This window comes from Marmota flaviventris, chromosome 10 (assembly GCF_047511675.1).
Source record: "Marmota flaviventris isolate mMarFla1 chromosome 10, mMarFla1.hap1, whole genome shotgun sequence".
Taxonomy (NCBI): Eukaryota; Metazoa; Chordata; class Mammalia; order Rodentia; family Sciuridae; genus Marmota; species Marmota flaviventris.
The window spans coordinates 23,413,669-23,557,847 of record NC_092507.1 but is presented as its reverse complement, the minus strand read 5'-3'; the positions used below and the strand labels follow the sequence as shown (position 1 = coordinate 23,557,847).

Genomic DNA, 144,179 nt, shown 5'->3' with positions numbered 1-144,179 from the left:
GGAGAGGCAAATAGAGCAGCAATATGAATAATAATTGGGCACCAAATAGCATGGCAAAAACCAAGCATCCCAGGTGGGTCTGCCTGTGCAACCTAAAAGAAAAACTACAGAAAGAGAGTGATTATTATCTTCTTGGTTTTGGTGATGAAAATGCAAGGTGCCCTCAAATAACCAAAATATCCTTTCAAAACTAATATGGAGAGATGGTAGAGTCACTAGCAAAAATTTCCAACTCTGATGTCTCACCTTATGACAAACTATGGATGGCATAGAAATAGCTTTAAGAAACCACAGCTGACTGATTCCTGGGAATGCCATCTAGCAAAGAACAACTCACCAAATTAGGATAACGTCAAAGGATGTGTTAATGACTATATGACTTAAACAAGTCACAAATATACCCTCTTTTCCATAGCCAGAACACAGAGTTCCACGGTAGAAGTGGGAGTAACCCTTCTCATGTTCATACTTAACAACTCAGAAGATTTCTGCTTTTCTTTGTGGGGGTGGTGGGGATGCCAGGGATTGAACTTGGGAGCACGTGACCACTGAGCCACATTCCTAGCCCTATTTTGTATTTTATTTAGACAGGGTCTCACTGAATTGCTTAGTGCCTCTCTTTTGCTGTGGCTAACTTTGAACTCACAATCCTCCTGTCTCAGCCTCCCAACAAGCTGCTAGGATTACTGCACCCGGTAGATTTCTACTTTTTGTGTCTGCAACTTTAGTAGGTTCAGTAGGATTAGAGGTCCTATTTCCCAAGGGAGGAATGCTTCCTCCAGGAAACAGACATTGAATTGGTTTTGCTGTTGAGTCAATGGCAGAAAAGGAGTTTACAATATTGGCTAGGGTGATTGATCCTGATCATTACGTGGAAGTTAGGTTGTTACTACCAACAGGTGCAACTGTTGTTTCTAATGGATTCACCAGGGAACCTCTTAATAACTGTTGGTGTAAAACTATAGCAAAGCAATAACGCAATAAAGACAGGACCAACTACCCATTAAGGCTTGAATCCTGTGGAAATGAAGGGAAAGAATCCCTTCTAGCCAACATGTTGGCAGAGAGTAAAAGAAACATGGATTGTCTTGACAGTGGGAAAAGGCAGTTATAAATACCAGCTTAGCCTTATGACCACCTATAGCTCTGTGGATATCTGATATTCATTGATGGTTTCTTTTTCTTCTCAATTTCCATACTAGCTGATGTGAAAAACACCTATGGTGGCTAGTTTTACAATTTAGATTCCAGATGGAGGGATAATTGCACTGAGATCTCTTGGCGATGATAGAGTTGGTAACTGATGTTCTTTATGCTTCCCCTGTGCTGCCCACCCACATCCATTCCTGATTTTGTTTACCTGCACCCCAGAAAATTAACCTCCATGGAATGCATCACCTAGGCTCTCACCTGGGTTCAGCCAATGGAAGACAGAAGCTTGGCATGCAGGAGAAGAGAGAATTTGAGGTCCCCCATACCTGTTCTGAGCTCTATTTGAGACTTTTCTCTTTCTTTCTTTTTTTTTTTTAGTACTGGGGAGTGGACCCAGGGTCTCATATGTGCTAGGCTAGTGCTCTATCACTGAGCTACATCCCCAGCCTTTTTTTTTTTTTAAAGAGAGAGAGAGAGATAATTTTTTTTAATATTTATTTTTTAGTTTTCGGTGGACACAACATCTTTATTTTACTTTTCTGTAGTGCTGAGGATCAAACCCAGCGCCCTGCACATGCCAGGCGAGCGCACTACTGCTTGAGCCACATCCCCAGACCCATCCCCAGCCTTTTTTAAGTCAAATTAATTTTTTTTTGTGGGGGGGGATTTACTACTGAGCTACAACCTCAGAACTTTTTTTATTTTTGAGACAGGTTCTCACTAAGTTGCTCAGGCTGACATTGAACTTTCAATCCTTCTGCCTTAAGCACTGAGATTAAAGGCAAGCACCACTATGGCTCACTTGCCCTGCCTGCACCTCTTAAATATTCCCTTTATAAAAGTTTCTGGAATTATCTGAATTTAGTTCAGTTTCCTGCCGAGACCCTATCTGATAGATCAACCATTTAAAGGTATGTTGCAAAATTCTCAGAATAAATCTTGAGTTTATTAAAAATAAGTTAATGAATTAAAAAACATTAAGAAAGATAGGAGATGAAAGTTAAATAAACTCTTTACTCAACATATATACAAACAGGTATTGAGAATATAAAAATTAAAGTCAGTTGCTATCTAGTGTACAAGTTAGCTAGGAGATGTGTATGTACATAAACTGCACAGGGTGCTAAGGACCCTCTGATAGCATTATCTAAAGTAGTATGGTACAGATTTGAAGTTGACTCATTTATTTCATATTATGGATTTAATTTAGCACCCCACCCAAAATGACCATTTGGGGGCATGTAAAATCTAAGAGAAACAATTATTTTAAAAATACTATTTTCATATACTGTCTTAGTGTAAGATATTAATTCTCAATATAACAGAGAAAGATCTGGAGAGAAACTCACCAAAGTGTTCCCAGTTGTTACCTTTGAGAAGTGAAAATAAGAGAAAAAAGTCCATTATCACTTTATATATTTCTACATTATTTTTTTTTCTACTGGGGATTGAACCCAAGGAGGCCTAAACACTGAGCCACATTCCCAGCCCTTTTTATATTTTATTTAGAGACAGGATCTCAATAAGTTGCTTAGGGCCATGCTTAGTTGCTGAGGCTAGCTTTGAACTTGTGATCCTCCTGCCAAAGCCTCCCAGGCTGCTGAGATTACAAGCATGCACCACTGCATCTGGCTTCAATTTTTAATTTAATTTTTTAAAAAAATTGCTATGCAACTAGATATGCAGTATAAAAGAAAGGAAATAATGCTTACACAGAACTCAGGAGGATTAAAGAATGAGTATAGGGGCTGGGGATGTGGCTCAAGCGGTAGCGCGCTCGCCTGGCATGCGTGCGGCCAGGGTTCGATCCTCAGCACCACATACAGACGAAGATGTTGTGTCCGCCAAATACTAAAAAATAAATATTGAAAAAATTCTCTCTCTCTCTCCCTAGGGATGAAGCTCAGTGGTAGAGCACTTGCCTAGCATGCATGAGGCCAGAGTTCAACCCCAGTACCACACACACACAGAAAACAAAACAAAACAACCTAGGAGAGGAGCTACTTCATGAAGTAGAGAAAGGGAAGAGGATACAACATGATCTCAGACTATCTTATCAGATTTTCAGATTGCTGTACCTCGTTCACACTTGCTACTGGAAATTAATTTGTTGATAGGTCCTTTTCAGAAAATAAATATGTATCAAGTCCCTACTCTATGCCAGTGTAACAGATACCAAGGCAGCGTAAGTCAAAGTTCGTGTTCTCAAAGCATTTACAGTCCCAATGGGGAGTTAAGACATTCTGAGAACACAGACAGCCATGGTTAAGTGCCAAGGGGTTTGGCCCATGAAAGAACAGAAAAAGTTGAGTAATTGCCAAGGTTTGAGCCTGGGAGCCTTGGAACAGTGGTGCCATTTATAAAAATGGAAAGTTGGGAAAAGAGAGCCAATTCAGAAGCAGATATACCTATAGTAAAATGCATAGCCCATGCAAATCACTTGGGCTATGCAGATGAGGGCTGCAGACATAATGTTTAGCCAGCAAGCTGCTGTCAGGAACTAATCTCCACTTTTTCTTGATGTGGACCATGTGCCAGGCATGGTGCAACGCTCTTTGCATACGTTATCATTTAATCCTCCCAAGTCTCTGAGAAGAGAGGAGATGGACGTGGATAAGCTATGTGTGGAATAAAGAATCTGGGTGGGGCCTGATGGAAAGTCAAATATGAACAATCAGATATGAAACATCATGAAGCCCTGAATCTGCTACAGGAAGAAAAAGGCAGGGCATGGTGGTGCACACCTGATATCCCAGCAGCTCAGAAGGCTGAGGCAGGAGAAATGCAAGTTCAAAGCCAACCTCAGCAACTTAGTGAAGCCCTAAGCAACTTATTGAGACCCTGTCTCTAAATAAAGTACAGAAAAAACAAAAATGCTGGAATGTGTCTCAGTGGTAAAGTGCCCAGTACTGGGGTTCAATCCCCAGTACCAAATATTTATCTATTTGTGTGTGTGTGTGCGTATGTGTGTGTGTGTGTGTATATATATATATATATATATATATATATATATATATATATATTGAGTGGAGATGAAAGGGTGGAAGCAGGAGAATACCTGGTATACTTAACATGATCTTTTTAGAAAGCCTGCAATATTTAGGATAGATTGGAATCATCCATTTAAACTAAATCAGGCCCGTGCATTAGCATATGTCTATAATCCCAGCAATTTGGAAGGCTGAGGCAGGAGGATCTTAAACTCAAGGCCAGCCTGAGTAACTTAGTGAGATCCCATCTCAAAATTTTAAAAAAGTAGAAAGGGTTGGGGACACAGCTCAGTGGTAGTGCCTCTAAATTCAATCCCAAGTATTGCCAAAATAAGCAAACAAAACAAAAATCAGATCTGAGTTGATATTGGTCTCTAGTGGCAAGAAGGAAAAGGTGGAGGTGGATGTGAAATGGTTTGAAGGAAAAAACCAGAGATACTTGGCAATTGCTTGGATTCGGAAAGAGAGAAAAGAATAAAGACAAGAATCTGGGATTTAATGTCATTGAGATCATGAGGAAGTACAGACCTAGTTTTTTGGTTTTGGTTTTGGTTTTGGTGATCATGAGGCCTTTCTCTGGGGGAGAGCAGGTAGAATGTGGGGGTGGGATGACAGCAGAATAAACCAGGGAGGATGAAGAGCCTTGGAAGAAGGGAGGAGAGATAGGAAGGCAAATATCCAGGGAATAAAGAGTCAAGAAAACCAAAGTGTGAGGGAGGTCGCAAAAATGTCAGAAGTTACCACCAGGGTCAAATATTAGAGATGGCATGAAGAATCAGGACAGGCAAGAGACCAGTGGCTTTGAGAAAATCAATATTCTCTCTAAAGTAAATCACTTTGAGCAGACCTTCATCTCTCAGTAAAAACTACCAAACAAAAAGGTGAAGGATGATGAAAAGAGGGTGATGATTCTGTGCTCATGGCAGCTAATATTTCCTGAGCACCTTTTCCCTGCTTGGACCCAGTGACAACTAGACTATCCTGTTGACAAAGCAGGTGTCATTCATATCTTTTTACAAAGAGTCTGAGGCTCAAAGAAATTAATTACCTCTCCCAAGGCCACATAAATGAGAAGTGAGGGAGCCAGGATTTCAAGCCACGCCTGTGTGGCTCTAAAGGCCCCACCACATTCCACCTCCCTACAGTGTCTATGCTGTAGGAGCAGCCACCATCTAATGTGCACTTCCTGGGCACCATACTGTGTTAAGTAGTTTATGTATGTTAATGTAATTCTTATGACAACCCTTCAAAGTTGTTATTATTTTGGTACCAGGGATTGAAACCCAGGGATACTTAATCACCGAGCCACATCCCCAGTCCTTTTTATTTTTTATTTTTTTATTTATTTTTATTCTTTTTTAAGAGAGAGGGAGAGAGAGAGAATTTTTTTAATATTTATTTTTTAGTTATCGGCGGACACAACATCTTTGTATGTGGTGCTGAGGATCGAACCCGGGCCGCATGCATGCCAGGCAAGCGCGCTACCGCTTGAGCCACATCCCAGCCCCCTTTTTATTTTTTAAAATTTTGAGACAGGTTCTCATTAAGTTGCTTAGGGCATCGCCAAGTTGCTGAGACTGGCTTTGAACTCTTCATCTTCCTACCTCAGTCTCCTGAGCTGCTGGGATTGTAGGCTATTGTTATTAATCCCATTTTACAGATGGAGAAAATTGAAGCTCAGAGAGGTTAACTGACATGGCCAAAATCACATAGTCAGAAAGTGGTTGAAGTGGGTTAAGTATGAAGCTATCCATTTCTATTGAACTCAGAGGTACTGCACCACTGAGCCACACCCCCAGCCCTATTTTGTATTTTATTTAGAGACAGGGTCTCACTGAGTTGCTTAGCGCCTCTCTTTTGCTGAGGCTGGCTTTGAACTCACAGTTCTCCTGTCTCAGCCTCCTGAGCCACTGGGATTTCAGGCGTGCGGCTCACCAGAATTTCTTAAAGGAAATTTCTACTTGGGTTCTAGTAGGTGAACAGTGAGTGCTTGGAAGCATTATAAGTCATTAATTGTATAAAACCAGTGTTATAAGCTTCCTGGTTGGTTTTCGGTGGCTCCAGTGCTGTGCTTCTGGTGTAGCATCAGTATCACTCAAGATTGCTCTATTGAGCTACAGTGCTTCCTCTTTATCACAGTCCTGGCTTCACTCCAGGGGTTGGGGACAGCATGGCTTTTGAACTTGCCTTTCATCAGGGATGGAGAAAGCATGAGAGTTCATCGACTGCCTTAATTGTCAGAAGCGTCCAGGCAGAATCAGGCACATGTGGCTGGCCACTGTCTCTCCCTGGTAGTTCCCATGGCTGGCACCACTTTTCTCCTCTGAACTCTGCAGGGAGAAGCTGGCTGAGTGGATAGAGGCGTCCACCTGACGGTGGGGGGCCTGTGAAACAGAGCTCTAGTTCTTTCCCAGCAGCCTTAGTTGTGGCCTGGGCAAGACCTAGTGAAGGCACGATCTTAGTGACAGCAGCCTGGGTGGGGAGGAGGCAGGCCTGCAGAGTTCCCCGTGGGGTTCTGGGCAGAAATAAGAGAGCAGGCTCAGCTGACACTGTGTGATTGGTAGGGCAGAGTGAGGAGGGGTGTGAGGCCAAGTGCCTCTCTTCCCAAGGGTCGTCGTTAGTCAGAGAGCCTCAGGGAAAATGTCAGCCATCCTGATCTGATATAATTTCAAGTCCCCTGCTGTATAACTGAGTGATTCTTTCTGAACATGGTCAGCAGCAGATATTTCTCAAGGTGAAAGCAATTAAGCCTTCATTTTCCTCCTCCCTCAACTGCTAGAAAGAAAAGAAAGATGGAAGGGAAGCAGTCCTGCTTTTGCCAAGGTCAGTCAGGGTGTCCTGGTCCGTTCCAGTAATTGGCTTGCCACCTGCTCACACCTCTCCCAGGTTGTTAGTGTCCCTCAGGGCTGAGGCTGCAAAGAGGGCAGAGTGACTGCTTTTTGCTTCTCTCCTGAATGAGAAAGAGGGTATCTCACCCTGCCTTGGGCAGAGAATGAGCAGGAACACTATGACCCAGGCCTGGGCAGCACACATAGGTGGGGCTGAGCTGTTCTCTCCTTTTCCTGGAAGATTCTAAGCCAAGAAAGAGAAAATTCCTTGGAAGCTAAAGAATTCGTTTAGACTCAGTCAATACACCAAATTCTTTTCTAGGAGTTCCTGGTACCTGTGGTCTTGGAACTTAGTGGGGAGCAGGTCAGGTGCAGAAGTGGAGGGTCAGAGAAGTTAGTGTGTAGGTCATTACAAAAGTGCTGAATGGCTGGGCAGGTGGCACACACCTGTGGTCCCAGCACCTCAGGAGGCTGAGGCAGTAGGATCACAAGTTCAAGTCCAGCATAGGTAATTTAGCAAGCCCTTATCTCAAAATACAAAAAGGGCTGGGAATGTAGCTCAGTGGTAGAGCACCCTAGGGTTCAGTCCCAGTACCTCAAAACAAAACAAGAAACAAGAACAACAACAACAAACAATCCAAAGGTGCTGAATGTCACAGAGGAGGAGAGCAAGTGAAAAATCAGCCTCTATCTCAGAGCAAAGCCTGTCCAAGGAAGGGACATGCCTTTGTCCTTGGAAAAACCCACAGAGCACTCCTAGGCACATTCCCACCCTGCTAAGTTGTTTACCTACAAATAACAGGAGAGATCTGATGCACCAGGTGTCCCTGACTCAGTCAGGCTAGGTGGGGATCCATAGCAGCCCCCTAGCAGCCACCAATCAGCATGAGACAGGGAAATACCTGGGATGCCAGATGACCCTCCCAGTATTTTATGGTGGTTGATAACAAGTTGGGAAACCATGTAGTTCAGCACGTACACCCCTCTTGGCTTAAACCAATCAGTTCAAATGAATACCCCTTTTGTATTGACCAATCACCCCTACCCAACTTGTTCCCGCCAGTGAATGTGCTAATCATGTTTTAGAGTTGTTATTTGATTTTCCTGCGGTGTGTGATGATTTGCTATGATGTATGCGAAGTCCCTGCCCTCTCCAAAGAATGCATAAAACTGCTGCAAACCCTGGGCTCAGGGCCTCTCAGCGTCACCAGTTGCTGTGTGTGCGCGCGGAGGACCCGAGCTAGCTAGCAATAAACACCTCTTTGCTGCTTACGTCGATCTTGGGTCTCTGGTGGTCTTTGGGGGTCCTGAATTCGAGCATAACACAAGATGCCATCTGGACCTGATCACTATGAAGTCAGGCAAGATTTCCTTAAGAAGAGACTTTTAAAAAAGGATGAAATCTCATGATAAATGTTTAAAAGAGAAAAAGCGTAAAGTGAAAATAGAAACTTGTAATTATCCCCCCATCCTCTCTAGTGCTCCCAACCAATGGTAGTGTTAGGTACTTTCCTAGGAATTTTCCATAATGTATCCAAGTGAACATAATACATATGGCTTTCTCCCCCTCCCTCTCCCTCTCCCTCTCCCTCTCCCTCTCTCTCACAGTGTTTCGTTAAGTCCCTGAGGCAGGCTTCCAACTTGGGATCCTCTTGCCTTATCTTCGTCTGCCACCCCACCTGGCTACAATCCGATTTTCTTAAGAAGTAGGCTGTATGTCATTGTGCATAACGGTAATCCTAGCTACTCAGGAGGCTGAGGCAGGAGGATCCCAAGTTTAAGGCCAGCCTGGGCAATTTAGCAAGACCCTGTTTAAAAAAAAAAGAACTGAGATATAGCTCAGTGGCAAAGCGCCCTTGAGTTCATTCCTTCCTTCCCTATCCCCAATACAAAAACACCGCCCCCCCCAAAAAAAAGCTACTGGCGCCTATTCTTCACAATATATCCAGTGCATTTTCCCATGTCAATAGAGAGCTTTTCCTTATTCTTTTTGAAGGTTGTGTGATGTGAGGTAGTGATTTTTTTAAAGGTGAAACCTGAAGAATAAAAGAGATTAGCAAGACAAAAGGGTGATTCTCTAAAGGAAGGAGCCTGAGAAAACAAAAACAACCGAGATCTCCCTAACCATACAGCGCCTCCTAACCTCTCCTCCTCCTGTTCTCAGCCCTTGCTCTCCCTGCTGCCACATTTTCCCACTGTAATTTGCAAAGCAAGGCAGCTCTCTTTGTCTTGCCTTAACCCTGGGGAGCTTCATTCTTCATGCCAAAGCAACTTAATAAGTATTTTCCTAAACAAAGAACCATCTACCCAGAGAAAAATTATGCCACTCCCCTAACAGACAAAAGTAGCTGCAGGCAGTTGTTGTTTTAAATAGCAATTTAAAAAAATCTGTTATACACATAAAGCACCTGGCAATTTGGAAAGGGTGGTTGTTTGTTACTATTATTATTTTACATGGGCTGATGGATGAAGACTCATTTTTCATCCTGGGGGACGCATCATTTCCCTAAGGACACCCACATTTCTTTGGTGCTAGGGAGAGAACCCAGGACCTTTCACATGCTACGGACTACCACAGAGCTGCACCCCCAGTCTTGGCACCAGCCTCTTGTTTGGCAGCTTTTAAAGTACAGAGATGGTGGCTTATATCTTGTTCTATCCTTGGCTCTCAACACAGGGCCTGGCACAGAGCAGATGCTCAGAAAGTGTGTTGAGTTGAACTTCTTAGGGCTGGGATATGTTTTTTTGTTTTTTGCTTTATTATAGGTATTGGGGATGGAACCCAAAGGTACTTTACCACTGAGCTACATCCCCAGCCCTTTTTGTTTTTTATTTTACGACAAGTTCTCACTAAGTCACTGCAGGGTTTTCCAATTTGCTGAGGTTGGCCTCCAACTTGCGATCCTCTGCTGGGATTACAGGCATGCACCACCAGGCCTGCAGTTTTGAGTAGACACACAGTCATGGATGCTGTGGGCTTGCTGTGATCTTGAAGCTAGGCAGTCAGTATAGATAGGTAAATCCAGTCAGGTCCGGTCAGTCAGGCCAATTTTGAGTGAGTCCCAGGAAGTTGGAGACTGCCACTGAAGGATTGAAATGTTAATTTCTTCAGAGCCCTTCCTCTACTCTTACTAAGAACCTGCCCCTGCACCAACCAGTTGCTAAAGTCCCAGGAATTGCCCCTCCCTACAGGGAGCTGTAAAGTTGTTAATGAGTCCTTGGCTGCTCCATCCTGCCCTTCCCCTTTCAACCCAACTTTTGGCCATCCCACTGAGCATTCCTGGGCCTAGTCAAATGCCTAGTCACCTACACAGGAAGGAGAAAGATACGGGGAGAGAGCAGGAGAACAAAGGAAGCCTAGGACATATAAAAAGGGCAGAACACCTCGCTTCTTGGGATACCAGCTATGGCCCCCTTCTCCCTTCTGGGAGATGTCTATATTACCTCCTTCTCAATAAACCTTGCTTTATATGCTTGCCTCCGCGTGCTTCTCTAATATTCAAACTTCAACATGTGGGGAAGCAGGACTCATCACCGATAACCGGTATCAATCTGAATCCCCAGGCAGATGCCCTGAACAGTAGAGGTAAAAGCCAAGGGAGGTTCTAGTCCTGGGAGCCTTCACTCTCAGTTGGGCATCAGGAAACATCGTGTCTAATCAAAAAATAGGAAATGCCCACAACCCCCTCACACTGTATAAAATAGATACAAGTATAGGTGATTGCTGTTTTGGTTACTTTATGGTGCTGGGGAAGGAACCCACGCCTGGCACATGCTAGTCAAGTGCTCTATCACTGAGTGAAAGATGGGAAAGAGGCCAAGAGGCCTCTTTCAGATATACCGTCTCCCATCATAGAAACCAATCATCATCTAGTTACACCTGTTTTTGAGTTTTTTATAAATGAACTTACACAGAATGAATTATTTTAGGACTGGCTTTTTCCACTTGACATTATTCCTGTAAAATTCATTCATGTATGCCCAGGTGCAGTAGTGCACACCTGTAATCCCAGCAGCTCCAGAGGCTGAGGCAGGAGGATCACAAATTCAAAGCCAACCTCAGCAACTTAGTGAGGCCCTAAGCAAATTGGACAGACCCTGTTTCTCAATGAAATATTAAAAATAGGCTGGGCATGTAGCTCAGTAGTCAAGTGCCCCTGGGTTCAATCTCTGGTACAAAAAAAAAAAAAAAATCATCCATATTTCCACATTAGTTCTTAGTTCTCTATGTGTACGTATGTGTGTTTGTAGCATTCTACTGAATAAACATGAAGTAAAAGGAACTTTCTTCTGCACTCTGAAGTTTCAATAATTGAGTCTGCTGAAATAAACTGACACTAGGCAGATTAACAGAACAGGCATATAAATTTATTATCTCTTATCTCAAAATATAAAAAGGACCGGGAATGTAGTTCAGTGGTAGATCTACTGGAGACATCCCAGAAAAGTGAGTACCCAGGAACCCAATGTGATTTAGAAACTTATATATCCTTTTCCTAGGAGAAAGAGACATGGAAATGTAAGTAATTTTAGAGGAAGAATAAGTGATTCTCAGGGGAGATGAATGAATCTCAAGAATAGATAATAGTTGGGACACAGTTGTCCTGGGCTCTGGGGGGCCCTAGCCATCCTTCCTGCAATATGCATGGGTTCCAGGGATAGTGAGATATCTGGGGAGGATCCCCAGCTATCTGATGTCTTCTGGAGGTTCCAGTCTGCAAGGTAGACAGGGGAGCCCCAAAAAGATCCCTTCACTCATGGACTGCTCCCTAGGCTCTCATTTTGAAGTCCAAGTATCATTTTCTGAGCCCAGTGGTTTGTTTCCAGTGTTTGGCTATTCTGAATAATACCATCATGAACATTTTCTTAGACATTTTTTGGTAGACTTAGTTCTGTATTGCTAAGTCACAGAGGATACATATATTCAGCCTTAGTAGTAAATTGTATTAGTTTTCCAAGAAGATTATACCAATTTAAAGTCCTATCTATGATATATGGGTTCTAATTTTTCTATAGCCTTGCCAATACTTAATACTGTCAATTCTTTTAATTTCAAATGTCAGCCATTCTGGGTGACATGTAGTGCAGTCTCATTGTTTAAATGTGTCTACCCACATAATGATAAGTAATGATGTTTTCATATGTCTATTTCTTTTCTTTCTTTCTTTCTTTTTTTTTTTGGTATCAGGGATTGAACTCAGGGGTACTTGACCATGAGCCACATCCCCGGCCCTATTTTGAATTTTATTTAGAGACAGTGTCTCGCTGAGTTGCTTAAAGCCTTGCTTTTGCTGAGGCTGGCTTTGAACTCAAGATCCTCCTGCCTCAGTCTCCCAAGCCGCTGGGGTTACAGGCAGGTGCCACTACGCCTGGCTCATATGTCTATTTCTTGTGCTTGTTTTTTTCATGTGCTTATTGACCATTTGGATTTCCCTCCCCCCAGTTCTGGGAATTTAACCCAGGCCTCACACATGCTAGGCAAGTGCTCTACTATTGAACTGCATCCCAGCCCTGGATGCCTTTGTGTGTATAGAGGTAAGGATACTGACATTTGAACCACTACCTGAGCCACATCCCCAGACCTATTTATTTTGTTTATTGTGGTAGTGGGGATTTAACCCAGGGGCATTCTACCACTGAACTATTCCCAGATCTTTTTTTATTTTTATTTTAGACAGGGTCTGGCTAAGTTACCCAGGCTGGCCTTCAGTGTGTGGTGTTTCTGCTTCAGCGTCTGAAACAGGTGGGATTGTAAGTAAGCTCTCTCACACTCATCTGTGAACAGACTCTTCAAGAAGGATATCTAGGCTGGGTGTGGTGGCACACACCTGTAATTCCAGTAGCTCAGAAGGCTGAGACAAGAGAATTGCAAGTTCAAAGCCAGCCTCAGCAATTTAGTGAGGCCCTAAGCAACTTAGCAAGACCTTGTCTCAAAGTGAAAAATAAAAAGGGCTTGGAGATATGGTTCAGTGATTAAGCACCTGGGTTCAATCTTTGGTGCCAAAAAAAAAGACATCCAGGAGCTAGACTCAGTGGTGCACACCTATAGTCCCAGCTCCTTGGGGGAGGCTGTGCAAGTTCGAGACTAGCCTCAACCTCAGCATTTATTAAGGCCCTAAGCAACTTAGTGAGACCCTGTTTCAAAATAAAAAATTAAATGGCTGGGGATATAGCTCAGTGGTAAAGCACCTCTGGATTCAATCCCCAGAACCAAAGTGGGAAGAAGAAGGAGGAGGAGGAGAAGGAAAAGGGGAACAGAAAGAGGAAGAGGAAGAAGAAGAAAAGGAGACTGGAGGTGCTGTAGTTCAGCTCAGAGGTTAAGCTTTTGCCTAGTGTGTTGAGGCCCTAGATTCAATTCCCAGTTCCACAACAAAGTCTGTTCACCCTTGGCCCTCTCCTCCAAGTATGTCTCTCCATGACTACTTAGTGACCATTCATTGATGACAACTTCATGGTTGTCCTGTGCTGATCACACCCAGATCTCTATTTAGAGATCCAGAGGTCCTGTTCCTAAACTCCACACTCACATATCCAGCTGGTTCTTTGCTGTCTCTAACAGGGTGATCCCACTGTCCCTCAAGATCAACATCCCAAATTGAAATCTTCGTTTTTTTCTTCCACCCCATTTCCAATTTCCCTTCTGCTCAGGCCCACTTCAAGGTGCCCACTCTGGTCCTTCACCTTCGTTCTCATTGCCCCTGTGAATGTTCAGGCCACATCTCACACATTCCATTGAAGCCAGATTTAAAATTAGGCAGTCAGTGTACTTAGGTAAATCGGGTCTAATATCGAGTGAAATCTAAAATGGAGGCCATGTTGAGAATGAATTTCTGGAAAAGTTGAGCAACTCTCGGAATGTTAATGAAGCCCAGGAAACAGCCCCCAACAGATTTGAAGATAGCCCATCCCAAAGAAATGTTAATGAACAGCAAACTTGAAGATGCTGACTCGGAAGTGCCCAGATTACTTCTTTGTCCACCTGTGTCCCAACCCTTCCGGCCTTCCCACCTACATTCCATCACCAAAAACTATAAAAAGGGGAACACATTCGCCTTTCAACGGATTCCACCTCTTGGGTCCCCTTCTTCCTCCGGGAGAAGTCTTTTCTGCTGTCCTTTAATAAACTTCTAATGTTCCACTCTGACTTTGCGTGCTTCTCTGGTGTTATTCTTCAACATTGGGGAAGCAAGGACTTGTCAACGGTCAATAGCGGTAACACCATGACCTGTTCTCCTTCCCTGCCCTGTACCCTCTTTGCCCTGGGTGCCTCCTCCTGGGGTGCCAGCTCATGTACCACTTCTTCTGGGTTTCCTATGCACTTCTCCAGGGCCAGTTCCTCCCTGCTGTGTGATTTATCACACTAGGTTGTAATCACCAGTATCATTGCCTGAATCCCTGCTTCAGACATCTATCTTTGTGCCTACTCAGCTTTCCTCCTCCTGTTCTTAGTACTCCAATTTTGCTCTGGAACCATCCCTCCATTCTCACTCTGTGTGGTTTTGGTGAGGAAGGGTATACATATCACCCAGGCCTGGTCAGCATATTTCATCCTTTAGCCCCATAACTGGGTCAAGTTAAGCACACAGAACCAAGGCAGTTGATCAGAGTCAATCTTAGGACTTTCGTTGGAACAAATGGGAGAAAAGTTGTCCTCCCCCCCCCCCCCCCCACCAAGGGAGACACTGACAGGCTAAGATGAAGGCCCAGAGCCTGGAGGGGATCTAAAGGGTTGATCCTAGGCCTTACCCATCACACATTGTGTTTTTCTTTCATTCATTCATTCATGCTGGGAATTGAAGCCAGGCCTTGCACTTACTGAATACATGTTCTACCACTGAGCTGCACCCTCAGGCCCTGCATGTTCTAGGTGGGAGGTTTCCCTTCCACACTACTGGAGTACATAGATTCTAAGAAAAATCACTCCTCCACAGCCCTTCTGCATTTCTAGCACTATGATGGATTTTCTAATTATCTTCACTTAGCTTTGTTGTCAAACTTCAGAGTAGCAGTTGTTAAGAACACAAATTCTGGAGGCAGACTCAAGGGTTAGGACTACTACTTACCAGTTATATGATGTTGAACAAATGACTTAACCTCTCTGTGCTTCAGTTTTGTCATCTATAAAGTGGAGATGATAACAGTATTGATTTTGTGAGAATTCAATGAAAAAAAAAAAAAAAAGACTTGTTTACACTGGGGGAAAACATCACATGGGACATTTCACAAAGGAAGTGAGAACAAGGCCAAGTTTCCAAGTAGCTAAGGATAGCTCTGTTGGCAGTGGGGAACACATCAGGATAATAGCCTGTGCATCTTATTAGAAACTTAGTGAGTTTCTTTGTTTTGTCTGTCATGTGTTCTTAATCTCACTGACATCACTAGTGGAATTATTTTTAAGTGTTTGGCATCTCATCAGGGTCTGAGAGCCAGAGCTATGGCCAAGTGAATTTAACTACAAAGGCATGATGATGGTTATCTGCAAAAACTTGAGAGATGTTGATGCTAAACAGAATATTTATTTCATTTATATACTAAATTAGGTTCACTGAGTAATTCAACTCCCACCCACATGTAACCATGTTACAGAGAAGATTCAGGAATTCCTCCAGCCACTACCTAACTCTGGGGCTGCCTGTACTGAGGATGCAATAAAACACTACAGTTCTAGGGGCTGGGGTTGTGGCTCAGTGGTAGAGTGCTCACCTAGCATGCATGAAGAACTGGATTCGATCCTTAGCACCACATAAATGTAAAATAAAGATATTGTGTCCACCTAAGACTTAAGAATAAATATTTAAGAACAACAACAACAAACCTCTGCAGTTCTAAGAACATGGGCTTTGAGGTTCCTCGTACTTGAGTTCAGGTCTCATCTTTGCCATTTGCTTCCTTATGGGAACTTAAGTAAGTAATGTATCCTTTCTGAGTCTCATTTTTCTCATCGGTAGAATGGGTAAAGTAATTGTTCCCAAGGTAACCTCACAGTACAGTGCAGGGGCTGACAGTCACAACATATTCAATGTATTCATGGCACTTACTTTACAAAGCTGCTATGAGGACTGAGACGGTTTCCACAAGGCAACTAGCTCAGTGACAGGCAGCAAGAAAGCACTCAGTAAATGTTAGTTGCCAATATTAGGGATTTTGCATGCAAAAGTACCTCTGATAAGTACCATCATCTGGAGAGAGTGGAAATAGGAGCATTCATGAGGAAGGCTTTTGAGGAGACTCTAAGGTCTAAACTGGATTTGAAAGGTGAGGAGGAACCAGCTTTAGCAGGGATTAGGATGTGTTTGGGGAAGAAAGAAGAAGGAACAGGTGACTGTGACCAAAATGAGACACTTGGATTTGGCTCAGCCTTGTCCTCAGGGTTCTTTTGGGCCCCTGCCATTAGTAAGCAATCCTAGAAGCTTCTCTGGCTTGGCTGCAGAAGGAAACAGACATCTCCTACGGAGAGAAAGGGAAGTCACAGAGCTATTATCTGGTAGTGCCTGCAATTGGAGACACTTTGGCCAGCAGACAGACTTCTATGGGGATCAGGGAGCTGGCAGAATGAAGGCCTAAATAAAGGTAGCCCAGGGCTCTCTGGCTATGGGGGCCACAGGGCTAGTGGCTTCTTCTCCCCTGCAAAGTCAGCAAGACACCTTCCATGTGTCATCCGATGTGGTCTTCTCTAGGCAGGAAGCACAACAGTGGGTCTCTTCACCTTCTGAATATAGCTCATGTTGCTCTAAGGCTTATTATTATTTTTTATGGCTATTTTTTTCTCTTCTCCTCTCTACCCCTCCTTAACAAGATTAGGGAGACAGTATTATCTTTTCTTCCCCTAGTTAACTGCCCTTGAACACGCCCACTACAGGAAGGAGATGCCTGCTGAGGATCTGAAAAGTGAATATCTCCCAATGAACAAGTGAGTCCTAACATGCCATCAGGGTGCCCTGGGGCCCAATCACAGCACACTTGGAATGTAACCCTTGAAGAGTTCCTTTAAACACTTGCCCGCCCTCCCACCCCCATTCCTCCTGTAGTCACAGTCTTTGGGACAGGAGTCCCTGTGTTTCTCCTTTGCTATCAAAGCAATAAACCTTCTTTTTTCCTTTTTCTCAAAACTGTGTCCTCATTATTAAATTGGCATTGATTGGTATTGGGGACAGGGACTGAGCTTTCCATTACAGAAGCAAGAGCCATATGCAGGAAAGACCAAAGGGAACTATGGCAGTTTTAAAGCTCTGGTCTTTACAGGCGGGCGCAATGGTGTATGCCTATAATCCCAGTGGCTCGGGAGGCTGAGGCAGGATGATCCCAAGTTGAAAGCCTCAGCAAATTATTGAAGCCCTAAGCATCTCAGTGAGACCCTGTCTCTAAATAAAATACAAAATAGGGCTGGTCATGTGGCTCAGGGTTGAGTGCCCCTGAGTTCAATCCCAGTGACCTGCCCCCCACCCACCTCCAAAAAAAAAAAAAAGAAAAAGAAAAGAAAGAAAAAACAACCTCTGGTCTGGGGTTGGGAATGTTGACCAGAGGTGGTAGATATTATGCTTAGCATGCGTGAGATCCTCAGTTTGATCCCCACTGCAAAATAAAAATAAAACTTTCTGGTATAAGTTTCCAAAAGGTCATTGTAGGGCAGTGGGAGATAACCAGACCTGTCACTTTCTAGGTGAGTCAGAATCTCTGTCTGCCCCTCTAGATCCACACTTCACTCTTCTTGTACTTAGTCTGACTTACGTGGACACATAACTGCTTCCTTTACCTTCTAACTTCTGGCAGGGTATAGCCAATGGTGAGGCTGGGGAGGGAGGCAGGAGGAGAGAGAGAGGGTGGGCATTTATTCCCTGTCTGGCTCCCCAGGTTAGCCTGAGCTTTGATTGTCACTGCTCTTCTTAAGCAGGCCTATTTTCCAAAACTCCCTTCCTCTGTGTTCAGGTAATTATCTCCTCTGTCCCTTCAGGGCTAAAGGGAGGTGATAGTTCCTCAGTTGTTATTAGCCCCAGGTCATTGTGCTATCCCTTGTGGTTCCTCTATACTCACCTATAGCATCTTAAATAAACCCTCTTCAAATTATTATGAATGTGCAATCTGTTTTCAGTTGGGATCCTGATTGATACATTTGCCAAATAACGATTCTTGTTGTTTTAAGGGAGAGAGGGAAAAAAAAATATTATTGCCTCCCTGTTGTTTTATGTTCCTGAACTTGAGGCACAGATCTCAAGACAAATCTGTTTAAGAGTTTAGGCAAGGGCTGGTGAGGTGATGCAGCTCAGTGCTTGCCTAGTATGTGCAAGGCCTTGGGTTCCATCCCCAGCACTGACCCTCCAAAAAAAGAGTTCAGGCTAGAGCTCAGTGAACAGGCCAGTCTCCCCATCCTTCAGCTCTAGACCCACTGGGTTTGCTTTGCACTCAGTTGCTCTCTCTGTCAAGCAGCTCCCAGCGGCTCCAAGTTTATATCTTCTCAGACTAAAGTCCAAAGAAAGGTTCATCCTTTTTCCAAGGGATGAGATCCTTCATTCTCATCCACTCAGCATGAGTCTCAAGTCCACTCAAGCTCATCACTGTGACCAGAGGAATGGAATAATAATTGGCCAGACCTGGGTCAAATACTTGCCTCTGGGTCTCAGAAGAGGGCTATTACCCCTCCTGAAGCAAATGGCCTGTGGGTATTGGGAGGTGATTATCAAAAGAAAGTGAAGGTACTCTAACCAGAAGAACACAGATGAAGAGTGGACCAAGACCACCAGTGTATTCTGCTTGCTGTTTGATCTAAGATAGGTCCCCTCCTCCAATGCTAAGATGAATGGTTAGAGCCACATCCCCAGCCCTATTTTGTATTTTATTTAGAGACAGAATCTTACTGAGTTGCTTAGTGCCTTGCTTTTGCTGAGGTTGGCTTTGAACTGCCTCAAGTGGCTGGAATTACAGGCGTGTGCCGCAGCGCCTGGCCACATTAAAGGTTTTTTGTTTAGTTTTTAAATTTTATTTATTTATTTATTTTTGTAGTTATAGATGAATAGAATACCTTTATTTTGTTTATTTTTATGTGATGCTAAGGATCAAACCTCACACATGCTAGGCAAGTGCTCTGCCACTGAGTGCCAGCCCCAGCCCATGTTAAGGGTTTTTAATGAATCTTTGGTAGGTAATGTTTGCCCCGCTTTACAGATGAACAAACTAAGACTTGGAAAGTAAAAGCGCTTTCCCAGCATCACAAAAACTTAGCTGTGGCAGAGCTAGAATTTGAGCCCAGATTTTTCTGACACATAAGCACATACCACTGTACCAACCTGCCTCTCATTTGGAGCCGAGCTTGCAGTACTGTAAGGATAAAAAGAGATATAAAAATAATACAGCCAACATTTATTGTACTCTGTGTGCACTTATGATGTACCAAAACCTGAGCCAAATGCTCTCTGTGGATTCATGTTTGATCCTTACAATAATTGCACTCCTGAAAACATCTAGCACAGCTCCTAGGCCCTGTGGGAACTCAGTGGTAGCTTCTCTCCCTAACTTTTTCTTCATGTTTGTTGTTTCAAGCATCTCCCCAGTGTTTGCCATTCTCTCCCTTCCTTCTTCTCCTTCTCTTTCTTCAATGCTGGGGATTGAACCCTCGTCCTCACACATCCTTGGCAAGCACTCTTATCACTGAGCTACATCCCACTCTGTGTTTGATGTTCTTCAGGGTCCGCTGAGCTATTTCTCTGGTTGCCTAGAAGAGGAATCTGACTCAGGGACCTTGTGCCTGGCAAAGTTCTGATGGGGCATAGGGCTCAATCAGAAGAGCATGTGGGCAAACAGGCACGGGATAAGGATGTGGTTAGCATCACAGCCTCTAGTGGTTTTCCCCTGAGCAACTTTAGACACTTTTACAACTTCTCCAGGGTACTAGGGTTTACCCTCCTGGGGAAGTGAGAGGTAGAGGGTTTATGAGTCCAAGGCTGCCCAGCAAGCGGGTATGAAGAGCTGATATGTATTCTGGTTTGCCTTCCAATCCCCCATATGGCTTTCATCCTGAGACCTATTCTCCATTATTTTTGACTCTTCCTTTATTCTTTTTGGCTAATCGGGTGCCAAGAACTGCCAATTCTCCCAGATGATTGTTATTACCTGAGAGGTTGTTCATGGAAAGGTTTGACCAAGTTTTCTTCATTTGGATTAAGGGTAGGGACTATATCATTTTTGTGTTTCCAGCAACTAAATGAATGTTTAAGTTGAACTTAATAATAGTGATAATTTATTCAGAGCCTCTTGTGAACCAGTTACTTTACTGATCAAGTTTAATCCTCCCCAAGCTGCTGCTTTTATCTGTATTTAACAGAATGGGAAAAGTGTGATTTGTGTTAGGTCACAGGACTAGCAAATAGCTAAATGGTAAACTAATAAGTAGTATGGACCTCTCTTGTAAACCCAGACCTGCATGTCTAGCTGCCTATTTGAATTTTTTCTTTCTTTCTTTCTTCCTTTCTCTCTCTCTCTCTTTCTTTTTCTTCAGTACTAGGGATTGAACCCAGGTGCGTTACCATCACTGAACTGTATCCCCAGTCCTGTTTACTATTTATTTTGAGTCAGGGTCTCACTAAGTTGCCCATGCTGGCCTGAACTTGCAATCCTTCTACTTCTGTCTCCTGAATCTCTGGGAGAATAATCCTCTTGATTGTCCAATGGGCATCTCAAAATAAACATGTCCAAGACCAAGTTCCTGGCATCCACTCTCCTCCAACCTGTTCATTAGTTGTAACTACATCTTTCAGCAGCTCAGGGCAAAACCACTGAGCCATCCTTAACACCTCTCTTTCCCACACACCCTAGTTACAATTCATGATCAGGTCTACCCTCAGAGCACCTCCAGAACTGACCACTCCTCATTTTCTCCACTCTTCTGTTCTGGCCCAAGCCTGTCATCACTTCCTGGGATGGTTCTGGTAGGCCTCCTCACTGGTCTCCTGGCTTTTGCCTTTGCCCCCTTTAATCTATTTTCAGTAGAATCAGATGTGTCACCTCTCTGCTGGAACCACTTCAGTGGGTAAACTTGATGAGTAAAAAAAGCTAAAGTCCCTACAAGGTGTGATCTGAGCTGGCTTCCTGAGAAGTCTCTTACCTCATTTTCCAGTCTCCCCACTTCCCATCACCCTGTTATTCTCACGTTTCTTCAAGCCATGCAGTCTTATTTCAAAGCCTTTGCATATACTGTTTACTCTTTCTGGAAATCTCTTCCTTTAAATATTCTAAATACCCAAGGCTTATTTCTGCATCTCTTTCAGTGTTTTTGTTTTATTTTGTTTGTGGTGCTGAGGATTGAACTGTTCACATGATAAGTGCATGCTCTACCAATGAGCTGACCTCCAGCCCTTTGCTGAACAATTTATCTTTTTATTTTGAGATTATAAGAGTTCTTTTATGTGTTATAGGTAAATCCCCCTTTCTGATACACTGTAAATTTGCAAATATTTCTTCCTATTCTGTGAGTTGTCTTTTCTCCATCAGGAGTACTGGGGATCTAATCCAGCCCTTTACCACTGAACTACATCCCCAGTCTGCCCGCCCCCGTTTTTAGTTGTAGATGGACACAATACCTTTATTTTACTTATTTATTTTTATGTGGTGCTGATAATTGAACCCAGAGCTTCACATGTGCTAAGCAAGCACTCTACCGCTGAGCCACAACCCCAGGCCTCCCCAGCCCCCCCCTTTTTTTTTAAATTTTGAGACTGGGTCTCACTAAATTGCTAAGGCTGACCTTGAACTTGTGATCCTCCTGTCTCAGCCTTCCAAGTCACTGGGATTACAAGCATGTACTATCTCACAGCAAGAGATGGTATTCTTTGAAACAGAAGTTTTTAATGTTTACAAAGTCCAATTTATCTATTTTTTCTGTTGTTTGTGCTTTGGGTGTCATATCTGAGAAACTATTGTCTAATCCAATGCAATGAGGGTTTACCCCTATATTTTCTTCTAAGAGTTTTATAGCTCTTACATTTAGGTCTAAAATACATTTTGAATTGTTTATATGGTGTGAATGGGGTCCAATTTCATTCTTTTTCTTGTGGGTATCCAGTTGTCTTTAATTCCTTTTTTTGGGGGGGGCGGGGGCGGTAGTACCAGGGATTGAATTCGGGGCACTTGACCACTGAGCCACATTCCCAGCCCTATTTTGTATTTTATTTAGAGACAGGGTCTCACTTAGTTGCTTAGCGCCTTGCTTTTGCTGAGGCTGGCTTTGAACTCAGGATCCTCCTATCTCAGACTCCTGAGCTGCTGGGATTACAGGCATGCACCACTGCACCCTACTTCGGTTGTCTTTATTTCTTGTTAAAAATTAATTGACTCTAGCAGGGCATGGTGGTGTGTCTGTGATCTCAACAACTCAGGAGACTGAAGCAGCAGGATTGCAAATTTCAGGCCAGCCTGGACATTTAGCAAGATGCTGTCTCAAAATAAAAATTTAAAAGGGGCTGGAGTATAATTCAATGGTAGAGCACTCCTAGGTTCAATCTCTAGTATTGCCAAAATTAATTGATTATTTAATTAATTAAATTGACCATAAATGTAAAGGTTTACTTCTGGACTGCCATTTCTATTCCATTAATTCATATGTTCATTCTTATGTCAGTACCATACTACCTTTATTACTTTATATATAAGTTTTGAGATTGGGCAGTGAATCCTAAAACTTTTCTTTTTAAAATTGTTTCTGATGTTCTGTATCCTCTGCATTTGCATATGAATTTTAGGATTGACTTGTTCATTTCTGCAAAAGCAAAATCCAGCTGAATTTTTCCCCCCAATCCTAGAGATCAAACTGGGGGCCTCATACATGCTAGGCAAGCACTTTACTAGTGAGCTACATATCCAATCCCAGTCAGTTGAAATTTGTATAGATATTGTATGAAAAATGTAGATCAGTTTGAGGAGTAATGCCATCTTACACCCCAAATACCATCTATTCACTTTTATTCATGAACATGGGATGTCTTCTCATTTATTTAGGTCCGTTTAATTTTTTAACAATGTTTTATAGTTTTTAGTGCATAAATCTTGTACTTCTTTTGTTAAATTTACTCATATTTTTCATCTTGATGCTATTTTAATAAAAACATTTTCTCAATTTCATTTACAGATGGTTCATTTTTAGTGTTTAGAAATCCAACTGATTTTTGTGTATTGATTTTGTATACTGAACCTTACTGAACTCATTTATTAGTTCTAATAGGCTTTTTGTGGATTCCTTAGAGTTTTCTATATTCAAAATCATACAAATAGAGATAGTTTTGATTCTTTCTCTCTACCCTGGATACTATAATCATCAGTTCTTATCCTCTTTCATTTCTTCTCACACACAGCCTTTAGACTAATTTTCCTTTTGTTCTCCTTTCAATTTTCTGAGATTTATGTTCAAGCTAATTTTGGTGCTGATCCTTTCTTGTTTCTTCAGGTACAAACTTCTCTGAAAAAAGGATACACTAAAATGAGGTAGCAGGCTGGAGGTATGGCTCAGTGTTTGAGTGCTTGCCTACTATGCACAAAGCCCTGGGTTCAATCCCCAGCCCTGCAAACAAATAAGTAAATAAATAAATTTAACATGACAAGATGCTACACAGTAAGATGTAGTTCTGTGTATGTGTGTTTGTACTGGGAGTTTACCACTGAACTACATCCCTAGTCCTTTTTATTTTTTACTTTGAGAAAGGTTCTTGCTAAGTTGCTGAGGATCTCATTAAGTTGTTGAGGCTAGCCTTGAACTTGCAATCCTTCTGCTTCAGCTTTCTGAGTCCGTGGGATCACAGACCATGTGCCACCATGCCTGGCAGAGACATTGTTATTAGTTTCTGATATTTTCTTCCAATAAATTCTATGCATACTGAAATACATATATCTATATTTATATAAATTCATATGTATAACATCCTTACACATAGGAGCTGTTATATGTCTTGCTTTTGTTTTATCTTAACAATGAGTTTTGGAGGTTGTACCACAGTAGCACCTAATTTTCATTAACAGTTATATACTCTTCCATTTTAATGAAACACTCTCCTATTGAGGGCTATTAAGGTTATTTCACCTTTTGTGTTACCAACAATTCTGCAGCAGACATCCTTGTATGTTTATTTGTACATGTCAAGTTGCCTTGGGCAATATTTTGAAAGGAAAAAAAGAGGTATAGGAGAGCAAGGGTTTTGTGATTAGAAGGATTGCAGTTGTCTTCCTGCAGCCCTGCTCTATGCCATCTCCAGGCCCAGTCCTGACCATCAGTGCTCTCTGGCGGACCGGAGAGCTCTCCATCATTCTGCTTTGGCAGTTGGAAAAGGGCATCTTCTGGGAGCCTCTGGCTTGGAGTAGACAGCATTGGCCAGATTTGCAATCATTAGGCTCAGCCTGGCTAAGCCTGGGTCATGGCCTGTTTGGGAGTGGGATGCTGAACCACTGATGCTGGTGTGCAGCACACTGAATGCGGTGGGTAGGCCAGAAGTCAGCCTGTTGGGGTTGACCTTGGCTTTCAGGATGTCCTGAGCAAGCTGTTTAGCTAGATCCGGTGCTGACCTGTTCTGACCACGAGAGGGTAGTAATGAGCTGCCTAGCGTTCCAGGCTGTTGAAGGGCCTTCTCTGTACAAAGAAGCTCTTGTGTGGAGCAGCTTCCAAGAGGACAGGACAGCCAGGTAAATTATATTCCTGAAGAAGAAGGATGCATTAGAGGAAATCTAGTTGAACATATTAGAGAACACGATAAAAAGTATAAAATCAAGATGGACCACCTCTCATGAAAATAGCTTCATTATATATATATATTTTCCATAAATATAGTACATGACATTACAAAAACTTCTAATAATACATAAAAGTACAAAGTATGACCACTGTTCACTTTTTGGCAATGTTTTTGTAACCTGATTTTTTTTTAACTCAGAAAATGTGTGGTTATCTATCCTTGTCAATATCTTTAATGTTAGAGGCCTCAGGACTTGTACTTACATAAATGCTTCATAAATTTTTCTACCCCAGTAACCCCAAAGGCAGAGAAGATGAATGCTTAGCCAGGCAGGTAGTAGTGAGACTGTGTGTGGAACTGGAATGTAACAGAACAGGAGAAACTTCTCTGAAATAGTGTGCTTTTTACCTTAAAAGTTCAGACAAATTTTGCATTATACCCCATACATTTTTTTTTATACCCCATTTTGCATTCTCCTTCCCCTTTGTGTTTGTTTAAAAATCCGATGTCTTTTTCTCCTCCACATCTTTATAACATCTCATCGTATGTATGTACCACATGTAATGCTAGACATTTAAGTCATTGACAGTTTTTTTCTATACTATAAACACTATCTCACTATCATGTTGGGTGCGGTGGCGCATACCTGAAATCCCAGTGGCTTGGGAGGCTGAGACAGGAGGATCATGAGTTCAAAGCCAGCCTCAGCAAAGGAGAGGTGCTAAGCAACTCAGTGATACCTTGTCTCTAAATAAAATATAAAAAATAGGGCTGGGCATGAGGCTCAGTGGTCAAGTGCCCCTGAGTTCAATCCCCAGGACACAAAAAAACCCAACCAAAACAAAACAAAACACTATTGCAGTGAGCATCCTTCGGCCTATGTAGTTTCTCTTGTCTGATTATATCATTAGATTAGATTTCCAGAATGGGCACTTTGAAAAAACAAAGATACTCCCTTGCTCCCTGTGCTTTTGAAAAATTTGGTACAAGTGAGATGAAAAGGTGCTGAGGGGGAGAAGGGCTGTTCTTTATGCTTCTTGTTCAGGTCCTGGTTGGGACCTAACAGTAGTCTGGCTCTAGGCTTGGATCCTGCTTCTGCATTCACACAAGGTAACATGGCTTCCCTGTGCCCAGCAAAGTGCCAGGCTCTTATTTCCACCTTTTCTCATGTGGTCTTCCTAACAACCCGTTAAGATAGGGATGATTATTCTCATTTTGCAGAGGAGGAAGCCAGTCCTGTGAATCCAGGTGTTTTGGCCAAGGTTTCACAGAGAGGAATTTGATGTTTGGGTGTCTTGATTCAGGGATTCAGCGTCAATGTCAGCTTAGGGAACAGGACAGCTTAGCTGTAGACTTACTCCTAGGATAGTCGCCTGATAACCTTTGAATCTAGCCACTCAGGAGGATGAGACAGGAGGATCCCAAGTTCAAGGCCAGCCTCAGGGACTCAGCCAAACCTTGTCTCAACATAAAATAAAAATAACTAAAATTGTTGGGGGTGTAGGTCAGTGGTAGAGCACTCATCTAGCATGCAAGAGGCCCTGGGTTTGATCCCCAGCACCACAAAAAAACAAAACAGAACAAAAAACCTTTCAGTTACAAGTAAACACAAAACCCAAAACAACACTAGAGCTATTTTAAGTTTTTTTTTTTTTTTTAAAGGAGGAGTAATGGTGGGGGAGGGAATTACACGAACACAGAGAAGTCTCATGGAGCCCAAGAGAAAAAATAATTAGTCTCAGGAGGAATGAGGAAGCAGTGTTCTCTCTGTTTCTCTTTCTCTGGGAAATCATGGCCTCCAGCCTCTGCTTCCGTAAGTGCATCTAGCTCACTCTTCTCCTTTAGCAGATCAGGTTCTTTGCCTTGCCATTAATGTGGCCTTCTTCCAGCTTCCAATTTTACATCCGCTCACTTTAGGTCTGCAGCCTAGACTGAGCTGGGATCTCTTATTCTAAACCCAAATCCCCAGGAGAGAGAATCTGATCTGATTACCTTGCGATATGTGTCCACTTCTGATCCAAACAGTGGTTGCCTTCATGGGCAGCACTAGGTAGTACACACATGGCTATCAGCCGGGGGAAGTTCTTAAAGGACAGGGATCATCGCTGGCTGGCAGATTCCTATAAAGGTGTCTACTTTGTCTCCCTGTCTGTATAAAACCCCCATATTAAACAGCATTCTATTAGAGGAAAAGGGTTGGAAACCCAACTCAAGTTTACTTAAACAAAAAAGGGAACTTTTTATCTCTAACAGAAAAGTCAAGGGCTTGATTTCAGGCACAGCTGGATCCACTTGCTCAAAAACACTGCCAGGAACCATCTATCTCTTTTCATCTCTCAGTTTGACCTTCTTCTGTGTGTACTTCATTCCCAGGGAGGCTTTTTCCCTTGTGGTGATAATGTGGCCACGAGCAGCTCCGTCTCATGACTTAGTTTTCTCAGGGGGAAGCAAATTTCCCCTTTCCGATAGTTTCAGTTCTGATTGTCTTTGATTGAGCCAGAGCTTATTCTGAACCAATCCCTGTGACCAGGGGACAGTTGTCTGATTGGCTAGCCCTGGGTTACATGATCATTCCAGAGCTGAGGTGTTACTGTTTCCCCAAAGAAAAATGGAGTGTTATTAACAGAGATTCCAAGGCTGGGGTGTAGCTCAGTGGTGAAGTACATGCCTAGCATGCATGAGGCCTTGGGTTTGATTTCCAGAATCTCAAAAAAGAAAAAAAAAATTACAGAGATTCTGGAACCTATTTTTAGAAACAGAGGATTAAAATGTTCATCAATCACCTCCTGGGATATGTTAAAAAACGCTGGAGGAAAGTAAATAAAATTCTCTTATTCTTTTACTACATGTTTATTATTATTTGCAGGACTGAGGGTTGAACCCAAGGGTACTTCACCACTGAGCTACATCCCCAGTGCTTTTTGTTTTTTAAATTTTGAGACAGGTCCCACTAAGTTAGTGAAGATAGACTCAAACTTGCCATCCAACTATATCAGCCTCCCAAATCACCAGAATTACAGATGTTCGCCACTGATTCCAGCCATTCTTTTATTTGATATACATTTATTGAAGGTTCTATATGTACTCCTCTCTGTGTTCAGGGGATATAAGAGTGAATCAGAGGATAGTAGAATGAATCGGACATTATTACCCTGTGTGCATAAGTGATTACACAACCAGTGTAACTCTACATCATGTACAACTAGAAGAATGAGTATACTCCATTTAGATATGATGTGTCAAATGCATTCAATGGTCATGTATAACTAATTAGAACAAATTAAAAAATAATTTAAAAAGAGTGAATCAGAGTGGGGTGCTGTAGCTCATGCCTGTAATCCCAGTGACTTCCAGGAGGCTGAGCAGGAGGATTACAAATTTGAAGACAGCCTCAAAAAAAAAAGTGGGGGTGGTGGTGCCAGTAGTGTAGCTCAGGGGATAAGTATCCTGGGTTAAATTCCCAGTACCAAAAAATTAAAAATAAAAAATAAATTTAAAAAGAGAGAGGGGCTGGGGTTGTAGCTCAGTGGTTGAGCACTTGCCTGGCATGCATGAGGCACTGGGTTCGATCCTTAACACACATAAAAATAAAAATAGGGCTGGGGATGTGGCTCAGCGGTAGCGCGCTCGCCTGGCATGCATGCGGCCCGGGTTCGATCCTCAGCACCACATACAAACAAAGATGTTGTGTCCGCCGAAAACTAAAAAATAAATATTAAAATTCTCTTTCTCTCTCTCTCTCCCCCCACTCTTAAAAAAAAATAAATAAAAGATATTAAAAAAAGAGGGATGGGGATATAGCTCAGTTGGTAGAGTGCTTGACTCACATGCAGAAGGCCCTGGGTTCAATCCCCAGCACCAAAAAAAAAAAAGAGAGAGAGAGAGAGAGTTTTCTCTGGTTTTCCATATACATGGCAGGAAGTGACTGTGTTCAGCTTTGGGTCCAGTGCCTAAACCTGACTCCTTGGCACCAATTGCAAAGTGACAGCCCTGTAGGCCAAATATGATGCAAAAAATATGCTTAGCCTGTGGCATTTAGAAAAATGAATTAGTGCCCCAAATTAAAAAATTGGGAAACTTCAAATAAAAATCTGGAAAATCAGAATATCTGACAACTCTGGTCTTATATTCCCATGGCAACCATCTGCTAGAGCAGAGTAGCAGCTGCTGCCTGGAGCCCAGGCACACACTCTCATTGCCTTGGTTGCTGCCTTCCCTATTGTCCTTCATTGGGTGTTTCACTCCTTTTCATTACTGTTGTGATCCTTGGGGGCATTTGAACTTGAGTCACTTTGGCCTGGTTTCAGAGTCCCTAGAGACAAAATTCATCCCAGATTGGGTCAAATGTGGATCTCTGATTCCAAGTACTATGGCCATAGCAGGGCAGACTGCATCAGTGAGGTCCACATGGGACCCAGGGCACCTCTTCAGCAAGGTTTGTGGGAAATAGCAGGTTCTCAGGAAAAGAACTGTAGATGGGCAGACACTCCAAGAAGAGCCTAGTACAAGGGGAAGGAAATGAAGGCTGGTGCCCACTTATTACACCAGACATGTAATAAAGGCCTCTACTGAAGTAGACATAGTGGGTTAGAGAGAAGGGAGATTAATTTATAAGTTGTTAAGAACATGATGCCAACTCTAGTGACTTGGGAGGCTGAGGCAGGAGGATCTCAAGTTCAAAATCAGCCTCAGTAATTTAGCAAGGCCCTAAGCAACTTAGTGAGACCCTGTCTCAAAATAAAAAAATAAAAAGCGTTGAGATTTTAGCTCAGTGGTTAAGCACCCTGAGTTCAATCCCTAGAGTCAAAAAAAAAAAAAAAAAAAAGGACGTAATGGGCTGAGAGGGGGCAAGACCCTCTGACTTAGGTAACAGTAAAAAGTGGTGTCCTTCATCAAAATTGAGAATACTGGCTAGGGATATAGCTCAGTTGGTAGAGTGCTTGCCTCAAATCCACAAGGTCCTGGGTTCAATCCCCAGCACCACAAAAATAAATAAATAATAATAAAAAAAAATCCAGAATACCAAGAGAAGAAGGGTTGGGGGAAGATAAAGAGTTCCTTTGTGTTTTGTGGAGCTTGCTGTGCTGTGCCTGGGGTCATGCTGGTAGAGCTGCTTGGTAACAGGCGGTAGCAGGCATCCTTTGGGGAAAGATGTGGGCTTGATATATGCACTAAGTCACTGGTTAAGAGAGAGAAGTCGAAAACACAGCACAGGCTAACTGTGGGAGCAGGCCTGAGGGGTGGAAGGGAAGGGGGCTAACCAGTAGAACCACAAGGAGTACTGCTAAAGGCACAGAGAGCTGCCAGAAATGCTGGTTGCAGGAGGAGAACCAGGGGTGGTGGCCTCACAGAAGCCCACGGAGGTCTGTCCATTTAAAAAGAAGAGTGATCATCAGCAGCACACATTTAGAGGAAGGAAGAAGGCTTGGATACAACTTTTTGGATTTGGCAATTAAGAATTTATCAGTGAATGGGATAAGCATGTCATAAAGTGGTTGTGCAGAAACCAGAAACCCTGGGCTGAAAAATGAGTGAGTAGGGAGGATGGGAGACTGGGTGGCAACTCTTCGAGCACTGGGGTGTGGAGAGAAGGAGAGAATTAGTCCAAAAGCAGAGTTTGTGTCCAACAAGATGCCAGGGGAAGGCCTGGCTGCTGGCTAGAGACCCAGGTGTAACTAATGCCTTCATCTGGGGATGGGAGGGCCTGAGAAGGCTTCAGCTGCCAGGTGCTGTCTTATTTGTGGAGCCCAAGTGAAAGCAGAGAGGCCTGCAGAGGGAACTGCTCTCCGAGGAGGCCCCAGCTTTGTGGCTGGGGTTTTCCCACTCTGCATCTAGTTTCCTTGATCCACTGATTATCTTGGGCCGGTTTTGCTGAATGACTCAGGAGCTTGTGCAAGCTTTGCCACTTGGTTTCACAGCTCTGGGGGAGGGGAAGCCCGATTCTTTTCTGATAATCCCGGAACAGTCATTACGATATTGAGAAAAGCAGGAAAGTGAGACCCCAGCTTCAGAGCAAAGGCTCTCCAGGACTTTTTTTCTTTTGGGGGGGTAGGGGTACCGGAGATTGAACTCAGGGGCACTCAACCACTGAGCCACACCCCCTGCTCTTTTATTTTTTAATTTAGAGACAGAGTCTTACTGAGTTGCTTAGTGCCTCACTGTTGCTGAGGCTGGCTTTGAACTCACGATCCTCTTGCCTCATCCTCCTGAGCTGCTGGGATTACAAGTGTGTGCCACCACACCTAGCAAGTCTTTATCCTTTTTTAAAAAAATTTTATACATATATATATATATATATATATATATATATATATACACACACACACAACACATATATATATATATATATGTGTGTGTATATATATATATATTTGTTGATGGACCTTTATTTTATTCATTTATTTATATGTGGTGCTGAGAATCAAACCCAGAGCCTCACACATGCTAGACAAGCGCTCTACCACTGAGCCACAACCCCAGCCCTCCTCCCTTTATTCTTTTTCTTTCTTTTTTTTTTTTTTTTGTACTTGGGATTGTACTCAGGGGCACTCAACCACTGAGCCACATCCCCAGCCCTATTTTGTATTTTATTTAGAGAGAGGATCTTGCTGAATTGCTTAGCACCTCACTTTTGCTGAAGCTGCCTTTGAACTCACGATGCTCTTGCCTCATCCTCCCAAACCGCTGGGATTACAGGCATACACCACCACATCTGGCCCCTGCCTTTATTCTCAATAAAATAATATCTAACCATTATTGAGAGCTCTTACCTTTGCTGAGCAATGTTCTATGGTCCTCCAGGCTTATCTGTGAGGTGACTCTGATTATTCTCTGCTAGGAGGAAGCTGAGAGTCAGGTGAAATGACTTGCCTGGGGCATCTAGCCAGTCACTGGAATTGCTGGGAATTGGAGGCCAAAAGTCAGTGCCTTTAACCATAATGGACTCTGCACTTCTGATGATGTCTCCAGGTCACCCAGCAAGGTCTGTGGGATTGAGGAGGGACCTCCCAAATGAGGGTCCTGGGAAAATGGCTGAGAAATAAGGACCTTCTAAGAAGCTTCTCTCCAGCTAGAATTTCTTCTGTGAAGAAAAGGATGAGATCTTCTTAGCTTGTTCTGAGACTCCTGTTACCTGAGACCCCTTTCTGCAGCCCCCACCCTTCTGCTTAGATAAAGGGTCTATTCATCAGCCTCCCCAGAGCTGGATCTGGAAGCTGGGCCTGGCATCAGCCATGTCTCTCTCCTCTTGCCTGCCTTCCTGCCTCTCCCTGTGGACTTGACACCTGGTATCTCTTTCCTGTGTCCCTGAGCCCAGGGCTTGTGAAGTCCAGGCAGGCACAGTATCACTTTCTTCCTAAACTGTCCCTGAAGCAGGAACAATTTTGCATGCTCGTTGTCAGTACACACTTCCAAAGGTTCCTGTGAAATTCAGGCGCCAGTAAACACCCAAAGAGGAGGAAATGGGCCAAATAATGAGCCTGCAATTGCATCAGAATTGACGCACTCCATGCCTTTTCCCCCACCTCAGTCTCCAGAGGAGCCCAGTGGGGCCAGGCCCAAACCCTCTCCCCTTCATTTGGCCTAGGCAAGAGGCTAAGCTGGGGTGAAGGGGCTATGCTGAGGAGGTGACACAGACTCCAGCTGTATCCTCCTTGGTCTCAAAGGTAACTTGCCGACACATCTAAAAGCTAGAGAAAAGGCAAAGATGGGGTAGCCTGAGGAAAGACTCCAAAAGCATTGAGGGTTTTTGGAGTGTCAGCCAGGTGCCAGGCTCCTTACACTTGTAACAATAATAACAGTAATGATATCTGACACACAGGCACTTGATCTATGATCAAAAGTTGCCGCCATTTTCTTTTTCCCTTTTTTTTTTTTTCAACCTGGGGATACTTTGCCACTAAATATCCCCAGCCCTTTTTATTTTGAGACAGAGTCTTACTAAGTTGTTTAGGGTATCACTAGATGTTGCTGAAGCTGATCTCGAACTTGTAATTCTCCTGCCTCAGCCTCCTGAGTCGCTGGATTTACAGGTGTGCTCCATTGTGCCCAACAGCAGCTGCCATTTTATTGTGTGATGGCCCTATATGATTTACATGCATTATCCTACTGAATTCTAGCAACACTCTTACAAGTTAGCAAGATTACAATTACTCTTTTACGAGTTAGGGAACTGAGACTGAGAGGGGTTAAAGTTCAGAATTAACCCAGGTCACTCAGCTGGGCACTGGAGAGTCTGGGTTAGGAACCAGGTCTATTTGGTCTTTGCTTCATCCTGTGTGTTAATCATGTGATCTTTTCAAGAAAAATAGAGAGTTATTATTGCTTTGGCTTACAGATGGGGAAACTGTGACCTCAGGCAAGTCTATTCACTTTTCTGAGCCTGAGTATAAATCTCAACGCTATTATTGATGACCTCATGCTGAACTCTGGGGGGCTCAAGAGTACTCCTAACTCTAGGAGTCTTCCAAGAGTCCCTCGAAATGCAGTTTGGGTTTCACAGGGCTCCCCCTCCCCAGGAGGTGATAGAACCAGCCCCTGCCTAAGTGCTGATCATCTGGCTTTGATCATCTGTTCACTTAGCTTTGCCCCTGGACTGCCAGTTTCTGTGGACCCCTCTGGCTATTCTGTTAGCTCTGTATCTGGTAGGGCCTAGCTCAGAGGACAGGTTGTTTGAATTGGGGGGAAAATGGATCCCTGGAGGAGCTGCGATTTGATCCTAGGTCTGTTGGTTCCAAGAGTCATTTCCACTCCCTCCCTCTGCCGTAGGCCCCCCGCTTGCCTGGTGAAGCCTAGGTACACAAGCTGAAGAGCAAAGAGTCAAGGCAGCAGGTCAGAAGGTTTAGAATCTTTCCCCTGCCCTCCCCTTTCCTTGTCCAGAAGCCAAGGAGAATTATGAAAACTCAACTGCCCTGTACCAGTCTCAGCCCCAAGTTAAGGAATGCAAAAGGTGAGGAGTTGCCATGGTAACGGCAGTGCCAGGTATGTTGGTGGGTACTTAGCTTGTGCAGCATCACAGGAAGGCCTGCCCAGTGCCTGTCTGAGGGTTTACATTTCTGGCAACAAGGCAGTGGCATTTCATTTGTTCTCCTTAATGGGACAATATGGGAGACTTGCTTTTCATTGCCTCCATTTTTTTCTAAGTAGAAAAGGAGGAAAAAATCATGCTTTTTTCCTTCCCACCCACTCAGAGAAGTGCTGGAAAACACCAGCATTCCCTTCCGAGGCTCTGCTGCAGCTGGTCATGAAACCCCATCATCACTTAAATTGCTCCATTTTAAAGGTTTGTGAAAACTGCACTAAATTGATTTTTCCCATATCACTTCTATCTGTTATTCTGTGGTCTCTCGTCAGTGCTGCATTTTCTCAGAGCAGGGAAGCAAGTCTGTAAGGAAAGTCTTTGCTAGTCTGGGAGCCAAAAAATAAAGAGGATTTTAGAAAGTACTAAATTCTTGTCTTTCTTTTACTTACTCATGCACTTATGTATTTATTTTTACCCTGGGTCTGTTGAAAAGGATTTGGCTCACAGATTCTAAACTCAATTTAGCTTCAGGCCTTAATCACTGCGGGAGCAGAGAATCTTATAATCACAGGGATGGAAAGAATCTTAGAAGTCATCTGGTTCAGAGACCCTCCAACTTTTAGATATTATCAATAGTTAAAAGTTTAAAAAATAAGAAGGGAGACAAAGATATAGTTGCCAGCTTTTAGTCCAGCCAAACAAGAACATCAAAAGCTGCAACTATCTTGTTTCACATTTTATTTATTTATTTTGGTACTGGAGATTGAACCTGAGGACCCTTAACCACTAAGCCACATCCTTAGCCCCCCACTTTTTAATTTTTATATAATTTTTTTAGTTGTAGGTGGACACAATATCTTTATTGCTTCAACCCCAGCCCCCCAGCCTTTTTTATTTGAGACAGGATCTCCCTAAGTGGCTTAGGGCCTCACTAAGTTGCTGAGGCTGGCCTCAAACTTGCCATCCTCCTTCTTCAACCTTTCAAGTCCCTGGGATTAGAGGCGTGGGCCACACACCTAGCTTGTTTCACATTTTAATATCAAAAGGTAGGAAGGGTACATACTTTCAAAATACAATACTCTTCCTTAAACCATATAAATTTAGCACACATAAATTCACCTCTTAATCATTTATTTAGCATACTTTTCCACGCACTAGCATCAGTCTGAAGGTGGACATTTGAGAACTAGTAAACTTTGGTTTACTGTTCTTACCAGTATTTCTTGGGGATGATGTCTTGGTCTCTGCTTGGATACTTCTGATAACTGGGGTGCTTGTCACTCTCCCTTTTAGGTTGATTCAAGCTGTTATTTATTCTTTTATTTTTTTTAGCACCAGGGATTGAACCCGGGGACACTTAACCACTGTGCCACATCCCTAGCCCTTTTTAGTATTTTCTTTAGAGACAGGGTCTTGCTGAGTTGCTAAGTACCTCATTAAGTCCACGAGGCTGGCTTTGAACTCAAGATCCTCCTGCCTCAGCCTCCTGAGTGGTTAGGATTACAAGTGCGGGCCACACCCACTTTTATTTATTGTGTGTGTGTATGTGTGTGTGTGTTGCCAGGGATGGAACCCAGGGCCTTGCACATGCTTGGCAAGCACTCTATCTCTGAGCTACATCCCCAGCTGTTACAACTTTGAGCCCTTCCCTTGTCTACCCTTCTTCAAGTGGTGGGATGTCCCTCCTACACATTTCCTCACCTCTCCTGCAGTTACCACTTTTATGTATTAATCTCAGGTGTTGAAATTTCCAGCTGACACATCATCAATATCAACTTCTTGAGGGCAAGGTCTATGGCTGTTTACTGTTGAATCCTGGGACCCATCACATGGCAGAAACTCATCAATAATTGTTGACCAAAGGAATGAATGTTCATGCACTGGGCTAATGATATCGTGACCATGAAAATAATGAGCATTTGTTTCATGTGTACTGTATGCTAAGCATTTTATGTGATTTTGATCAGGAATAGGATTTTATGTCAGGGCATTTGGAATAAGATTAAAATTATAATTGATGAGGCATGTTTTAAAAGGAAGTTTCCCTGGGAATTTATCCTATAGAATTCCCTTCAAAGTGCTCTAAGATGTATGTGCAAAAATGTCTACTGAAGGGCTGGGGTTGTGGGTCGGTGGTGGAGTGCTTGCCTAGCACATGTGGGGCCCAGGGTTTGATCCTCAGCACCACATATAAATAAATAAAATAAAGGTATTGTGTCCACCTACAATTTAAAAAAATATTTAAAAAAATGTCTATTGCAGTATTGCTTCTAATAGGAAAAGACTGGAAATAACTTTTTTTTTTTTTATAAAGAGAGAGGGAGAGAGAGAGAATTTAAATATTTATTTTTTAGTTTTCGGCGGACATAACATCTTCGTTTGTATGTGGTGCTGAGGATCAAACCTGGGCCGCACGCATGCCAGGTGAGCGCACTACTGCTTGAGCCACATCCCCAGCCCCACAAATAATTATCAATAGGGAACCTGTTAAGTAAATTATAGTTTGGCCATACCATGTAGGCAGCATTTAAAAAGAACAAGTTATATCTAAACGTACTGATATGAAAAGCTGTCCAAGAAATATCATTAAGGAAAACAACCCTACTTCTGTTAAACATACATACTCACCCCAACATACAGAAAAAAACACGAACATACAGAAAAAAAAAATCTGGAGAGACAATATAATCCAAATCATTAACAGTAGTTCTTTCTCTGTATAGATTTGCAAGGGACTTTTACTTTATTAAGTATCCATTTCTAATTAAAAAATAAGCTGGATGTGGAGCCGGGTGCGGTGGCGCACGCCTGTAATCCCAGAGCCAACCTCAGCAACTGCAAGGAGCTAAGCAACTCAGTGAGACCCTGTCTCTAAATAAAATACAAAATAGGGCTGGGGATGTGGTTCAGTGGTTGAGTGCCCCTGAGTTCAATTCCTAGTACCCCCCCCCCCACTGGGTACTAGGGATGTGGTGGGTTGGGCAAACTTGTAATCCCAGTGATTTCAGAGGCTGAGGCAGGAGGATAGCAAGTGCAAAGCCAGCCCCCACAATTTAGTGAGACCCTGTCTCAAAATAAATAAATAATAAGGATGTTGCTCAGCGGTTAAGTGCCCCTGGGTTCAATCCCTGGTACCAACAAACAAACAAATAAATATAAAACCATTCTTCTTATACTTTTTAAAAAATAGTTTTATTAAAGTATAATTTACACACCATTAAATGCATATATCATTTTTCAGTGGTGGTGTGGGGAAGATTTTAAAAATCACGAATAGAAGCTTTCTGACATTGAAGTTAACCTAGTCTCTTGTCTCTCTGTCCACCCCTCTGTTTCCCTCCTCACACTGGGTCCCTTCCCAGGACCAGTATCTATAGTGATGTAGAAGACTCTTCTTCCTTACCTGGGCCTTTAAAAGGAGATTTTACCTGGATGACTCCTGAGGTTCTTGCAGATATGAATTCAGGTGAGTTGGTAGTCCTAGTTTTCATCCTATGGAAACTTGTTTTTAGGGAGGAAGGATCTGGTAATTTTATTCTCATTACATGAAAATGGCTTATGAGGCCCAGTTTATTTTTCTCTCTTGTGATGTTTGAATTTTAATAAAAGATGAACTGCCAGTTTGGCTTTAAACCAAGAAGGAAAACGTCCAAGTGTGCATTTTCTACACATATAAACTTGAGGACAGGATAGGGAATATGTTTGGGGGATGGTAAGGCAATCTTTTCAGCATCCTTGAAAACATAGCAGTAGTCAAATTAGGATCACTGATATGATTGGTAATGGGGTCCAAGAAGTTATCACTAAAGGAACTGGGACCCACTGTTGGGGAGAAAGTCAAGCTTCTGACCATAGCACCAGACAGAACTAAGAAAGCTCTGCACCATGGGGGAAGGAGTCTTCTCAAATTTACAATGTGACCTTGATTGCCCCACTTAACCTGGTGCTTTGAGGTCTCAGTGTGTAGAAACATTATCTGGTCAGAGAGCATATATTAAACATTTATACAGGCCCAGATAAGCTAAGTCACTCTGCAAGAGTGTCTATAATGAAGAGTTTACACTCAAACCAACATCCAGAACACAAGTAGATTGTAACCACATTCTCATTAGAAGCCAACCCATAGTGGTTGAGGGTGTGGGGCCTGGAAAAATACTCTTGAGGTCTGAGTTCCCCTGGAAAAATATCTGTTGAGTTCAAATCCTCCTGGCTTTATCATATACTATCGAGGTGACTTTGGTCATGCGGATTGCTGTTACTGTTTCCCTACAGAATAGGGATAATAGAGTAAGAATAGGGATAATAATATAAAACAAGGATAGTATTACCTCCTGGAATTGTGAAAATTAGTTAACATAAAGTGATCAGAACATCACCTGGTACATAGTAAATGCTTAATAAATGTTAGCTGTGAGCATTATTACTTCTTAATCCCTTGTTGTAGGGGGATTTGCTGCCTCAGTTTCAACAGGGCTAGCTTCAATTATTAATAAATTCTTTGATATTTTCCTCCTGCCAAACAGAGAAATTGAGTTGCAAGGTATCAGGATATGCTGTGAACTAAACCTAAGAAGCTCGACTGTTAGTTCTAGGGACTGCCTTGGGCAGATCCCCGCCCCCTAGGGCCTCAGTTGCCCCATCTGTAAGATGAAACCAGGAGGCTGAGCCGAGTTCCTCAACTTTTCCCTCTTCCAATCCTTGTCAGTTCCTGAAGTCGTTTTTTCTTCCTTCGGTCAAAATCCAGTTTCACCTTATGGTGGTGGAGATGGGTATCCTTATTGATTGCCAATGGCCCCTGGGAAGTATCTGGAAGGAGGCCACAGCCTTCTAGTCCTCTCGGGCCCACACCCTGCTTCAGCCAAAGTTTTCCAGCTCCATCTGGCACCAGCAGAGGGAACTCTGGCTGGCCGGAGACCCCCACCCGCAGAGAGCCTAGACGTCTCTTGGAATTCACAGCTTCTTCACCTCCCGGCTGGGCTCCTGCACAGTGCGTCGCGCAGGGGAGTCTTGGGGGTCTAGGAGGCAGCTGAGAGCAGGCTGCCCGCGGTCGGCGTGGGACTCCTAGAGGCTTCCTGCGCAAGCTGATTGGCAAGGCAAGGAGTAGTGGGTGACGAGAGCTCTCAGCCAGCTGGAACCGGCGCCCTGCCCCCTAAGCCCTGGTCCCTGTAAAAGAGGGCTGTAAAATTCCGGAAGAGAGATTAGAGTCAGGGGATGGGTGGGGCGGTGAATCAGTACATTCCTCCTTCTGCCCCCGCCCCTTCTCCTCCTCGGTTATCACTCTTGAGAGGGTTGGGCCCTCTCACGGCCTTCTCCTGACCGATCCATTGGCAGGGGCCAGACGAGCTCAATAGTGGAAGGCGGGAACCTCCCATGCTCATCTAAACTTTGTAAAGCCAGGATCATTTATTTTGCAGTTTATGACCCCATTTGGTTTTAGTTGTTACTTCCAACTGAGTTTTTTTTTTTTTTTGGCACTGGGAATTAAACCCAGGGAACTTCACCACTGAGCTCCAGACCCTTTGTCAAAATTTTACTTTGAGGCTGGGCACCGTGGTGCATGCCCTATGATCCCAGCGATTTGAGAGGCTGAGGCAGGAGGATTGCAATTCGAAGCCAGCCTTAGCAATGTAGTGAGGCCTTAAACAACTTAGCAACACCCTGTTTCAAAATTAAAAATAAAAAGGGCTGGGGACTTAGCTCAGTGGTAAAGCTCCCTGGATCAATCCCCAGTACAAAATTTTTTGAGACAAGGTTTTGCCAAGTTGCTGAGGCTGGCCTCAAATTTGCTAAATTCCTGCCTCAATCTTCTGAGTCCCTGAAATTACAGACCTGCACCAGCCTCTGGGCCCAACTGAGTCCTTTTCATAAGAGTACTTCATAAGTGTCAGTGTATTCCTTAGTAGCTCTGGCTTATTGAGCAGTCCCTTACTATGAGGCAGGGTCTATTGCTCTTCTCTTCCTAAATTTTTTTTTTTTTTTTTTTTCAGTATTAGAGGCAAGGAATCAGAAGGCCCAATGAGGATAGGTAAATTCCTCAAGGTCACCAAGTGGCAGAGCCAGAAATAACCCCAGCTCTGTTGGTTGCATACATTTCCCACCACACCCTGTCATTTCCTTTACTTAGGTCATTGAAAGGCAAGACTTGTTTGTTAGGGGGTAGGAAAGTAACTTTTATGGACCACCTTCCACTGTGCCAGCTACTCTAAATATACTTTTTTTTTGAGGGGGAGGATACTGGGATTGAACTCAGAGGCACATTACTACTGAATTACCTCCCCATTTGGTTTCTCTAAATTGTTGAATCTGGTCTCAAACTTGAGATGAGGCTAATCTCCAACTTTTGATTCCCCTGGCTCACCTTCCAGAGTTTCTAGGATTACAGGCTGTACATTAATGCCTGGACCACACCCATATTTCTTTTCATTCTCCTCAACACCCCCCCCCCCACACACACACACCGTATTGGGGATTGAACCCAGGGTCTTCTACCATTGAGCCACATTCCCATTCCCTTTTAAGAACAGTCTATCTATCTATCTATCTATCTATCTATCTATTTATTTATTTATTTTGCAGTGCTGAGGATCAAACTCAGGGCCTCATGCATGCCAGGCAAATGCTCTACCACTGAGTCACATCCCCAGCCCCTATTTCTTTGGACAGGGTCTCACTAATTTGTGAGGCTGGCTTGAACTTGCAATCTTCTTGCTTCAGCTGCTGGAGTATCTGGGATTACAGGCATGTACCAGCATGCCTGGCAATCTCTAATGTCTTTACAGTTCTTGTCAGTTTACAAAGAACTTTCAAGCTCATCATTTCAGAGCTATCATCCCATATGATAGAGGAGGACAGAGTTTTATTCATGAAGACATCTGTCCACCGTCACAAACTAATAGTAAGTAGCAGAGCCTATGGCTTTATATTTATTTATTTTTATATATGAGGTCTTGAAGTCCTGGGTTCAAGTGATCCTCCTGCCTCAGCTTCATGAATAGCTGGAAATACAAGTACATGCCACTGTGTGTAGGCTAGAGCCTGTTTTATTTTATTATTATTATTTTATTTTTTGGGTACCAGAGATTGAACTCAGGGTACTTGGCCACTGAACCACATCCCCAGCCCTATTTTGTATTTTATTTATAGACAGGGTCTCATTGAGTTGCTTAGGGCCTTGCTAAGTTGCTGAGGCTGGCTTTGAACTTTCAATCCTCCTGTCTCAGCCTCCCAAGCTGCTGGGATTACAGGCCTGTAATTTTAAAATGAACTCAACAGAACCAGTGATATCAAAGCTAATTCCATTTATTCATTCTACAGTACTGAGTACCATTCTAATAGTTTTAATGTTTAGCTAATACTTATTAAACACTTAACATGTGTCTATCACAGTGTTCCATGAATATGTACACTAACTCCTTCAGTTTTCAAAAACACATTTTATGAGATGGTGTTACCTTTTCCATTTTATAAATGGGGAAATTGAGACTCAGAGATATGAAGTACCTTTTCAAGGTTACATAGCAACTACATGGCAATGCAAGAATGCCAGATAAAACAGCATGGAGGCCCATCGTGGGAACTAGGCACCTGGGTTGTGTTTGAACATCAGGGCTTGCGTTTCTTTGCCATATCATCATTACTCTTTCTCCAACCCATGTGTGTGGCAGGCCCACACAGCTCCTGCTCTCAAGGAGCTAACACTCTATAAAATCAGCCAAGAATGCTGCCAGTTTTGCCTCACAAGGACACTGGGAGGATTAATAAGCAAATGGCACTTGGAATGCTTCCGCAAAAGTCCTGGATAAACTCAGGGCACTTATGTATGAAATTCACTGCCAAGGGTGGATCATGACTTAATAAGGTGCCTGCAGCCCAGTTCCTGATTTGTTTGAGGTGTAGAGGAAGTAAAGCCAATTACAGCCTTCTTTGGGAAACCATTTATATGTCAGAAGCTAGGGCATCTTTCTGCTGGCCTGGGGATAAGGGAAAGTGGTAGTGTCACGGTCTTCAAAGGCCTTTCATTCTTAGAGATGTCTTTCCAACATCCCAGAAAGGTTTCCAGCTTACTCTGAGGAACACTGATAATTGACACAAGTCATGAATTAACATCATGATTATTTAGGCTCCACAGGCAGACAAACCTGGGCTGAATCTTGCTTCTGTTATTTCGTCTCTCTGAGCTTCCAATCCCTTTTAAAATGGCATAATAATATCTTACTCATAGGGTTATTTTGAAGCATAAACTTGATAATATATTTAAAAACACCTTGCTCAGGGCTTGGAATAGAGTGAATGCTTAATAAATGGCCATTATCATAGCCATTATTGTTATCCTTATGTTGTTATAGTATTTACTGATATTTTAGGGCTGGGCTAAGAGCCAGATGGAGGGAAGATTCATTCATTTGTTCCACAATCTAGTAGGTTGCCCTAAGTAGATGAGTCTAAGCAGGGGAAAATCATGAAAATAGGCATTTACAATATAGTATTATAAGTGGTCTGGCCAGGATTGCATAAGGTGTTTTGAGACTTTAAGAATCACTAAGAAGGAGATGCAGCAAAAGTTTTGGAGAGAAGGTTCTCCATTTCCAATTTGATTCTAGGAAGTGGAAAAGACTACCTGCTGGAGGCAGGTAGAATGCACGCACTAGCTGAGCCTGAGCTTCTTCACCAGAGATCCTTGTTTCTGATCTGTAGTCCCTCTTGCTCCTCAAGGCCTTTCAACTCCCACCCAGCCCTACCGGCCAGCCTTGCCCTAGAATACCCCCTCCTGGGCCACCTGCTGGTGGTAAACATTCCAAGTTCTGATGCCGCTGAGTCATAAGGCCCTTCTTTTTAGCGCTAAGCTTTAATGGAAGCCTTCTGGTCAGGAGCAATGCCATAGGTCCACCTCGTGAAGAACTAATGAAGATTGACCACTGCTTTTCCCCTTAGGACAGGATGAACATGTGTGTGGTAGTAAGGTGGGAGAGAAGACAGCCCAAGGGACAACTTCACTTCCTTCTAGAAAGGTGCTAGTTCTGGGCAACTGGGATTTCCAGGGTGGACAGAACTCCCCCGCCCCCAACTCAACTCTCCTGGCGGTGCCTCCCCTCTTCCTCCCAAGCCACCCTCCAAGGCCTTTCCTAGCTGCCATCTGGCAGTGGCCCTAACCAGTCTCTCAACTCAATGGTGACCACATTTTCCAAACCAAAACTCAGGACGCATGATTTGGCAAAGAATTTCTGGCCAGCTTCCAAGGCAAAAGGATAAAACCTTTCCACTGGAGAATCTCTAGAATAATCTACGTCACTAAATGGGACGTTAGGTTGGAAACCTTGAAATGCAGGGTCTTTCTTCAACCAGGCACTTTTTCATATATTATTGTTACGTGAAGAGCCCAATGAAGTGGCTTATTTCCATTTAGTAGTGGAGAATACTTAGGAAATCACTTGGCCAAGCTCCTTCATCCTATAATCTGAATTTTGGTCAAGGAGAGTTCTTACTTCTGTGCTTATGGGTCTTGCTGGAGAAGGTGGGGGTTGGGGAACAGCGCAGAACTATCCTTCGAGAAGATGCGCACGCCATTTGAGGCCTCCAGGAAGGGCAGCCAAGAACTCAGCTGCCCCGGTTCTCACTTCTGAGTTGGAAATCCCCGAGCACAAGGCTCGGTTGCCGCCCCGTCCCATCAACATCTGGCTCCGGGATGCGCGGCCCGGGAGCGGGAATCAGCCTACGACCTTGGGGTCACCCGGCAGTCCTGGGTCCTTGACCCAGCCCAGGTGCGGATGGGCGGGCCGCAGCCTGGACGGGCGACTCTCTGGGTCACGCTTGCCCCCCCCTCCCCGGTCACATGGACGCGCCTTCCGTCGCCAGGAGTGCGGAGCGGAACGAACCACGAGGAGGAGGAGCGGGGGAGGCGCTGAGGGCAGTGGGTCAGCGCCCCGCGGGGCAGGAGGGCGGGCCCAACTGCCTGCGAGCCAGCCGCCAGCCAGTCAGTGGCTCGGAGGGCGGGCCGGCGGCCGCGCGCGCCGCGCCCCGCAGCGCCCCCTGAGGGGCGGCGGCGGGAGCTGGTTCCGGCTGCGCGCGCAGCGGTGGTGGCGGCGGCGCGATCGGCCGTGCTGTAACCGTCGTCCGTCCGGGAGCGGCTAGAGCGGCAGCGGCGGTCGGGCACGGCGCGAGGCAACACCACAGGGCAGCGGCGGCAGCGGCGGCAGCAGGAGACGCAGCGGCGGCCGCAGCAGCAGCAGCAAGACGGACTCGTGGACACGCGCCGCCGCCGCCGCCGGGCCGGGCCGGGTGTCGCGCGCCGAGGCTGGGGGGGAGTCGTCGCCGCCGCCGCCACCGCTACCGCCGCCGCCGCCGCCGCCGAGGTGACTGAGGAGAGAGGCGCCTCCTCGCTCCCGCTGCCGCCGGACTTCAATGCCCAGTTCCCAGCTCGCCAGCGTGAGTGCGCCCCTCCCGGGCGGCCCCGCGTCGGGGCCTCGGGGAAGGGGAGGGCGGGAGGCGCTGCTGCCATTAGTGCAGGCCCGAGACACGTCCCCGGAAGGAGGGCCGGCCCGGGGGCGGGGAGCGCGGCCGGCAGCGTGGAGCGCGAGGGTGGGTGAGCGAGCGGGATCGTGTGTGTGGAAGAATGTGGGGCGTGTGTGCGCGCGGGGGGGAGCGCGTGTGTAGGGCGAGAGTGTGAGTGTCCTTGTGGGAGCGCCGGGAAGAGAGAGTGGGTGGGGGGAGAAAGTACCGGGCGAGTGAGCGTGGGGGAGAGCGTAGGGAGGCTGTGAGGGAGCGAGGGGAGCGTGTGGGCACCACGGGGGAGACTGAGGGCAGAGGCGGCGTAGGGGAGAAGGTGAGTAGCAGATGGGGGAGTGTGTAAGGGTATGCCTGCATTTGTCCACCGTGTGAGCAGGCATCCCGGACGCCCTTCCCCTTGGTCTTTGTGTGAGGTGGTAGTGAACCCTGGTGTCTTGGGTAAGGGAGTTCTCTCCAGGAGCTTCTTGTTCCTGGGTCTTTGCGTTCAAGTAAAGAGGACAAGGTTGGAGGCTTCTCCCAGTGACACTATGTTTTTTTTCTTTCTTTCTTCTTAGAAAGAATGTGGCCTTTTATTTTCTTTCTATAATTTTTTTTGTCCATGTTTAGTGATATTGACACACATTTCTGGATTTTCAAGGATGTGGTTGCCATCCGGTCTTAGTCTGGGGGCTCAGACGTAAGACGTAACCAACACAAACTTGACTCTTGCCCTAAAGCCTGCACTCTTGCCTGTATTCAGAAGCATAAACTTTTTTTTTTTGTAAAGTTTGCTAATTTTTTTAGGTGAAAGGAATTTTATTGGTAGGTAAATTGAAACAGTATCTTTCGTGTTGTAACTCCTGTTCTTCTGGAGAAAAGTTCCTAAGAAATGACAATAGTATAACATTGATGAAGAAGAAACATAGGTTAATTTATTGTTTCCTGGAAGTTGTCAAGGTACTTAAAGTGACTAGTTCTAGAATCCCTGTAAACATTCAGCAAAATGCTTGTCAGTTTGGAGTCACCAGCCCTCAACCACTACTGGATTAGTACTTGGCACTTACTTGTTGCCATGTTATATGTATTACAGAGTAATTTCCGGCAGGAAGTGAATGAAGTTATGCCTTGTAAAGTGTGCACAAGGAAAGGAAGGACACAGAAGGACATATTATCAGGTTTCAGAGTCACTTGCTGACATACCACTGGATTGGTGAAGATGCTAAGTTGTTTGCCAAGATTCTGATCTTGACTTTATTTTTTGGGGTTGGGGGTACCTGGCATTGAACTCAGGGGCACTCAACCACTGAGCCACATCCCCAGTCCTATTTTGTATTTTTTTGAGAGATAGGGTCTTACTGAGTTGCCTAGGGCCTCGCTTTTGCCGGTGCTGGCTTTGAGCTTCTGTCTCAGCATCCTGAGCTGCTAGGATTACAGGTGGCGAGTGTGCCTGTCTTGAGTTTTGAAGTTGCATATTGAATAAACTGATGATTGTGGTGGACTTCCTCCCAATCTGGTGTTGTAGAAATAGGGACCCCCCCCGCACCTTGTGGGGATTGAATCCATGGGTGCTTTACCCCGTCCTTTTAAATTTTTTTTTTTTTTTTAAATTTTGATTTATGGTCTTACTAAGTTGCTGAGGCTGACTTTGAACTTGAGATCTTCCTGCCTCAGCCTTCTGAGGACTGGGTTTTCAGGATGTACTACTACCACAACAGGCAAATTTAGGGATTATTTTTTAAAATATATATTTATTTTTTAGTTGTAGTTAGACACAGTACCCCCATTTCATTTATTTATATGTGGTGCTGAGGATTGAACCCAGGCCTCTGCACGTGCCAGGCAAGTACTCCACTGCTGAGCCACAATGCCAGCCCCAAATATAAGGATTCCTAATGAAGAGTGCCTTGATAGGGATTTCATATCTTAATACAATCTTAGAAGATAATGTTATTTTTTGAATTTGGGAGTCTTTCAGTATGACAAGCAAAGAGTAAAGTTGTTCTTTTGACAATAGACAGAATTAGAAGCAAAACCACTGGTATATAATTAGGTATAAATTTCATTATTGTGTTCTTTTTCTCAGTCACTAGTATTCTCTGCTTTCAGAAATAGTATTGTCACTGTTCAGGGATTAATTAATATTAAGTGCCTACTATGCTACAGGTGTTTTTTATGTGCTCTGATTTAATTCTCACAACCACAATAAAGGAGTTAGTTAACCTTCATTTGAATTGATTTGACATATTTTTAGTTGCTTCTGTTTGCCAAGCACTAGGAATTTGGTGATGAGGTCCCATGGATTTATAGTGATGAGATAAAGAGAAACAGAGGATCAAAAGGTTGAGTAATTTGTCCCAGGTCACACACATAATACATATGGAAGCTGGATTAAAAATTGAGGTATTTTTGATTCAAAAGTCCTGATATTTCTCTGTACCATACTTCCCTCTCAATAGATGGTCTCACTTTGAGATTTCTTATCCACATAGTGACCTAGCAGCTTGTACAGATGAGATCTATAGAAGTTAATGGAGAAGGCTGAATAGCTGGAGGCACAGCAGTGGTTTTGGGAGATGCTGACTTCAGGCTCTTAGGGACCTAAACTAGGCTTTTATGTGGGAGGCAGATTTGCCTTGAAACTCTTGGGGCCCCAGGGTGTGTGCTTTGAGACAGTTTTTATGAGGCACCTGGGATATGTCTGGGAGAGAGAAGTGTGATTAAAGAATGCAGCAGCCTTTTATGTTTTTTTTTTTTTTTTGCGGGGGAGGGGTAGGGGTAGGGGAGGAGTGTATTGGGGCTAACAGTCAACTGGAAGTTGCCACTTTGTTTCTCTGTTGAGATGTGTGTAGTACTTAAATTAGGAGATTGTTAAGATCTTGTGAGAAAATTCATGTGAAAGCACTTTGTTATAAATTAAATTACAGATGTTAAATATTACCACTAAGACTTTATGAAGGCAAAAATTTAACTGTCACATTTAGAGCTAGAAAAAGCTGGCGTTTTAGAACACCTTTACAAATGAAAAATAGTTTAGAACTGCTGAACCTGGTATTTTCTGACTCAGAACAGGGAGTCAGACCACTCCTTCTGTGATTCAGTCAAGTAATATTTAATATGAATGAACCAAGTTTATAGGCAGAAATGGTTTACAAAATCACTGAACTTTGATGGCAGTAGGGAAGAGTATGTTTGAATGCTTTTGCTTATAACATATTTAGAAAGTCAGAAAGTCCTCTGTAGTGTATGTATGTACACACACACACACACACACACACACAATTTACTTGAAAAAAGTTGTAAACAAGATAGTCATGTTCTACCACTGAACAATATCCCTGAGCTCCTTTCTTGAACTTTTTTTTCATTTTTCCTTTAAAGGTAGTATTTCCTTATGTAGTAATTATAGGCCACTTTATAATTTTGAGACAGAAAGTTGAAATTCAGTAGGGATTTAGTTCGCAGAGTTTGTACTTGTTCCTTTTTGTTGGAATGTGAGTTGGTAATCAATGAACACTCTAGAAAAAACATTCACAAATAAGATTTAGAGGAACAGTACATAAGTTTTCAGCTGTTGCTCTTGGAGGAGTGAAACTTGTTAAAGTAAAACCTAAGGGTTTTTCTTTTTGTTTATTTGTTTGTTTTCCCTTCAGGTTATAGAACTTGTTGAATAGGATTGGGATGTTTAAAAATTTTGAATAACTGGAAATCAGAGTCCATAGTTTTAAAATGGTGTAGTTTAAGTTATGTTTAATGAACAGGGTAGTGGTGGATATCTAGTGGCCTTGGGATACTTGTAAATTCCAACATTAAAGTTTAGGGCTTTAGGTTTCAACATTCTCTTTGTGAGAATCTTTTTTTAATAGCAGATCGCATCTTATTTAAAACTCAGTAATTTTGTGAGTAAGGGGTATTCTTTCAGCTTCACATAATTAAGGAAATTGGTTTAATATTTATTTTTTAGTTTTCGGCGGACACAACATCTTTGTTTTGTATGTGGTGCTGAGGATCGAACCCGGGCCGCATGCATGCCAGGCGAGCGCGCTACCGCTTGAGCCACATCCCCAGCCCCAGGAAATTGGTTTATAGATTGCTGAATCCCAAGTTTTAAAATCTAGATTAAAGTGTATTTGTAAGTAGATGATAGTGGGTAAAAATATTTTTTTTCCTCTTGAAGCTTAAAGTATTTAAATTGCTGTAGAGAACCATGGATGCCACCTATTATAATTGCTTTGAGAAATGGTGACTTGAATATGTTAATCTGGAATACTAGAGTCTTTTCTTCATTTTCAGCCTCAGAACTATTATGTATAGAAGTGTTTGGTAGCTTCCTCCAATTATTTGTTTTATCCATTGAAACACATTCTCTAGTTCATTTGACTTCCTAGTTACTCTCTTGGGACTTGATGCCTTATAGGATTGCTTGGTGTAGAGCTGAAGTGGATGTTATATGTAAATCTTTTGTTTCTTGGAGTTATAGAACTCTAGGCTGAACCAGAAAATGTCATCACCCTAACACTTTCATGAAAGAAACTGTACACAATACTCTAGGCTCTGTCTACTTTCCACAGGTCCCCATGGTGAAGTTATCAGGATGCAGGTGAGAAAATAAGCCTTCTGTATGTCCTAAGTTAGTTTTCCCTGCACTGTAATTGACAGATAATACACACACAGCACACATGCACGGTGTGTGTGCACGCGGGCGCGCACTCTCATGCATAATGAGGAGGGATAGGGATTGAACCTAGAGGCTTACCTCTGAGCTATATCCCCAGTCCTTTTTTCTTTTGATACCAGGGATTGAACCCAGAGATGCTTAACCACTGAGTCCTTTTTTGTATTTTATTTAGAGACACAGAGGGGTCTCACTGAGTTGTTTAGAGCCTTGCTAAGTTGCTGAGGCTGGCTTTGAACTTGTGTTTCTCCTGCCTCAGCTTCTCGAGCCACTGGGAGCCGCTGGGATAACAGGTGTGTGCGGACTACCTGGCCCCAATTCTTTTTGTAATTTTTATTTTGAGATAGAGTCTCACTAAATTGCAGAGGCTGACCTGGAACCTGGAATCCTCCTGCCTCATCCTCTTGAGTCACCGGGATTATAGATGCGCACCACTGTGTCTAGTTGCCTATATTTTTATTCAACTTGAATACATGTATTTTTTGTTTATATGTACCAGTTTTCTCATTGATAGGTTCTGTTAACAGCATCAACTCCTATTTAAGTGGCCTGAGAACTAAATTTCATTATTTGAATATAAATTTATATTGTACTGTGTTGGCTTTTTAAACTGTAAAGAATTTCAAGATGAGGATTTTCTGTGATTCTTTGCTAGTTGAGCCTGGTTTGAAAAAATATTTTGAGCATTAGAACAGTCTTTACCTTTAGAGAAGTGGTGTATTTAATTCCTTTCATAGTATTTTTGGGTTGAAATTTCATTCTTCTCAGAAAATGTTAATTCTTTTGGCATAAAATGCACACATGATATATTTGTTTTACCAGATCACAAAAATTACTTTATATTTTTATTTCTGCAGTGGTCAGAAATGTTGGCTCTTAGTTAATGTATCATTTGACATGAATTCAAACTCACAATCAGGTCTGCTTTCTTCATTGTTCTCGAAAAGTAAGATTTGAGCATCTTCTTTTCCCACTGTTTACTAGAAACATTTGCCAGGTTGAACTACCACTGTATTTGTAAATTTGGTATGTATACATATTTGATATTTGTTAGTAGCAAAGAAAATTGATAACATTTTTTTACATTCCATTACTTGTGAAAAGCCTATGGTGAGGGAAAAGAGTGCCTGGTTTGTACAGAAGGATATGAGTCATCAGTAGGATTTGTCAGCAAATTGAGAAGGATGTGATAGAGAAACAATATAGTGACATTCTTCATTCCAGATGTGTGGTCACAAACAAGCTTCCTTTTGGTTATTAGTTGAAATTATGCAGATTTGGATTTTTCTGGGTGAAAAGCATGGAAAATATAAGTTCACCTTTGTTTTTCTAAGGAGAGTTCCTCAACCAGTAAGATTTAGTTAAACTTATTTATGTGTTCTCTAGAAAAAATAATTCAACTATCAGGATTTATTAAGTTGAGAATGTTTTGTTATGCTTTTTGGTTAATTATGGGCCTTCTCAAATCAGAAGAATCAATACTATTACAGCAATATTTCCTCTTTTTTTCTTGACTGCTATTCTGCTTTAAAATTTTTAAGAGCTTTTAGTGCATTTGAATTGAGATGAAATTCTTTGCATGGTTAAGGACTCTCCAGAATTATCTAACCAAATGCCTTACTCCTTTCTCAAGTCATACTATATCATGGTCTTTCACTGTTCCTACCAGTTCTGTAAGAAAAGTTTTGCCTTTTTCTCAGAAGACTTAATCCTATTTCATTCTTTTTATGCTTGCTTTCTCTTTTCAAAGTATGTAGCATTAATATGAGAACTTAAATCCCATCAAATATTTTTCACCCACATTGACTCTTCTAGGAGTTTAATCCTGGGTAGTGTTTGTATGGTATGTACATAGAATTGCAAATGCCTATTCAAAGGTTGGATCTGCTCCTGGGTTTGGTGGCACAGCCTTTAATTCCAGCTACTGTTCCCAAGGCTGAAGCAGAAGGATTCCAAGTTCAAGGCCAGCCTGGACAGCTTAGTGAGAGCCTGTCTCAAAATAAATGAAAAGGGTTGGCTCAGTAGTAGAGTGTGCCCCTGGGTTCAGTCTCTAGTACCCAAAATAAAAATTTTAAAAAGTATTTTTTTTCTGCATTTTTGTATCGTTCCAAGGTGGTGGTTAATAGTATTTGGAGAAAAGAGGACAAGACAGATTGAATTTTGCATTATTTAATTGGAAAGAAAAGTAAGTTCAGCATGAATCCATGTTGAACTAAGCTAGTGAGAGAATAATAGTAGCCTCTTGACCTGACATGATGGAAATATTTCACCATTTTTACTTTACTGAAATTTATATATAATTGCAACATTTACTTTCTTTGTGTGGTTTTTAGAGGTTGTGAATGTTAGTTAACTGTGTTATGTGAAAATAAAATTTGTGTCATTATCTACAGTCAGTGAATGGAAAGCATACTTAAAAGACCACCAACAGCATACACAGAGAGATAGCTGTGAAGTATAATGTGAATCAAGCAAGCTTAAGAGAGGAAGTGAAGTGCAATTTACCCGGTTTTAGGGGAAATTTAGACCAAAATGCTCTAATAAGCAGAAAAACTGGGGCTCAAACAGAAGAATTTATGCTGACAAGATGTATGTTGGAATGTTCTATGCTATATCCTGTACATGAGAGTTTCTGTCTCCCCTGGACAAAATGTATTGTGTCAGTACATTGGACAAAATGGGAAATGAGAGTGTTAAGCTAATCCATAAACTGCTAAATTCTGGAGCATGGTATATTTAAAATAATGCTAACAATATTATGGAAGTTTTTGCTTTGCATGCTGCTTCTGTGCTCTAGGTTATTTTGAAAGGTAATTTAAATAACCTTTCCCAAGTATCTATTTTGCAATCTCGGGGAACTTGCAGCTGTTACAGTCATTCTAACTGTCCTGATATAGCCCAGAAAACATTTCACAGTGGTGTTGACAGGCTGAATCCAGGTGTCCTTTTGGATTTTTATTACTGAATTTGCTTTATTACAATTGAGGTTACAAATTTTAAATATATTTATTTAGTAATGAAATCAGTTCAGTGAGTAGTTCTTAGTTTAATGTATGTAGAGAGATGTGGAAACCATGAAAATGATTAAGACTTAAAATGTTCTTCAGGAGAATTGCTAAGCCTTTTGTGATTAAACATAGAAGGATGGAAGGAAGAGGGAAAACAAATGTTGGAGTTTAGTTTTATGGAAAAGCAACTTAATTGGAGGTAGTTCTTATTGGTACAAGAAGGTTACTGCATTTGCTTAAAAAAAGAATGTCCTTATCTTTATAATAAAAAGGCTTGGGAGCCTTAAAATGCTCATTAAAGTTGTTTTAAACATAAAGCCCATAGAAAAGAGAGCCTTGATATCTTTGCCTAGAAATGAAAGTATGGGTGAATAGAATCTATTTAATGCAATATTAAGACAGTAATTGAAAAGTTAGATTAATGCCTAATATTAGGATTATGATGTTATGGTTTTTTAAAACATATTTTTAGTTGTAGATGGACATAATACCTTTATTTTATTTGCATGTGTGCACCCAGTGCCTCACATGTGCTAGGCGAGTGCTCTGCCACTGAGCTACAACCCCAGCCCCAGATGTTAGGGTTTTTAGTTTTTTAGTTTTTGTTTTTGGTAGTAGTACTGGGGATTGAACCCAGGGCCTTGTGCATGGGAGGCAAGCACTCTACCAACTGAGCTATATTCCCAGCCATTTTTAATATTTTTAACCGGTATAATTTTATTTATTTAAAAAAATTTTTTTTTTAGTAGTTGATAGACCTTTATTTATATGTGGTGCTGAGAATTGAACCCAGTGCCTCACACATGCCAGGCAAGTGCGCTACTGCTGAGCCCCAGCCCCAAACAGTATAATTAAAAAAAAAAAAAGTTTTAGAAAACCTGAAAATTGACAATAGTGCCAGTTAGCCATTTAAATTTTATTTATGGAAGTAAAAATGACATTTTTGGACAAGAGGTTCATCTGGAGAATTGCTAATCTTAGAGGAAAAATGAGGTACAAAATTGAAAAGTAAATATTTTCAAGTCATTTAATATAATTTTTATAGTTATTTGTTGAGGTAGAAATAACTTGAAAAGGACAACTGCTAATCATCAGGGTACATACAAATTTGAAAACCACTCCCTTTTCATTTGGGTGGGAACAGGGCCCCATAGGACTTCAGTAAATAACTGTCACTGTTTTCAGAAGCAGGTGTGATTGTTGGTTAATTGCTTTTCTTTCCTTTCTGAGTGGCAGGACCTGTATCTTCTGCTGATACTGAATGTTGAAAGATATTTTTCTGCCATCAAGGTCAAATTTCTTTTTATGGAACTGATTATTGATTTCTGTACTGGAACTTGATTCTCAAGTTCCCTCCATCAGTGAGGAAGTAGAAAAGTGGGAATAACCAAGGGAGTAACTATGAAACTTTTTTTTTTAGCAATAAAAAAGCATCATGCTATTTTTAGCTTATTTACAGATACTTTCAATCCTAAATTTTATATTTATATATATATATTTAAAATATTTAGTTTTTTTAGTTTCAGGTGGATACAATATCTTTACATTTATGTGGTGCTGAGGATCAAGCCCAGTGCCTCATGCATGGTAGGCGAGCACTCTACCACTGAGCCACAATCCCAGCCCCTTAATCCTAAATTGTATAAAATTTGATGGATACCTGTTTATCAACTTCCTAGGACTGAAATTGGTAGGGATAGGGAAACAAATATTAATTTGAATCTTCTAAGTTTTCAGAAGCCAGATATATTCATTTTATTTTGATAAATGGAACAGTGAAGGTGATGAACAAAGGTTAACACAGGGCAGTTGTTTTTGTAGAGCACCCATGAGTTAGGAGTAAGTCATGAAAGATGAGAACATTTTCATGTTGAGACTAATTAATCTGAAGATAAGTGCTTAATTAGTAAATGTGAGTTCTCCTTAGTTTCCAAGTCTTAATATACTTTCTCAAATGGTCAAAATGCAGTAGATAGAGTAGTACTTTACTAAAAAAAATTCCTTACTTTTTTTTTTTTGGTACCAGGGATTGAACCCAGGGATGCTTATTCTTCCAGCTCTTTTGTTTATTTTTTAAATTTTGAGATGGGAGTCTCACTAAGTTGCTTGAGACTAGCTTTGATCTGAAGATCCTCCTGCCTCAGCCTCCCAAATTGCTGGGATTATAGACATGTGCTTGAGCTTAGCAAGAATTTCCTTCTTTGATGGTTGAGATTTTATGGTCTAATGTTTGACAAGTCTCTGAGTATTAGGATAAACTTCTCTGAACTTTTATAGTTACTGAGTTACCTGACATTTTCTCACAAACTCCATGTCTAATTTGTGGACAAATCCTTTTGGATTCTACCTCAAGAGTGTATCTTGAAATACATCCTCTTATTGCTACTACTTTAGTCCAAGCTACCTTTATCTCTCTCTCCTGGATTGTAGCAACAGGCTCCATCTCTCTGTTTCCATCCTTACTATCCTTATAATGTGTCTTTACATAGCAGTTAGATATTTTAAAAACGTGTGTGTTTGTGTGTGTGTGTGTGTGTATATATATTTTTAATTTTCTTTCTTTCTTTCTTTCTTTTTGTACTGTGGATTGAACCCAGGGATGCTTTGCCACTGAGCTCTTTTTTTTTTTTTGAGACAGGATCTCACTAAGTTTCTGAGACTCACCTTGAATTTTTAATCTTCCTGCTTCAGCCTACCTAGTCATTGGGATTACAGGCGTGTTCTGCCACGCCTGGCAAATTGTCATTCTTGAATGAAATCCTTTACTGAGTTCTGAATAAAAGTCATTCTTATAGTGCCTGTAAGGCTCATTTACTTCTCTGATTCTGTTTATTCCTTTGTCCTCTCTGTTGTTGTAGCACTGGCCCCCTTGTTTCTAGAACAAGCCAAGCATGAAGCATGTGCCTACCTCATAATCTTTGCTATAGCTAATCTCTTTGCTTGAAATGCTCTTCTAGTATCTGTTTGGCTTACACCCCCAGGTCTTTGATGATAAAATGTTACTCTTTTCAGCAAGACCTTATTCGATAGGATAGGCATATTTAAAATTGGAATCCTTCATTCCTTTTGCTCTGGCAGTTCCCCTACTTTGCATTTTTCTCCATAACAGTGATACCCACCCTCCCAATAAGAAGATCCAAGACTTTTTGCTTGTTTACTGTTCTTGCTTGCTTCCCCTGTAAGAGTATGTGGTATATAGTATCTGTCCAATAAATATTTGAATTAATTTATAAATTATGAATTAACCCATTATTTTGGTACTGGGAATTGAACTCAGGGGCACTTAACAACTGAGCCACATCTCCAGCCCTTTTTTCTTTTATTTAGAGATAGGGTCTCACTGAGTTGCTTAGGGCCTTGCTAAATTGCTGAGCTTGGCTTTGAACTTGGCAATCCTCCTGCCTCAGCCTCCTGAGCTGCTGGGATTATAGGTGTGCACCACTGTGCCCAGTTAATATATTCTTAAGTAGATATTTGTAAAGAAATACTAGTTTTTCATTTGGGGATTTTTTTTTTGGGGGGGGGGGGTTCTGGGTATCGAACCCAGGGCCTCACGCCTGGTAGGCCAGCCCTCTAGCTTTTCATTGGGATAAATTCTTTACTATTGAAAGAGTAGATTATTTGTACTTATTTTAATGGGAAGTGCAGGGGTTTTTTTTAATTAATAATTTTAGTTGTAGATGGACACAGTACCTTTATTTTGTTTATATAGTTTTATGTGGTGCTGGGGATCAAACCCAGGGCCTCATACATACTAGGCAAGTGCTCTACCACTGAGCTACAACCCCAATCTCGGGTTTATTATTATTATTATTACTATTATTATTGACATAAAATGAATTTGTTTTAGAAAAACATTATTGCAGCTATTTAAGTTTTTTTTTTTTTTTTTTTTGTACAAGGAATTGAACTCAGGTGCACTTTACCACTGAACTATATATCCCTAGTCCTTTTTTGGGACAGGGTCTCTCTCCCTAAGTTACTGAGGGGACCCTTTAAGTTGCTAAAACTGGCCTTGAACTTGTAGTCCTCCTGCCTGAGCCTCCCTGGTTGCTGGGATTACAGGTGTTGGCCACGGTGCCCAGGTTGTATTATGCTTTTACATTGCTTGATTATAGAAACTAAGCCAACTCAAATTTGCATGACTTCCTGTAGAATTTCTGGTAAGAAAAGTAACATAGCAAACATGCTTACTTGCTCTTTGCTTTTAGATTTTATTTCCTCTTATCTAGAACTTTTTTTTTTTTGCACATTATGTTATAATGTGCTGTTTTAATTTAGTGAATACTGGCATAGACCATAAAAGTAGAGGATTTATTGTATCGTTTAATTTGGAGCTAAAAGTTTTTTTGTATGTGTGTATGTGTGTGGAAAGCCTGGGTGGGAGAGGCTTGATAGAATTTTTAAAAGAATGTACAGTGAAATTTGGTTAAATCAAATGGGGCTGCTTTTATAAAATCCCTTTCTTGAATTTGTTGTATTTGTATTTGAACTTAGAATTGTAGTCGGTAGGCAGGACATGAACTTTGCTTATTTATTGTTTTTAACAGAAGAAAATACTTGCCCGGAGTTGTGTAGTTACAGACCTGCCTGGGCCAGAGGGACTAAGCCCTTTGGAGGCTTTCTAATCCTATGATCATAGCACTGTTAAAAATATAGTTGAATTGTAAATTGTTATAGGATTCTTTATCCTAGAACTCTAAGAATATATATATATATATACACACACATGGAAAAAATGAAAACAGTTCAAATAGTATATGCTAAGATAAATTATGCTCCTGACCTCCAACCTCTAGTCCTGCCCTCCCCACCCTTTCTCTACCCCCAGGAAACCACTGTTACCCTGTTATCTTTGTAACCTTTCAAATAGTCCTTGGGTATGAAAGCATATACAGTACTCAAAAGAAAATTACTAAACATACTGTTCATTCTGTCATGTACCTTGGTCTTTTCACTTTGTCTTTTAACACTTTTCTTAACAGTTCATTATAGACCTGTTTTATTTTTAGCTTCTGTGTAGTTTTCTATTTTACGAATGTGCTATTAAATGGTGGATATTGTATTGTTTCCTGCAATTTGGTTTTAGATTTTCATCTAGGTAAATATTAACAGTATACTATTGACCCTAGGAAATTAAGCTCTAACATACTCTTCAAAGTTGTAAGTTATCTCTTATCTCAGCTTGTTATGACTCTGCTTGTTCTTATACCAGCTCCCTTTCCTCATTCTTTTCTTTATCCTTTCCTTCACTCCTTCTTCTTAATTTGAAAGGATTTCTGTCAGACCAACCTTTTGTTGAAGTTATGCTCATTTGTTGAAGATTGAAATATTGCCTATGAAATGGAAATGTCTCATGCATATTTTGAAAGTTAGGCTCTAGGGCTGGGGTTGTAGCTCAGTGGTAGAGTGAGGCACATGTGAGGCACTGGGTTCCATCCTCATAAAAATCAGTAAAGTTGAATGTATTATATCCATCTACAACTAAAAATAATTAAAAAGGCTCTATAAAAGATAAAAGGTGGAGACAATATTTGGGCACATATTTGAATTTGACTGCTTTATATGTCAAGCATAACATGTAACATCATCTGGCAAATTAAAAGTTTTTTTTAGGGGGATGGGGAAGGTGGTGCTGGGGATCTAACCCATTGCCTTGGGTGTGCTAAGCACATACTATACCACTGAGCTACATTCCCAGTCCAGTAATCAATTTTTACTTAGGTAGAGCAGAATTAATGCCAGAGACAGAACTTTTATAAGAAAGTTTCCCGGCATTGTGTGCAGGTGCAGAATTGATGGTAAAATTCAGGGCTCTGCAACTTCTGAGTACTTTACAGCTGTGACAGGTTGTTTATTTTTAAAGGCTGTTTGCTTTGCATTGTTATGTGTGTCACTAGAGTTAACATTAGTTTAGCTGAATTAACAGGTGCAAAAAATTTTTTACTGTTGGTGTATAGTTAGTTGAACTCTTGGAGATGGAGGGAACAGAAACTTGCTTTTATTTTGTATTTCTTTCTTGCTCACTTTTTATTTCTATTTTATTTTTGTACTGGAAATTGAACCTAGAGGTGCTTAACCATGAGCCACATCCCAACCCCCCCCCCCCCTTTTTTTTTTTAATTTTCAGGAACTCACTATGTTGCTGAAGCTGATCTCAAACTTTAATTCTCCTGCTTTAGCCTCCTAAGTTACTGAAATTATAGGCATGAGCCACCACTCCCAGCTTTATCATGTATTAACATTGATAGGGGCTGGGGATGTGGCTCAAGCAGTATTGCGCGCCTGGCATGCGTGCGGCCCGGGTTCGATCCTCAGCACCACATACAAACAAAGATGTTGTGTTTGCCGAAAACTAAAACATTCTCTCTCTCTCTAAAAAAAAAATATTTAAAAAAAATATTTTAACATTAGTAGAACTCACTGTTACTTTTGGCAGAAATTCTTGTCTTGGGACTTTCTATGTATTTTATTTTATTATTTTTACAGTGTCTGAGATTGAACCCAGAGCCTGGTGTGTGGTAGGCAGGCTCTACCACTGAACTGTGTCCTCATAGGAGCTCTTAGTATTAAGAACTAAAAATCTAGGGTTGGGGTTGTGGCTCAGTGGTAGAGTGCTTGCCTAGCAAGTGTGAGGCACTGTGTTCGATCCTCAGCACCACATAAAAATAAATAAAGGTATTGTGTCCATTTATGAGTAAAAAAATATTTTTTAAAAAATTGAAAATCTAGGGCTGGGTTGTGGCTCAGTGGCAGAGCGCTTGTCTCGCACATGTGAGGCACTGAGTTTAATCTTCAGCACCATATAAAAAATAAATACACAAAATAAAGATATTGTGTCCATATATAACTAAAAAAATTTTTTTAAAATTGAAAATCTAATGATGAATTATCATTATCCTTGGAAGTAGTCTTCCAAACTGAGTTTGGAGGAATAAAATGGGATAAAGCTTGTTCTATTTGCTAAGCAGACAAATTCTGGAGTCTAGGTAGAAAATTTAATGCTAGAGCTGTAACCTTTTAAGCCTAGCTGCCACTACAATGCTGGTCTTTCAGTGCCTTTGCTCAGCTGACACACATTAGCTGTGATAACATCGTTGAATCAAAGGGATTTAAACAGGTTAGAATTTCATGTGTTTTGCTCTGTACTGCATGCAAACCATTGTTCTTTGAGTAGTTGCTTTAATAATCTTCCCTTTTTATAAGGTCACAATTGCAGATGATCATGCAGAGAGATATTTGAAGAAAAGTTACACTTGCTTGAAAAAGATTGTGACTTGAAAAATATGTGGGCAACTCCAAAATTGAAGGAAAAAATAATTAGGGAGTTAGGAGATCTGGGTTCTTGTCATTGATTTGGTACTAATTATCATTGTGGTTTTAGTTGTCATTTTAATCTCTTTGAACCTTAAACATCTTTAATTTTCAGAATGGGGCTTCACAATCTTGCTAGACAGTTTTCTGTCACTGAGCTTCACCTCCAGTACAAATAATATTATTTTAAAAATTTCAGTTTTTGTGGTGCTAGGGATTGAACTCTATCATCTAGCTATATCCTCGCTTGGAGACTTTTTAAATAAGCGTTTATTGGTGGTTTGGGGAAGAGGCAAGTGAAAGAAGTTAGACCTTGTCTCTGTTTCCATAGGAGTTTGATTATGCCACATTCTCTGACTGAGCCAGCTATAAAGACTACTGTGTCTTAAAGCAGTAGGCCTAAACTAATATTAAAAATCTGCCACTTCTCTTTCTTGCCTTTTATTTTGGTAGGAAATAATATTTAGGGTGGACAATGCTGTGTGAAGCATTGACCTTTAGATGACTTTGAGGCAGTGATGTGAAAAATCGCAAAAAGGTACACTGGACTAGAAATGAGAAGATGGGATTTATACATTATTTGAGTCATTAGGCATGGGTGATAAATTGGAAAAAATACATGGCCAATAGAAGACTTTGGTCTGAATTTGGACTCAATTCATTGTGTGATCTTAAGACAAGTCATTTTACTTCTCTGATCCTCTTTCCTCATTCCTCAAATGGAGTACAGCTACTCAGTTGTGAGGAAAAGGAAGTAATTTTTGAAAGTGCTTTATGAGCTTGTATTGTAATTAGGGATCAGGGCATACATTTTTGATAGAATTAAGTTTATGAAGTGAAATTTTGGTAAATATCCTCCACTTATTTGTAGATGTACTTTACACTAACCAATGAATACATACTAAAGATCTAACCATCAAAGCAGAAAAATAAGGGTGTCTTTGTGAGGTTTTATAAAAAGAGTCCATGGAGAAAAGTTTTAAGTACCTCTAATCATTTAAAAATTATTTTAATGAATTAAAAAATATAGTTATTTTAAAATGAGTTGAAGCCTGGTGTGGTGATATACTTCTGTTATCCCAGTGACTTGGGAGGCTTAGACAAGGAGGATGGAAAATTGGAGTCCAGCTGCAAGAATTTAGTGAGGCTCTAAATTGTCTTGAGGCAACTTAGATCCTATGTCAAAATAAATTAAAAAATTAAGGGGTGGGGATGTAAATCAGGGTATAGCACTCCTGGCTTAAAATCCTAGTACATGCCCCCCCCCCAAAAAAAAAAAAGACTAAAAATAATTTATTGGCATAGAAGCTTCATGAAATAATAAAAACCCAATTTTAAAAAAATAATAAAGGTATACTTTTAAGTCTCTTGATTTTTAAAACTCTTGGCATACCCTTAATCTTGTTCTTCATAGGTGGCAATAATTTAGAATTGGTGGTATTTTATGTGTCTTTGGCTGTTAAAGAATGTATTTTTGACTTAAGGCATATTTACTATGCTGTCAACCTTATTTCATTTACTTATGTTTTTCTCCCCTAGGTTTTTCGTTGGAATATACGTTGCACATTTATGGCGATTCTGAGCGTGAGGGCAGACTTCTGCCAGGCTCAGCACAGCGTTTTCGCTGACAAGTGAGCTTGGGGGTTCTATGTGCCATAATTAACATTGCCTTGAAGACTCTGGACACCGAGACTGGCCTCAGAAATAGTTGACTTTTTTTTTTTTTTTTTTATTGCAAGTATATTTCTTTTAATGACTCCAGTAAATTAAGCATCAAGTAAACAAAAGTGGAAAAACGACCTACACTTTTAATGTGTCTCACTAGTGCCTAAATGTAGTAAAGGCTGCTTATGTTTTGTATGTAGTTGGATTTTTTTGGACTCCGAAGGAATCCATCTGCAGACATTGAGGCCCAAGTTGAATTTGGATTGGTGTGGATTCTAAATACTTCTGCTTATCTTGAAGAGAAAAGCTTCATAAAGAATAAACAAGTTGAATAGAGAATACTGATTGATAATAGGCATTTTAGTGGTCTTTTTTAATGTTTTCTGCTGTGAAACATTTCAAGATTTATTGATTTTTTTTCCCCCCAATTTTCCCCATCATACTCACACACACGCACGCTCACACTTTTTATTTGCCATAATGAACCGTCCAGCCCCTGTGGAGATCTCCTATGAGAACATGCGTTTTCTGATAACTCACAACCCTACCAATGCAACTCTCAACAAGTTCACAGAGGTAAGATTGTAGCATAGTCTACTTTTTGGATTGATATGTAGGTAAAATATTAAAGATTGACCTTGTTTTTTCAAAAAATCTTTGTAATTTTTGGAAGATTAACCTACCAGAACTGACCTGAATTAGGTTGAATTAGTTATAATAGGTTTTTGAAAGAATACTAATAGAATTTGGGAATACATAGAGATTATCTAGTACAGTTTTTTCTTGTGTCTTAAAAAAGACGTATATATACAGCTTTTTTTGTCATCCTTTCAATAATAAAATAACATTTATTGAGCACAGCATGTAGTCAACATTAACAGTAAGCTATTTTATTATGCAATAATCCATATTTGTGCTTAAGATGACATATACAAAAGTCCTCTGAGGTATAGGTACCACTATTTCTTTCTAACAAATATCAAAATTGAGGTTCAGAGCCATTTAGTAACTTGCCTAATAATGACACATTATTTGTAGCAAAACTGGCACTTAACCAGGTCTGTCATACTAAAACCCACATTATACCTCAAATGTTCTAACCACCCTTGATGAAAAGTCACTCCAGAACTACTTAGTAATAGCAGCCATCATACAAGGTACAGAAACTTGGAGGAAGATTATATCAGATCCTTGATCCCTCTGCCATTGGTAGTGCTTTACTTTTGGTAAACATTTAAATAGAAATTTTTCAATCATATCTAGGTTATTCAGTCTAAATGTGATTTCTGTTGATGTATGTATGGAGTAGACTTAGCTCGTTGATTTCCTAGGGATTCTCATTTCATGGGTGGCATAGGAGAGGCCAAAAGAGGTTTTTTGACTTGTTCACAAAATCATATCATAAACTTTTTTTTTCTCAGTACCAGGGGTTGAAACCAGAGGTGCTCAACCAGTGAGGCATGTCCCCAGCCCCTTTTAATTTTTTTATATTTTTATTTAGAGACATGGTTTCACTAAGTTGCTTAGGGCCTCTCTAAGTTGCTGAGGTTGGTTTTGAACTTGTGATCTTCCTGTCTCTGCGTACCAGGCCTCTGGGATTTCAAGTGTTTGACAACCATTCAATGAATAACAGCGATTGAAGGTATCAACAGGTTGTCCACCCCCCCACCCTCAGTTTTTTGCTTTTTGTGATATTGTGAATGGAACCCAGGGGTGCACTCTTACCACAGCAAAACATCTCCCTAGCTCTTTTTATTTTTATTTTGAGACAGGGTCTTGCTAAATTGTGAGACTGGCCTCAATTTGGGATCTTCCTGCCTTAGTCTCCTGAGTAACTGGGATTATAGGCTAGGCCACTGCATCTAGCTAGAGTTTATTTTAGTGGGATTTTATTTGTATTTCAAAACTGATTTTTAAAACTCATTAATATAATATTTGTAACTTTCCTAAGTCAGACTTTGAACAATTAAAAATAACTTTACTCTTGAGATAATTCAACAATGGGTACTTTTATAGGATATTACTGTTATTTTTTTTTCTTTTCTTTCCTTTTTTTTGGGTATTTGTAGATGGACAGCATGCCTTTATTTTTTGTTGTTGTTTTATTTTTTTGTGGTGCTAAAGATTGAACCCAGTGCCTCACACATGCTAGGCAAGCGCTCTGCCACTGAGCTACAGCCCCAGTCTTGAATATTTTTGTTGATGCTTATTTTATACTTATAATTCTTTGAGGTTCTTAGCTTCATGTACACAGTATACAAGTTGATTCCAAGGTCTTTGTGTCCTCAGGTTGTTCAGTCACTTTTAAGTCTGTATACTATTTTTAGCCTGTGGATTCCTTGGCTGTAAACTCCAAAAGTGTCAGTGGCCACTATCCTGCAACTATAAAAAGATGGTGGTCCCTTGAAGATAGGTAGTCATTGGTTCAGGCATTCACCACACAAAGGTTTTTTATAGGAAAGAAGCAGGCTTCTGGCTATAGTTGTATTGGCTGTTGTTTTTTTTTTTTTTTAATACCATTTTTTCCTTTTAATTTCAAAAAGTTACTTTTATTTATTCTTAAAAAAAAAAAAAAACAATAAATGCTTATTACAGACAAGCAAAAAACCAATCAGAAGATACAAAGAAAATAAGACTATTTCAGGGGGATTGAACTCAGGGGTGCTTTACCACTGAGCTACATCCCCAGCCCTCTTTATTTTTTTTAAGACAGGGTCTGTCAAAGTTGCCAAGACTAGCTCTGAACTTGGAATCTTCCTGCCTCAATCTCCTAAGTAGCTGGAAAAATATGTGTGCATCTGGCTTTATTTTTGAATTGGGAGTCTTGCTAAGTTGACCAGGCTGGCTTTGAACTTGAAATCTTCCTCTTCTGGAGGAACTGGGATTATTAGTGTGTGCCTCCATACTCCGAAAGTTAATTATTAATACCTGACTTCTAGATGTTTTTTTTCTGCATATGCATATTTGTAGATATACATATTGATAGGATCATGATATATATTTTATTTATTTGGATTCTGGGGAATTAAAGTGTCCTTTACTACTGAGCTACATCCCATCCCTTTTTCTGTTTTTAATTTGAGAGAAGGTCTTTCTCAATTGCTTTGGGCCTTGCTAAGTTGCTGAGACTGGCCTTGAACTTGCAATTCTCCTTCCTCAGCCTCCTGAGCCGCTGGGGTTATAGGTGTGCCACCTTGTCTGGCTATTTTAAAATATTGTCCCCGCCCCCTTAGTATTATTTTCAGTAGCTGTCGTAGCATTCACTGCATTAATATGCCTCGTCCCCTTTAACCAATTTTCTTGTTTTGGGACCATTAATATTATTTCCAGTTTTTCACTGTTCCAAATAGTCTGTGATGAACTTATTGTTGCCTGTATCTTTGTGTATGTTCTTACTTATTTCCTTGTATACATTCCCAGAAGTAGACTCTCTAGGACAAAGTGATGTGAACTTTTAAGGGTTTTGTGTTATGTTAAGGTAACCCTTAGATATGTCTTATTTACCTTCCACTGAGAACTCTTAAGTGTCCCTTATATGTTATTACAATGAGAATGATTTTTTTAATAAGATGTCTTACTGTTTTATAATACTACATTTCTAAGCTTTGGGTGCTAGTTCTAAAAGCAAGTTCCCTTATAATTGTTTCTTTTTTAAAGGAACTTAAGAAGTATGGAGTGACAACTTTGGTTCGAGTTTGTGATGCTACATATGATAAAGCTCCAGTTGAAAAAGAAGGAATCTACGTTCTAGTGAGTGTGTAGTGTTTTAGTTTTATTTTGTGACAAATAAGTTGTACCTTTCAAATACAGATATTTATAAAACTTGGTGTTCAGTAATTTTGCTTTTTAAGCTTATAATAGTAAATACAATATTGATAACAATCTTTAAAATTCCTTTGGATCAGCTGGGTGTGGTGGTACATGCCTGTCATCCCAGCGATTTGGGAGGCTGAGGCTGAAAGATGGCAAGTTTAAGGCCAATTTAAGCAATTTAGGGAGATCCTAAGAAACTTAGTGAGACCCTGTCTCAAAAATAAAAAGGGCTGGGGACATTGCTCAGTGGTTAAATGACCTTGTTCGATACCTATTCGATCTCTGAAAATAAAATAAAATTTCTTTGTGTTAATTGGCAGTTTTATTCAGTGTGTTCTTAAAGCCTACAAATGCAGAGTATTTTCAACAAATAAAAAGCAAAATTGGGTATACATTATTTCAAGAAAATGGAAATTTTCATTTTGTATCTTTAAGAAATTAATATAGTACTTAGCTTTCATTTCTGTGTTACCTATTTGAATGTAACTGGAAATAATTTGTATCAGATATTCTTACCTAACATAGGGAAATATCATCTGCCACTTTGCAAGTACCAGATTATTAATATTTTGTGGAAAATTTATAGGGGATAAAAGGTAGGAGAAGAGGTTAAGGAGGAGTGGGAGAAGTCATCTTGTTCCAGAATGATCAGCATAGTTTCTGACACTTTGGTTGATTGATTGATTGATTTTTTTTTTTTAAATATTTGTGGGATTAATTTTCTTATAATAGTTCAATTTGAGCACAAAGTGGTTGAAATTATTTTAAATTAAATTCCTCTGTAATATTTATGCTGTTTCCTTAAGAAAATGGAAGACTCAGATTAGTTAAATTTTTTTTTTTTACCTTCTTCCCTAAATAATAGTCTGAAATCCCAGGAGTGGCTTTTAGGAGCATGTTAGGAAATAAAGTCTATAGTTAGGTGTGTTAGAGCTATTTGATTCGATTGTGGGAAGGCAAGGTAGTAAGAGAAATGGAAATTTTGTAAATAATTAGGAAGAAAGTAATTAGGAAGATATTAGTTCAAGGTTATATTTATACCTTTTACTGAGAGGTAGTTCCATAATTTTTATTTATTATATTGGTCAGTGGTTGGAAAGGCAGTTAATTCGAAGAATAAGTTTTCTTTTAGTAAGGAAGCTGTCCTGTCTGATCCATAAAGCTTCCTCACTTCCATTTTTTTTTTTTTTTTTAGAGTGAGAGAATTTTTAATATTTATTTTTTAGTTTTCGGCGTACACAACATCTTTGCTGTATGTGGTGCTGAGGATTGAACCTGGGCCGCACGCATGCCAGGCGAGCGCGCTACCGCTTGAGCCACATCCCCAGCCCCTCACTTCCATTTTTGTAAAAACAAAAATGAAATAGCCAGACATCATCATCATCATCATTATTATTATTTGTACTGGGGATTGAACCCAGGGGTGCTTTACCCATTGAGCTACATCCCCAACCCCCATCTTTTAGTCATTTATTTATTTATTTATTTTAAATTTTTAAATATTTATTTTTTAGTTGTAATTGGACACAATACCTTTATTTTGTTTATTTTTTATGTGGTGCTGAGGGTCTAACCCAGGGCCTCGCATGTGCTAGGCGAGTGCTCTTGTCGCTGAGCCACAACCCCAGCCCAGCCATTTATTTATTTATTTTTTAGTTGTAGTTAGACATGATACTTTTATTTTATTTATTTATCTATTTTTATGTGGTGCTGAGGATTGAACCTAGGTGAGTGCTCTACTGCTGAGCCACAACCCCAGAACCAGTCATTTATTTTTATACAGGGTCTTGCTAATGTTGCTTGGGACCTTGCTAGATTGCTGAGGCTAGCCTTGAACTTGTGATTCTCCTGCCTCAGCCTCCTGAGTCACTGAGATTATAGGTGTGCCTCATCCCCTCAGCTGCTGCTGCTGCTGCTTTTTTCTAGTAGTATGGCATGATCATATGCTTGCATTTCCATTTCTAATTTATAGTCCATGGATCGGAAATCACTGAGGGTAAGTGGAAACATGTAAAATGCAGCTCTGTGGGGTTTTGTTTTTGTTAAATAAAAACAAATATTTAAATTCTGAAATTAAGTCAAATGCAAGTTCATTTCCCTGTAGTTTGAGTATGTTCTCCAGTGGATAGATGAGAAAACTTGTTTTGATGTGTGGCAGGGTGAGAAAGTGACCTTGGATTGATCGTAGTCAGTTGAATCAGTAATGTTAGTAAACATTTTCATGAAATAGAAATAAACTAAAGAACCTAAACTAGTTTGTAGAAGATAATGGTGGGTCTGGGACTTATTCCAGGCCTTTAAATTTAGCTTTTTGTTTTGTTTTAAATAGCTATTATCAGATAAATTAAAGGTTTAATTTAAGCTTGAAAAAACAAGGATATTTAGTGTTAAACTTGAAATTTCCTTTTCTTACACAGAGTTTTAAAATGGAGTTAATTTACATTTGCCAGGTGAAGAGAGTTTGGAATGTTTCACTGTAAGAGGATCTTCCCCCACATATAAGACCTTTTAATCCTTTGAATGCTGTTTCAAATAAAAGGTCACTGAAGAGACTGACTAATGTTAGTTTTAGCTGTATCAGTTTGAGGTTCAGATATTTCTAAATGAAGAATGCTTTTTCTTTTTTACTTTTTAAACCCATGCCTCCAATATGCTAGGCATGAACTCTTATCTCTGAGTTACACCCCTAGCTCAGCAATTCTTTTGGGGGGTGTGTATGTGTGTGTTTTAAAGGAACATGAGTAAGGGAAACTTTATTTTCCTTAAGTAGGTGCATTTTAAGGGCGTATTACAGGAAGTAAGCTCTTGACTAAGGTGCTTATGATTTTACTGCTGTTTACAGTTAAATTCTGTAGTGACATTTATAATAACACTGACAGCCTTTTAATTATGGGGTGTAGTTGACAATTCAAACATAATGTGCTGTTGTGGCTAATGGACTACGTGAAGTGTTCTAGTGGTGCCAATAATGAGTACAGAATCAATTTAGTGCTCTGTTGCTTTTTTATTTCTCTAGTATCTTAAAGTGTTCTTAGTCAGTCTCATTAGAATAGCCTTGTTTAAAAAAAAAAAAAATCCCCAATGGTGTTTTTCCATTTCAGTCTTTGAGAGGAGAGAGGGTGTGTAAAATATGATTTCTGCCCATTTGTGTAGGTTTCTCAAGACCTCTTGCTAGGTAGTAAGGAAGAAAAAACTCCTGCATACAACCCAAATTGATGAGTTCAAGAAGAGAAAGGGATATTTGAGAACATGGTCTCCATTTGCTCAGGAGCTTATTATATGATATTGTCTTTGTTAAATGACAAAGATTTAAAATTTAGTCAGAGATTTAAAATTTTGCTACTTGCCTTTTTTTTTTTTTAAACCAGTGAGTGAACTTGGAGGCACTCAACCACGGAGCCACATCCCCAGCCCTATTTTGTATTTTTATTTGGAGATAGGATTTTATTGAGTTGCTTTTAGCATCTCACCGTTGCTGAGGCTGGATTTGAACTCTGGATCCTCCTGCCTCTGCCTCCTGAGCTGCTGGGATTATAGGCATCCTTTTTTTTTTTTTTAAGTTGTTGATGGACTTCTTTATTTTATTCATTTATTTATATGTGGTGAGGAGAATCAAATCCATTGCCTCACATGTTAGGCAAGTGCTGTACCACTGAGCCCCAGCCCCAGCCTCCTGTTTTTTCTTTTTTTTTTGATAAGATAAAGATGGTAGTGTGTTTTTATTCACTAATTGTTGAATTTAGTCTTTCTCTAAGAAAAGATATAGTCATCTGGAAGATAATTCTCAAAAATGCTTGTAGAGATTAATGAGACTCCAGTTTGGTATACTTTGCTGGAGTGGACTTTTAAATCATGTTGACATGTGTTTATTCTCTTTTACTGTCTTGGCTTTCATTGTATTTTTTCCCAGTATGTCTACTGCTCAGATAAAATATTTGGGAAAACATTAGCTCTTATGACTGATAAAGAGATTTCTGTACGATAAATTTAGATGGTTGTGACACTTTGCATTTCATTGAGCAGACTAATTTATTTGGCAAATTAAATTTCAGTCTTAGGTAATTTTTCAGCAATGATCAGAATTGTTTTAAGAACAGGTACATATGGCCTGCCATATCTATTCTGTGCAGCTCTTCTTCATTAGGATGTTAGACTTGGAGAAAATATAATTTGATGTAAGAGGTAATTTCTTTTTAGGATTGGCCATTTGATGATGGAGCTCCACCCCCTAATCAGATAGTAGATGATTGGCTGAACTTGTTAAAAACCAAATTCCGTGAAGAGCCAGGTTGCTGTGTTGCAGTGCATTGTGTTGCAGGATTGGGAAGGTAAATTTCTACTTTTTTCTCTTATTAATCTGAATTCATTATCATGCCTGAGTAAGCCATTGAATATTTCACTCTGGTAGAAATTTGCATGTATTATTCTAAATAACATTAAATTATTGGAAAAGAAATGAGAGCAAAAATTAGTATAATGATTTTTTGTTTGTCTGATTCTGATAGCATATTGCACTTAAAAGAGTTTTTATTTTTCCCCATTTCAAGTAATTGAAGATTTAGATAATTGGAATGGGCAACAGAATTAAAATCATTTTAGAGATTGAGGACTCTAACTTGGTTAATTTTGGATTGAGATGAGTGGAAAGTTTACAGGTGGAAAGCACATGACTGAATTAAACTCTTCAAAGGAGATGTATAGACAGTACGAATTGACTGATTCCTGGGATGAAGTTGCAACACCCTCATCAACAGCAGATTAAATGCAATTTATGATGTGCACTTTGACTCAAAACATTAGTGTAAGCTGCCATTGCCTCAAGGTGGGTGGTGACTAAGTCTGTTAACCCTTTTTTTAGTGCGGACTTTTTTTTCTCAGAAGGTCCAGTTTCAGTCTGTATCTTGAAGGCTGATGATAGTATTATAACTTTTCTTAGAGCAATCTTGTTTTTTTATTTTACTTTCTTTTGGGTATTGGGGATTGAACCCAGGGGCTCAGCTACACCCTCAGCCCTTTTTATTTTGAGACAGGGTCTCACTAAGTTGCTTAGGCCCTCACCAAGTTGCTGAGGCTGGCTTTGAACTTTTCGATCCTCAGCCTCCCAAATTTCTGGCATTATAAGCATGTGCCATTGTTCTTGGTTAGGGCAATTTTATTACTAGTAGTTGTACTAGTTAGGTAGTATACAGTTGATGCTTTGTAATGGGCTTTTTTAAAACATTGTTTTCTCAGATTTTAAAAAATAGAGATAATAGATAATGAGAAAATCTGGAGTTATAATGTGATGTTTTAAAAAGTAAAGATATCTTACTATAGGTTTAGAATTTAGTGCTTTACTAAAAACAGGTAATAGATAGTATAATGGTGGAGATTTTTACTGTATTGGAAAATATCAGATATGTTAGTAGATGGAAGAAGTTAAAGCTCAAACTTTGTTTTGTTTTGGTAATATGCAATCCTGGGTTTTAAAAAATCTTTAATTTCCAAATACTTTTGGATATTTACAAATAGGCTTCTCTTTACAGGGCACCTGTGCTGGTTGCACTTGCTTTGATTGAATGTGGAATGAAGTATGAAGATGCAGTTCAGTTTATAAGACAGTGAGTATGAAGTTTTTATGTTTAGAAACATATAAAGCAAGATCGTGCTTGATAAAGAATTATGAAAAGTATTTGTAGTATGGAATAAGTTGCTGGCTTTGGCTTAAAGTAATTCTTTGAAGGTATACAAAATTTCAAACAAGTGATAAAGGGACTCAGTACTACAACTCCTAAGTTTAAAGGTTTTCAAATTTGGGTGTCAAATTTGGACGTTGTAGAATATGTTCACTATGTAGTTTGAACATGTAGGAATCTTGAAAATGAATAATTAGTGTCTCATTGATCTAGTGCCCTTTTAATAGATTCCAAAATACCTTCCATATGCAACTTTGCTTTACCAAGAGGCAAGAAGAATGTATAGAGGAGTAGATTAACCACCCTATACTCTTGTGCAGGCACAAAATTAGGATGGTAGTACTCAGACAAAACCTTAGCACTGATCTGAAATAATAGGCCATGGCATTTTATTGTCCAGAATTCTTTTGTCAATTATTGTCTTGCACTTTCAATCCTTTCTTCTTATTTTGGTACCAGGGATTGAACTCAGGTGCTATTAACCACTGAGCCATATCCCCAGTCCTTTTTTTATTTTGAGACAGGATCTCACCAAGTTGCTTGGGGCCTTGTTAAGTTGCTGAGGTTGGCTTTGAATTTGCAATCCTCCTGCCTCAGCCTCCCAAATTGCTGGGATTACAGATGTGTGCCATGGTCCCCAGCTCAACTCTTAAAAAAGAGAAAAGACTGTGTCAGAGGGCATGAAATATATAGTAATAGCTCCAAGACAGTGACCTATTTCAGTGAATGCCATTTGCCATCTCTGTATGTCTTGAACCTGCTGCTTCATCTGAATGTGTGTGTGTGTTTGTTTTTTAAAGCATCATAAATACTTGGTATTCTAGTCTGAAGAATATATTAATCTAATTGGGAAGAATATAGTTAGATGTCTGGATAAACCATTCTGATAGTGGTGTGGGTTGTGGGGTTGGGGGCGTGTCCTGGGAATTGAGCTCAGGGCCTTGCATATACTAGACAAGCGCTCTACCACTGAGCTGCATCCCAGACTTTTTTAAGTTTTGAGACCAAGGTCTTTATTAGTTAACGGGCCTCAAACTTTCAATCCTCTGCCTTGGCCTCTTTAGTAGCTGGGATTACAGGCATATGTCACTATATGGAGCCCATTCTGATCTTTATTTAAATATATTGTAATGAGAGTTATCAAAGAAAAAAAATTTCTGTTCTAGGAAGGCTCAGAAAGTTCATGTTGGCAACTTAGATCTTTAAAAAGGGATGTGGTATGGGATATGTTGGTTTTCAGTAGGATGGAGTTAGAAAGACATTAGGCCATAAATAATGTATTTTAAGTAAGTCAGAAAGCTCTTTTATTACCTGGTAAAAATTTGCCATTCTTTATTTTCAGAAAAAGAAGGGGAGCATTCAATTCCAAACAGCTGCTTTACTTGGAGAAATATCGACCTAAGATGCGATTACGCTTCAGAGATACCAATGGGCATTGCTGTATTCAGTAGAAAGAAATACAAACGAAGGCTTATGTGATTGTGGCATTTAGAGGGAACTCTTGGTACCTGGAAATGTGAATCTGGAATTTACCTGTGTCATCGAAATAGTGTTGGATTCAGTGCTCCTCAACCACTCTTCGTAACAATTAGGAAAAAGTAAACAAATAAGAAATCCCTCTATAACGTGAATAAAATGTTTAAGAAAAGAAAAAAGAAAGAAAAAAGGGATTAATTCAGTGAAGGATGATTTTCTCCTAGTTTTGGAGTTTTAATTTCTGCCAGGATCGAATTATTTTAATATCTCCTGTCTTTTTTAACTTTTTCAGAATAGGTCTCTAAGGAAAACCAGCAGAATATTAGCCTGTGCAGAACCACCTGTTTGGGGAGCACATCTTTCATTATGCTTGGCACATAGATTTCCCTGTGGTGGGATATTTGGGAGGAGGAAAGAGGTGCATTTTCCCCCTCTTTGTTTTCTCTTGTCCCCTCCTTTCCCCTGATACATATTGTAGATGGACTAGGAGAAGCCCTTATTGCTGTAGATTTGCGTGCAGTCTGGCAGCCTTAAGCCCATCTGGGCACTTTTAAGAGGAAAAACAAACAAAAATGTTAAAAAAACACCCAAAAAAAAAAAAAAAAAAAAAAAAGGCATGCAGGTGGTTTTAGTCTTTACTGATGATGGAGTGTTCATCTTAGTTTCTTTTCCTCAAAGCCTTGATCTAACATTAGGCAAAGTAGCCAAGAAACTTGTTTTGGTAAATTAGTGGGGAAATAGCATTTGAAGAGGAATCTTTATTCTCAAAGAACTTAGCTGAGAGTAGAATTCTTCTCTTTACCAACCAATGATGCTAAGTGAGTATCCCAGAAACTTGTTTTCTGAAGAGGACAGCTCTAGTTCATTACTAAAAATATGTTCAGGCCAAGAATTAGCACACTCTACAAACAGTAGAATTGTGGACCATAGCACTACTCTGATTTTCTGTCTAATGATGTCAGGGAATACTGGTAGCTTAAAACTTTTACTTCAGGACTTAATTGTACTCTGAATTTTCGGAAATGGTCAGAGGAGCAGCAGCAAATTCACAATATTTAGGTCTTGAGAAATGCCTGTGGCGATCATTTTTCAAACTATTCCCTATATGTATAGTTCAGTTGAACCACTGATTGCCTTGTTATTTTCTTTCTAGATTCTTTTTGAGATTATTAAAAAAAAAAAAAAAAAAGAAGTCACTGGTTCAGAACCAGCAATGCTGTAAACAGGGTAGAAGATACCAGGCAACCCAGTGAGTAGCAAAGGGACTGTGTTGCTTATGAAGTGGTATAGTAGCATTTTTTGCAAATCTCTGCTGGGTTCAATGTGCTGATTTAGAAAGAAAAGCTGTTTTTCTCCTCATTTGCAGAAGGCAGTTATGACAGGCTGTATTGACAAAGCAAGTAGAAGGGCACCATCAGGGGTTCTTGCACTCTTTTCACCTAAATATTAAATAATAGTGCCCTGCTTCTAAGGCTCTGAATACAGGCTTAGAGTCATCTTGTCTTGCTGGAGTTTGCTGTGCAGAGCCATAAGCTTTCCATTTTGTTTAGTGTCAGCTAGGCCAGTAGGAATGGCACAGGACCTCGTCTCTCACTGATGATACCTCAGACGTTGGCCGGCTATGTGAACTGCCTATTTCCTATTGCCGGAGTTGTTTTCGATTTTTAACTAAATACAAATCTGTAGATTCTCCTCTCCCTCATCCCAGCAAACAAAGCAAAATAATGCTTTTTGACATTGTTTCTAGAATTTTCAAGTAAAAAAATGATGGTACTATCCAAAATTCTTTTTATTTCTGAATATGACAATAGATTCCTTTAACACAGACTCGAGATCAAATCAAAATATCATAACCTCTAAGTTCAGATATACTTTCAACTCTTTGGATCAATGCCATCAGAAACCTTTTCCATTTGATATGCTCTGAATGTTGTTTGGGGCGGGGAGTATAGGTGTGTGCATTCACATGCATGCAGCCTCCATCAGTACCAGTGCCTGCCCGAGTTAGGAGAACTACATTCCTGGTTCTAAGCGAGAAGAAGGGTATATAAAACAAAGTGAAACATTAGCCCTCATTTTATTTTAAATTACAGAGTAATGTTAATTGTTCTCAGAACTGGATTTTTTCCCATCAAAACATTTTTTTTTCCTTTGGATTTAATGAAGTATTGCTAGCTGAAGCCAGTTTGACATGGTGAGAGAGATGTCAGACTGATGCAGCCTGATTTAAAACCAAACCCTGAACCCTTTTAAAGAACAATAAAACATATTTTACACGTTCTTTGTGCATTTTTTTTCCCTCTACCTCCAAATGGAGTTTCATTTGCGCCCCTTTTCTCTTGCTATTCTGAAGATCTGTTTTGTGCCTGTTAATTTACTACAAGGAGGTGAAATTTGAGGTTGGGAAGTACAAAGATTTTGTACCATCCAGGTGTTCAATAAGGGAAAACTTAACCATAGTTGAGATAGAACTGGTACTTTTCTGGTTTAGTTCTTGGTCACCACAGTGGGAATTCAGCATTTTGTCTCATTTGAAAGGATTTTTTTTAACACCTAAACAAATTTTAATGAAGCATTAATAAATTTTGATGAAGCATCGCAAGTTTTTATTTAAACCCTTGAAGAGCAATTGAGAATAGCAACTTTACATATCTTAGGGATTGGGGGTAGGAAATTTCCCTTTAATTATGAGTTTGCATTTATACATCTGGATAGCTTATGTGTTCCAAGTATTTAAGAGTTAAAAGGTAAGACGATCCTACTTTGGAGTATCTCAGTCTAGAGAGGGGAATCAGATATGTAGACATAAACAGTTACAATGGGTGGTTGAACCACTGTGTTACCTATAATTCATTGATCTTTTTGCCTGTCCAATTTTCATCTTATTTTAACCTTATTACCTAGCTTAGATTCTGTGGCCCACTGTGATAATCACTGTTGGCTATATAAAATTGCCTTGCTTTGTCTCATTATACTGACTCCACTTTAGGTTAAGTTCAGTGTCCTACCTTATTTAAATTTTGTGCAACTGAATGCATTGATTTGGTCTTTGTCATGACTTATAGATCTCATAGTCCTACTACATTATTTCCATTTTCTATTCTCCTTGAAGACTAAAATACATCATCACTCAGTTTCCAACTCCATAAGCTTAGAAAATAGAAACAAAACTTCCACAGGTTCCTACCCACCCACCTGCATCTGTGCTACACTTTAGTTACAGATTTTTCTTCATTTTTTTTCCCCTTCTAATGGTGGGGATTGAATCTGGGCCTGACACATTGCTAGGCAAGCACTCTGCCTCCATCTTTTTTTAGTTAAAGCTCTTCCTCTTGTGACTAGGTTCCATTTCTTACGTGTTCAAAGGGCCCGAATTTAGGCATTCCTTCTCCTGTTGAATTATCTTTTCTTTCTGCTAAATCATTCTCATCAGCTTTCAAACATGTTCTTATTTCTTTCATTCTAAAAACCTTGTTTAAACCCACATCTACACCTTCCACTACTATTCTTTTCTGCCCTTCATAGCAAAACTCCAAAGTTTTACTTTCTGTTTTTCTCTTTTGAGCACACTTAAAATGAGGGTATTAACTCCATGGGAACTTCCCATATGTATACCATCAGAACCTCTGTGGCACTTGAATCCAATAGTCAATTCTTTTTTTTTTTTTTTTAATCTCCAGTACTGGGAATTGAACCCAGGGTTGCGCTACCATCGAATAACATCCCCAGCTCTTTTTGTTTTGGGTTGCATCTTGCTAAGTTGCTGAGGCTGTCCTTGAACATGGAATCCTCCTGCCTTAGCCTCCTGAGTTGCTGGGATTACAGACAAGTGCCACTGTCTGTAATCCACTGTGCCTTGCTTCTCATAATATTTTTGACCTGTTAACAGGACACGGTTGATTATTCCCTCTTTGAAAGTTCTTTGCAGAAAAGTGCACATCCATTGCCCACCCCTCCCCACATGATGTCCATGTCCTAAGTCCTTGGAACCTATGAATGTTACTTTACGTGGCAAAAGGAATTAAGTAAATGGGGTTAAGAGTTTTGAGATGGGAAGTGTCTCCTGAGTGATCTGGGAGAACCTGATCCAATAGCATGGGTTCTAAAAGCAGAGAACCTTTCCTGGCTGAAATTAGAGATACAATGTTGCTGGCTTTGAAGATGGAGGAAGGACCCATTTGCCAGGGATTAAGGGCAGTCTCTGGAACATAGAAGAGGCAAGGAAACAAGGAATCCAGCCTGCCAACACCTTCACTTTAGTCCTACATGGACCTTCTATAAAACTGTTAAGATAATAAATTTAGGGCTGGGGTTGTGGCTCAGTGGTAGAGCACTTGCCTAGTATGTATGAGGCACTGGGTTTGATTCTCAGCACCATATAAAAATAAGTCAATAAAATAAATGTCTATCAACAACTAAAAAAATTTAAAAAAACAAATCTATTGTGGTAATTTATTAAAGCAACAATAGAAAATGAGTACAGATAATTTATAGTTGGACACAATATTTTTATGTGGTGCTGAGGATTGAACTCAGGGCCTCGCTCGTGCTAGGCCAGCACTCTACCACTAAGCCACAATCCTAGCCCATTCCTTCATTTCTCTATCTACGTGAACTTTATTCTCTGGACCCTTAGACCCATGTTCATTGCCTCCTTGAGATCTCATAATTGTTTTGCATTAAAACTTCAATTTCTACTCAAATTTCAGTTAGGCTTTTGTGAGCACCCAATTGCCTCCACCACATCACAGGCATGCACCACTGTCTCAAACTTTTGATTTGCCTCCCCGCCAGAACATAAGCTGTGAAGGGGGTGGATGGTTTTTGTTGCATCTGTTTTGCTCACCATATTTTCAGCATGTAGATTGGTGCTTGGCACATAGCAGATGCTCAATAGACATTGAGTGAAAGGGCGCTCATAGAGGCATAAATGAGCTATGGTACTAGGGTTTAATACAGCTGCACTGGAGCACATGAGGCTCCATATTGTCATGTTTGAGCTGGGTTTTTTCATTTTTTATGATACTGAGAACCAAGGGCACACTATCACTGAGCTTTTTTTTTTTTTTGGCAGGGGGAGGTACTATGGGTACTGAGGATTGAACTCAGGGGCATTCAACCACTGAGCCACACCCCCAGCCCTATATTTTTGTATTTTATTTAGAGACAAGGATTTCACTGAGTTGTTTAGCATCTCACCTTTGCTGAGGCTGGCTTTGAACTTGCGATCTTTCTGTTGCAGCCTCCCAAACCCTGGGTATTACAGGCGTGTTCCACCTGCGCCTGGCACCACTGAGCTTTTTCACTTTTACTTTTTACCCCCAGCCCTTCTTTATTTTTGAGACAGGGTCTTGATGAGTTGCTGAAGCTGGCCTTGAACTTGAGATCCTCTTGCCTCAGCCTCCTGAGTCTCTGGGATTACAGGTGTCCATGCCTGGCTTGAGCTGGGTTTCAAAGTATGAGAGAGTTTGATGCACAGTGAGAATAGCTCTTCATATCCTCTTGGGTGGGTATAATAAAAAAGATGGACAGTCACTTGGCATGAGTGGAGAAATTGGAATTGCTTCTGTACATTGCTGATGATAATGTAAAATGGTAGTGCAGCCAGTTTTGAAAATGATTTGGCGCTTTTTTTTTTTTATCAGAAAGTTAAGAGTTGCCATATATATGACCCAGCAATTCCTATATAGTTAGTATCCATTTCTAGATATATTCCCAAGAAAATTGGAAGTATTACTAGTCGCCTGGGGTGGGGATGGAAAAGACTGTTAATGGATAAGAGTTTCTTTTGGGGATTATGAAAGCTTTCTGGAATTAGTAGAAACAGTTGTACAGCTGTGTGACTGTACTAAAAGCCACTGAATTGTACACTTAAAGATTGGGCTGAGAGCCAGGCATTGTGGCATTGTGTAATCCCAGCCACTTGGGAGGCTGAGGTAGGATGATTGCAAGTTCAAAGCCAGTTTCAGCAACTTAGCAAGGCTTTAAGCAACTTAGAGAGACCTTTCCTCAAAAAATAAAAAAGGGCTGGGGCTTAGTGTTAGAATATGTACTCATCATGTGTGAGGCTCTGCTTAGTTCAGTCCCCAGTAAGTGTGTGTGCCTCTATACACACATGTATTTGTGCATCTATAACACATGATACACTGTTCTAGGCACTAAGGATATAGTAGAAAACAAGTCAAATTCTGCCCTGATAGGGTTTAACTTTTAGTAGAGAAGATAGAGAATAAACAGCTAATACATTTTTGGGTAGTAACCAGTGCTCTGAGGACAGGGAGAAAATAAAGCATGGAAGGGATAGGGACAAGGGCTATAGTTGGTCAGGGAGCATCAGTGAAGAAGGGGAAAGAGGCTACTTTGTGCACATGCTATGTGAAGATGTGCCAGTGTTTCCGGAGCACTGTAACTATATGTGTTTAAGCTTCAAAAAGTAGGCTTGGTGTGTCAGAAATAGCAGTGCAGGTAGTACGGTTAGAATACAGTACGGAAGGAAGGAAGGCAAAATTTAGAGACTACCTCATGTTGATTTGGTGAGGCTGGGTAGATGGTTGGAATCATATTGCAGAGAGTATTATGTATCAGAAATTAGAAAGTTAATCATTTCTGAATCTGGAGGAGACATCAGACTAAACTCTGGTTTATTCAAAATGTCCATGACCAGGTACTACTCGGATCATTCTGAATCAGAATTTCTCACTGTGAATCAACTTCGGTCACTGGGGAACCACTGAAGTTTGCTAAGCCCAGCAGTTATATAGTCAGATCTATGTTCAAAAAGGTTATTCAAGAATCTCCTTAAGGGCCATACTTGTAAACTCTGTGCCTGATTTGTACTACGGATGAAATAATGTCAGTTGAATGAATTAGAGAGGGTAGAAACTGAGAGATCCTTTTGAGTGGTGGTTGATGATGGGCCCAAGTGGTTCAAACAGAGGTGTTGGGGCCTTAAGTAAGGAAGCAGCAGAAGAACAGGGTAGAAGGCTTCTCTTTTAACCATCAGAAACTAGATCTACGTGAAAAGCTGACCTGTATATCTACATTCACATTTCAAGGGATTAAATACATCCAACTGGGATATCTGGCCGTGGAAAAGACTTGTAACCCCTCACCCTCCATCTGCCTCTAATTTTCTCCACAGATCACACATGCAAATGAAAACAGTTCAAACACTTCACTGCTTGCAACCTTGCCAACCATTTGGGAAAGGTCTTTGACAAATGTGACAATGTGGTATTAGCCATACCATTTATGTCTCCTTTGCTGTTTTAGTGTTAGGGAGTTGAAAAGATAGGGGAACGAGGGAATAATACTAGTCAACAACTGTCTAGTACTATTATGTTCAGAATTTCATATCCCTGATTAGATTTAAAATTCATAAGTTTCCACATAGCCTCATTGCTAATCCCACTTTATAGATGTGGAAACTGAGAAGTGAAGTAATAGCAAGCAGGGTGGCAGGGCCAGTACTGTAGTCTGGGACTGCCTTGATTCTAAAAATGTACTTTACTCCTCAGCTGTACTGTCACAGTAGAGTAGCAGTACAGTAGAGTTGCTCAGGGTGTTGCTGTGAGCTTTTGTCTTCAATAAGAATTCCTTTTAGGGGCTGGGGTTGTGGCTCAGTGGTAGAGCTCTCAGCAGGTCCAAGGCCCTGGGTTCGATCCTCAGCACCACATAAAAACTAAATAAAATAAAGGTTGTTTGTCCAACTACAACTAAAAAATATTTTTTTTAAAAGAATCCCTTTTAATTGAGTTGCATCTTGATATTAAATGGAGGGACAGGTAGGGGTTGGCATACTCCTGTGCATGCATGTGTATAGCAATTCTGACTTGTCAGTGGATTTAACTTGTGCAAATGGTGTGTAATGGTCCCTGCCAGTAGCAAACCAAGATGTTTGAGCAGAGTGGTTTATAGTTTATAATTGGCTTCCTATTACTGTTGGCTGCTGCTCTTGCACATAGAGTATTAGTCTAGGATTGGTGTTTGATTTAAGAAATTTTCAAATTGATTTTATCTTCAGTGCATTAATGCATGGCCTAAATTCCTGCAGAGGCATTAGATAACCAGCCAGGACATGCTTTAGGAATCGTAACTGGATCTCAGTTGCCAGTGGTACAGCTTTTATTCAGCAGAGATAAGTCACTTTTCTGAAAACACTTTCTGCCTAAGCTCTGTGACTTATATTTTAGGGCGTCTCAAGTTTAGGTCCCTTGAAATTGGAATGCATTCCACAAATCATGATGAAACATACATATGGGAATTTGTCAACATGAGTAGATTTGATCACTATCTTCCTTTTGGATTCAAACACATAAATATTTAAAGAATGGTATAAAAATCAGTCTCATTTTCAAGAGGGCACAATTGTAATGCCTTTTAAAATCAGGGAATATGAAATATAACCCCAGTAATTAAAATATTATAAATATGGCTGAGTACATGGAAAACTGGAGGATATTCTGCAATTTTATGAGGATTAGCAGAGATAAATGTTTCTAGTTATTTTTTTTCAACTCTAGAAGTGCAGAATAAATCACAGCTGCATGAAAATACCAATTAATCATCATCTAATGCTTTTATGCAAATGATTATATTTGACTTTCATTTAGAGTTGCCATTAACACCTGGAACCCTAAGATTGATAACAGGTAAAAATCTAATGAATGCATAAATTAAGGATTTGAATCATGTTAGATTAATTTATAGCCCCTTTATTCATAAGTCCCCCTGAAATCTAAAAATCATGGATGAGACAGAAGATGGAGGAGAGACAGCCTTTGAACTTACACACTTTTTAATGGTGAAAAGGATGACTTGGAAGAGCTAGACTCCTCAAGTATTTTTTCTACCTGTCACAATAATTTGTTCATGTGTCAGGCCTGTGTGTATTACAGAAGACTAATTGTTTCATGTTCTTAATTGATACTGGCCTTTTTAAAAAAAAAATGAAAATTTCCCTTCCTATATATTTTCTTTGTTTTGAAAGATTTTTTTTTCAGAATGAAAATTTAAATTGGTTTCTTATAGAAGTTTTAAAAAATGAAATGAAGAAAAAAAAAAAAACCCTCATTGTCCAGCCATCCAGAGACAACCATTATTAATCTTTTGATGTATACTTTTCACCTCCCACTAGGTATAGTTGTAATTATGTAACTATGTATCTTGTATTTTCACATATATATTCCGAATAATACTTACAATTTTATTGGAAGTATATCATTTGCCAGGCACTATGCTCAGTGTTTTAAGTATATTATCCTTTGAGTGGTAGGTGGCATTTTTTTCCGTTTTACATGCTAGGCTGTGAAAGCTCAGAGAGGATGAGTAGCTTGCCCAGTACCACACATCTAGTAAATGGCAGAGCCAGACACGCTAACCTGAAATGTCTAACTTAGAAACCTGATCATATTATTACAGTGTGCTCCCCTTACATTCAATAAGTGGAAGCTATGATTATTAACTGAAACCAGATTGATCCCAGAAGATACTTCTTTCTCTGTGATCTCAAAAATGAAAGCTATTCATTCAGTAATGACCTATGTACTACAGGCCAGTGGGAACTGAGGGGTTACCTCTCTATGGTCAAGTCCAGACCATTGCTTTTTTTTCCTTGGGCAATCCTATCTTGAGATGGTGATTGTCAGGCTGTTATAGCCACTATCCCCATTATTTCTGACTGCCACCCTCCCCATCACTCAATGCATGGAGTTCCTTGGGCCTCGAAGATCTACCCTAGGTCATTCTTTTATCCTCTGAATTCAGTGCCTCTTCTAGCCGTCTCAGCTCTGAAGCCTTTAACCTTAATCCGAATGACCTATTCCCATGGAGTGGAACTGCTCTGCCTCTCATTAGTCAGGAGATTTGCCATTGTCTAAGGAGAAAACAGCTATGTGTATGTGTGTGTATTTATGCATGTGTTTATATGGACACACTCATACATACATAAATTAGTTTGCTATAGATTTTACTGATGTAAAAAAGATGTAACAATTAAAAATAATAATTGCTTTGGTTAATTTCTGCCAAACTTTTATGTTCTGGCCAATCTATGGTTGAAATTGACCAACCCAATATAAATATTATTTTCCTTTATGTTTAAGACTCAGAAGTAAAACAATGAAGTGATGTCAGAATTTCACTTACTCCTCAGAGATGTGAGAAACTTCTCTGTGGAATTGGATAATAGTTTTTGAATGCTGGAAGACTATTTCCTCAATTTTGGGTGCAAATTTTTGTGCCATTATGATGTAATGGTTATAGACATTATGTACTTTCAAGTTCAATCTGCATCTAACATTTTCTCCACTACTTTCTTAAGTCTAGACAATCAACAAAACAACTCAAGCACTGATTTGTAACTCTTGATAATTTTCATGGTATAAAGTCTTGCTGTGGTCAATTTCAAGCTACTGGTTGATGTCACTAAACATAGAGTTGGGGATGAGTGCAAGAGCTCAGCATTATAGTATTTCCATCATACAGACACAGAAAATACAAAAGCATAGGTATAGTAAAATAATTAGGAAGTTATGATTTTTAAGAAGTTTTTAATTTTTTGTTAATTTCTCTACATTATAATATTTAATGATGACTGTATTTAACTAACTTGCAAAATTCCTGAAATTTAATGGTAAACTCACTTGATGTGAGCTGCTTCCAGCATACCCTGTGTCTAGTCATCTCTGCACCTACTTTGACCACAGCCCATCGATCCACCCTCTCACTTTCTCACCTGTAGCAACACACTTACTCTTTGATGAACTTTCTATTCACTCCTCAACTCACCATTACATGACTTTTGTCCTTTCCATGGTGGACTCTGCAAGAAAATACTCTTTTTCTTCCACCTACCTCCTACGTTCCGGTGTTCCTCAGGATTCTTTTTGGATGGTTTCCTTTTCTCTTCCTATACACTCTCTTTAGTGATCTCATCTAAACCCCTGCCACTAAGTGTACTAATGGCTTCCAAATCTGTAATTCTAACCCACACCTCTCTAATGCTTCAGACCCATTTATCCAGCATCTCACTCACTGGTCTTATGGCATTCAGACTCAGCATTTCAGGAACATATTTGTGGCTAAGTCATCTGAACCAGACACCAGAGAGTCATCCTTGGTTCCTCTTTGCTTCACTGCCCTCATTTTTTAAACCTGACTCCGAACCAGATCAACACAGTCATTTATTAAGCCATCGAACTTTCCAGTAAATATTTATTAGAACAACTGCATAATATATTGTATTGGGTAAGAGCACTAAGGCTTGGAATCAGCCTGCCAAGCATAATTCCTGGCTCTGTTTAACTAGCTTTGTAATCTTGAGAAATTTGCTTGGCCACTCTATATTTCAGTTTTCTTAAATATAAAGTGGGAGTGATTATAGAATCATTCTTATGGGAAATTGCTAGGAAGAATAGGTTGTTCTGAAGCCGAATGCAGAGTAAGTATTCAAGGAATGTTGGCTGTTGGTATTTTTGGAGCTAAATATTTATGTCAGGATAGTATCATAAGTTAAGTGGCCATACATTATTTTCCTAAGGCTACCATAACAAGGTACCATAAACTAGGTGGCATAAAAAACAACAAAAATTTATTGTTTTACAATGCTGGGGGCTAGAGGTCAGAAATCAAGGTTTCAATAAGGCCATGCTCTCACTAAATCCTCCCTGGCCTCTTCCTAGCTTCTGGTGTTTTGCTGGCAATCTTGGGCATTACTTGGTTACTTGGGCATAATTCCAATCTCTGCCTTTGTAGTAACATGGTGTTCTCCCTGTGTGTCTCTGTCTTCACATGACTGACTTTTTAAAAGGACAACAGTAATATTATATTGGATTAGGGTCCACTCTACTCCAGCATGATCTCATCTCAGTTAATTTATCTGTCACAATCTTATTTCCAAGTAAGGTCACATTCTGAGGTGCAGGGGTTTAGAACTTCAGGATATTTGTTTTGTGGGGGACACAATCTGCTATAGTTTGAATGTTTGTGTGTTCCCAAAATGCATATATGAAATCTTAACCCACGAGGTAATGGTATTAGGAGGTGGGCCTTTGGGAGGTGGTTAAGAATGGGATTAGTGCCCTTATAAAAGAGGCTCCAGACCACTAGCTCAGCTCTTTTATTAGGACACTGTGAGAAGGTGCCACCTGGAAAACAGGAAGAGGCCCTTACCCAACACATTCTGTCATCATATTGATCTTGGACTTCCCAGACTCAGAACTATGTGCAATAAATTTCTGTTGTTTATAAGCTGCCTAGTTTATGGTATGCCCTATGACACAATCCATCCCATAAGGAGACTGCAACTATATAATACAGGGATCATATGTGATCGCTGACCTGGTATGGTTTACAGTCCAGCAATGCTACAAGTCTTAATATCTTACCTCCTATCTTCCTACAGTACTGTCTTACTTCATTCTGTCTTATAACAGCCTCCTGACTAGACCTCATCTGGGCCCACCATAGCCCATCCTCTGTGTGGCTGTTAGAGTAATCTTTCCAAAATATAAAGTCAATCATGTCACATCCATTTGAAACTCCCTGGGCTTTCAGGTAAAGGTTTAGCAAAATAGGTCCTACTTGCTCCATGTACTACCTTTCTCTCTACATTGAACCTTTTACCACAGCCCAAAAAACTGTCATTCCCCATAGTATTCTTTTTTACCACTCTTGACGAGTGCCTTTCTGCCTGCACACACCAATTCTCATGTTTCTTCACCGGTTTGGGGAAGCCCCTGACTCCCTTCCCTCTTCTGAGCTGCTTTGGTACTCTGTGCATATTGGGAACATGGAACTTCCTGAATTTATTTTTGTTGTGCCTTCTCAACAAGACAGAATGCCCTTTGAGGCTGGAACTATCTGTATGTTCCCTAGTGTCAGACATTAGTGTGATTTTCAGCCTTTTCACTGATGTAAATAATATGTGATGAATTTAAAATTTTAAAATTATTCCCTTAGGCACAATTCAGTAACAAAAAGACAAGCAATCCAGTTGAAAATTGGGCAGAAGACTTGAATAGACATTTCTCCAAAGAAGATTTATAAATGACCAACAAGCACATGAAAAGATGATCAGTGTTATTAGTCACTAGGGAAACGCAAATAAAACCACAATAAGATACCACTTCATAGCCACTAGGATACTTATAATAAAAAAAAATAATTAGTACTGGTGAGGATGTGGAGATGAAGAAATTGGAACTTTTCTGGGGGAAATGTACAATGGAGCAGCTGTAGTGGAAAATAGTTTGGACTTTCCTCAATTAGTTATATACAGACTTGCCCCAGCAATTCTACTCCTAGGTATATATTAAAACAGATGTAGAATCAAAAAATTTGTGCATGAATGTCCATAGCAGCACTATTCAGCACTATGACCAAAAGGTAGAAATTATTGTCAATAGGTGAATGGATAAAAAAAATGTGGTATATTAACTATACAATGAAATATTAGTCTTAAAAAGATGCAATATTGATAACATACTATACCATGGATGAACCTCAGAACCTCGTGTTAAGTGAAAGAAGCCAGATATATAAGGTCACATTGTGTTTTCCATTTATAGGAAATATTCAGAATCCATAGAGACAGAAAGTGGGTTGGTGCTTGCCAAGGACTGAGGGGAGAGAAAGACGGGAACTAACTGCTCAATGGGTACAGGATTTTATTTTGGGATGATGAAAATGTTTTGGAAATAGAGTGGTAGCTATACAACATTGTGAATGTATTAAATCATACTGAATTGTACATTTTAAAATGTTTGATTTCATGTTACACGAATTTTACCTCAATAAAAAACTAAAACAAACAAAAGGAATGCATGCTACGACATGGATGAGCCTTGAAAACAAGCCAAGTTGAAAGAAGCCAGCCACTGGTTACAGATTGTATGATCCCATTTATATGGAAATGTCCAGAATAGGCAAACTCAGAGACAGAAAGCAGATTAGCAGTTGTCCAGGCTGGTGCACAGTGGTGGGCAATAGGAATGAGCATTTAATGGATGCAGAGTTTCCTTCTGGGCTGATGAAATAATCTGAAACTAGACAGTGGTAATGATTTCACAGCGCCGTGAATGTGCTACGTGCACTGAAATGCACACGTTTATGTGATTACAATGGTAAAACTTGTGTTATGTGTATTTTGTCACACATTATTTCCTTAAGAAAAATCTTCCAAAATAAAGTCAGAGCCAAAGCATGTAGACATCTTCAAGTTCTTGGGCTATGTTGCTGAACATATGTTGTGAAAGAATCATTCCTTGCCCTCCCACCAGCAGTCACAGAGAGCCTGAATTGCATCTCGCCATACTTGGGTATTACAGCTAAAGACAAAACAAAACCTATTTGATATAACATTGTTCCTCTTCAGGGAAAGTTTTTTGCTTCCAAGTTGATTTGAGGGCCCTGGGTTCAATCCTCAGTACCATACCTACACCCCCTCCCACACACACACAAAAAAAAGTTGATTTGAAAGTTGTTTAGAAAAACAGCTCTAGTAAGAGAATTTTAGAGCTAGGAGAGACCAAGAGAGCACCTGGACCATGGAATCTCATCCTTATAAGACTGATGAACCACCTTATTACCCTGAGATAAGAGTCAAAACATAATTAAGTACAAGTCGATATAAGTAGTTAGTGCTTTAGACAATGTGAATGTTGGAGCTAACTCCTGGGTTCAAATTCCTGCTCAGCTACTTACTAGCCATGTGATCTTGGACACTACTCTGTGCCTCAGTTTCATCTATAAGATGGGGTCCATGAGGGGCTGAGGCTGTGGCTCAGTGGTAGAGCATTTGCCTAGCATGTGTGAAGCACTGGGTTCAATCCTCAGCACCACATATAAATGAATAAAATAAAGGTCCATATATATAAAAAATATTAAAAAAAAAAAGATGGGGTCCATGAAATGTCTACCTCATGGGATTGTTTTGAGGATTAGATAAATATGCCTATGTGTAATATGTTTAGGATTACAGTTTTCTGTTAAAAAAAGGAGAAATAAAAGGAAAATAATTGTAATAAAGTGAATTTTAAATATATAAAGATATAGGCAAGGTTATCCTAGAAGAGATGGAGATAATGTTTGCACCTATGTGTAGAATCACCCTGTTGCCACCCCCGTAAATGCAAAGTGATTCAGGTGTGTTACAACACAAACATCAGGAGCATTGTGTTGGTGACATGCTCTTCCAAAATCAATTCTTTTTCTTTTTTTCTTTTCCAGTTCTGAGAATTGAATCCAGGCCCTCTTGTATGCTACATAAGCATTTTACCACCAAGCTCCATAACCCAAATCAATTAAATTTTTTTTTTTTGTACCAGGAAGATTGAACCCAGGGGCACTTAACCACTGAACTACATCCCAGCCCTTTCTTTTTACATTTTATTTATAGAGAGGGTCTCACTGAGTTGCTGAGGCTGGCTTTGAACTTGTGATCCTCCTGCCTCAGCCTCCTGAGCTACTAGGATTACAGGTGTGTGCCACTGTGCCTGGCCTCAAATCAATTCTTGAATAAATTTCTAAATAGATTAAATCCCTTGATTTTCACTGGAGTTACATTTCCGGGAAGTATTTTTAACAACCACACTTGAATTCTAGGCTCAGATAATTTTATAGGGTTTTCATCTTTGTAAATGTCCAACGGTACATTTGGAAGTGGCACACGGGACATTGTTCCTTGTGTGGGCCATCTTACATATTCCCAGCCCTCGCCTCTAAATATCAGTGCACTGTAGTGGGTGGTTCCACCCCCGCTGAGAATTCCTGAAGCTTTTCCAACCCTCTCCTTTTTCAGACTAGGTTTCCAGGCTCAGCTTTTTAAAATAGGTGCCTGTTGCTTTTACTGTTTTTTTGTTTTGGTTTGTTTTAGGTATTGGAAATTAAACCCAGGGTGCTCTACCACTGAGATATATCCCCTGTCCTTTTAATTTTTTTGAGACAGGGCCTCCTTGCTTAATTGCTGAGGCTGGCCTTGAACTTGTGATCCTCTTGCCTCAGCTTCCTGCGTAGCTAGATGTGCACCACTGCACCAGGCTGGTGCCTGTTGCTCTGACTGCTCACTCTGTGCCCACCTTCAGCCTCGTGATAGCAGCTGGAGGTACCTGGTTATAAAGGGACTTTGCCCCAGCCAAATTTATCCCATTCATTCTGATCTCTGATGGTCTTCTTCCCTTTTTCTTGTCCTCCTTCCTCCCCGTTCTATTGACTGATTCTTCCACATATGTGACAATAATAGCCTACTGGCTTTGCTTCCACTCTTGTCCCATTACCATTTATTCTTAACATTGGGAGGAATCTTGAATAAATAAATCACAACCAGTCAGTCCTCAGCCTAACGGCTCCAAGAGCCTTCCAAAGACATTGGGAATAAAATGCAAATTCTTTTCTCTGCTCTGGAAGGCCACATGGCCTCATGTTCTCTGTTCTTTTCCCTGCATTCCAGCCACACTGGCTTATACCACCCACGTTCCAGCCTCAGGGTCTTCAACCTGCTCTAACTTCTTCTGGTTCTAACTTCTTAAGTAGCTCATTGGAGAGCTATTCCTTATCCTTAGGTATGATTCAAAGTGACCACCTTAGAGACCATCCCCGACTACTGCATCTAAATAGCACCATGTCCCCAATTGTTCTATATTCCCTTACCATTTTTTTTTTCTTTAAAGCATTCTTCACAATTTGAAATGGGAGTGTTACGTGCTTGGGTGTTTGTTGTCTCATTAGACTATAAGCCATGCTGGGGCAGAGACTTCATTGGTCTCAATCTCTGAGGTGTCCCTGGGCTAGCATGAGGCGTGAAAATGCTGCTCAATATCTTTTGAATAAATAAATAAAGGTCTAACACATAACCCAAAATGGACCCATCAGAATCCTTCACCATGAAGTTGCAACTTGACAAAAAAGGCTGTTCCTTTCTTCTTTGGGTACCTGGGTCTTAAGACATATGGCTCAGAAAGTCTCTGCAGCCAAACATTCTGCCTTTTAAATCAGAGAGCTGGAAAGGAATCAATCACTGGGGAGGGTTAGAGAGAGAGAATGACGTAGTCATTTAGAGAACAGAGAAGAAGACAGATGAGGGCTGGAGAGGGCATCTGCGCAGCATGGCAGGTGGGCACCATACAATGCTCTGGGTCCTGGGCTGCCTAACCTGCTCTCCACGTATGTGTCCTGCTTCTTTTTTTGGGGGGGAGGGGTACTAGGATTGAAATCCGGGTCACTCAACCACTGAGCCACATCCCCAGCCCTATTTTGTATTTTATCTAGAGACAGGGTCTCACCGAGTTGCTTAGCATCTCACCTTTGCTGAGGCTGGCTTTGAACTCTCTTTCCTCCTGCCTCAGCCTCCCGAATTGCTGGGATTGCAGCATGTGCCACCATGCCCGGCATGTCCTGTTCTAAATGACCAGTTTCATTGAGTCATAGCTTATAGTCAATCAAAATCACTGTTTTTGAACTTACAACTCTAAGAGATTTAATAAATGCATAAAGTCATGTAACTATTGCCACAATTAAGATATAAAACATTTCCTTCAATCCAAAAAGCACAACTTGTCTCTTCAGTTTCACATGAGACTTCAAGATTCTTAAAAAAAAATCAAAAGTCTTGTTGAGGTATAGGTGACATCCAAGATAATAAACATCAACCTCACCACCTCTGAGAGTCTCCTCCCGCCCTGGGCGATCCCTCCCTCCTTGCTCTTCATCCCCTGAGCAACCACTACCTGTTTTCTGTCGCTCTACATTAGCTGACATTTTCTAAAGTTCTATATAAATGGAATCAGATGGTGTGTATTCTTTTTTCACTCTGCATAATTGTTTTTAGAATCATCCACGGCATTGAGTGTGTCAGTAAGTTTTTCCATTGCATGGATATGTGATAATTTGTCTATTCATTCATTTATTGATTGATATTTCAGTTCTTTTAGTTTAGGGTTATTACTAATAAAACTGTTATGGACTTTCATACACAAGTCTTTATGTGGACATATCATATATTTTCTTTTGCATGGAAACCTATGAGTGGGAGAGCTGGACCATGTATTACCTTAATATTTTTTTTGGTACTGGGGATTGAACCCAGGGGTGCTTTATCACTCCACAGTTGTTTTTACTTTTTTATTTTGAGGCAGGATCTCACTAAGTTGCTGAGGCTTGCTTTGAACTTGCAATCCTCTTGCCTCAGCCTCCCAAGGCTCTGGGATTACAGGTGTGCACCACTGCATTTGGCCCTTATATTAGCCTTAAAAACAGGTCTCTCTTTTTTGTCTAAGTCCGTTAGTTTAGGATTGGTCAAAGTCTCCAATAGGACTGGGCCTCAGTTCCCTCTCTGCTGACCTCCTCCAAGCTGCCTCTGATCCCTTGCAAGTCATGCTGCTGCAGACTGAGCGCTAGGCTGTGCCTGTACCTTACCTTCCTGAGCACGTAGCCTTTGAGAAGCGATGTTGACTTACATAAGCACACTGACCTCTTGCTTCTCACCAAAGCCTAAAATCATGAAATCTTTTGCAAGTGTGTGCTTGCTGCTTCTGGACCAGAATGTTAAGTGCAGGAGGAGTTGTCTGGCTTAACAGTCCGATCAAAATATGCCTGTGGCTAGACAAGGTCAGTGATTGACTCATGGAAGGAGAGCTTTAGAAGAAAAGACAGTCGGTAGAGCCACAAGGATGCCGGAGAACCAGGTCCATGCATTCAGAGCAGCTCCAGGACAGCCCATGTGGGCAGCATTTTACATCTAACTTATTTTTGAAAAAGAAATGCACTCAGATGTTTCAAAATTCAAAAGCTGGAGCGGTTTACAGCATTGCGAAAAGTCTTTCTCGTACCCATGTCCCCACTCACCCCATGTTCCCAGGGGTAACCACAACTCCTGCCCGCCCACCCCCCCGTTCTTTGCATAGTCTTCCAGAGATTTGCATATATAAATATAAATGTGTATATTTTGTATGTGTGCGTGTGTGGGGGGATGTTCTTTTTTACACAAGCCTGAGCAGACTAAACACATTGTTGAATGCTTTTTTTCCCCTTACTTATTTTAAGAACTTAGTCCGTAGCACAATGGGAAAAACCTCCTCATTCTTTTTCCATATATTTTTTTAATGGTCCTTTATTTTATTTTGCTTATTTATGTGTGGTGCTGGGACTCGAACGCAGTGCCTCACGTGTACAAGGCAAGTGCTCTACCATTGAGCTCCAGCTCCAACCCCTCTTTTTCCATATTTACATAGTATTCCATCATACGTAACCAGTTGAGGCAGCATTTGGCCATTGGTATTGGTAAGATGAAGGAATGAGTCATGTTGGCTGGCATAATAAATAATGACAAAGTCACAGGTGGATTCACTTAATCTACTGAACTGTAATATAATCTCAGTGTCAGTAGACCGAAGATAAGGTTTCTGAGCACTTGATATGCCACTGGATTCATAAAGTAGTGGCTCTTAAGCTTGGTGTCCTTAGGAATTACCTGGGGAGCTAATTAAAAGAGAGGCCAAGCAGGCTCCCCCCAATTTCTCCATTGCCCCAGAAATTCTCATTCAGTGGAGATGGAGGTGGGGGAAGCACAGGATTCTAAGACAGATGGTCCTCAGGCAGTTTTTGAGAAAAACTGTGCTCCACAGGAGAAAAGAGCTTTTCACCAAAGGAGTAACTGAATGGTTTGTTAATTCAAATTATTAAAATATTTTTATTCCTATATTTTTAAGTCTGAAAAGAAATGCACAAACAAGTAAATGTTTATTTTTTTTGAACTCTTAGGAAGGATATGTTGTCTCCTCAACCCCTGCCTTCCAGTGCTCTCTCTCCAACAGTTTCTTACCAGACGCTGTCTTTGAAGAGACATGAGGTCGCTACCATATTGCATGGAGCACGACTGTGATTGAGGATTTGGCCTTGTCTCTAGCTGGAGGCAGAGCTGTGGTCAGGAAGGAGGATTTGGGAATCCTGCATCAAATGCTTTGTTAACTGTCTGTGACTGGTGCTGACCTCAGGATTTTACAGGCATTATCCCAGTTAATCTACAAGGACCCACTTTACAGAGAGGAAAACTGAGGGTGAGAGGGCTAGTAATTTGTCTGGAGTGGGCAGTGGGACACACAGCCAAATGATGGAACTTTTTTTTTTTTTGGCGGAGGGGCGGTGTTGGGTACCAGGGATTGAACTCGACCATTGTGCTACACACATCCCAGCCCTATTTTGTATTTTATTAGAGACAGGGTCTCGCTGAGTTGCTAAGTTCCTCACTAAGTTGCTGAGGCTGGCTTTGAATCCTCCAGACTCAGCCTCCCAAACTGCTGGGATTACAGATGTATACCACCGTGCCCAGCCTATGGAACTAGGATTTTGAATCCTGGTCTAAAGCCATCACTCTTAAACATAATGTTTACAGTACAAACCACTTAATCACTGGAAATTTTTGGGAAAATCATTAAACCACTCTCAGGGTCTCAAACACTTTATGGAAATCACTTGTTCACTATCCTTTGCTACCCTGTAAACCCTGTAGTGATGTGTCTGGGCCTTCTCTCCAACATACAGCATCTGGCAAACAATGGGTGCTCCACGAATCGAATACCTGCAATGGGTTTGGGGGAGAAAATCCAAAAAAGGTTAATTCTGATGAGTATCACAACTGTTCAGCCTACTGTTTTTTTTTTTTTGTGTGTGTGTTTTTTGAGGGGAGGGTACTGGGATTGAACCCAGGGGCACTCAACCACTGAGTTACATCTCCAATCCATTTTCATTTTTTATTTTGAGAAAGGGTTTTACTAAGTTGCTTAGTGTCTTTCCATTGCTGAGGCTGGCTTTGAACTTTCAGTCCTCCTGCCTCAGCCTCCCTAGCCTTTGGGATTACAGGTGTATGCCAATGTGCCTGGCTAGCCTACTGGTTTTTATTAGATTATTTTAATTTTTAATAAGTATTTCCTGATTTTAGACTGCTAGATGCTCAGTGCAGATCAGAAAATCATTTTTTAAAATATATATTTATTCATTTTTTAAAAAAAATATTTATTTATTTATTTAAAAATATTTATTTATTTTTTAGGTGTAGATGGACACAACACAATGCCTTTATTTCTATGTGGTGCTGAGGATCGAACCTGGGTCCCACCCATGCTAGGGGAGCATTCTAGCCACAATCCCAGCCCCAGAAAATCATTTTTAAAAATCAAAATATCCTGGGGCTGGGATTGTGGCTCAGTGGCAGAGAGTGCTTGTCTGGCATGTGTGAGGTACTGCATTCAATTCTTAGCACTGCATATAAATAAATAAAATAAAGGTCCATTGAAAACTAAACTAAAATAAAATTTTTTAAAAAATCAAAATATCCAGAGCAAAAAATATTGTTCAGTGGTAGAGAATGTGCTTAGCATTTGCAAAGCCCTGGGTTCAATCTCTAGGACCAAACCAAGCAAACTAACCAACAAAAAAAAATCTAAATATTCATCCATAATTGCATCATCCAGGGAAAAAACCCAAAAAACAAAAAAACAACCTTGACCCTTCTCTAGTCATATCTGCCTGTATGTGGATTGGGGTCCCTCTGCCTCCCATCCTTCCTCTGTTAAACTGTCCTAATGATCCCTACTCAATAGGGGATCCAGGGAGGCTCCCGAGGGAAGGGTGCCTGCCCAGTGGAGGCAGTTTCTAGGTGAAGAGAGGAGGATGGTGGCATTTCAGGAAATTAGGAGGGGCCCAGGCCTGCCATGTGCTCTACCAAGCCCAGCCTCAAGACCTGACCCCTACTCTGCAGTCTGGACAGCAGAGGTCAACAAGCTGCCTCTATGGGCACCTATGGACCTCTACTAGGAAGGTCACTGTGTTCTGAAAGGACCACCATGGTCTCTCTTTCTTTTTAAATAACTTTTATTTAATTTTAATTGGCTAATAAGAATTGTATCCGTTTATGGGATAGAACTCAGTGTTGCGGCTCACGTCCTCATCCTGGAGCGAACAAAGAAGGCTAATGAATATAAACTCTTATACTGTTTCTATGTGGTGAGAACACTGAAAATCCATTCTTTCAGCTATTTCAAAATACACAGTGCATTATTAGTAGTCACAGTCATCATGCCATGTCAGGATCTCCAGGACCTAGTCCTTCTGTCTGGCTGAAACTTTGTACCTTCTGACCAGACTCCCCCACCAGCCTCTGATAACCACCACCACTCACTGATTCTAAGGGTTCCATTTTTTTTTTTTTTTTTTTTTGAGATTCCACACACATGTAAGTGAGATCAAGCAGTATTTTTCTGTGCCTAGGCATTTCACCTTATATTGTATCCTCTAGGTCCATCTATGGTGTCGCAAATGACAGAATTTCCTGCTTTGTGAAGGCGGATAATATTCCACTCTGAGCATATGCCCCATTTTAACATCCAGTCCTCCACTCGCAGACACTCGGTCTGTTTCCATGTCACGGCTGTTGGGATTCATTCCGCAGGAGCACAGACATCTTCAACATCCCGATGTCCGTTCCCTTGGGCATGCACCCAGACATACACTGCTTGACCATATGGTAATTGTACTTTTAGTTTTTCCCACTTTATAATTCTATTGGCCTCCTCTTCTCCTTAGTCTCCTTTGAGTTGGGTTAATGTGGGTCAGTGCTTAGAGAAGGTCATGCTAAAGTAGAAAGCATAGCCCCGTGATCCAGCCTGAACACCTGTTGGCTTCCCTCATAGCTCAGCTGTCACCCTTCTTAGCCCCAGGAGGATCCTTAGCTGTGGACAGGGGTAGACTACACATTTTTTTTTTTAAAGTAGATGGACACATTGCCTAATTTATGTGGTGCTGAGGTTTGAACCCAGATTGAACCCAGGGCTTTGCAAATGCAAATGCCTCACACGTGCTAGCCAAGCACTCTACCAACTGAGCTACAACCCCAGCCTGGTAGACTGCACTTCTGTTCCAACTATTGACCGTCCCTACTGGGACAGGATTCAACATCCCTGCTCAGTTGACCTCTGGAGTGGCCATTTGACTCAACTTGACCAACAAAATGTGGATGTAAACAATTGGGCTTCTGCTAAAGCAGACTTAAGAGCTACCTGTGCACCATCATCTTTTTCTTTCCTACCTTGAGTACAGCTGCATCCCTGAAAGGGGCTGTCCTGCCAGCCTGGATTGGAGATAATGTGGAATACAGCCAGGCTTCTCTACGATGACAAGTGCATGAGTGAGAAATATTTGTTGGGAGAAAAATGGTCTCTGAGGCTTGGGGGTCATTTGTTACCATGACATAACCTAGTCCATTCTGCCCATGTGGCACAGTGTCCTTGGACATGTGACTTCACCTCTCTGAGCCTCAGCATCAAAATCGGTAAAGCAGGGATTCTAGTGCTTATTTACTTTAGAGGGCTGCTTCCATATTTACACAATGTGGATGGACGTAACATCTTTACTTAACCAATTCTCTATTAATGGAATTTAAATTGTTGCCATTATTTTTTTGCTATTATAAGGAAGCTGTGGCAAACATCATCATTATCATCATCATCATCATCATCATCATACCATTTATTATTTCCTATATCCCAGAGACTAAGTTGTTTACGAGCATTTCTAATTTAATCCTCACAATGATACTGTAAGGTAATGCAATTATGATTCCTGTTTTATAGATGGGGAAACTGCCATTCTAAGAGGTTGAGTCACTTGTCTACATCATCCAGCTACTGAGTGGCAGGGTTGGGGTTTGAATGGAGCTCTTCCTGATCCGAAGGCTTTTACCACCCATATAGGAGTTGATATGTATTCAAATCCTCTTTCCTCTGAATTGTGGGTGTTCCAACTACTTGAAATCAAGTTCCCCAAAATCCCTTCACTACAGTCACAGAAGGTAGAGAATTTGTGAGCAAGGAGACTAGAAAGTCCCCTATCTAGTTATTTTGAAAACAAAATGGCACCACATGTCCTGGACCCATTTCACCTTAAGAAAGTTCATGGACTTGCCAACAAAGATATCCAGTCTTCCCTGGGACGGATCAGAAGGCCTCAGTTCTGGGTGCTCATTGCCAGGGAGCAGGCCCAGGACGGCACGCGCCTCCTGCCCTGGTTATTGCTTTACCGCTGTACTTGCAGTTCTAAAAGAAGCACACTGGGTCCTCCAATTTTTCTTGCCAGCTGAGGGCTAGAGCCTGGCCAGCCCAACCTTCCCCCAAGGGCCCAGGTCCCTGGCCTCTGTAACGACACACCACTTAAGCAGCAGTCACTCAGGAAGGCTCTCATGACCAGCGGTCTCTTGGGCAACTGCCTCTTTTTGACAGAGGCCTGGGAATTGGCACAGGAGACATGTGAACAACAGTCTGCTTCCTCCAGAAACAGCCCCTGAGACATGGATTTAAGGGCACAGTTACTGGGAAGGAGCAGGAAACACCAGCAGAGGATACAAGTAAGACAAGGAAGAAAAGCCTGCCTAGTGTTACCACACCAGTGACCACGAGCTCAAATCCACGGGGCAACCAGGGGATGCCTCAGGCTCATCTCACCTGGGGAGTGAGGGGGCTCCACCTGTCCGTCCTGCTCAAGGCAGAGAGGTCTCCTGTAGCTTTGATAAAAGCCTTCAGGTTGGGCTGGGGAACGTAGCTTACTGGTAGAGCACTTGCCTAGCATGCATGAGTCCTTGGGTTCAATCACTCGCCCCATTTAAAAAAAAAAAAAAAGGCCTTCAGGAAAAGAGAGGCAGAAACTGGAAGATAGAAATTGACAAGAGCAGGCCGAAGTGAGGAGGTAGGAGGGATATGGCTGGCATCTCCACCCTCTCCGATCCCACTAGGAGCTAGATCTTCCTGTGCAGTCCAGTCCCTACCTATAGCTAGAAGCAGCATTTTAAACATTCATGTGGAAGCTGACAAATATTCAAATCTTATATCTCCTTATTTACATTTTTGCTTTCTTCTTTCTACATTAGGGAGATTATCTATTTAATATTTATTTATTTAATTTCGGTCTTTTTTTTTTTTTGCTACCAGGGATTGAACCCAGGGGTGTTTATCCACTGAGTCACATTCCTAGCCCCCTTGTTTTTTGTTTTTAAATTTATTTCGAGACAGGGTCTCACTAAGTTCTTAGGACCTTGCTAAATTGCTGAGGCTGGCTTTGAATTTGCGATCCTCCTGCCTGAGCCTCCTGGGCTGCTGGGATTATAGGCATGTGCCACCGTGCCCAGCTAATCTTGTTCTTATTTCCTCTAGTTTCTGTTTCTATTCTTTTGGGGGTTACCCTAGTAATTTCAACTTGCTATCTGACTTATGAAATCTTAAAATTAATCAATGTCTTCCCCCCCCCCGCCCCCTGCAGACTATGTAACGATCTTAAACACTTAATCAGCCTTCAGTTTACATGCAATGGTCACTGAATATTTTAACTTTACCTTATTTTTTTTAACTCTCAGAAGACATTATTATTAATTTTCTGTTGTCAATGAATAACATGTATTATTTACAAACATCTTCATTTCCAAATATGTAGGGACTTTGTAGTTTTCTTTATTAATTTATAGCATCAATATGTTATGGTCTGAAAACATATCTGCATCATTTTAATAACTTTGAAATCTGTTCCGATTTGCTCAGTGTCCCAGGGTATGTTTGATTTCTTTTAAATGTTCCATGACAGCTGAAACAGAACGGGCATTCTTCTGGGGTTGGATACTGTGTTCTGTAGTAGTCTGCCAGGCTGGGTGTGTTAATCGGTCCATCTTCTAGGACTGTTTTGGTCTGCTGCTGGTCCTTGCACTTACAAAGAGAGAGAGAGAAAGAGAGACAGACAGACAGACAGACACACACACACACACACACACACACACAGAGATAGAGAGAGAGAGAGAATCTCCCACTAGGAATGTAGATTTGTAGATTTGTGTTTCTCTTTGTCCTTCTGCCTTTTTGGTTTTATGGGCTTCATACTTTTCTTTTTTTTTTAAAAAACCATGTTATGAGGTACATGCAAATATAAAATTGCTATACCTTACTGGGAAACTGGTTTTTCAAAAATAATTTTGAATTTATCCTAGATTACAAATTTTTTTTTTTTTAAACTTGGTTTTGGGGCTAAGGCTGTAACTCAGTGGTAAAGTGCTTGCCTCACATGTGTGAGGCACTGGGTTCAATCCTCAGCACCACATTAAAAAAATAATAAATAAAGATACTGTGTGTTCATCTACAACTAAATAAACATAACAACAACAACAACAAAAAACTGATGTGGTGGTGCACGCCTATAATCCCAGCAACTTAATGGGGCTCTAAGCAACTTAGTGAGGTCCTGTCTCAAAATTTTATAAATGAAATAAAAAGGGCTGGGGATATGGCTCAATGGTTAAGTGCCCCTGGGTTCAATCCCTGGTACAAAACCAAACCAAACCAAACCAAAACAAATAAACTTAGTTTCCTCCTTTCTCTTCTTCTCCTCTTCCTCCTCCTCCTCCTCCTCCTCCTCCTCCTCCTCCTCCTCCTCCTCCTCCTCCTCTTCTTTTTTTGTGTGTATATGTGTGGCAAAGAAAATCTTTATTGCTATAAGAAGCAAGTGCACTCATTCTCCCTCACCAACAGCTTCAAGAGTCCCAAAAATGCAGACTTCACACATTAAAGTATAACACCGACTTAGGGAGAAATAGTCCCTTGGACTATATTGACTGAAATATGAAGTATTGTTTTTTTTCTTCTATAAATAATCTAGCTCTACCATCTTTCTGTTGTTTAATATTTGCTATGATTCAAATGTTTATCCCTTCCAAAACTTATGTTGAAGTTTGTTTGGTGTTCAGAAGTAGGACCTTTAAGAGGTGTTTTAAATTAAGATTGGGAGTAGGTTAGTCCCATCTCACTCCTGCTCTCTCTTGTCTCTCCCTCTCCTCCCCCTTCTGCCTTCCTTTATGTTATGATTCAGCATGAAGGCCCTCACCAGATGCCAGTATCTTGATCTTGAACTTCCCAGCCTCCAGAACCATGAGCCAATAAATTTCCATTCATTATATTACCCATTCTCAAGTCTTCTGTTATACAGCACAAAATAGACAAAGACAGTATTTACATAACATGCTTTTTCCACTTCTCTTTTTTGTATATTTATGCTTTAGATGTACTTCTTATAGACAATACACATTTGAATTTTTATTATCCAGTCTGGCAATCTTTGCTTTTGACTGAAACATTTACTTTTTATACCTCACAAGATATTATTATTACATTCAATGTAAATTTAGACCTTCTACTTGGAATCGTTTTCTATCTGCCTGAAATAAAATATTTAAAATATCTTTTGTGTATTTAGATTTACTGGTGGCAAACATTTCAGTTTATTGTTTTTGTTTGTTTGTTTGTTTCTTTATTCTGGGGATGGAACCCAGCACCTCTCATATGCTAGTCAAGTACTCTACCATTGAACTCCTCGAGGACAAGAACTTTATCTTGTTCATTTTATTCATCCCTAGTGCTCAGGACGGTCCCTGGCACATACGAGGTTCTCAATAAATACTTGTTGAAGCCGGGTGCAGTGATGCACACCTATAATTCCAGTAGCTCAGGAGGCTGAGGCAGGAGGATCACAAGTTCAAAGCCAGCCTCAGCAATTAACTATGCCCTAAGCAGCTTAGTGAGACCCTATCTCAAAATAAAAAATAAAATAGGGCTGGAGATGTGGCTCAGTGGTTGAGCACTCCTGGGTTCAATTCCTGGTACCAAAATAAATAAATAAAAAATATGAATAATAATTGTTGAATGAATGAATGGGCATTGTAATGTCTATTTTACAATGAGAATGTGTATGAAAGCACTTTGATACAAATACTGCCCAAGCCCCTGACTTTACCAACTTGTTACTACAAAGCTGGATTTAATTCCCCGGTAGCTTTAACAGCCCATTCGTGTGATGATAAACACTTGTCTCTCCTCAGAGGGCTCCCCAGTTATTTCTGGGAGTCCCCAGAGGAGGGCTTACAGGAGTGGTGTGTGAAAGTCGGCGTGTAAGGGCACCCGAGAGCCAGTTGTTAAATATTCAGGAATTCTGTAAGCTGGTTGTTACACTGTGGTAGCTTGAAATTGGCCCCACTGGGAATATTTACATCATGGAAATCAGCCAATGCTACAAATCAACGTGGTTTTTTTAAATTAAAAAAAAAAAATTAGAGCCAGTTTACCAAACAAGGATCCCCAAACTAGTTAGTAAACTACAGTCCCCAGGGGGGCCTCAGCTCCTCTGGTAGAGGCCCCTGCAATGAAGGCTTTTGGAGCCCCAAGCCCCACTGCCATCCTAAGAAGACTAATGTCCCTGCCAAGGCTGCCATGTCATATCCTCTCAGGGAGCCAAAGGTAAAGTTCAGGGCTGCCCATGCACCATGCAGTAGAGGGAAATGGAGCAGAGCATCCCAAACCCCTCCAGCTTCTCTACCGACTTGGCTGGCTCTGGGAGTGCACAGAAACTTTTTTTTTTTTTTTAAGAGACAGGCTGTTGGAGGCTGGGCATGGTGGCGTAGGCCTGTAATCACAGGAGGATTTTGAGTTCAAAGCCAGCCTCAGCAGAAGCAAGGTGCTAAGCAACTCAATGAGACCTTGTCTCTAAATAAAATACAAAACAGGGCTGGGGATGTGCAGTGGTCGAGTGCCCTGAGTTCAATCCCTGGTACCCTCCCCACCCAACCCCCCAAAAAGAGACAGGGTGCTGCTATGTGGCCCACACTGGCCCTGAACTCCCAGGCTCTAGTTATCCTCCTTAACATAGAGTAATTTTTTTTTTTTAACTCAAGTCTCCACAGTGGAGGTGCCCAGAGGTGGCCTGGGGACTCTATTCCCCTGTGGCAGACTCTGCTGGTTACATGGTCCATATCCATTCCCTCTTCTTCCTCACTGTGATGCCCAAACAGTAGAAAGGCAGAGGAAGAAGGCAGAAGCAGCATTGGAGACAAAATAAACTCCTTTCCTCAAGCTGCAGTGGCCAGCTACGGGCTGCTACTTCTCCCTGATTCCACCTGTGCCTAGGCCAGGGGAGGACAGCATGCTCCCCCACGCCAGTACACACGAAGGCCAGTGGGCCAGGATCCTCCTGCTGTCCTAGGCCCTCCATAGCTTCTGTAGCTGCCTTGGGCTCCATATATTCCCCCCGCCCCGTGCTCCATCCCTGCCTCCCCACTGAGCTCCCAAGCAGGAGGCACCCACATTGTGTTTCTCCTGAACCTGTTCTCTTTAGGGTCAAGGCATTTGTGCTCAGGAGACAGCAGCGCCGTGGGCTTCTTGGCTTGTGGTGTGAGCTCTGACCTTTACAAGCATTCTGGGAAATGTTATTTAAGTCTCAGTTTTCTCATCTATAGAATGGGCTCAACACCCCCAGCTTCACAGGGGGACTCTCCAAAGACTAAATGAGAAAATGCTCAGGGTAAGTGATCCGTGGATAGTTAAACTCTCATAGATCCTGTGTGACACCCAATCATTTCCTTAGGACAGATTCCTAAAAGATGAGCTTCTTGGTTATAGTTTCTCATTCAGAACTTTGATACTGAAAAAAGTTCTCCAAAAGGGTTTGAACGAATGCAGGAATATTCCATTTCTCTAGAACTTCATTCACACTATGGGTCTATCTTTAGTTACTAACAAGATCGGTCACTCTTTTGTGTTCGTTGGCCATATTAATTTCTTCCACAGATTTCCTGTTCTCACCCTTTATCTGTTCCTATTGAGCTGTGGAGGCCAAGGGAGATGGAAGAGCTGACATTGATTTGGGTGACGTGGGGGTGACAATAAATAGATGGATGCAAGAGAAGTGTAAGAGGCAGAATCCATGATGATTTGGGAGATGGTCTGGATGTGGGTGGAGAAGAGGAGAGAGCAGTTAAGATCGACATCCAGGGTGCAGCTCCCCATTCGCTGCAACCACCTCCGGCAGCTGTACAGCCAGAGTCCCTGCACTCTAGTCTCCTTTTTAACCCACTGCATTGGATCACCGCATGCCCCACCTGTCAGACGCAGCCGTGGACTCTAGCTCTGAAATCCCCACCAGGGACGTAAAGGAGAAGAAGGAAGTTGTGGAGGAGGCAGAGAGTGGAAGAGACCCCCTGCTAATGGGAATGCTAGTGAGGAAAGTGGGGAGCAGGAGGCTGACAATGAGGTAGATGAAGAAGAGGAAGACGGTGGTGAGGAAGAGGTGGAGGAGGAGGAAGGTGGTGGTGAAGAAGAGGATGGAGAGGAAGATGAGGAGGCTGAGGCAGCTAGGGGCAAACAGGCAGCTGAAGATGACGAGGATGATGATGTTGATACCAAGAAGCAGAAGACCGATGAGGATGACTAGACAGCAAAAGAGGAAAAGCTAAACTAAAAATAAAAGGCCACCGTGACCTATTCACCCTCCACTTCCCGCCTCAGAATCTAAACGTGGTCACCTTCGAGTAGAGAGGCCCGCCAGCCTGCCCACCGCCCACTGCCCACCGTGGGCAGTGCCACCCGCAGATGACACCGGCTCTTCACCACCCAACCAAAACCACAGTGTGAACTTGCAACAGGGGAGGAAAAAAGAACCAAAACTTCCAAGGCCCTGCTTTTTTTCTTAAAAGTACTTTAAAAAAAGGAAAATTTGTTTGTATTTTGTATTTATATTTTATATTTTTGTACATATTGTTAGGGGTCAGCCATTTTTAATGATCTGGGATGACCAAACCAGCCTTTGGAGCAGTTCTCTGTCCTACTTCTGACTTTACTTGTGGTGTGACCATGTTCATTATAATCTCAAAGGAGAAAAAAAAAAAACCTTGTAAAAAAAGCAAAAACAACAACAACAAAACAATCTTATTCCGAGCATTCCAGTAACTTTTTTTGTGTGTGCACTTTAGCTGTACTGTAAGTAGTTGGTTTGTATGAGATGGTTAAAAGGCCAAAGATAAAAAGGTTTCTTTTTTTTTTTTCCTCCCCTTTTTTTTTTGTCTATGAAGTTGCTGTTTATTTTTTTGGCCTGTTTGATGTATGTGTGAAACAATGTTGTCCAACAATAACACCGGAATTTTATTTTGCTGAGTTGTTCTAAAAAATCCAAAAAAACAAAAACAGGTTGACATCCAAGTTCTGGCTGTTAGGGTGGTGGCAGTTCTGAGGTGGGGAAGATTGGAGGTGGAGATGATGCTTTCACTTTGGTCACTGGAGTTTGAGATTCCTTGTGGGATGCCAAAGTCTAGTAACCAGCTGGATTTGTAGGCCTGAAGCTCTGAAGACAGATGTCAGTGGGAGCTTAAGTCCTTGTCTGTGGATGAGAATTCCCTCTGGAGAAAACAGCAATGCCAAAACTGGAGATGGCGCAGAGCAGGAAGACTTGGAGGGAGTGATGGGAAACAGGTGGAAGACCAGGGTCAGGAGAGGCCACAGAAGCCAAGGGAAGAGGGGGTTCCATGACGGAGACATTGGATAAGACTGAGACACATCCATTTGAGCTTAGAGACGAGGCAAGGGCAGTTTAGAAGTCAGATTATAACAGCTTGAGGAGCAGATGGGGCTGAGGAAGCAGATCCTGAGGGTCAGGTCTCTACAGGCTTGGAACTGTTGAGGGAAAAGAATAATGGTTCTGACTAGAGACGTCATGCCTATTTCTCGCCCCTTCAGCAATACTGGATGGAGCAAATTTTTAATCTTGCTCTATCTGACAGGTAAAAGTGCATTATTATTATTATTTTGCATTTCTTTGGTTATCAGTGCAGTTGGTTGGTCATTTGTATTTTTTAGAAAAGTTGCTCATTCCTAGGGTTGGCAAGTTTAGCACATAAAAATGCAGGATGCCCAGTTAAATCTGAACTATATGAAAACTCCTTTTTTTTCAGTGCTAGAGGTCAAGCCCAGGTCCTGGTACATGTTAGGCAAGTACTCTATCACTGAGCAACACACCCAGGCCAACAAACACTTTTTTGGGTACTGTGAATTGAACCTAGAAGTGCTTAACCACTGAGCCACACCCTCACCCCTTTTTAAAAAACATTTATTTTTTTTTTTAGTTGTATTTGGACACAATTTCTTTATTTTATTTATTTATTTTTATGTGGTGCTGAAGATGGAACCCAGGGTCTCACAGGTGCTGGGTGAGTGCTTTACTTCTGAGCTACAGCCCCCCACTCCCTTTTTTATTTTTTATTTTGAGACAGGATCTCACTAAGTTCCTTAGAGTCTCACTTAATTGCTGAGGCTGGCTTTGAACTTGTGATCCTGCTGCTTCAGTCTCCCTAGTTTCTGGGCTTACAGGTGTGTGCCACTTTTTAAGTATAAACATGTCCCAAATATTGCATGGAGCATGTCTGCGTTTTATCTGGCAACCCTAAGATTATAAAAAATACCTGCACATGTTTATAGCACATTATACTTTCACTTTTATTTTTGAACCACCTCAAAATTTATTTTATGAGCTACAGTTCCAACTTAACTTTTTCTTAAATAATCAGGACGTTGTCCCAACATTAATCTAGCAATTTCTCACTGATTTGGAAAACTATTAATCAAATTCTTGGGGCTGGGGCTGTAGCTCAGTGGTAGAGCATTTGCCTAGCATGGGTGAGAGGCACCACCCAAAAATAAATTAATAAAATAAAGGTCCATCTACAACTAAAAAAATATTTAAAAAACAAAACATCAAATTCTTTTTTTTGGGGGGGGGGGCGGGTACTGGAGATGGAACGCAGAGGGTTTAACCACTGCGCCACATCCCCAGACCTTTTTTATTAGAGGCAGGGTCTTGCTGAATTGCTTAGGGCCTTGCTAAATTGCTGAGGCTGGATTTGAACTCCTGATCCTACTGCCTCAGCCTCTTGAACCGCTGGAATTACAGGTTTCCGCCACCCCGCCTGTCCATCACTTGTTTATTCTGATGTATTTATCATACTTTTAAAATCTTCTTGCATTTTATAATGCTTTGACATCTTGGGGTTTTACTAATCCTGGAGAGACTGCGCCTCCCAGGGTTAATGCTGAGACAGTCAACAGTTGTGTGCACTTTCAATAAGTAAACCAACCAATCCAAAGCCCTACCCTAAACCACCTCCTTTATCTAATGCTGACACTAGGGGCCCAAACTCCCCCTGCCCGAAATCCCCCCAGGGCCAGCTATTGGACGACGTAGGGACCATCTTTAAATTCTCAGAGTCACTGAAATCATTCAGACTGTCCTGTCCCACCGGCTCAGCGGCTCGCAGGGCCTCGCCCATTCCTTCCTGCAGAAGGCTCGCGCCCACGCTTTCCTCCCGCTCCTGCAGCTTCCTGCCCGACCCCGGTGCTTCCCCAAGTGTCCCCCAGGGGTGAAGCCAGCCTTCTCCGTGGGGATGTGCACGTAATACAGCTCCTTCTTCCCAAGGCAGTTGTCTCTGTGTCTGTCACCTCCCCACACCTGATTAAAACGGAAACCAGGTACGTGAGGGCGAGTGTGCCAGGACTAGTTCATTCCTAATCTTCCTAACAGGCAAAGTGTCTGGGCAACTCCTTTCTCATACGTATTCCAGACTTTTCCAGAACATTCTTTTAGCTTTATTCTCCAAATTAAGTTTAGAAATCACTTTTCTAAGTTCAAAGATAAGGCATTTGGGGATTTTGGGTTGAAATGTGTAAATTTTATATTAATTTGAGGGAGATAAGTGGGATTTCAACCTCGAGTATTTCTAGTTAAGACAAAGTGTATCTAGTACTTTTAAGTCTTTTTCATTCTTCCTCCCTATACCGTTTTCCCAAAGGTTCTGCATACTTGTGGTAAGTTTATTCCTACCTATTTTATGCTTTTCCTGATATTATGAATGGGATCTCTCCTTGTTACATTTTCTTTTTCTTTCTTTCTTTCTTTCTTTTTTTTAGTTGAAGATGGACACAAGACTTTTATTTTATTTATTTATTTTTATGTGGTGCTGAGGATCGAACCCAGTGCCCTATACGTGAGATGTAAATGCCCGGCTGCTGAGCCACAATCCCAGCCCCCTTGTCACATTTTCTAATTGCTATTTATTGTTTGATGGGAATGCTATTGATTTTTGTATATTTATTTTGTAATTGGCTGTGTTCCTGGACTTAATATTTTTAATGGATTTCTGGGGGGACTTCTAGATAGATAATCATATGGACTTTAAATAATGATTATTTTTGCCTCCTTTCTAACATTTATATCTCTTTTCTTGTGTTTCCCTAATTAAATTAACTAGGACTTTCAAAACAATGTTAATTAAGAGTCGTGGTAGGAATCTTAGATTGTTCTACACCAAATGGAATTATTTCTAGAGTTTCATTTTGGAACATGTGCTTAAAGTTGGTTTGAGACATTTAAAGAATAATCATAAGAAAAAAGTTTTTTTGCTTGCATTTGAAAAATTTAATTATGGATATTATATTTATCAAATGCATTTGCATTTTCTTTTAACATGTAATGTAATTTTTTTTCTGCTTATTAATAAGAAATTATATGAATTTTCTAATACAGATATTTTTAAATTTTTTTTGTAGTTGTAGATAAACAGAATGTCTTTATTTTATTTGTTTATTTTTATGTAGTTCTGTGGATCCAACCCAGTGCCTCACGCATGCTAGGCAAGCATTCTGCAACTGAGCTACAGCCCCAGCCCCTCTAATACAGATCTTTTTATTACTATAATAAACAGGACTCAGGGTATATTTTCTTCTAAATCATTGTCATAGTCTATTTCCTAGAATAAATTATATTAATAGATTTATTAATGTTGAACTATCCTAACATTCCTATAATCAACACCACTGGATCATGATATATTTCTCTTCTAATGCATTGGTAAGTTCTTCTTGCTGATATTTTAAAAACTGAAGGGCTGGGGATGTGGCTCATGGGGCTGGGGATGTGGCTCAAGCAGTAGCGCGCTCACCTGGCATGCATGCGGGCCTGGGTTCGATCCTCAGCACCACAGACAAAAACAAAAGATGTTGTGTCTGCCGAAAACTAAAAAATAAATATTAAAATTCTCTCTCTCTCTTTCTCTCTTTCTTTAAAAAAAAAAAAACTGATTAATGATGATAATGATGGTAGTGGTAGTGGTGGTGGTGGTGGTGGTGGTGGTACCAGGAATTGAGCCCATGGGATGCTCTACCACTGAGCTACACCTCCAGAACTTTTTATTTTTTATTTTGACACAGGGTGTCATGAAGTTGTTGAGGCTGGTCTAAACTTGTGATCCTCCTGCCTCAGCCTCCTGAGTAGCTATAATTACAGGTGTGTGCCACAATACCAAGCCTTGCTGATACTTAAAAAAGAGTCTGAACCCAGTCTATAAACGCAGTTGCACAAGAAATATCACATTTCTCATTCTACCACAGTTTTATTTAGGAGTTTTGCACTGGTATGAGTAATGGAGGTTGACCTTTTCTTTTCCTTTTCTGCACTATCCTAGTCAAGTTTGGGGGTCAGAGGCTTTCTAAAGAACCCTAGATCTATTTTCATCTTTCTCTATGCTCTGGGACCGTTTTCCTTGTTAATTGATATGACTGCCAATACATAGAATGAATTATTCCTAATTTATATCTGAGGAAACTAAGGTTCATACTTACTACCACTAAGCCCTACATGAAGGTTTCTGGAAGGTGAACTTTGTGGCTGAGAGGCAAGGCAGCATGGTGGTTGTCTTGGTCTGTTTGTGTTGCTATAACAAAATACCTGAGACCCCAGATGACTTATAAACAACAGAGATTATTATTGTTATTATTATTTTTCACATTTCTGTAGGCTGGAAAGCCCAAGATCATGGTTCCAATAAGTTTGGTGTCTGGTGAGGGCATGTTCCTTTGGTGGGGTCTTCTTGCAGCAGCATTCTCATGTGACAAAGGGTGGGAAGGACAGAAAGAGGTTGCTAGTTCTCTGGAGCCATTTAATAATCACTTCCCCAAAGCCCTCACTTCTTCATACCGTCTCTGTGAGGTTTAAATACCCAGATATGGTTCTTGGAGGGACACATACTTCAAATAGTAGCAGTGGTTAAGAGTTTGGTTCTAGCGGGCTGAGGTTTTAGCTCCGTGGTAGAGCGCTTGCCTGGCATATGTAAGGCACTGGGTTCAATCATCAACACCACATAGAAATAAATAAATAAAATAAAGATATTTTAAAAAAAGACTATGACATCATTAGTGGAAACATGAAGAATTTATAATTAAAAAAAAAAGAGTTTGGGTTCTAGGGACAGGATAACCAGTCAGGTGACTTTGGGTTGGGGGAGCTGGGACACCTCCCTGAGTTCTCATGCGGGTTTAGTAGGATGAGAGCAATGTCTGGTACAGAGTAAACACTAAATAGACAGGAATTGAAAAATAGGAACAAAACAAAACCCAGAAGGCAGCTTGGTAAGCCAGGGATCAGGCCAAGGGAGAAGGGCTCTTCCAGGCTGAAGGAAGCCTCTGATCATCTGTTCAGATCATCACCCCAGTTCTGGGACCTACACCCCATGTGCCTTCCAAGTTCAGCCCCCCTTGCCAGGACAGAGACATAGGGACAACCTCTATAATCACCTTTCAGCCTGGGGCCCCAGATTGTTACACACGAGGGCCCTGCATGGTCAGTCTTGGCCTGGGATTATACTGGAAGACTCTTCAACAACAACAACAATGAAGTAAGTCACAGTTTTACTGGCACATCCTAAATAATGTTGAAGGGATTTGTGATGATTAACTGCATGTGTCAACTTGACTGGGTTATGTGGGACCCAGGTAGCTCATATAGCATTATTTCTGGGTATGTTTGTGAGAATGTTTCTGCAAGAAATTGGAGGTTGTATCAACAGACTAAGTAAGGAAGATCTGGCCATGTTACCCACTGTGGTAGATATCATTCAATGGGTAGAAGGTCAGGATAGATAAGCAGACTGGAGAAAGGCAAATTCAGTCTCTGCTGGAACTGGGACATCTGTTTCTCCTGCCCTTGGACATCAGAAACTCCAGTGCTCCAATTTTTGAACTCTGGGATTTGTCCTGCAGCTCCTCAAGTTCATGGGTCTTTGGTCTTCGAACTTGGACTGAGCTGTGTTGCAAGCTTCCCTGGTTCTCTAGCCTGAAGATGGCATATCATGGGACTTCTCAGACTCCATAATCATATGATCCAACTCATTTAATGTCTGTCTGTCTATCCATCTATCTGTATCTCAATCTCCTTATAGGTTCTATTTTTCTTGAGAGCCTGACTAATAGGGTTCAATACAGGGTGCTCATTTCTGATATTGAGAAACTGATGTGACTCCATTTTTTAAAAACCAGCCTGTACCTCAGAGCAGGTCCTGTCCAAAGCGGGGGTGGGTGATGGGTGGTGGTGGTGGTGGGGGTGTGTGTGTGTGTGTGACCCTTATCCTTGGAAAACCCATTGCTAGGCACATAAGTTACTGTGCTGAGTCATTTGTCCATACCAGATGTCCTTGACTCAGCAAATGCAAGTTCCTGAAAAGACCAAAAGAATGCCTGAGGTCTAATTTCAGACCAATCAGAGTGAGACAGGGAAGATACCTGAAATGCCAAGTAGGGTCCAAGTCGTTTCAGTGATTGATAACCTGATTAGGCAACCCTGCAACTTTAGCATATATACTCTTGCAACCCCTTGCAACCCCTCGAGGCCTAAACCAATCAGTTCAAACTATCCACCACTTGTACTAACCAATCACCCTTACCCGACTTGTTCCTGCCAACTAATGTGCTAATCAATGTTAAGAGTTGTTGTTTGACTTTCCTGCGGTGTGAAATTATTTGCTGTGTGATGTTGTGACACATAGAGTATCCCCCCAAAACTTATAAATCCCCACTGAACTAAGGGTCAGGACTCACTCCCTGGGACCGCTGTGACGAAAATGGTTGTAAGTCCAGGCTCGAGCTTGCAATAAAGACTTTTGTGTGATTCCATCATATTCGGCTCCTGGAGGTCTATTGGGGTCCCACGAATCTGGTATTACAATATCACCTCTTTTTCTTTTCATTTGGCACTGAGAATTGATCCCAGGAGTGCTCTATCACTGAGCTATATCCCCAGTCATTTTTATTTTTTATTTTGAGACTGGGCCTCGCTATTTGCTGAGATGGCCTTGAATTTAAGGTCCTCCTGACTCAGCCTCCTGGGTTGCTGGAATTAAAGGTATGTGCCACCACAGCCCAGGCCCAGCTCCTTGTCTCTTTTTTCCTTTCAATCTGCTTCCTTCCCACCTCCCAGCGGCACTGAAGACCTAACCCTGCACTCTCAGCTCCCACCTCAGCTGGGTGACCATCTATCTCCGCACCTTCCTTCTCAGAGAGCTCACTATGACCCTCCCTGGATAGTTTGTCTTTTTAAAATTTATTTTAGTTGTCGATGGACCTTTATTTTATTAATTTATCTGTGCTGCTGAGAATTGAACCCCGTGCCTCACATATGCTAGGCAAGCGCTGTACCACTCAGCCCCAGCCCCAGCCCAGAGAGTGTCTTGAGTTCTGATTTTTCTCCCACAAGAACTAGCTACTCCTCCAATTGGTCAAAACTGTTCTTCAATGCCCTTGAGGATGATTTTTGTCTGCAGAGAAGACTATTAAGAAGGTTTATTTTGGTTTTAAAAGTGGAGTCAGTTTATTAAAATTACACATTCAAAAAAACCTTGGTCCTTCCTTAGGCTTTTATGTTCAGCTTACAAATCGTATTATTCTATTTATAAGCCTAATAAATGTTAACAATCATTTTTAAGGAGATCTTGAATAATGCTTGGCCCCACTTACAAACTCAGTGAATGAAACACCTTCACCATTGTAAAACTGCAATGATAAATTTAAACATAATTGATTTCTTTCTTAAGTATTTAAATGTTCTCACTTAACAAAACCTTCCGTAGAACAAAATTGTTCTTATCAATCCAGAAAATTAAACTAATAAATATAGTGAGCCTAAAACTCAGATGTTCTAATTTGTGCATTACTTCAGTAAGATTTCATCTTGAAATCATGAGTCTTAATCAATTACCGCGTTGCACATTTCAATTAAAGTTACAAGGTTGTCATTCAAATGGGCCACGTATTCTCAATCATTACAAAAGCATAAAATGCCAGATATGAGTATATTTCTCCTTATCACAAAATTATTAATACTATGGTTTAGATCATCTTAGGCTTTTCTATACTTAATTTTAAATAATAATAGCTAATACTGAAATAGCATTTTCTATGTGCCAGATTCTGGTCTAAGTGCTTTTCGTGGGTAATATGTTAGCTTATTGAATTCTCACCATTCTTGTCCACAAATCTCAAGTGGGCCTGAAGGCTGCCTGGCTAGGACACTACATGCCACACACAGGCTTCACTGCCCCACAGGCTTTTATGGGTCCATTTCTCATATTCTGCTTTCTTTCTAGCCCAACTTCCCAGCACCTCCTCCCATCTCAGTCTCAGCCAGTGACCTGCCTCTCACCATCAACTGTCAGCAAACAAACACACCCTGAGTGTTCCCAGCTTATAAAGTGAAGAGCCAGGTGTGGTGGTGCACGCCTATGATCCCAGCAACTCGGGAGGCTAAGGTTGGAGGATCTTAATCAAGTTTGTGGCCAGCCTCAGCAAATTAGCAAAGGCCCTAAGCAACTTAGCAAGACCCTGTCTCAAAATAAAAAAATCAAAAGGACTGCGGATATAGCTCAGTGGTTAAGTGTCCTGGTGTTCAATCCCCAGTAGCTAAATAAATAAGTGAAAGGAAGAAAATAAGCATTACTGACCAGATATCCCTGCCAGCTACCACTTTATTTATTTATTTTACCCATCTCTGTGGCAAAACTCCTCTGGACAGGTTGCTTCTTCCTCATGTCCATCCCCCGAGTCTCTTTTCTCCCAGCACTGCCTGAATTGACTTCCTTCTTTTAGACATTGATGGACCTTTATTTCATTCATTGATTTATAAGCAGTACTGAGAATTGAACCCAGGGCCTCACCCATGCTAGGCAAGTGCTCTACCACTGAGCCATGACCCCAGCCCCCTGGATCTTCAATCTTGATGGTTTTCTCTGCCCTGCACACTTTTCAAATTTCCTTGCTGCTCTCATCCAGTTTCATCATCCTCCGTATCCATCCTTTCTTTACATGTCTGTGACTCCCAAATTTCTATTGTCAGTCCAGAATTCTCTTCTCAACTCCACACTTAAGCAATCAGCGTCTGCTCAGCCTCTTTACTTGGAGGTACAGAGACCTCTCGAACTAAACTTGTTCAAAATGGAATCCCTGATCTTCCCCCTTCAAACCCACTTCATCTGAAAATGAAGTTGATGTGCTTCCTTCTAGTTGCTCAGATCAAGAATGGACTATCCACATCTCATATTCGGATTGGAAAACTGCATTGGTTCTATCATCAAAATGCATCCAGATGGCCATTCCTTATCACCCCCCCCCTACTGTCACCCTCCTCTCAACCACTGCTGCCTCTCACCTCACTTGGACTATTGCACCAGCCTCCAAACTGGTCTCCCTGCTTTGGCCTTGCCCATTTATACTCTGTCCTCCACATAGTGTCCAGAGAGGTCCTTTAAACATGTCAATCAGTTCATGTCACTCTCTGCTCAAAACCTTCGGCGGCTCCACATTTTTTTTTTTTTAAAGAATATTTACCTGTAGAGAAAGAAGAAAGTGGGAAAGGACTGACAGAAGCCACACTTCTTTTTTTATATTTATGTGGTGTTGAGGATGGAACCCAGTGCCCCACACATGCTAGGCGAGTGCTTTACCATTGAGCCTCAGCCCCAGCCCCGGTGGCTGCACATTTTATTCAGAGCAAAAACCAAAGTCCAGGAGCTTGGGTTGTGGCTCAGCAATAGAGCCCTTGCCTAGCACATGTGAGGCCCTGGGTTCGATCCTCAGCACCATATAAAAATAAATAAATAAATAAAATGAATATATTATAATATATTTATTAAAAATAAATATTAAAATAACATATTTTTGTTGATATATTTATTAAAAATAAATATTAAATAACAACAAAGTCCTTGCAGTGGTCTCCAGGCCTCACCATGACCTAATTCCATTATTTATTTATTTTGGGTACTGGGGATTGAATCCAGGGCTGCTTATACACAGATCCACATCCCTACCCCTTTGCTATATTTTATTCGGAGGCAGGGTCTCTCTAAGTTGCTTTAGGGCCTCGCTAAGTTGCTGAAGCTGGCTTTGAATTTGTGACCCTCCTGCCTCAATCTCCTGAGCTGCTGGGGTTACAGGTGTGCCCCACTGCGCCCAGCAATGGGATTCCTTTTGCTACTCCTCCCTCCCCTATGATGCTGCAGACACACTGGGCATTCGGTTTTCCAATTCTCCCAGGCAAGTGCCTGTCACAAGGCCTTTGCATCGGTTGGTCCCTCTATCTGCAAAGCTCTTTCCCCAAATATCTGCTTCCCCTCATTCACCTCCTTCAAGTTCTAGTTCAACTCACCATCTCAAGGAAGCTCTCTCTGTCCACACCGTGAATCTAGCGACCCGTCCCCTCAGCCCTCTCTCTCCCTCTTGTTCTACTCTACTCTTTTTTTTCTATAACACTTATCACTTCCAGAAATACATACAATTTGCTTGTTTATTGGGTTCACTGGTTGTCTCTTTCTGCTAGAGGACTGGATCTTTGTTTTGTTTCCTCATGTCAACTAAATGCCCTAGAAAAGTGCCTGGCATTTGGTAGATACCCAATAAACACTTTCTATGTGAACAACTCCATGAGAGAAGTACATTTTTTTTCTCAATTTTACAGATGGGGAGGCTGAGGCACAAAAATGACTAAGAAACTTATCCAAGATCATCCAGTCAATTAGTAGTACAGCTGGAATCCATATGCTCAAGTACTGAGCAGAACTGAGAATCCATGTGCTTAACACTTTTTAAAACTGCCTCTTTGAATTGATAAAATGGAAGCTCTTGAGGCTACTTCCTGGATTCCAGTTATAGTCATAGGCTACTGACTGCATATTTGAGGGTGGTCCCCTAGAGCATGGAATGGAGTAGGCTATACCTTCTAGGTTAGTGTACGGTCACACCCTGCTGTTAAGTGATGTGGGATTGTGCTCATTTTACAGTTTTTTTTTTCCTCAAAGGAGGCAGTGCACTCACTCAGGTTGGGGCTGGGTTTTGCTTTTTTTTTTTGTCCTTAAGATATGTAAACATGCGTGTACCTTTTCCTCCACATCCTCGCCAACACTCATTATTGCCATTCTGTATTCTTGATAATTGCCATTCTGATTGAAGTGAGATCTCAGTTTTGATTTGCATTTCTCTAATTACAGAGAGGCTGAACACTTTTTCATATATTTATCCATCAATTGTATTTCTTCTTCTGTGAAGTGTCTGTTTACTTCCTTAGCCCATTTATTGATTGGGTGTGACAATTCCTTAGAAAACTTGGAATGAAGCCACCATTTGACCCAGCTATCCCACTCCTCGGTTCATACCCAAAGGACTTAAAATCAGCATACTACAGGGACACAGCCACATCAATGTTTATAGCAGCTCAATTCACAATAGCTGAACTATGGACCCAACCTAGATGCCCCTCAATAGACGAATGTATGGTTACAGGACTGGTGTTGACTCTGAACCATGTGCAATGAGAAGTTGTGCTCCGTTTGTGTACTATGTGTCAAAATGCATTCTACTGTTATGTGTAACTAATTAGAATACATTTTTTAAAAAGATATGTAAACATGATTTTCTATTTTACAATAAAGAATTTTGAACTGGATAGGCTCTTTTGTTCATCTGGTTGCACCCAAAACTCTATAGATGGAACAGAGGCACCATGAGGAGAGTATTCTTATTTTCTTTTTTCCTTCCTTCCTTCTTTCTTTGGTTGGGGATTGAACCCAGGGGTGCTTAAACACTGATTCACATCCCCAGCCCTTTTTATTTTTTATTTGACACAGAGCCTCACTAAGTTGCTGAGGCTGGTTTTGAACTTACAATTCTTCTGCCTCAGCCTCCCGAGTCACTGGGATTACAGGAGTGCACTACCAAGTTCAGCTTTCTTTTCTTTTCTCTCCCTCCCTCCCTCCCTTCCTTTCGTGCTAGGTATTGAACCCTGAGCCTCTTGCATTGCTAGGCAAAAATACTCTACCACTGAGCCATATCTCCAGACTTCTTAAAAATTTTTAACCAATTTTCATCTAAAACAGTGTGCAGAGTAAGGTAGATGCTTCACAAATATTTGCTAAATGTTAAATGGATGATATTTGGGCTAGTAACCAGGTAAATTTTAGCTGTACAGTGTGGCTTTGTCTGACTTGGGGTCACAGTTCATCATACTGTTCTCCCATCTATTAGACACTCGACTTGTTCCTTCCTGTTTTTGTTGTCTGAAATGGATGGAGCACCTGCAGTGGACTGTAACAATCCACAGGATTATGGTCCCTCGGTAACTGCCCCCAACTCCATGGGGTCTGGGTGAAGTTACCAGTCACTGGGCCCCAGTCTGTTCAGCCATGAAGAGGAGGCATATGATCCAGTCTAGGCCAATCCTAAGTGTGTATCCTACAGATGCTGGAATTGATTGACCTTGCTGAAGCTGGGTGATCAGCCAATAGATTTTTGTTTTTATTATTATTATTGTTACTATCATAATCAACAGGAGAGCTCATTCTTAGGTTACACCGGAGAATAGAATATAGGCTGCTAGTGAGGCTCTCTGAGATTACCATTGGATATCTTTTGGTCATATGGAGGCTGGCCCAGTTCCTACTGCTTGAATAAAATGTCTGAGATTGGGTAATTTTCATAGAACAGAAATTTATTTCCCACAGTTCTGGAGGTTAGAAGTCCAACTTCAAAGTGCTCTCAGGTTCCATGTCTGGTAAAGGCCCAGTCTCTGATTTCAAGATAGCGACTTATTGATGCATCTTCTGGAAGAAACAAATGCTATGCCCCCACATGATGGAAGGGATGAAGAGGCAAAGGGTAGGTACTTCCCTCTGATCCTTTTATGAGGATCCTAATCCCAGAATCCTCATGATTTAGTCCTCTTAATACTATTGCATTGGGTCTTAGGTTCCAACCATCCAACCATACGAATTAGAGAGGGTGAGAAATGTACATTCAAACTGTAGCAAGGATCATGTGTAACACAAGAATGGAGCCCACACACAAAGGTGGAGAGAGAGACTGAAACCTATGCCTTGTTTTGATGGCTTTTTTAAACTTTTCTTTGATTGTTCTTTCTATTTCTTCTTAATTTTGGTGATTTATATTTTAATTGATTGTCAGCCTCCTATAGACAACACATTTGTTGCCACATCCCCAGCCCTATTTTGTATTTTATTTAGAGACAGGGTTTCACTGAGTTGCTTAGCACCTCACTTCTGCTGAGGCTGGCTCCGAACTCCTGGCTCTGATTCTCCTGCCTCCACTTCTCAAGCCTCTAGGATTACAGATGTGTGCTACCGCACCTGGCCACAATGCTATCTTTGAATTCTCTTAGTTCTGTATCTTTCTTTTCACCTTTTATGTATATTTTTTCCTTTTTTTTTTCTTATTTAGGTTTTCTAGTGATTTTGTACTTCTCATCTTTTTTTTTTTTTTCTTTGCTGTGCTGGGGGTTGAATCCAGGGCCTCCTGTGTACCAGGCAAGTTTTCTACCACTGAGTGGCATCACCAGCCCTTAAAGAGCTGGTTTTAAAAATGTATCCTTTTAACTGCTTTTTATTTCTTTCTTTTCTACTTCATTAATTTCTTATTTTATCTTTATTAGTTTTATTCACTCTCTTTTATCTTAGTCTTTTTCTGGGTTCTTAAGTTGCCCATTTACTTCATTTATTTTAGCTTTTTTTAAACAATAAAATAACTTGAAATTAGAAATTGTTTTCTAAATACTGATCACTGTACTTTATGGGTTTTGCTATAAAGCATTTCTCTTTTTTTCTTTAAATTAATTTATTTTGATTCAAGATTGATTTCTTCTTTGGCCCAAGTATTTCCGCCACTCACTTTTCTGGTTAATCCTTACTTGTTCCTTAGGTTTCACCTCAGACATTATTCATCAGTGAAATCTTCCTGACCTCCAAATCTGGTTAAAGATCCTTATCCTACACTCTTGTAGAATCCATACTTTTCCTTCTAAATATGTAAATGATGATTTCTTTGTATGACGATCTGTTCACTTTCACTTCTTCACCAGACTATAACTTCTGCATCAAAGAACCGTGTTTGCTGTTTCCTCAGCAAATAAGAAAATGCCCAGTCAGGTGCGGTGGTGCACACCTGCAATCCCAGCTGCTTGGGAGGCTGAGGCAGGAGGATGGCAAATTCCCGGCCAGCCTGGGCAACTTAGTGAGACCCTGTCTCAAAATAAAAATAAAAGGGGCTGAGGATGTAGCTCAGTGGTAAAACACCCTTGGATTGAATCCCCAGTACCAAATTAAAAAAAAAAATTGTCTGATACATAGCAGGGCATGCAATAGGTGTTTATTGAATGGATGACAGAAAATGGTTATTAATGGGAACACAAATGGTTCAACTCTTTGGAAGGAAACTTGGAAAAATCTAAACAAAAGAAATATAATCACTTGATGTATTTACCCTTTGGCTCGGATTTCTATCCTAAATAAACACTGGAAAAAATATTAAAATGACTTATGCACAAGGTTATCCATTGTAGCATTATTTGAATTAGCAAAATACTGGAAATAATCCAAATGTCCATCATTAGGAGGTTAATTGAGTAAACTGGGACATTCACACAATGGAATACTATCGAGCTATAAGAAGAAGCATGGAAGACATATTGCAATGGAATGATCCCCAGGATATATTGTTAAGTGAAAAACACAAGGTGTGGAGCTGAATATACAGTATGCGATTTTTTGTGTTACAATGGGGCAAGGAAAGTTATAAATATGTATGCATATTTGTTTATATTTGCAAAAAAAGGAGAAACACTGAAAGGATAAACAAATAAGAAAAAACAATAAAAATGATTACTTACAGGGGAAGACAGGGCAGAGAGATACTGATGGAACTGAAATTATCTAGATACACACTTTCATGTGGTTTTGAATTTGGAATCACATAAATATTTAACACATTCACAAATAACATTAAATCAAAAGGAAAAGAGGGGAAAAAGCAATCCCTAAAAATTGAAAGCAATCTGAAATGAAGAACTTTAAGTATATATCAAATTGGTGAAATAACCACTCAGTAAAAATAATTATTTCAAGTGGCTTTACCTCACAGCATATCGACTGTATGTCCTTAAAGAAATATTTTCTAAGGACAAAAAGATCTTCAAAGAAATCTTAAAACTTCATTTAAAAGTCTTATTGCTAGTTTAAAAAAGTATTGACATTATTTTTGAAACTTATAAAAATCACAGGATAATGCAAATAAGTAATTATGCTAATGCTAGACTCTAAGATCTTCAGTGTATGAGAAAAGAGATATGAGGATAAGATCAAAGAGATTACATAAAAACCCTGAAATGTTATATTTGAATTGGAAAGATCAGCAGAAACTCATAATCCTTTGGTTTCTTCTGTTCAAAAGTATTTGACAGCTCTGTCCACTGATGAAGTGCAGAATCAGTAACAATCCACTACCAATGAGCAACCCCCAGGGGTCAGACTGTATCTTCCCACTCACAGGAACCAGGGCTTCTAGCAGGAATGGAGGATTCCAGGTCTGGGGCAGGAAATGGACAACATGAACCTGGGACATCTTGTTGGGCCAGAAAACAAGGACATCATCAAAGAGTAATCAGATCATGTCTGAAGTTCCTAGGGGCCACCAAGAAGGATTGCCCAATGGTTAAAGATGAAAGAATAATGACTGAAATGTATTGAAACAGAATGAATATATGAACTCTCATTTGTTCTCACACATACACACACACAAACACACACACACAATCCAAATCAAACAAATATCATTAAATTCTCTCAGTGGTAACTAGGGCACAGTTCCTTGTTCTGAGAGTTAGCAATGAAAAAGAAAGAATTAGGCCTTTATCCTGTCATTCTTCTACTATTTCATCTCAACTTAAAAGCCCTCATTTACGAGGGAAAGTTCTTTATGAAAAAAAAAAAAAACCCAACTAATAAATGTGGAAGGATTGATAGGGTTAGAAAACTACTTTTTTTTTTTATACCCCTTAATAAAATAATGGATTCAGGCAATAGTCACCCGTGGCTGAGCTGATTAATACAAAAGGCTGATGGGGAATTCCATAACCAAGCGCCACTCTGTGTGTCTCCCAAGGACACAGCCCCATCTGTGAAGCGTCTGCCTTAGTTCCGATTCCCCAAAGAAGCAGACCCTAGGGAAAGGATGTGGGTGCAAGTAGTATAGCATATTTGGGAGTCAGTCTTAGGAAACCTTTAGAGGAGAAGAGAAGTAATATAGGAAAGGAAGAAAGGAGGAAAAAAGAATTAATGAGTGTCTCACACTCAGGCAATTGGGAGTCAGTTTCTCCAGGGACCCCTTGAAAGACTGTGCAGAGCATGTCAGGAGCCTCCCCTAGAGAGGCTGGAGGCTGGGGCTCCACCTATACATTCCCACCCTGCCCTTCAGTGGAAGGCCACTCTGGTCCTGAGGTCATCCTCAGGTAGCACAGTAGAAAGGCACTGGGATGGCATGTCTGCAGGTGGCCTCCAGGACTGGCCAAGAGGATATAGCCAGGCAGTGCCAGAGCCTAAGAAAGTACATCACCAGACCAATGAACCCTGGCTGTCTTCTAGTTACCGGAAATACAGAAGAGGGAGGAACAAGAGAAACAACACCATGAAGAAGCAAGTCAACACATCCCAACTCTGACAAGGGACCTCTCCTATAGGGTGTTCCTTGAGCTGTCACCACTGTGGGCCACTGGGCCCCAAGCCGTAAGGAACCACAGGGAGAACCCTCAGAATTTTTTGATATGAGGTCGGAAAGCTGAGATGTTCTCTAGGACTCTTGTCCCCTGTTGTTCAGGGCTGGCCTAGAGCCTCAGCTCCCTAGGTTACCGAGTTCTGCCGGCCCATGGGTGAGTGGCCTTCCCCAGCCTGAGGCAGAGAAGCAGGGGAAAGCTGCAGGGCACATTTGAAGTGGGTACGGGAAGGTGCCATAACGGTCTCCGGCAGGTGGGCCCAGGAGGGCGGGGAGGGACCCCCATCTGTGCAGTCTTGGAAGACTCTCATGTGGGTTCAAAAACGAGTTCCTGCGGCCAGGTGTTGCTTCTCCCCCGCAGGCAGCCCCAGCAGAGACTTCTGACCCTCACTAGGCACTAGAACACCTCTGGTGCGCTGTAACAGCCGTGTACCCCCCACAGTGTGTGTGTGTACGCGTGTGTGAGTGTGTATTCTGCCCATGTGTGTGATGTGAAACCTCTTTATGGCCCTTCCTTGCTCTCAGAAGGACCCAGGATTTCTCAGAGTATTTTTGCTAGGCCCACCCATTTCCTCCTCACAGACATGACTTCTGTGAACACGCAGGTCACTTCCCTGCTTAAGGTTATTTTAGCAGCCACCCATGGTTTCCAACTCTGGGATGCTGGAATGGGGCAGGAAGATGGGTTCTGTTCAGCTGCCAGGGGCAGGTCCTAGGCCTGTGGCACTGATGGGTGTGTCAAGGGGCTGATGGGCTATCCTGGGGCTGGGCCCCTTGGTAAGCCCAAGGAGGTGCCTAAGTCTTTGCCCTGGGCTTCATTAGGCCTCTGCCCCTGCCTGCCTCTGGCTCTCACCACTCTGGCTTTCTCTGGCTTGCTTTTCCCCATCTCTGTCTGCCTGGTGTCTCCCTCCTCCTTCATCCCTTTCATCAGCCCTGCTGAGTACTCTCTCCTCGGCCTCTGCTTGGGTTCCTTCGCCTTTGGCTCCATTTCTGTCTCTGCCTTGGCCTCTGACCTCCATCTCCAACTCTCAATTGCTCTGTTCTTCTTCCTTCTGAATCCAATCTCTGTTACCCAGTTTTTCACTATAAAAAATATTGCTAAACAACTCTTCAAACACATATTGGGCAGATCCCTTTAACCTTGATTTTCTCAACCAACTCCTGGACACTTTGGCAGAAGTGGAATTATTGAGTTTAAAGGTGTGTACCTTTACAATTGCCAAGTTTTCCTTCCTTCCTTCCTTCCTTCCTTTCTTTCTTTCTTACTTTCTTTCTTTTCTTTCGTACTGGGGAATTGAACCCAAGGACACTCTACCACTGAAATACATCCCTAGTCCTTTTTATTTTATTTACTTTGTTTAAATTTTTTTAATTGTCAATTGAGCTTTTATTTAATTTATTTATTTATATGCAGTGCTGAGGATTGAACTCAGGCCTCACACATGCTAGGCAAGCACTCTGCCGCTGAGCCACAACCCCAGACCCTTTTTATTTTTGAGACAGGGTCTTCCTAAATTGCACAGGCTGGCCTTGAACTTGTGATTCTCTTGCCTCAACTTCCAGAGTAGCTGGGATTACAGGCATGTGCCAGTGCACTTGACTAAATCTTATTGTTTTAACTTGCTTTTCCCTAATTAAAACTGGCACTGGAAATATTTTCATATTATTATTAGATGTTTATATTTCTTTTTTTTTAAAGTTTTTTTTTTTTTTAATATTTATTGTTTTTAGTTCTCGGCGGACACAACATCTTTGTATGTGGTGCTGAGGATCGAACCCGGGGCCGCACGCATGCCAGGCGAGCGCACTACCGCTTGAGCCACATCCCCAGCCCCAGATGTTTATATTTCTTATATGAGTTCTCTTTTTCATACCTTTTGCCCATTTTTCTATTGGGTTGGGGTATCGTTGATTTATTGGTGCCTCTTTATATATGGTGGTGCTACGAAGCCAAGGTAGATTTTTATCATGATCTAGTTCTGCACCAATACAGGTCACAGAGGATCTTCACTTCCATACTACCCCCTGCTCTGTGGATTTTAAAGATCCCCCCCTCTGGTGGAGGAGGCTGATGAGTGCCCTGAGGCATATGAAAAGAGGATGCATTAATAGGGATACGTGCAGATGGGGCTCCTCTGCAAAGTCTCAGGACATAGTTGGGCGTCACTCCTGCTGAGCACACCAGACAGCTGACCATGGAGGCCTTTGTCAGACAGTAAAGAGCTGAATGGATAATGTAGCTCTTCAGCCAGAGTGGCCGGTTGTGTGCACTTGAAAGGGCACAGAGGGTATGCTGTGGTGGCACAGCCCCAAGAAGCTCCTAGGAGTGGGATGAAGGGAGCTCAGAGAGCTCTATGCACTGAAGGCACTTCCCCGTCTCTCATCCTGCACGTCCTGTTCCCTGCTCCCAGATGCCCTTGACCTCTCCCAAGGTCATGGCTCACTCCCACTCCCTTCCTCTCTACTAGTCCAGTGACCCCATTTTCTTTCCCAGAGGCACACGGGCTGGGTCTTCTCAAGTCCTTTTCAATCTGTAGTTAAGGCATAAATTTTATCTCTCTCCAGCTTCCTTCAGGACCTTCCCTTTTGATTTTCAAGAGCATTTTCTTTTCTCAGCAAAAGCAGACTCTTGCAAATCAAAGGCTTTGGTTTTCAAAAGTATGGTTTCTGATGTGGGCTTCAGTAGACTATCTGGGAAGTTACAAAAACAATGACATCTAAACATCGGCTGCTTCTGTCTTTATTTTCTTGCTATAAAAGAACTAATTCTCCTGGAGGTAAAGTGGAACCTCTGATTGACGTGAGGAAGTGGGAAAGATGAAAGCAAGCTGTTATTATTTCAAGATCTGTTCTTGTAGCGTTCCTGTATGTCTATGGCGGGTTTGTTTTTCCCAGCCTGTTACTTGTCCCTTAACTTTGTTCTTAGAATCTCTGTCATTCAGAAGTTAACTGTTTTTATGTAGTCAAATGTATCCACCCGTCCTGTTTTTCTTCTAACACTTTTATGGGGTTCTGTTTTTAACATTGGGTTCTTTAAATCAAAGGGACTTTGTATGGGTGTCGGGTATAAGGTAGAGTTTTTTTTTAATCAGAGGGCTATTTATCCTAATGCCATTTATTATGAAATACTTTGCTTATGATAGATAGATAGGTGGGCTTTATCTTTTTTTTTTAATTGGTTGTTCAAAACGGTGGGCTTTATCTTGTTTTATAAGATATTTTTATTTCTGATCTGACTGTTCCCCTTATTTTTACTTGTTTACATTTTGTTTTCTTGTTGGAGGAGGGGGGAATAGGAAATTATTGTTTAATAGGGTCTGGAGCTTTAGTTTGGGATGATGGAGACAGGTGGTGATGATGTTTATGTAATTGTGCATGTACTTAATACCAGTGAACTGTACACTGAAAAATGGTTAATAAGGCAAATATTATGGGACATAACATTTACTACAACCAAAATACTATATTTTTTCCCTTAGATATTCTATGCTTGTGCATTTTCTTTTAAAATATATATGTATATATTTAATTGACAATGGACCTTTATTTTATTTTATTTATATGTGGTGCTGAGAATTGAACCCCGTGCCTCACACATGCTAGGCAAGTGCTCTGCTGCTGAGCTATGACCCCAGCCTTGCTTGTGCATTTTCTTTGTGTTTTTTTTTCTTTCAGATTAACTTTAAAATCAGCTTGTCAAATTCCATAAAAATTCCTTTGATATTTTCATTGGAACTACATTAAATTTATAGATTACTTTGAGGATAACTGACATTTTTACAGCCCTGTGTCTTCCCACCCAGGAACATGGAGTGTCTCTCCATTTCCTCAGATCTCCTTTTATGCCCTTCTGGAAAGTGGTATAATTTTATTCATATCAGCTTATTCCTAGGTACGTGATGGTTTTAGCTGCCACTGGGAATAGAATCCTGAGTACCGCACAGGGGCCATTGCTCAGGTCTGTCCCCAGCCCAGGATACATGACTAGCTCTAAAAGATACCTGGGACAGGAAATACAAGCTGCAGGAGGCATTGCACCAAATAAATCTCACCAAGTAAATTTCATCAGAGCCTCTGCCTCCCACAATGATAGGTGGCTATGAGGGAAGTTTGGCAGCAACAGGGAGGAGCGAGGTTGAGCTCAGCTGAAGGAGCTGGCAAGGTCAAGAGGAGGGAACTTGGGGATCAGAGGAACCTGCGTTCATCATCACAGGGATCCGGGAGAGGGGGGAAACTGGGATGTTGGAGGTTGGGGCTGGTGTGCAACACTAGTAAATGCTGCTACAATGCCCTTGTCATGCTGCAGGGCAGATTGTGGCTTTGGAATTTGTCCCTTACTGGTTACTCATCTTCTCAGAAGCCCAGTGCCCTCACCAGCAAATAGGATGTCTTCTAGTGCTTTGTCTGTCTCCCACTCTCGTAACCCTGCATGGCAGGGACCAGGTGCCAGCCTGCAGCACTCCTGAGGGAACCAGAGAAAGCCATCTTTTGGGGCAGACATGGCTCTGTGGGCCCACAGCCTGGTGAACAGCCCTGACCTGGATCTGGGCCCCTAAGTACCCCTGGGTTGGGGACCCTCATGCATGAGCACCTGCCTTGGTGTATACCCCTGTGATGAGCACAGGCTGGCACTTGGGCAGTGTCAAGAAATGTGTTGACTAATGCGTGTGGGGGTTTGTAGAGATGGTAGAGTCTTTCTTTCCTTGAAAGGTTCTTATTTGTGCCTAAAAGGAAGTTCAGAAAAACCTGGAATTTTCCAAGTGCTTCATTTCATGCATTTCTGCAGTGCCCAGATAGAGACTCCCATTCAAATGGGACAGTCTGATGACCCGGTGGGATGGTGCCCCAGTTGGATGAGACCCGGAACAAACACGAAGCATCCTATCTAGGGCAGGTGAAGCCTGAGTTGATAACACAGCCTGGAGCAACCTGGGACCGAGCCCTCGGAGGTCTCTGAGGAGGGGAAGGAAGGCAGAGAGCTGAAAGGTGAGGGGGAGCCAGCCATGTGAAGAGCACAGAGGAGCACTCTAGGCCTGGGGATGGGTACACGAAACTCCTGAGGCTGCATGGAGGTTGCTTGGTGCTTTTGGAGAGTTGAACGTGGGCCATAGTGGCTGGCCACCGATGTGTCACTTCATAGAACCTTCTCCAGTTGGTCCCCCGTTGGGGTTTCCTGTGAAGGTCCTCCTCTCTGTGAGCTTGGTGAAGTTCAAACAGCTGTGACACTCCCACTGCCTTCCTGTTCTCCAGCGTAATGAGAACCCCACGTCTTTGTGGAGAGTTGACAGAGTCATCCCACCAGATAGACGAGACTCCTTATGCCCTGGGTGGCCTCAGGCTGCCTACTCCTCACCGCCTCCTTCTCCATCTGTAAAACGGAAATAAGGAGTGGGCCTTGTGGAGTTGATAGAAGACTCTGTCCTTGATAATAAAGGCAAAGAGTGCCAGAAGAGGGGAGAGACCATCAAAAATTCCAGGAGTAAACGTGAAGATGCAGAAAGAAGGAAATCTGTCCAAGCATGCTCGTTGACTCCACAGTGAAAAATATTTAGATGGTCTCAATGATCCCTAAGCTCTTTACTTCTTTTTCTTGTCTTTCTGTTGGCAGAAACTTCCAATATGACATTGAACAAAATCAGCAATGGTGGGCAGCCTGGCCTGTTCTTCTTCTCACGAGAACGCCCCTCAGTCTTGCAGTGTAACAGCCATTTTTGCGTCAGTGATTCTGTGGCTGCCTATCAGGTGAAGTTTAAAAGAAAGTAAACTTCCTCAGGTATTTCATTATAGTATAGTATTGGAAAGCCCAGGGTTCATGGCCCCCTACCCTTGTCCACCCTGGGTCTTCTGGGTTCTCCCGCACAACTTCAGATCCCACCCTTGATGACATCTTGACTTCCACATTAGAGCCTCTGTCCAGTGCTTCCTGCCCCAATTTGACACCTGCTCTTTTCCTTGCCTGGGATCCCCTTCCTCTCCTGGACTCCTCTCCTCTTCCTCAGGCAGCTCACCTCCTCGGGGAAGCTTTCTTTCACCTCTGGAACATTCGATATAGAACTCGTTTGGTCCCAGATCCAGGCCTAGCACATCGTCACATCTTCAAGGATCTGCTGCATAAATATGGGAATGAACCTCTGACTAAAACTCAAGGTCACCACAAGGAGAAAACCCTGTTCTTCCAACAGAGCCTCTGTGCCATTGCCCTAGCCTCTAAACTACCCACACATGTTCAAAAACATTTGTCTTTTGGTTTTATACTCAGACAACAGCTTGGCTGAAAATAAAATTCTTGAGTCACATTGTCTCTCCTTGAAGACCTTGTAGGTGTTGTTCCATTATATTCTAATTCAGAATGCTGCCTCGGCTTGGTATGTTCCCCCCTTGTAAGAGACGTATTCCTTTTCTTTGAGGTGCTCAAGGAATTCATAACTTTATAGACTTTTTTATTAGGGTATATTTTGTCATATTCTAATTTTCCTGGATCTCAATTGTTTAGTCTCCCAGTTTTTTGAAATACTTTTTTGAATTATGTCAGAATATTTGTATCATGACATCATTTTAGTTTATTTCTTCAGAGACTCCTTATATATATATATAGTCTGTATTAGTCAGCTTTTCAATATTATAATGAAATACCTGAGGAAGTTTACTTTATAGATAAAGGAAGTTTATTTAGCTGACAGGATTCCACTGGACTGTTTCACATCATGACAAGAATATGTATGCATTTCTGTGTTGGTATGGTCTCTCTCCCTCTCCTTATAAAGCTACCAGGATTCAATTATGGGGGGCTCCACCCTAATGACCTAATCTAATATAATCACTTCCCAAAGTCCCTACCTGTACACACTATATTTAGACTAAGTTTCTACTCTCTTAATATCATTAATATATGACTTTGAGGATTAAACACCTGCCTGAGTCTCTCTTTGTCATTGTCTAAGTCTGTTTTGTGTTGCCATAAGAAAATACACGAGGTTGGTTACTTTATAAAGAAAAGAGATTTATTTAGCTCATAGTTCTAGAGATTAAAGAGCATAGCATCTGCTCAGCTCTGGTGATGATGACCTCATGGCAAATGACATTTCAAAGGTGAGAGCACCTGTGAGAGTTGCAGGCAGTGGGTACAGAAGAAGGGTTCAGGGAGGTGCCAGACTCCCTTATAACAACCTATTCCCCACAGTACAAACCCAGTCCCTGTGATTCTTTCCAAGGGTGGAGTCCCCATGACCTAATTACCTGCCACCAGGCCCTACCTCTTAAAGGCTCCACCAGCTCCACACTGCCACACTGGAAGACAGAGCCTCCAGCAGGGGAACCGTTGGGGGACACTGTCAAACCATACCCAAGCCACAGCAGTCGTTTTTTATCACTTCAACCTAAAAAAATATTTTTTCATTTCCTTTTTCTCACTTTCCTCATTTCCACCGCCCTGTGTCCTACTATGTTTTGACAGATTCTGTTTTCTTTTGTGCTACTTTCACTTTGACTTTCATTCTGGGATGTCGTCATTTTCCTTCCGCTTTTTCCTGAGCCCTGACAGCTTATGTTTTATTTCCTTTTGTTATCTTGCCATTATCTCCGTGAGCTCCTGTACCTCTCTCTGTACCTTGGCATGTGGAAACAAATGCTCCATTGAGAATTTTTGGGAGGGGGGGTCTTGTTTTGTTTTGTGTTTATCCTGGTAAATATTCTTTGTTTTCATTCGTTTCTTTGGTTGTTTCCTCTCTTTTCTCGTCCCGGCCTTCCTGTGTGTCTCTGTCTGTATACAGGCTTGAGATGGTTCATTGTTGATTACTAATATTTCAATGAGGCAAACTTTCCCTGGACTGGAGATTGGAAAGAAGTTGGAGTTGGGGAGGGGCCAGGGCTGTTTCAGGGTAGTGGAACTTTCCTCCTGGATTGGGCTGCATATGAGCTCTGTGAGCCTTAACTCTTCTACAGCTAAAGAAGAGAGGGCTCCTCATAATCCCGTCCCTCTCCCGCCCCAAACCCAGGTGTTGGTGTGTGATTTTTAATCCAGTCCTAAGTCCTCTGCTTTCTGAAACCCAGACAGGTCCCAGAAGGCCCTGCACCTCTCCCCTGTGAGCCCTCCCATCTTGCTCTGGGATGTGATCCTCTCGGGCTCTCCTTCCTCCCTGCTCTTCTTCGGTGGCTTCCCAACGCTGCAGGGTCAGCCTCCGTTCACTTCTCTGGGCTCATTTTCAATGCTCTACGCTCTGGCCCTGGTGACCTCTTTCATTTCATTTCCTTGAAAGTCCATAGTTTCTCTGCCTCCAGGGCTTTCCCATGTGCTGCCTCTTTTCTCTCTCTCTCTCTCTTTTTCTTTCTTCTTTTTTTTTTTTTGTATAATTCTTTTAAAAAATTGAAACAATATTTGTAACCTTTATGGGGTACATTATGGTAATTCAATACATGTATACAAGGTATAATAATCAAATTAGGGTAATAAGATAGCCATTTTTTCAAGCATGGATCATTTTTCTGTGTTGGGAACTTTGTACTCGTGGAGTCATTTTGCAATGTATCCTAGATTATTTTAAACAATAGTTCTCCTACTATGCTAGAGAAGAACCAGAAGAGATTTCCCCACTGTGTTCTTTGGTTTTGGTACTGGGAATTGAACCCCGGGGCACTTACCACTGAGTCACATCCTCAGCCCTTTTTTATATTTCATTTAGAGACAGAGTCTTGGTGACTTGCTTAGGGACTCCCTAAATTGCTGAGGCTGGCTTTGAACTCATAATCGTCCTGGCTGAGCCTCCAGAGCTGCTGGGATTACAGGTTTGAGCCCCATGCCCTGCCCCCACTGTGTTTTACACTCCTATTGAACTTCTTCCTACTGTCTCTACACCCTGTCTCCACTATTGCATTCTGCTCTGCATGATTGACATTGGTTTCCAATGTGACATGAGGTGCTTGTCTGCGATTGGCTTATTTCCCTTAATATAGTTACCTCCGGTTCCATCCATGTTGCTGGAAATGGCAGAATTTTGTTCTTTCTTTCTTTTTTTTTTTTATGGCTAAATAATATCCCACTGTGTGTATAAACCACATTCTCTTTATCCATTCATCCATGGAGGGGCATCTGGGTTGCCTCCATATTTTAGCTATTGTGAATAGTATTGCCATAAACATGGGAGTCCAAGTATCTTTTTGGTATAACAATTTCATCTCCTTTGGATACATACCCAGTAGTGGAATTTCTGGATCATATGGCAGTTCTATTTTTAGTTTAGTTTTTTTTACGGAATCTCCATACTGTTTTCCATAGTGACTGTATTAATTTACATTCTCACCAACAATGTATAAGACTTCCCTTTTCTCTGTATCCTTGCCCGCCTTTATCTTTCTGAGGATAGCCATCCTAGCTTGGGAGAGATGATATCTCATGGTGATTTTGATTTTCACTTCCCTGATGATTAATGAGACTGAGCATTTCTTTCCTGTACCGATTGGCCATTTGCATGTCTTCTTTGCCGTGTGCTCCCTCTTCCTCCTGCTCTTTGCCTGCCAGGCTTCTACTCACATTCCAGATCTCAGCTGAAAAGTCATCTCCCCCAGGGGACCTCCCTGACTCCTCCAACAGGTGGTTCACAGCCCTAACGATGCCCCCAGGACAGAGTCAGGACATGTGGTGCTCTAATTCCATCCAGGGAGTAATGCTGGCCACTTTATCAGTCCACCAAGGATAGTTCAGGGTGAAAGCCCAATTTCTTTTTTTTTTTTTTTTTTTTTATTGTTGGCTGTTCAAAACATTACATAGTTCTTGATATATCATATTTCACAATTTGATTCAAGTGGGTTATGAGCTCCCATTTTTACCCCATATACAGATTGCAGAATCACATCAGTTACACATCCATTGATTTACATATTGCCATACTAGTGTCTGTTGTATTCTGCTGTCTTTCCTATCCTCTACTATCCCCCCTCCCCTCCCCTCCCCTCCCCTCCCCTCCCCTCCCCTCCCCTCTTCTCTCTCTGCCCCCTTTACTGAAATGTCTTCTTTGATATAAGGAGAGTAGCTAAGAACAGAGTAGGGTCGAAGAGCATGAGAAGAAGATTAACATTAAACAGGGATGAGAGGTGGGAGGGAAAGGGAGAGAGAAGGGAAAATGCATGGAAATGGAAGGAGACCCTCAGAGGTATACAAAAGTACATACAAGAGGAAGTGAGGGGAAGGGGAAAAATAATACAAGGGGGACAAATGAAAGCCCAATTTCTATTTGGCTTTTGGAAATACTGACAATAGCACTGGGATCCCCATGGTGGGGACACCCAGAGTCTCTGGGCAGCCTGGGATGGAAGGGAGAGTCTTGATGAAGAGAGTGGAGGAAATAATGCCAGGTGTCCCCCTTTCAAAGAAGAAGGACAGAAGCTGTTTCCTGGTATCGTTTAGGCAAAACCATGGGTGCCCGCCGATGATAGGGCGCTCTCTGCAGGAAGAAGGACTAACTGAACTGCTTTCTTGAGATTCCTTGGGGTTTTCTTGAAATTGTGTTTAGTTGTGCAAATGACATTTAAACAGCACCAAAGGCAATGTTTAAAAAGCAAGAAAAGCCACTGGACTCCATCCATCTTATACATCTGATGCACTGGAAAAAGCCCTGGACTCGGAGTCCAACAAACCAGAGTTGGGTTGGCATTCCTACCTCCCAATTACTGGCTGTGCCACCTCGGGCAGGTTCTGTTGCCTTTCTCTGGGCCTCGTTGTCTTACCTGGAAAGGGGAACAACTCTGACCTCAGAGGGATATGGGGGGAGTTGGGAAAATCAAGTGAGATCTTACGTGTGAGCTTTTGGCACAGAGTCTGACATATGGTGGGCACTCGGTAAAGTTTCTTTTTTTTTTTTTTTTAAATCAAGGCAACTGTTTTCCTTTTCTCGTATTTTCTGCCAAGCTTTCATCAAGTCCAGATGAACATTTTGCACATTGTGATCATGCTTCAAATTTAACTTTGCAATCTGCTTATAAACTTACTATTCCAAGGCGTTTGTTTTAACATTTTCATGATTATTTAATGGTGGAACGCCATGCCGTTGAACTGATATATCATTATTTATGGAACCATTCTTCTGTCCTTGGACACTTTTAAGTGTTATAAATAATTCTGTGTTGAATTCCGTATCTATGTTATTGTTGCTTTCGTTTATATCTCATTTGTATTTCTTCTGTTGAGGGTTAACACTTCTTCCACGTTTATTTACTACTCCCGTTTCTTCATTTGAATTGCCTGGTTGTGGCCTTTGTTCAGCTATCTCTTAGCAACTCAGACATGTTTGTATGGACATGTGTGGAATCTTGACATAACGTTGACGCTAGCCATTTGCCATCTCCCCCACTTTCAGGTACATTTTAATTTTTGTTATTTTTTTCTGTTACGCTAATTTAAAATGGCTCATCTTCCCATCTTGGCATTTGTAGTTGCTTTGAGTTTGTGTGACAAATATCGTGAGGACATCTGATCTGCATGGGATGTGCATGAAAGAGTGCTGGGTTAAAGGTCAACCTAGGTTCTGATTTCCAGGGGCTCAGTTTTGTTGGGGATACAGACATAATGTTGCCCTGATAAGTGCTAGAACAGTAAGAATATCAGCAGCAGCAATAGCTGATCAAGCTTTCTCTGACCCAGTCCCACCCTCAGGACTTGCATACACCATCTCATTTAAACCTCACGACCATCCTGTGACTTATTTATCCCCATCTTGTAGAGAACAATGAGCCTCAGAATGGTCACATGGCCTATTCAAGATCTAACAACTTAGCAAGAGCCAAGGCCACTAGCATTTGAAATCAGATCATTCAACTTCAGAGATGGTCTTCTTGACCATCCCACTAAACGAGCTCCCCAGTGCAAGGATGTGGGGGTGGTGACAATGGTGATGGTGCGGATGGAGTTGTACACCCAGGAAGGCCTCCAGGGACAGGTGAGTCAAAGCTGAGAACTGAAGAGTAAAGACGATTTCACTGTTAGGCAAGGGGTTATGGAAGAATGGGTATTCCATTAAGAAGAAACAGACCCCAAAAACATGGAGACACACCCCCCGACCCCCCAGAGACTGTAAGTTGTTCAGTAACTTGAAAGTACACGTGGGTCTATTATCACCCCCATTTTAGTTATCCATTATTCATTGCAGGCTCCATGTTAGGTGCTGGGGATACGGTGGTGGATGAGACATTCCAGATACCTGCCTGCATGGAGTTTACAATCTAATCAGGGGAGACAGACAAGAAGGAAGATGATCTGAACATTTGTCATCCATCACTGTTAGACAATCTTAAGAATTCCTTTCTACATTTTTGATTACCCCTGATAACTTGAGTCCTTCCTTCCCAAATCCCAAAACAGCTTCCCTTGCAGCTAGGGTGCAGGCGTGTGACCTAGTTCCTCCAATCACACCATCACCCGAGATACCATGTGCATGTACAGCTGCCAGTGGGACATCTCTTGTTGGTAGCCAAAACAGCCTGGTTCTGGAATCAGTGACGGCAGCAGCAGCTCCCCCAGGAGTCTGACGCTGCAGTGTGCGTCTTGGAGAGGCTCCTGAAAGCTATGTTTAGAGTTTGTTTGTCTAACGTCCCCCAACAAAGTCCCTTTCTAGTTAAACTACCCAGAATGGACTCTGTTGTCTGCAAGCAGGAATACTTGCAAACAGGGATGGGACTATAGCTCAGTGGTAGAACGATTGCCTAGCACATGTGAGGCACTGGGTTGGATCCTTAGCACTGCATAAAATAAAATAAAAGCAGGTTTACTATCTACAACTAAAAAAAAAAAATACTTTCAAACAAACAAAGAAAAAAAATGTAATCTGAGAAATCTAAGAGAGATTAAGAGACTGGCCCGGGGTCTTGCAATGGTACAGCTCGTACCCAGGAGAGTGAGAATCCAAAACCAGAACTTGCACCCTGGATGTTGCCAATCGACACTCCCAGTGGGTGGGATGGGTTCTATGGGCGTTGCTCACACCCTTGGCTGATCATTCTGTCTTCCTGCTTCTAAGCTCATTGTGGGCAGAACTGGGATTTTCTCTCCCCTTGTCAGGTGCACAGGCTCCAGGTGGCTCGGAGAAGCTTTTGCGCATGGCATGAATGGCCCAAGGCTCTCTATCTCTTGCATGGACTGCAGTGGGATGAGATTGTGTGTTCATAAAATGTTATTGTCATATAATTCTATATCCATCTCAGATTTAGAAATGAGTGACGGGCTGGGGGTTGGAGCCTGATGGAGCTGTCACAGGAAGAGGGAAATGGCAGAGACAATCTAAGATTGTGACCCTCAGGTCTGGGTCATCCAGCTCCAGCATATCTACCAGGCTGGCTTGGTCCTTCTGAGAGCCACATTTATGCCCTTTGACATCACTGTGAAGATTATCTGCAGGAAGGGAAATGGGCTTCTGCCACAACTCTGGATCTGTTTTAATTAAATCAGCATCTTGTCCTGGGAGACAAAACAACTTGCCAGGAGCCCTGGGCCCATGGCAGGGAAGTCGATTGCACAGAAATGGTTTATCCACTGGCAGCACCAGCTTAGCAGTCCGAGATGAGAGGCGTTTTTCTGTTGGATGTATTTCTCTGCATTTTCCAAGGCTGGTGGATCAATAACTACAAACAGCTAAAATAAATTTCTGTCTCTGCTCCCTGTGCCCTCAGCTGGAGAGATGGACATCTAGATAACTTGGATTGCCATCAGGAGTTACTGCTCTGAGCTGCTGTCCATGGCCTGGCTGGATCCATCAGGGCTGCTGGGACTATTTCAGAGATGCAAAAACTGAGGCTCAGAGAGGGGACACCACAATCAGAGTCCCAGAGCCAGTGGTTGGCCTCAAGGCCTCTGCAAGTGTCGGCTGTCTGTTATTGCAAATGATGTTATTAACACTGTCAGTGTTCTAGGCCAAAGTGGTAACACTCTTTTGAGGAGCAAAGTTGCTTGCCCAAGGGCACATGGCCAGTGTGTGGCAGAGCTGGGGCAGAAGCCTGCATGCAGAGCTCGCCTGCTTGGACCTTGCTTCTGTACAGCACCCCCGAGAAACTAAGATCCGTGTTTCTCTGGGAGGTCCCTGGAGGGGAAAAACAGGCTTCTTCCCCATTCCAGCACCAAGGGCATCAATTCAGGCTCTGGAAGGACCTGCTCCCAAGGCTGTGGCTCTATTTTTAGCTTTGAATCCATCAATAAATGGAGCCTGGCAGAGCAGGCAACTCCTGGATGCCTGATATTAGGAGAGAAAGGGAGTATTTATTAGACGCTTCCTGTGTGTAGGGCATTATGTGAAGTGCTTCACGGGGATTGTCTGCTGCAGTCTTCATAACGTTCCTATAGAGTAGCTGCAATCATCATCGTCATTTTATAAATAAGGAAAATGAAGCTCACAGAAGTTAGGGAACTTGCTTGCTGCCAGGTCACTGATGAACTGCAGGGCCATGATCTGCAGGCAGATCACACGCAGGCCTGTGGGCCTCTGAGTCCACGTCCTGTCTTCTTATCGTCTGCTCTAATACAACATGGCCCTGACCACTGGGCAGTCTGGGGAGGTGCAGGGGTGGGGCAGGGAGGACATCCAGCAGATAGGAGGTGCTGTCACGCAGAGGGCAGCAACCAGCTCCAGATGGCTCATTAGGAAAGGTTCTGCTGTGTCACCTACCAGAGCCCTGGAGTCCCCAGATGGAGGAAGGCAGGAGGAGCATGACAAGAGGGTGTGGCCCAAGCAGAGGCCAGGAGGTGGCTGTTTCTCCAACTGGGACAGAGTGAATAGTCTGGTGGGATCTGAGAAACAAGCAAGATGAGGGTGGGGGCATAGATCAGGGTAAGATTTCAACAGATCTGGAATTCAAAGGCAGGGATTTTCTGAATTCTACATCCTGGAAGGATTGAGAGCACAAGAGTGACATTGTCATGTCTGAGCTTAGAGTGTAGAGGATGGATTCAGGGGAGAGACTGTGACATCTAGATTGCAACTAGTGATAATAGTTGGTGTCTAATGAGTACCTACTATGTGTGTTGGGCTTCATGTTAGGTGCTTTTCAGAGTTATCACCTAATACCCACAGCAGGTGCTCAACCAACAGTACCTATTTGGAGGCTATTATTATTCCTCTTTTACAGAGGATGAAACTGATGCTTTGAGGATCAAGTGACTTTCCAGGCTACGAGACTAGAATTGGAGTCTGGTTGATTCCAAAGATGTTACGCTGACCAGATGGGAGAGTATGTACTAAAACAGTATCAGGCAAAAGAGGGTTTATCTGAAGTACAGAAATGGAGGAGATAAGCTAGGCTTCAAAGGTAATAGAGAGGCAGACTTTGTTTTGTTTTGTCCTTTAGATAAGTTTGTTCACATACTGAGAGGGTGGCTGTGACATCACTCTAGTCACAAAGCTTTCCTGAGATAGAGCACAGACTCCACCAGGGGAAAGGGCACTGCTTCTTCAGGACAGTGGCTGAGAGAGGTAGAAAAAGGCAGGGTCCAAAGTCCAGAGTGTCCAGCTGCTCTGAGGTCCCAGAGGCACAGCCAGGGCTCAGGGGTCTAGTGGCAAGTGGCAGGGGTGAGTGAAGGAAGGGGTCAGTCTCAAGTGCATCCAAAAACTGACATGGGCAGGGGGTTAAAGGTCTCCAAGAAGGGAGGAAATATAACACACACACACACACACACACACACTTATGGGTGTAAGTAAAAATGCCAGAGACAGAGGGGCCAATTCAAAGACCTCCAATGGCCAAAACAGAATCATTTGAGCAAGAAAATAAACTAGAATTATATTACAACCCAAAATATAAAACAAATATCAGCTGGGTTTGGGAGCACATGCCTATAATCCTACTCAGGAAGCTGAGGAAGGAGGATCACAAGTTCAAAGCCAATCTCTGCAACTTAGTGAGATCCTGTCTTAAAATAAAATAGAAGCTGGGTGTGGTGGCACATGCCTGTAATCCCAGTGGCTTGGGAGGCTGAGGAAGGAGGATTACAAGTTCAAAGCTAGTCTCAGCAACTTAGAGAGACCCTGTCTCTAAATAAAATATTAAAAGGGCTGGGGATGTGGCTCAGTGTTAAGTACCACTGGGTTTAATCTCTGATCTCAAAATAAATAAACAAATAAAATAAAATAGAAAAGGGCTAGGATGTAGCTAGAATGCTCGTCTAGCATGTTCAAGGTCCTGGGTTCAATCCCCAGCACCAAACATAGATAAATAAATAAATAATCTATGAGTGTTGGACTGGGGATCTAGCTCAGTTTTAGAATGCTTGTTTAGCATGCATCAGGCCCTGAGTTTGATCCTCAGCACTGGAAAAAAAAAATCCACGGATCCATACATATATAAATGACCGATAAATTATATAAATAAAAGATTGAGGAGGGACAGATCTCCTATGCAAAGAAGTGGCACATAAATGCCCTCCACTTAAGTAGCGACCTCCTCCCTAGAGTTTGGTATGGAAAGCAGGGGAGATGGGAGAAGAGCAGCCCTTTCAGAGCAGAAATCTGGCAAACACTACCTAGGTGACCCAGATGGGCATACCAGTGATGTCACATAGCTCTCCTGTGTGTCCACTGGCAGTGCTGGCTCTGGCACAGGACCACTTTTCATTGGCACAGGCATATCCACCAGCAGCAGACGCTCCAGCTTCCTCTTGACTCTGCTGTCCACATTCCAGCAGGATGAAGACCACGAGCCCCAGAGCATCTGGCCATCTTCTCAGCTCAGCAGCACAGAGGTGCAGGGAATCCAGAAGTGCACCCATGATGAGGGGGTCTCCAGAGGGCTCTGTCAGAAGCACAATGTCTGGGAGATGTGACAGTGATCTGCACCTACAAGTTGGCAGTGCCCAGTGGCAGCAGGCATGACCTTGAATGCAAAGGAGCAATAGCGTCTAGGGGAGTCTCCAAGGGGTCAGAAGCTCCAGGTGCTGGTGGTCCTGGGGACTGAGCCCCAGGGTGTGAAGCTGCATACCCTGTGTTCCCAAGCCTCATGCCTGGGGCTTCAAGGGTCTGCTTCTGATTTTCTAGTGCATGAGACTGACAACACAAACATGTCCTTCAGCGAACGAGGGAACCTGGGAGGTACCTCCATCACCCACTTATTTTCAGTACCTTTTCATTTGGGTAAAACTCAGTTTTCTCTTTTCTGGAAATCTCCTCTACATGACCCTGCTGCGGACCTCTCCTTCCTTTTGTTATTAAGCTTCTTGCTCGGTTTCTTCTGTCGCTTCTCCGTTGTCCTCTCTCCCCACCACCATTCCCCTGGGGTTTCAGCCACTCCACCCGGAGTCAATATCCCTGCACCCCAAGATGGGCCCTTTCCTAGTCTTTAGGTTTCCAGACTTTTCTGTAGCGACTGATACAGAAAACATACAGCAACTGGAAACATAAAATTTATTTCTACTTCTGAATTTAAAAGAAATACAGCAAAAATGGCCTGCTTATTGCAGGAAGGAAGAAAGAAAAAGAGGGGAGAAAAAAGGAAGGAAGGAAAGAGAAAGAAGAGAGTCAGAGATGGGTCAGTAAGCATAGCATGTGCTCGGGAGGATGTGGATCTGCTGGGTTCTCGTGCACCGCCCATGGCAGTGTGAACCGGCACAGCCACTGGGGAACGCAACTAGGCATTCGTAAAGTCAAATATTCCCTTGTCCTATAGCCTCCGGTCCAGGTCACCTTCCCTCAGCTTCCCCTCTAATTTAAGTCCCAGGTACAGTTCTGACTCACTTTATGCCGAGAGGTCCCCACTCTCCACAAGCTGCACACCTCTCTGGGGGTCGGGTGGAGGTGGGGACTCAGCCCACGTCCAAGCCCAGTCTGGAAGTGTGGGGAAGTCAGCAGTCCAGGGGCAGCGCTTGGCCAGTGAGGCTCAGAGCCCAGAGATAAATGCATGGGTCATCCATCCTTTAGGCCCACAGTTCCCGGAATCAATCCCCCAGCATTGACCTTGATCTCATCCCTGCCTCACTGTCCCTGATACCTCACTTCTATTTCTGCGATTATTTTCCAAATAAACTGTTTACATGTTAGACTTTATCTCCAGCTCTGCTTTAGGGGTTCCTAAACTGAGCCAACTGAGATCCAGCAATTTCAATCCTAGGCTTCAAATGCAAGAGAAACTCCTACCACATACTTCAGGAGATACATTCTAGAATGTTCCGATTAGCAAAAAACAAAAAAGCAAACAAACAAACAAACACTCCAGAAATAATCCAGATAATCCCTGAAGAAAACAGACATGTACATTTTGGAGCAACATACAATGGAATAGTGTACAGTCGTCAGAATGAATGTGATGGGGCTACATGCAATGATATGTATGGAATTTAGCAATATGATTTTGAGTGGCAAAAGTAAATCCCCCAAATACCACATTAAACAGAGTATCCTTTTAATAAAAACTGAACACTAGAAAAAACATATACCTTAGGGAAACAGAGATAGGTATGATAAAACTACACAAAAAGGAAAACAAAAGAACAGTGAACAGATTCATAGGAGTCACTTTGGGTGGATGAAAGTGGAGAGGATCTTATTAGTAGATGTAAGTTCTTACCAGTAATTTATTTTTCATAATTAGCAGTGGTTCCATGGATATTTTTTATATTATAAAATAAACATATGAATACACAAATTCATAAACAATTTAAGGAAGGACTAACACTGAGAATTGGACCAACATTGAGGATGTGTACTGTATACTCAAAGATTATGATAAGCCTAATTCTATGTACTTAAAAACTACAAAAAGTAAAAAACGGAAAAACACATAAAGTTGCAATAAAGAAATAAAAATTTCTACTCCGAGATAACCCCTGTCAACATTTAATGAATGCCTTGTAACTTTTTTTCTATGAATAAATAGCTCTATGTGTTGTTCATAAAACTGAGATGATACTATGGATAGTTTTTAAAAACTTAAGAAGTTTTGAGTCATTTACATATTAATTATAGAACAAAGAAAAATACAGAAAAGCAAAAGAGAGGAAAAGAGAAGCACTTAGATCAACTGTCAGCATTTGGTGCATTTCCTTCTGTTCTTTTCCTGTGCTAAGCATCACAGTATGACTCTCTCAAAACATTACCTCTCTCCATCTTACAACTCTTAAAATAGTACTGTGCAGCAGAGAAGTCTGGAAAACATTCTACCAAGTGGTGAAGGTCAATATCACCTGTGGCTGTAACATGGCTCCCCACCACAGGATGTCCCTCTGTGGGGTTCTTTTTGAAAACCTCTAAGACCAGTTTCATCAGGAGAAAAATGACAAGGAAGCCCTAATTGAGCAACACTTTGCAAAATACCTGACCAGTACTCCTCAAAACGGTCAAGGTCATGAAGAACAAGGAATGACATGGAGACTGTGCAGACCACAGAAGACTAAGGAGAAAGGAGGCTAAATGTCACGTGGTGCCCAGTACTGGAGCCTGGATCAGGAAGAGGGCATGAGGCTGGGGTACGTGAAATCCAAATAAAGCCTGGGGTTGAACAAATGGTGACATACCAGTGTTTTCTCTTAGTTGTGACTAATGTACCATGGAAACAAGGTTGGGGAAACAGGTGGGGAGGATATGGAATTCTTATGCGTATTTGCAACTTTCCTGTCAACCTAAAATTATTTTAAAATCATATATTAGGTCCAGCGCAGTGGCGCATGTCTGTAATCCCAGCGGCTTTGGAGACTGAGACAGGAGTATACCGAGTTCAAAGCCAGCCTCGGCAAAAACAAGGTGCTAAGCAACTCAGTGAGACCCTGTCTCTAAATAAAATACAAAATAGGGCTGGGATGTTGCTCATGGTTGAGTGCCCCTGAGTTCAATCTCTGGTACCAAAAAAAAAAAAAAAAAAAAAAAAAAAACGGAAAAGAAAGAAAGAAAGAAAAAAAAAAAAGAAAAGAAATCATCTATTAGGAGGAAACACTCTTTCCTTGGGTTTCATCTAGCTCTGCCATTGTTTTCTTCCCTACCTCTCTGCTTGCCCCTGTGGATATGTTTTCGTACTTGATAAACGACAGCCACCACCTTAGGCAGGGAAATTGAAGTGGCCAATAAGGCAGGGCCCATCTAGTTCCTGTCCAGAGCAGGGGCTTTGGATGGAGTTGGACTTGAGACTAGTCACCACTCCTGCTTCTCCCCTGCAGCCTGATCCCAGGAGCCTCAGCTTTCCTTCCCTGTAAAGCAAGTGAGAATGCCCACCTCAGAGCATGGAGTGAACCATAAATGAACATATACAGAACGTCCTGGCCCGTAGGAAATCCACTAAAAAGGAACTACCTGATACCTGGGTCACTTCTGCAACCTTCCACACAGTCTCTCCATCTCTAGTTTTGCCTTTTCCACAGAAGGATTTTTTTTTGGTGTGTGTGTGTGTGTGTGTGTGTGTGTGTGTGTGGTGCTGGGGATTGAACCCAGGACCTTGTGCATGCAAGGTAAGCACTCTACCATCTGAGCTATATCCCCAGCACACCACTGAAGGAGTTTAATGTAAGAAGATACTAGGTAAATCCTGGTGACAATCTGAAATAAGTGTTGACTATAAAAATATATATATATATATACATATAATATATATTATATATACATATATATTTAAAATATATATATATATATATATAAAATATATATATACAGTTTTTTTTGGGGGGGGGGAATTCTGGGGATTGAACTCAGGGATACTCTACCACTGAGACACATCCCCAGTCCTTTTTATTTTTTATTTTGAGAAAAGGTCTTGCTAAGTTGCTGAAACTGGCCTTGGACTTGTGATCTTTCTGCCTCAGCCTCCCAAGGAGCTGGGATCACAAGCATGAGACACTGCATCCAGCTCAGAATAATTTTTGTGTCTGTTAAAAGAAAGAAAGAAAAAAGCTGAAGCTAAAATAGCAAAGGAATGGAGGTGGTGCCTTCGGGGGTAAGGGGATGGAAATGTTTGAAAGAAATAGACTTACTTGGGAGAAGAACAAAAATGACAATTTAGACTTTCTTGGAGAAATATAGATTTAAGTACATATGTAGAGCAACTGTGTAAAATTAGAAATGAAGAAACATAATTTCCCATGTGATCAAGAAAATAAAGGAGATAAGTATAAATTGATACATCCTTAGCCGGCAAAAGGAGCCTCAAAGGAAGGGAATTTGTGATAAGAAGTGTGAAAAACAACATCAGAAACAAGAACAAATATATCAGTAGCCACAATAATATGTGGAGGTTACACACACCGCAGGTGAGAGCCTGAGATGCTCTGATTGGGTTTCTAACATCAAACTACCGTATGTGCCATTTGTAAGAGTCATGGGGAAAAGCCAAATGACCCACCAAGATTGAAGATAAAAGGACAGAAAAATTAAACATGGTAAATACAGACCAAAGGAAGAAGCAAACCAACATTAATATCAGAAAATCTAAGTTAAATCAAAAGAACATTAAGAGGAAGAGAGAGGAACATTGGGCTCATGAAAGTTTACAACCCTCCAGAAAGATGCAGAGACGGGTGGATTTGTATGCTTCAGAAAAGGTGCTTGGAAAGATATAAAGCAGGAACTTAGAGACATAAAGGAAAAAATTGACAAGTTCACAATAATGATGTGAGGCGTTAAAAACTTGCCACCGAGAAAACCGATCCAGTCGATTAAAACATAATTTAAAATATTGTAGAGAATAATGAGGACTGACTCCCGCCGGCGTTCAGTCCCACAACTCAGAGTGCTTCCTGCACAGCGGAGGATGGGAGGGAGGGGAAGCTGTTTTCCAGATGTCCTTTTGACAGTCCTTATGACAAGCTGGGGGCAGCTTCCCCCTCTTAATACGAGATCTGAGAGGCAGATTCAAGGCATTGACCACTGCCCTTTTCTTTAGACCATTGCTGCTTCCAAGCACAATCTACAGCCACTGAGTTTATAGCCTCAATGTTTTCCCCCAGTGCTGTGGATGTTGGGGGCATGCAGCAACAGCAGTGTTCACGTCTGGATCTTTGTATTGTCACCACAGGGACACTTGTCAACATGGCTCCAGTGGTGATATCCTTAGGTTCAGCCCAATGTACCTCTACAGGGAGTCCACTCTTGCATTTGGGGAACACCCAATGCCCTATATTAAACCTCATTTTGCTTAAAATACCTGGAGCAGTTTCTTTTCCATAAAAATACACTGATTTTTATTGATTTAAGTTACCAGAGACTGCATTTTACATTAAGTTACCATAGACTACAGATTTGAAAAACATGATTTAAAAACTTGAGTTAATATAGAGAGACAATAAAAGCTTACACTATTAAGCTGATAATGTACTTATTTTTCAAGCACACAACAAACAGTGACAATGTATCACAACAAACAGTGACAATGTATCAGATCAGAGAGGAAATTTTAAGAATTCTCAAGAAGGATCAGTGTTTTATAGATCATTTTATCTGACTGCAATTCAACTTTTTAATTTAAATGTTTTTTTTTAAATTGACAGTTAAATACAAACTTCTAAATTATTTATGAATCAAAGAGTAAATTACAGTGGAAATTATAAAATATTTACAATTGAATAAGAACTCCACCTTTACTTATTCAAGTCTTATACGCTCTAACTCAAGAAATACTTAGGGAAAGATGTATAGCATTAAATGAATTAATTATAAACAAGCTGGGTGGCACACGCCTACAATGCCAGTGACTTTGGAGGCTGAGGCAGGAGGGTTACAAGCTCAAAGTCAGCCTGGGCAATTTAATGAGATCCAATCTTTAAAAATAAAAAATAATTATAAATGAGGTGAGGATTCGGGTCAAGAAAGAATGAAAAGAATAAAAGTAAACCAAAGGAAGTGAAAGAGAGTAAATAAGAAAGGTAAGAACAGAAGATAATGAAATAGAAAATAAAACAACTATAAAAAACAGAGATAACAAATGATAAAAAAAAAATCTAATTCTTTGAAAAAGAAAACCCTAGAAAGACTGACCAAGAGAGAGAAAGAGAAAGTGAGCAGGAATGAATTGACAGGATTAGGAATAATTAGGGGAAAATAACTCTGATACAATGAAGATATTTTTGGATTGTGAGATCATTTATCTCTATGCCATTAAATTTGAAAACTTAAATAAAATGATAAACTTTAGAAAAATATTAATTACAAAAATTGTTTAAAAAAAAGAAGTGGAACTGAAAAAACTAAAAGTCATTTAATAAGTTGAGAGGCACCCAATTGTTTTCCAGTGAATTTCTCCTGTTTGTCAGCTTTTCATAGCTATGACTGAAATACTTGACAAGGGACAACTTAAAAGAGAAAAAGTTTAATTTGGGGCTCAAGGTTTCAGAGATTCAGTTCATGGTAGGCCAGCTCCATTGCTCTGGGCCTGAGATGGTGCAGAACATCATGGTGGAAGGGCCTGGAGGAGGAAAGCTGCTCATCTCATGGCATCCAGGAAACAGAGAGAGAGAGGGAGAGAGGGAGAGCGTGGGGGTGATTGAGGACCCTGGAACAAAATATCAACCCCCAAGGCCACACCTCCAGTGACCTAGTCCTTCAGTGACACCCTACCTGCCTATAGTTACCACCCAGTACAGCGGTCCTTTCAAGTTATTAATCAATCAAATAGATCAATCCACTGATTAGGTGTAAGTTTTCATGATCTAATCATTTCACTTCTGAACATTCCCTCTTTATCTCACACATGAACTTTCAGGGGGCACCTCATATCCAAACCATAACATACACACCAAATTTTCAAGGAAAAATGCTTCCATTTAAGTCAAGAACAAGGAAAAGAAAATCTGTATTGTATACACACTGTTCCAGAGACCAGAAAAAGTGGGAAATCTACTTAATTCACATAAAGATACTACAACCTTGATTGTAAAATTAGAAAAGGCTGGGTAAGAAAATCATAATATCAACTTATCTTTCTTAAAAATACAGATGCAAATTCCTGACTTATATGTTTCAAACTAAATGTAGCAGTATTTTTAAAAACCACATGTCATACTTAAGCAGGAGTTCTATGAGGAATGCAATGAGGAATTGACATTAGAAAATTCTATCAAGGTATGTTATCATATTAATCAATTTAAGCAGAAAACTATCAAGAGATATGAGGAAACATAAAATTCAAGAACCATTAAAAACAATACAATTAAATACAATATAATAATTAAATACAATAAAATTCAAGAACAATTAATGAGAAAAAATTCAATAACTTAATAGGAGAAAGGAACTTTCTTAACCTAATATACATTTACCAAAAAGTTTATAGCAAAAATAATATCTGTGAAACTTTAAAATTGCTTCCATTTCAGTCAAGAACAAGACAAAGATCCCCATGCAGCTATTCATTATTGTACCAGAAGTTCTAAACAATGCAATAAGACAAGAAAAATAAATATGGCTTATAAGGATTGATGCAATCTACCCAAAAGATATAAATGAGAAGGAATAATAGGAGTCTGATACAACACAAGATGGAATTGTCATTATTTATAGACCACCTGACCATACAGATACACACATTTTAAAAAGGATCAGTAGACAAATTACTAGAATTAATGAGAGAATTCAGGAAAAATTCTTGATGCAAGGTCAACAAAATAAATTGCCTTCCTTTACATTGGTAACAACCTAGAAACCAATTAACAAAGCAACAATAAATATGAAGTGCAGACTA

At 41.3% G+C, this 144,179-nt stretch overlaps 1 protein-coding gene, 1 long non-coding RNA gene and 1 other non-coding gene across 10 annotated transcripts; 1 reads left to right on the top strand and 2 right to left on the bottom strand.

The window, feature by feature from the left end:
* Nucleotides 1-21,785: 21,785 nt before the first annotated feature.
* Nucleotides 21,786-32,089, bottom strand: LOC139707233 (uncharacterized). Its single transcript, XR_011708807.1, has 2 exons — nt 31,446-32,089; nt 21,786-24,638 (listed from the first exon to the last, which is right to left on the bottom strand). It is a non-coding gene; the product is annotated as an uncharacterized lncRNA (long non-coding RNA).
* Nucleotides 32,090-37,144: 5,055 nt separating this feature from the next.
* Ptp4a2 (protein tyrosine phosphatase 4A2) lies at nt 37,145-86,002 on the top strand. Of its 8 annotated transcripts, none has more exons than XM_071617589.1 (6): nt 37,145-37,160; nt 60,710-61,411; nt 64,493-64,585; nt 68,846-68,976; nt 70,174-70,248; nt 71,666-86,002. In XM_071617589.1, the coding sequence occupies exons 2-6, from the start codon at nt 61,316-61,318 to the stop codon at nt 71,772-71,774; spliced, it is 504 nt and encodes a 167-aa protein (XP_071473690.1). In that variant the 5' UTR covers nt 37,145-37,160; nt 60,710-61,315; the 3' UTR covers nt 71,775-86,002. The 8 variants fall into 8 exon arrangements, with proteins under 8 accessions (XP_071473690.1, XP_071473693.1, XP_071473694.1 ...); XM_071617592.1 differs by lacking the exon at nt 37,145-37,160 and adding an exon at nt 43,438-43,452; XM_027937014.3 differs by lacking the exon at nt 37,145-37,160 and adding an exon at nt 43,735-44,116.
* Nucleotides 52,469-52,541, bottom strand: Trnag-ccc (transfer RNA glycine (anticodon CCC)). Its single transcript has one exon. It is a non-coding gene; the product is annotated as a tRNA-Gly (tRNA).
* Nucleotides 86,003-144,179: the final 58,177 nt, after the last annotated feature.

Bases quoted from the DNA above. Each gene is read 5' to 3' on its own strand.
- Ptp4a2 (XM_071617589.1), top strand. From the start codon at position 61,316: ATGAACCGTCCAGCCCCTGTGGAGATCTCCTATGAGAACATGCGTTTT. The intron at 64,586-68,845 runs GTGAGTGTGTAG...ATTTCTTTTTAG, and splicing joins AAGAAGGAATCTACGTTCTA to GATTGGCCATTTGATGATGG. The intron at 70,249-71,665 runs GTGAGTATGAAG...CTTTATTTTCAG, and splicing joins GCAGTTCAGTTTATAAGACA to AAAAAGAAGGGGAGCATTCA.